The sequence below is a fragment of the Rhinoderma darwinii genome, chromosome 2, assembly GCF_050947455.1.
Source record: "Rhinoderma darwinii isolate aRhiDar2 chromosome 2, aRhiDar2.hap1, whole genome shotgun sequence".
NCBI lineage: Eukaryota > Metazoa > Chordata > Amphibia > Anura > Rhinodermatidae > Rhinoderma > Rhinoderma darwinii.
The window spans coordinates 24311472-24436705 of NC_134688.1; the positions used below are offsets into that span (position 1 = coordinate 24311472).

At 44.7% G+C, this 125234-nt stretch overlaps 1 protein-coding gene and 1 long non-coding RNA gene across 4 annotated transcripts; one reads left to right on the forward strand and one right to left on the reverse strand.

Annotated features, from left to right (window-relative positions):
* Positions 1-14797: 14797 nt before the first annotated feature.
* On the forward strand, positions 14798-55187 carry DEUP1 (deuterosome assembly protein 1). Of its 3 annotated transcripts, none has more exons than XM_075851474.1 (13): positions 14798-14942; positions 16841-16906; positions 18170-18341; positions 18768-18863; positions 21635-21754; positions 24792-24905; positions 29379-29630; positions 31602-31732; positions 33250-33343; positions 36430-36612; positions 44899-45080; positions 49017-49248; positions 51312-55187. In XM_075851474.1, exons 2-13 carry the CDS (start codon positions 16863-16865, stop codon positions 51495-51497), a joined length of 1806 nt encoding a protein of 601 aa, XP_075707589.1. In that variant the 5' UTR covers positions 14798-14942; positions 16841-16862; the 3' UTR covers positions 51498-55187. The 3 variants fall into 3 exon arrangements, with proteins under 3 accessions (XP_075707589.1, XP_075707590.1, XP_075707588.1); XM_075851473.1 differs by having other exon boundaries at positions 14799-14942; positions 29376-29630; XM_075851475.1 differs by lacking the exon at positions 24792-24905 and having other exon boundaries at positions 29376-29630.
* A 3526-nt stretch (positions 55188-58713) lies between these two features.
* Positions 58714-101869, reverse strand: LOC142740410 (uncharacterized). Its single transcript, XR_012880648.1, has 3 exons — positions 101784-101869; positions 80804-80864; positions 58714-58807 (listed from the first exon to the last, which is right to left on the reverse strand). It is a non-coding gene; the product is annotated as an uncharacterized LOC142740410 (long non-coding RNA).
* Positions 101870-125234: the final 23365 nt, after the last annotated feature.

Sequence of the window (125234 nt, forward strand, 5' to 3'; positions counted from 1 at the left end):
CTCCCGTCAGGGGCCCGGCCACATGAATGAAGTAAAAGGGGCCCGCCGGGCTGCCGTCGCCCCCCCCCTCGGACTGTTGCCCCCCCCTCGGACTGTTGCCCCCCCCCCTCGCAACGCTCACGGGCCCCTCCCTCGCAACGCTCACGGGCCCCCCTCGCAACGCCCGCGGCACCCCCCTAGCGACACTCCCCTAGCAACACTCGCGGCAGCCCCTGCATACCTGTTGTAGCTTCACTGGAGAGGAAGATGCAGCATGTGCTGAAGCTGCGTCTGGAGATCCCGCCCCCCAGCTCCTCTACACTGCCGACCGGACCTGCAGGCTGGTGAGTATGTTCCCCTATCCATCCTGATTCCCATCCCCCTGACCCCATTTGTAGATTGTATAAAGTTGGTTAAAAAGTTTTTTGGAATTTTTTCGTTTTCCTAGCGTTTTTTTGCCGCGATTTTCGTAATCGCGGCAAAAATGGCGCAGTTTTGCCGCGATTATATAAAAATCGTGGCAAAACCGCGTGATTTGTGCCGCAATTACGAAAATTGCATAAAAAAAAGATACAAAACATGAAAAGTGCTGTTAGGCTATATTCTCACAGTGCGGTCAAGTCACGTTTTTTTGCAAAAATTGTGGCAAAAAAATGGGATTTCACCGCACTGTGTAACTAGACTAAGGCCTTATTCAGACGGCCGCGTTCGGTCCGTGACATACGGAGCATGTATCGGCTGTATCTCACAGGCCGACCACAATTCATGGAGCCGGACTCCTAGCATCATAGTTATCAGTGCTGCTGGGAGTCCCTGCCTCTCTGCGGGAATACTGTCCCATACTGTAATGATGCTTTCAGTACGGGACCGGGGACAGTATTCCCATGGGAAGGGAGGGACTATGATCATAGATAACTGTGATGCTAGAAACCCGGCTCCCTGAACTGTGGTCGGTCCGGGAAATATGGCCGATACACGGTCCTTATATCACAGACCGAACATGGACATCTGAATAAGCCACTTACTTGCCTCCTATTTTTGGTGCGGATTGCGCCCTGAAAATTCACTACAAATGACAATATAAGGCCTTATTCACACGAACGTGTTATACGTCCGTGATACTTATTACGTTAGTGAATGGGGCCGTTCAGACTGTCAGTGAATTTCACGCAGCGTGTGTGCGCTGTGTAAAACTCACGACATGTCATATACTTGCCCGTGTTTCGCGCAGCACACACCCATTGAAGTCATTGGGTGCGTGCAAATCGTGCACGGCACACGGAAGCACTTCCGGGTGACGCGCGTGATTCGCGCTACACAGGGCCGCCATCAGGGGGTATTAGGGGTACTAGTGTAGGGGGCACGGCCAAACTTAATTGAAAGGGGGGTCCGGCAACTGCCGCGACTTGCCTTTGGTAGAAAAAAACAGGCCCCTGCAATGGGGCCTGTTCTTTTCACCAAAACAATGTCGTGAGCTGCGGGCCCCCCTCTCGTCAAACACCGCCGTGAGCTGCGGGCCCCCCTCTCATCACCGCCGCGAAACACCGCTTGCGCGCGCGAACGACCGCAAGCTCGCACCCGCGCGCGAACGACCACAAGCTCGCACCCGCGCGCAGGACCGCAAGCGCGCGCCCACGCGCGAACGACCAGGCGCGCCGCCGAGAGGGAGGCGGTGCGCCCGCAACACAAGTCCGATCTACGGGGAAGGACAGCCACACAGGGACAGCGGCGCACAGTTTACTTACCTGCTGGCCCGCCTCCAACTCCGCCTCCTCGTCCGACTCTGCCTCCTCGTCGTCCTCCTCGTCCGACTCCGCCTCATCCTCCTTCTCCAGAGCGTAGCTGCGTAAGGAGAGGGGGAGGAGTCTAGTTGTTGCGCGGCGGCAGGAGTTCTACGATCCCCGCCATTTTCTGGAGCCTGGCTGGAGGTCAAGGACGACATCTGGACCGAAGACATCGCCTGAAGAGGACTGGAGTGGGAGCAGCTCTTCTGACACGGTGAGTAAAGTGTCTCAAAGTGCTGATCATGTATGGCCCTGTTCACACAGAGTATTTTGCAGGCCGAAAAAATCTGCCTCAAAATTCCTTAAAGAATTTTGAGGCAGATTTTGACCTGCCCACACTATCTTGCCGCGTTTTTTGCTGCGTTTTTTGCCCGCTGCGATTGAGGACAGCAGACAAAAAACGCAGCGAAAAATGCATTTTCTGCCTCCCATTGATTTAGATGAGAGGTCAGAGGCGGAACCGCGGCAAGAAAGGACGTGCTGCTTTTTCTTTTTTCCGCGACTGGCTCCCATTGATTTCAGATTAAATCAATGGGCGGCGGTTTTGGAAGTTGTTTGGTGCTGATTCTGACGCAGTGTCCGAGTCAATATCAAGGCCCAAAAACTCTGTGAACTGGGCCTTATTGTTAGGGCTTATTCAGACGAACGTGTAATACATCCGTGCAACGTGCGTGATTTTCACGCGCCTCACACGGACCTATGTTACTCTATGGGGCCGTGCGGACTGTCAGTGATTTTCACTCTGCTGCGACTGTGATACGCTGCGGATTTTCCACAATAAAATGTGTTGCATAAAATCCGCAGCGTTCATGCCTAGTGTGTTCCTACCCTAAGGCCGGATTTACACGAGCGTGTGCTTTTTGCGTGCGCAAAAAGGTCCATAACAGCTCCGTGTGTCAGCAGCGTATGATGCGTGGCTGTGTGATTTTCGCGCAGCCGCCATCATTATGACACTCTGTTTGTATGTTTGTAGCACGTGGTGCTTTTCTGTTTTCATTCATAGTTTATACGGCTGCGGAAGTGCTGGGCGTGATTTTCACGCACCCATTGACTTCAATGGGTGCGTGATGCGCGAACAATGCACAAATATAGGACATGTCGTGAGTTTTACGCAGCGGACACACGCTGCATGAAACTCACTGACAGTCGGCACGGCCCCATAGAGTAACATAGGTCCGTGCGAGGCGCGTGAAAATCACGAGCATTGCACGGATGTATTACACGTTCGTCTGAATAAGCCCTAACAATAGGCGAAGTTCACAGAGTTTTTGGGCCTTGATATTGACTCGGACACTGCGTCAGAATCAGCACCAAAAAACTTCCAAAACCGCCTCCCATTGATTTAATCTGAAATCAATGGGAGCCAGTCGCGGAAAAAAGAAAAAGCAGCACGTCCTTTCTTGCCGCGGTTCTGCCTCTGACCTCCCATCGAAATCAATGGGAGGTAGAAAATGCATTTTTCCCTGCGTTTTTTGTCTGCTGTCCTCAATCACCGCGGGCAAAAAACGCGGCAAGATAGTGTGGGCAGGTCAAAATCTGCCTCAAAATTCGGTGCGCGGTTCCAGGCGGTCGCGGGTGGGCATGCGCGGGAGTTTGCGGGTACGCGCGATCGGTCGCACGGGCGGCAGTGTTTGACGGCCCCCATGACGACCCCCATGCTACCCAGGGCCGCCATCAGGGGGGTATTATGGGTACTGATGTGAGAGGCCCGGCCAAACCTAATTGAAAGGGGGGCTCGCAGCTCACAACATTCTTTTGGTGAAGAAAACAAGCCCCATTGCAGGGGTTTGTTTTTTTTTTCTACCAAAGGCAAGTCGCGGCAGTTTGCCGGGCCCCCCTTTCAATTAGGTTTGGCCGGGCCTCTCACATCAGTACCCATAATACCCCCGCTGATGGCGGCCCTGGGTACCATGATATGGTGCTGGACGGAGTACCGTTAACAGGCGGTGCCACGGTAGGGGGGCCCAGAAAATTTAGCTGTAGGGGGCCCTGAAATTCCTGATGGCGGCCCTGCACACACACACACACACACACACACACGTCCACTTTTACTTGTATCTGAATTGTTGTTGTTCTCATTGTACACACCGGACATATCAATAATAAGGACCAATGGGAGATTTGTGAATCATCCCATAAGAAATAGATCCTAATGGGAGGTGTTTGGCTAAAAAGTCATCTCTGAATGGGGTTGTCGTCTGCTCAACCTTTGGGACCCTGTTGTTTTTGGGGTCCATGGCCCACAGGAGGATCCCCTGGTACTCTAGTGGGATAGTCTGACTCTAAATTACAGAAACAGTCAGGGTGGGTTGAGGCACTTGGGGATTCTCATAACTACCATTCTTTTCAATCACAAGCAACCATGTATGTGCGAACACAAAAAGAAATCAAGAAAATCGGTGTTATCAGACTGTTATGGTTCTCTCCAGGAAGTGGGTCCGCAATTAGTTTGGCGGTGGTTAAAGAGGCTCTGTCACCAGATTTTGCAGCCCCTATCTGCTATTGCAGCAGATAGGCGCTGCAATGTAGATTACAGTAACGTTTTTATTTTTAAAAAACGAGCATTTTTGGCCAAGTTATGACCATTTTTGTATTTATGCAAATGAGGCTTGCAAAAGTACAACTGGGCGTGTATTATGTGCGTACATCGGGGCGTGTTTACTACTTTTACTAGCTGGGCGTTCTGACGAGAAGTATCATCCACTTCTCTTCAGACTCACAGGTCCTGCATCGTGTCAGACGAGCCAGCACCAGAGGCTACAGATGATTCCGCAGCAGCATCGGCGTTTGCAGGTAAATCGATGTAGCTACTTACCTGCAAACGCTGATGCTGCTGCAGAATCAACTGAAGCCTCTGGTGCCGATGTGTCCGACACGATGCAGGACCTGTGAGTGACGTCACAGATCTGCACTGCCAGAAGCTGGGCGTTCTGAAGAGAAGTGGATGATACTTCTCATCAGAACGCCCAGCTAGTAAAAGTAGTAAACACGCCCCGATGTACGCACATAATACACGCCCAGTTGTACTTTTACTTTTCAACACGCCCAGTTGTACTTTTGCAAGCCTCATTTGCATAAATACAAAAATGGCCATAACTTGGCCAAAAATGCTCGTTTTTTAAAAATAAAAACGTTACTGTAATCTACATTGCAGCGCCGATCTGCTGCAATACGAGATAGGGGTTGCAAAATCTGGTGACAGAGCCTCTTTAAACTGAGGTGCGGAGTCTATGGAATCTCCCTGGGCTTCATCCTAGAACCTCCAAAAGAGGTGTATGGTCTTTCCCATTCAGATCCCCTGTTGCGGTCCCCAGAGTAGTCACCAATTTGTAGTTGTCAGGAAAACCCGACAAAGCCCACGGCTGAGTGCAGAGAGCCAGTGGGCACTAACAGAAAAGCGGCACCGGATCAGAGCAAGGTGAGTAACACAGACTTTGACAAATTAAGCAAAAACTGTATTTTAAAAAAAGAATATGCAAGAAAATCTTAACAATTAGAACATGCTGTGTTTAACCTGTTCGCGCAGCACAACATAATAGCATGTTGTGGGGCAGGGGTGATGTTTGGAGCGGGTGTAAGCTGGGTATGACAAAACTGCCAGGAACAGCGATCGCTATTCCTGGCCATTTAACCCCTTAGATTCTGCGATCAATCACGATCGCAGCATCTAAGATGTTATAAAGAGGTGGGCGCCCCCCAACCGACAGCTCATCGGCCTCCTGCTATGCGATCGGGGGGTGTCGATGGTTGTCATGTCAGCCCAGGGGCCTAATGAAGGCCCCGAGAACTGCCTTTCTACATCTCCTGTTAAGCCGTGTCTCTGGGCTTAACAGGAGCCTGTAAATAGGACAATATACTATACAATATATAATTTGTATAAGGCCGGATTTACACGAGCGTGTGCGTTTTGCGTGCGCAAAAAATGCAGAGTTTTTTGCGCACAAAAGGTACTTAACAGCTCCCTGTGTCAGCCTTGTATGATGCATGATTTTCGCGCAGCCGCCATCATGATGACACTCTGTATGTTTGTAAACCGAAAAGCACGTGGAACGTGAAGTGCTTCCGTGTGCTGCGCGTGAATTTTACGCACCCATTGACTTCAATGGGTGCGAGATGCGCGAAAAACGTACAAATAACGGACATGTCATGAGATTTACGCAGCGGACACACGCTGCCTGAAACTCACAGACTGTCTGAACGGCCCCATAGGCGAACATATCTCCGTGCGAGGCGCGTGAAAATCACGCGCGTTGGACGGACCTATTATACGTTCATCTAAATAAGCCCTTACAGTGTATTGTACCAGTGATCTAACGATCGCTGGTTCAAGTCCACTAGGGGGATTAATAAAATGTGTAAAAAAAAGTTTCATCAAGTTTTTAGTAGTGTAAAAAAATATATATATTAAAAGTAAAAAAAAAACAAAACTTTTCCCATTTTTCATCTAAAGTAATGCAAAAAATAAACAAAAGTGGTATCGCCGTGTCTGTAAAAGTCTGAACTATTACAATATACCATTATTTAACCCGCACGGTGAACGCCGTAAAAAATAAAACCGCAAGAATCCCTGTTTTTTTGGTCACTTCACATCCCAAAAAAAAAATGAAATAAAAAGTGATCAAAAACTCTTCTGTAGCCCAAAATGGTACTAGTAGAAAGTACAGCTCGTCCCGCAAAAAATAATCCCTCATACCGCTCAATCTATGGAAAAATAAAAAAAGTTGTGGCTCTCAGAATGTGGCGACAAAGCACAAATTGTATTTTTAACAATTAGTTTCTTCCTTGTAAAGTAGTAAAACCTATAAAAAAAACTATATAAATTTGGTATCGAATTAATCGTATTGACCGGTAGAATGCAGTTAACATGGAGTCACCGTACGGTAAAAGTCGTAAAAACTAAAACCCTCAAAAGATTGAGGAATTACAGTTTTTTTTCCTATTCCACCGCACAAAGATTTTTTCCCAGTATCCCAATACATTATATGGTACAATAAACGGTGTCGTGAAAAACTACAACTCGTCCCGCAAAAAACAAGTCCTCATATGGCTTTATCAACGAAAAAATAAAAAAGTTATGGCTTTTGGAAGGTGGGGAGGAAAAAAATGAAAACGAAAATCCAAAAAATTACTGGGACGGGAAAGGGTTAAAAAAAAAAAAGGAAGAAAACCCTGAAAAATGTTTTTTAAATGCAAAATATAATTGAGATCTTAGAAATCTCATAAACATGTGTAATCCGAACGTTGCATTTTTCATGTCGGACAAAAACGCAGCTTGAAATCTGCAACACAATGCTTTGTTGTGTTTTTTGGCTCGGTGGCGGCACAGCCTGTGGTGGCACACAGTCCCTATCGTTCCCTATTAACCCCTTAATGACCAGGTCATTTTGTGCGTTAATGACCAAGGATTATTTTTTGTTTTTTCACGGTCGCATTCCAAGAGTCGTAACTTATTTTTATTCCATCGACATAGCCGTATAAGGGCTTGTTTTTTGCGGGACGAGTTGTATTTTGTAATTGTACCATTTTTAGATGCTTATAATATATCGATTAACTTTTATTAACTTTATTTTAGGAGAGAATTGAAAATAAGCAGCTATTCCGGCATTGATTTTTACGTTATAAATTTACACCGTTTACTGTGCTGCGTAAATAACATGTTAACTTTATTCTATGGGTCGGCACGATTACAGGGATACCAAATGTGTAAAGGTTTTATATGTTTTCCTACGCTTACACCATAAAAACCCGTTTAGAAAAAAATTACTTGTTTTCGCATAGCCGCGTTCCAAGAGCCGTAACTTTTTTATTTTCCCGTCAATGTGGCCGTATGTGGGCTTGATTTTTGAGGGCCAATGTGTAGTTTTCATTAGTACTATTTTGGAGTACATAGGACTTATACAGTGAAGGAAATAAGTATTTGATCCCTTGCTGACTTTGTAAGTTTGCCCACTGTCAAAGTCATGAACAGTCTAGAATTTTTAGGCTAGGTTAATTTTACCAGTGAGAGATAGATTATATAAAAAAAACAGAAAATCACATTGTCAAAATGATATATATTTATTTGCATTGTGCACAGAGATATAAGTGTTTGATCCCTTACCAACCATTAAAGGGAATGTGTTGCCAGCAAAACATGTTTGGTTTTTTTTTGGTTAAACAATTAGTGTGTAGGTGATTAAACATTGTTCTAATTTTTTTTATTTTTTTCACGAGTCAGGAAATATTATAAATTGGATTCAATTTATAATATTTCCCAGCACTGGTCACTAGATGGAGCAATTCCCAAAATTGCAGCATTGCATGTGGTAAAGCAACCATATTGCTTTATGCTGCAAAATTGGGAAAAAATTCCTCGCTCTAGTGAGCTCTCAGAATCCCCCCTCCTCCTTTATCCTGGCTAGTGCCGGGAGAAACGAGGGGTTTGAACAGTCTAACCTCCTACACTGTGTGTCGCCATTTTTTGAGCTAACACACAGTGTAGAAGGTTTACATACAGTAGGAAAACACACTAAAACACGAACATACATAGAAATCACTTACCTGCTCCAGTCGCCGCCGCTCCCTCCGGTCCGTCCGCTTCGTCTGCTGCCGCTGCTCCATGTGCACAAGTCCGGAAGCCGCGACCGGAAGTAGTAATCTTACTGCCCGGCCGCGACTTCCGGTCCACAGGAAAATAGCGCCGGACGGCGCGCATTTCAAATCGGACTGTGTGGGAGCGGCGCATGCGCCGTTCCCACACACACGGCGTACACCATAGTGGATGGAACGGGCCCCGTTCGCAGTCCCTATGGGACTGGAGCTGCCGTATTCCATGTCTGTATGTGTCGTTAATCGACACATACAGAAATGGAAAAAAAATGGCAGCCCCTATAGGGAAGAAAAAGTGTAAAAATAGAAAAAAGTAACACACAAACACACAAATAAATATAAACGTTTTTAATAAAACCCTAACATAAAACTGATATAAAAAAAAAAAGTTTGGTGACACTGTTCCTTTAAGAGTTCAGCCTCCTCCAGACCAGTTACACGCTCCAAATCAACTTGGTGCCTGCATTAAAGACAGCTGTCTTACATGGTCACCTGTATAAAAGACTCCTGTCCACAGACTCCATTAATCAGTCTGACTCTAACCTCTACAACATGGGCAAGACCAAAGAGCTTTCTAAGGATGTCAGGGATAAGATCATAGACCTGCACAAGGCTGGAATGGGCTACAAAACCATAAGTAAGACGCTGGGTGAGAAGGAGACAACTGTTGGTGCAATAGTAAGAAAATGGAAGACATACAAAATGACTGTCAATCGACATCGATCTGGGGCTCCATGCAAAATCTCACCTCGTGGGGTATCCTTGATTCTGAGGAAGATGAGAGCTCAGCCGAAAACTACACGGGGGGAACTTGTTAATGATCTCAAGGCAGCTGGGACCAGTGTCACCAAGAAAACCATTGGTAACACATTACGCCGTAATGGATTAAAATCCTGCAGTGCCCGCAAGGTCCCCCTGCTCAAGAAGGCACATGTACAGGCCCGTCTGAAGTTTGCAAATGAACATCTGGATGATTCTGAGAGTGATTGGGAGAAGGTGCTGTGGTCAGATGAGACTAAAATTGAGCTCTTTGGCATTAACTCAACTCGCCGTGTTTGGAGGAAGAGAAATGCTGCCTATGACCCAAAGAACACCATCCCCACTGTCAAGCATGGAGGTGGAAACATTATGTTTTGGGAGTGTTTCTCTGCTAAGGGCACAGGACTACTTCACAGCATCAATGGGAGAATGGATGGAGCCATGTACCGTCAAATCCTGAGTGACAACCTCCTTCCCTCCACCAGGACATTAAAAATGGCTCGTGGCTGGATCTTCCAGCACAACAATGACCCGAAACATACAGCCAAGGCAACAAAGGAGTGGCTCAAAAAGAAGCACATTAAGGTCATGGAGTGGCCTAGCCAGTCTCCAGACCTTAATCCCATCGAAAACTTATGGAGGGAGCTGAAGATCCGAGTTGCCAAGCGACAGCCTCGAAATCTTAATGATTTACAGATGATCTGCAAAGAGGAGTGGGCCAAAATTCCATCTAACATGTGTGCAAACCTCATCATCAACTACAAAAAACGTCTGACTGCTGTGCTTGCCAGCAAGGGTTTTGCCACCAAGTATTAAGTCTTGTTTGCCAAAGGGATCAAATACTTATTTCTCTGTGCACAATGCAAATAAATATATATAATTTTGACAATGTGATCTTCTGTTTTTTTCTTAATATAATCTATCTCTCACTGGTAAAATGAACCTAGCCTAAAAATTGTAGACTGTTCATGTCTTTGGCAGTGGGCAAACTTACAAAATCAGCAAGGGATCAAATACTTATTTCCTTCACTGTAGATACATTTTTATTTATTTTTTATGGGGGGAATGGGAGAGAAGAGAAAATGTATTTGTTTTTTGCATTTTTCTTGGATACCGTTCATCCGACGGCTTAATTAATGTGTTCATTTTACTGTTCGAGTCGTTATGATCGCGGGGATACCATATATGTGTATGTGTTATTTGTCTTGACACTTTTACTAAATAAAACCACTTTTTGGGGAAAAAAAAGTGGTTTTATTTTGACAGTAATATATATATATATATTATTTTTTTTCATAAACTTTATTTATCTGCTTTACATTTTTTTTTGTCCCACCAGGGGACTTCACCATGTGATCTGCTGATCGCTTATATAATGCTTTGGTATACTTAGTATACCAAAGCATTATTGCCTGTCAGTGTAAAACTTTCTTTGAGGGGGCGCCGATGGGGTGACAGAGGGAGCTCCCTCTGTCAAACACATTAGATGCCGCTGTCGCTATTGAGACGTGCTGCCTGCTTCTAGGGTAGAATACTTCAATAATTTGGTGCGTGATGGAATGTTACAAAATGGCGCCAAGTGCCTACTTAGCGTGGCCCGAACTCCCAGCTCCTGGGTAGTCTCTCCTCTCCCCAGCATTGTCTTTCAGGCTATTCCAGCACCGGAGCTCCCAAGAAGTGACCGAGTACAGTGCTGGCCAAAAGTTTTCAGACTGACACCAATTTTGGTTTTCACAAAGTTTGCTACTTCAGTTTGTGTAGTGGCAATTTGCATTAACTCTAGATTGTTATGAAGAGTGATCAGATGAATTGCAATTAATTGCAAAGTCATTCCTTGCCATGAAAATGAACTTAATTCACACAAATTTTTTTTTTACTGCATTTCAGCCCTGCAATAAGATGACCCGCTAACATAATTTCAGTGATCTTCCCGTTAGCTCAGAAGGAAGTGTTATCAAGGACATGGCATCTGATATCACTCTGTAATGTTGATTGAATTATAAGAACAGACTGGTTGCTTTAAAAGGGGGATGGTGCTTGAAATCATTGTCTTCTTCTGTTAACCACGGTTACCTCCAAGGAAACATGTGCAGTCATCATTGCTTTGCATCAAAAGAGCTTTACAGGCAAGGACATTGCTGCTTGTAAGATTGCCTTTAGAGAACCTTTCACCTCCCCAAACATGTGCAGCTGAGTGCAGCATGTTATAGGAAAGGCTTCACAAACCCTGTCTCACGTAAACTTATTTTTCTAACTCCCTCCGTTATTTAGATATGGGTGCCGTTATATTTGGCGCCTGATATGTAAATGAGCCCCTGAACAGTCAATGGGGTGTTTCTAACTAACTAAAAGGCAAGGGGGCGTGATGTCTTCGCTCTGACACAGTCCAATCAGCTGCGGACAGTGTCAGGGCGGCTAGCGCTATGTTCTCTCCCGCGAGAACACACACAGACTTGGTGGTTGTGCTGCAGATAGCGCGGGCGCGCACGGCCGTTCGCGCGCACTTCGATGGATGTAAGTAGATCTCCTCATCTCCTTCGTCTCATCATCTCGTCTCTGCTTCTCCTCCTCGTCTCTTCTCGTTCCGTGGTGGTGACGTCGATGTGCAAGCGAACGGCTGTGCGCGCATGCGTGAGGGCGCGCGCACGCGATCTGCAGCACAAACACAGCGCAAGCCGCCCTGACACTGTCCGCAGCTGATTGGACAGTGTCAAAGCGAAGACATCACGCCCCCTTGCCTTTTAGTTCGTTAGAAATACCCCATTGACTTCAAGGAGAAGGCTTCAATTGCTGTGAAGAAGGCTTAAGGGCGTCCAAGAAAGTCCAGCAAGTGCCAGGACCGTCTCCTAAAGAGAATTCCGCTACGGGATCGGTTTAACACCAATGCAGAGCATGCTCAGGAATGGCAGCGGGCAGGTGTCAGTGCATCTGCATGCACAGTGAGGCGAAGGCTTTTGGAGGGTAGCCTGGTGTCAAGAAGGGCAGCAAAGAAGTCACTTCTCTTCTAGAAAAACTTCAAGGACAGACTGAGGTCTTGCAAGAAGTACAGGGACTGGACTGCAGAGGACTGGGGTAAAGTTATTTTCTCTCATGAAGCCCCCTTCAGACTGTTTGGGACATCTAGAAAAATGATTGTCCGGAGAAGAAAAGGTGAGCGCTGCCATGAGTCCTGTGTCCTGCCAACAGTAAAGCATCCAGAGACCATTCATGTGTGCGGTTACTTTTCATCCGAGGGATTGGTCTCACTCACCATTTTGCCTAAGACCACTTCCATGATAAAGAATGGGATCTAAACATCCTCCAAGAGCAACTTTTCCCAACGATCCATGAGCAATTTGGTGATGATAATGCTTTTTACAGTATGATGGAGCACCATGTCACAATTTCGGGTCCATTACCAGGAAACTCCCCAGATCTCAATCCCAATGAGAACCTGTGGTCAATCCTCAAAAAGCGGGTGGACAAACAAAAACACAGAAATTGTGATAAACTCCAAGCACTGATCAGGCAAGAATGCGTTGCCATCAGTCAGGATTCGACCCAGAAGCTGATATCCGGCATGCCAGGGCGAATTGCAGAAGTCTTGAATAAGAAGGGTCAACGCTGTAAATATTGAGTCTTTGCATAAACTTGATGTATTTGTCAATAAAATTTTAAAAACTTATGAAATGCTCATAATTGTACGTCAGTAACCATAGAAACATTTGACTAGTCAACTACGCTATTGTTTCCGTTAAAAAAACAGAAACCTTACGGAACGGAAACAAACGGAACCAATTGCAATGGAAGCATTACCATTGAAATCACTGGTAATGCAAATGGGAGCTATGGTTTCCGTTTGGCATTCTGTTCATCGGATGGAAAGGTCGAAGCCCGACGCTGATGGGAACACAACCTAAACATAGTGAAGCAGGACACTCTGTGAAAACCTAAATTTGTATCAGTCTCAAAACTTTTTGCCAGGATTGTATTAGGTCTCATCGTGTTCTAGCACCTGTGATTGACTATTCGTGTGCCTGACCTTCCCTAGCTACGTACCATTGCTTGTTATCTTGACGTCCTCTTCCTTTGACAAATCTCTTGGATCTTGGATTGGCACCGCATCTTCACAGTCATCTGCCTGTCTGTAACTAGCCGTGTTAAAGTGGAGCTAAACGTTTGACAAACTTCTGACATGTCATAGTGACATGTCAGAAGTTTGGATTGGTGGGGGTCTGAGCACTGAGACCCCACCAATCGCTAGAATGAAGCAGCTGAAGGTCTCGTGTGCGTTCTCAGCTGCTTCCTGTCTGTTCGGCTTTTTCCGGAAATAAATGTATCATGTACGGACTCAATAAAACGTCTATGAGCCCGTACACCGATACATCGGCTTTCCGGAAAAAGCCGAACAGACACGAAGCGGCTCAGCGCTCACACGAGCTCTTCAGCGGCTTCGTTCTAGCGATTGGTGGGGGTCTCCGTGCTCGAACCCCCACCAATCCAAACTTCTGACGTGTCACTATGACACGTCAGAAGTTTGTCGAACATTTAGCTACACTTTCAAGCCCTGATAATGATGTGGGAACAAAGCTGATTTTTAATTCGGCATAAAAGAGCAGATTAGCTGATAAACGGGCGTTTGCTCGTTCATCGGGTGATCGTTGCCCTGATTACATTCATGTGAAAGCTCGTTTGCCCGATCATTGGCCTGTGTAATTGTGCCTTAAAGCCCTGATCACATCTGCGTTAGAGGCCTCGGTCGCAGATCCGGCAGGGATATTATATATACGCGCTATTGTTTTCAGTAAAAACACGGACGCCCCGACAGAAAGCCGATGGAACCTATTAAAGTCAATGGGTTCCGTCAGCGGCCGGCGGTGTCCGTTGTTCTTTCTCTGCTCTGACGGAGCAGAACACTAGAACACACTGACGCAGGTGTGAACATAGCCTAATACCAGACATATAATGTAACATTTGTGTTATTCAAGTTGGACAATGTCCAATGTATTTCTTATATGAATTTTTTTTCTTAGCCCACACGTTTAGTAGTTGCCGCAGAGATGTATTATAACGTGTGATTGTGTAACTCTTTCGGCCGCCATGATGAACAACACATCCTGTAACAACCAATGGCCGACCAATCAGATTCCTCAAAGGGCCTGTGCAAAATTTAATCAGGTTGTTATGGGAAACCAATGAGATTGCTCAAAGGACCTGTGAAAAACGCAATCTAGTTGGTTGCTATGGACAAACAATCAGATTCCCTAAAGGACCTTGGAAAATTGGAATCTTATAGTTGCCCATAGCAACAAATCAGATTCCATTTTTTACAGGTCCTTTGGGAAATTGTTTTGGACTCGTGCTTTAAGTTTTCTCCCCAGTGTCCAGATCTTTTACAGATCACTAGTCTCCACTTCCAAAAATTAGCGTTTGAAAAAAAGCAAAACTTCTCCTCCCCCTCCTAATATAAACTGCCGAGGAGCAGCTGCAGTGAACGCCAAATAAACATAGATGGAAGAAATACATTTTGACCCCCACCGCCTTCCGTCGTCGCTCATGGTCGCCAAGGCAACAGGCAGCGTCGTCCACACGGGTTTTAAACGGCCAGATGATGGAAAGGGCGTGGTTAACTGCCATACAGGTGTGTTCAGGGAGTGGGCGTTTCATGGGAGGGGCTAGCCTTACACTTTGCTGTGTGTTCTGCGCTCCGGGGGGCGTGACTAATGGTGAAGGTAGGCGTGGTTTAGTCTGGCGGCAGGACAGGCGCGGATAATGCCCGTTATGTGAGCGCGGGGTAGAGCCGGGGTGTTCGTGATTCCCGGGGGAGACTGCGCACTGTGCTGCTGCTATAAGGTATGAGACCTGCGCGCTGTATGTATGTGGAGGGCATGCTGGGACTTTCAGTTAGCGGTGGTTCATGTGTTGTTCTTTTTCCTGCATTGACTATGTCTGATCCTCTGGTGTTATACACGTGATGCCGTTGTGGTGCACATTGAGTTCCATTGCACGGATATAGGCAGGTGACACTAAACTGGTTTGGCACAAATCGGAGTCCTGCTGTTGAGCTTCTTTACAGGTCCCACTATTGGTGGTGCTCCTTGGGTTGTGGGGTGGCGCTCCTTCTGGTGCTCCTTGGGTTGTGGGGTGGAGCTCCTTGGGTGCCACTGTGGTGGGTTGTGGGGTGGAGCTCCTTGGGTGCCACTGTGGTGGGTTGCGGGGTGGTGCTCCTGGAGTCATGGGGTGCCGCAGCAGTGTGTTTCTCGGGTTGCAGGTTCCCACTGGTGCGCTATGACTCCTGGGGTACTGCTGGTGTGCCCCTTCAAGGGGATGCCACTGATGAGCCCCTTAAATCCTGATGTCCCACTGTTGTGCTCTGGTCACGTCGTTCCGCTTCATTGGCAGCTCGTGCTGCGTGTTTCCGTTGTTTGGCGGCTGTTGTGTGACTTGTATGTGGTGGTAGAGACGTGCGGCACTGCAGAAATGGAACATTGTATGGGAGATTTATCAATTCTTCCATAATTGGATTGACCTTAATGGTGTTGACTATGAAGTCGCTCTCTAATCCGGCGTCTTCGGCCTGCGGCTCTTTTGCTGTTGCAAAACTAACTCCCAACGTGTTCTGCAACTCCCAACGTGGTCTGCAACTCCCAGATTTTGTCGCAGTGATAAACAGTAGCAGTTTTGCTCTTCGACCGCCTGCGCCGCCTTCATTTTATCTAAATGGTGCTCCTGACAAGATCAATTTGGTGCAACTCGCTAAGCATGTGACACACTTCTCTTTTTTTTTATGTCCCTTTGTGGCACCCGTATCTCACTAGCAATATTTTGCGCAAAAAATGCCACACATCCTAAAGGGGTTTTCCGAGTTAATAAAAAAACTAACCAAGGGGGGAATGCAATAAAGCAAAAAAAGAAGCGTTCCTCACCTGACCGAGCCCCTGGCGTTCCAGCACTTCTGCTCCAGTCCTAACAGCCGCTGTTTGTTGACATGGGTGCAGTGATGATGTGCCCGCATACCCACTGAGGCCAGTGATTGGCAACTGCGACCAACGGTGTATACTGGCACGACATCACTGCAGCCATGTCAACACGGGATGCGGGAGGGTCTGCCCAGTAAGTAGAGGAAAAAATAAAAATGCGTTCATTTATTTTATTTATCACATTCCCCCCCCCCCCCCCCCACACTGTTTGGATTAATTTGTAAAAAACCCTTTTTAATTGAATGAATGCGTTTTGATCCCTCTTAGACCCTTCCCTTTTTTACAGTTCTCAAAACTTTTAAGGTAGGTGCATAAAGTGTCTTCAGCGCGTAATACATTTATTTCATTTTGCTTAGTTAGGGTATGTTCACACAGGGCGGATAGGCTGCGTGAAGGTTCACAGCGTATCCGCCCAGGCGGCCGCAGGGAATTCCGGACGAAAAAAGACTCACACGATTGTGGTGCAGATTTTTGGCCGGCATGTCTGTTGCGGAAAACTGCACAGATAAAACAAAAAATAATAAAATCCATACTTCCCCTCTGACGTCCTGCAGACCGGCCTCCTGGGATGACGTTTTATCCCATGTGACCGGGATAGAAAAGTTAAGTAACTCCCCCGCTGTGTGGTGGTTGGGACTATCTCTCTATCTTCTCAAGGTTCTCCTCCGCTCGCCATATTTTCCCTTCTTGCTCGTTCTGTGGTAGTAAGCCGCCATGATGTCCTGATTTCTCCTCTACGCTCGGTGTATTCATTCTGTTTTCTATTCTCAGGTTAGGATCGTGAGATACAGACATGACCAAGCAGCTCGCGGGCTTCCTGAAGTACCGGACAATGGGGTGAGTGTACATCAGACATTACTAGTAGGGGTCCATGGACTGTGCCTCTCTGGTGGGTTTTGGACTGTTGAAGCGCATGAGAACCCTTAGTATAGTCACTCATAAACATGGAGGCAGGGCTGTCCCATAAATGTGCTCCTCATTTAAAGGTTTTTCAGTTTTACGTAAATTAAGCTTTATCATTGTATATGGAAAAGTGCTTCAACTTTCTAATAAACTGTGTATGTCAATTCCTCAGCTTTTTTAAGATTTATGCTTGCGGTCAGTGAATGGTAACATTATTATCATCAACATCAAGAGGCTACGAACCAAACACTGAGCGTTTGCTGCATTTGTATCCAATCTAGACAATCCCTTAAAAGCTAAATACATCAGCAGCATAAAGCCCTGTTCACACAGCGGATTTTTTGTGGCGGGTCCTATTAACTTCAATGTTAAGTACAGGCGGAATCCACGCGAAGGTCGGGCCCCAGCCTCTCCCTTATTGGACCTCATCGGCCGCTCATTTCCCTTAGTGTCAATAACATTTTAGTCCTTTTTTCTCATTTGTGGTGAATTTGCTGTACTTTATAATCAACTTGTCTGTGAAATAATCTCCATATGCACTCCCTTTCTAAAGGGCTTGTGCGTATACACAGCAGCTAGTCTGAGTATACAGAGCTGCAGTGTAAAGCATGGGGGAGGGATAAAGAAGCATCCTAAACCACTGATGAGGAAGAAGGTATGTTTCCGTATCCCTCAGACTCCAGTAGGCTAAGCTGCCATCGCTGACCATAGATGTGCCCTAATAGAGCAAACCTAAGAAGCAGAAGCAGGTTGGCATCAGCAGTGGAATAGACACTTAAAGGGGTTGTGCCAAAAATTTACATTTATCATCAATCTGTAGGGTAAATGATAAACGTCTGATCACTGTGGATCCCAATGCTGCGATGGCAACCGATTACTAGAACGGGGGTCCAGAGCCCCCATTCCTACTCATCACATGACTGCAATGAGGAGGAGCTAGAATGCAGCGGTTGTCGATTATGAACCATTCAACGTCTATGGCACTGGTGGAGATAGCGGAGTAGAGCACCTGGACCCCCAGAAGTCAGACATTTATTAGCAACCATGTGGATTCGATAATAAATGTCAAACTTAACACAACCCCTTTAAATGAGATATTTAGGACCGCAACTGCAATATAGCCAAAAGTTTTATTCCATTTGACCGGACCTATTCATAGATCAGTGGACGATGTTCTTTGCTTCCATTGTATGTCAGTGACTCATCCTGCGAGAGCGAGCTGGAGGAGTTGATGCGCCAGATTGACATCATGGTGAATAGTAAGAAGGTGGAGTGGGAGAAGCAAGTCCTGGTGCTGGAGCAGAGACTGGGAGATCAGGATCAGGAGCTCACCACAACCAGATGTACCTTGGATCAAAAGGACTGTGAGGTAATGGGGGTCACTATTGGAATATTACTAAAAGGGTTGTCTGCTTTAGATGGTCCGATGCCCCACTATTAGAAAAAGCCTCCTCTGATACCACCCACACTCCAAAAATCATACAGATCGGGAATTGATAGGCCCACTGGGGACAGAATGATGACCATCTCTGAACAACGCTGAGGTATATGTTGGCGCTATATAAGCAACACAAATAATACTTCACAGCAATTCTCTATTATAACATTTTTATAAGCACGCCTGAAGGATGGACCATCAATATTTAAGTCCCTGATTGCTTGATCCCCCACTGATCTCTGAGGAGCAGGATACTTTGATCAGTAGCAATCCCTGCAGATCGACTCCCACTGGTCACATGTTTGACAACCATGGTCAGATGTGAAAGACTATAATGTATCAATGTTTTTGGCTTAGATTAGAGTCCTCTCCAAAAAACTTGAAGAAGCAGATGGGAATCAATATGAAGTTGTGCGGAAGTACGAGACCCAGCTTGAAGAACTGAAAAATCAGGTACGGTTTTCGTATTGGGGTGTATTCAGGTGGCGCTATACTTTAAGATCTTTGTTAATACGTTGCCTGACTTCTCTTGTACCGATCCTGAGTAACAGACTATTTCAGGCTGTATTCCGAGTTCTACTGGTTGCTATTGGAAACAGTCGACAAAGCTGTTGACAGACCCTACCCTATCATCTTTGCTTATATCCCATAATACAGGGGGCATCAGAGAACTGTACAGTGCCTATTGTAAAGACAACAAATCACAGCCCTGTACAGACACTGAAGCAGCAGGGATCACTAAGCGATTTCAGCTCTGAAGCCTGCTGAATTGTGAATTCAGCTCTGCAGTATAATACCGGCTGTTACTATGGATCAGTACTAGATTAATGTAATGCATTTGCAAAGTGACTCTTAGGTAGATTATACTATTATATGAACTTTTCCTTTATGTTGTTCATTGACGTCACTTGCGCACAAGTTTGTCAGGTCGTTCGGTAAAGCAAATGACCTCATCGGTCAATCTTCTGAACATCCTGCTAGATAATGTCTGAATCCAAGCCCTGGCCTTGTCTCCTGAGATCATGAGATCCTGATTCACAATGTGGCCCGACACTCTATAAAGTTGTACACTTCAGAAGGATTAGCTTGAAGCCCCTGTGCAAAATCTGGGACCAGCCCCTAAAATGACTTGTCTCTTGTAGTACCGCTGTATGTGGCAGATGGCTTTGCGGCAGCCTCCTATAGGTTCACCACTGTCTACTATAATTGTGAATTTCTATCACTGACCACAAGATGGTGCTGGGCTAAAATAAGTTCATTTTAAAAAAAAAAAAATTTCCGTCTTTCTATATACATCGATAATATACCATATCTTAAATTGAAGCTCTGCTCTGCACACAAATTATTTACACAATTCCAGTTTTAAATCTGCGTAAAATGTTGAATATCTTTGTAGGTTTTTTTTTTGTTTTTTTTACCGTTCTTGTACTGCTATATCAATTTGCGTTTTTAGTCGGAAAGCTGCACATAAAAAGCAAAAAGTTTCATACTTGTGTAGACCTGGCGTCCCTCTGCAGTCCAGCCTCCTTGATGACGTTTCATCCCATGTGACTGCTGCAGCCTGGGTTTTGGCTTTAGCGGTCACGTGGGATGAAACATTATCCCAAGAGGCCGGCCTGGACATAGAAGCAATGAATTCTGGGTAAGTATAAGGTTTTTATTAAATATTATTTTTTTTTGAATTGTAGGTTTTACTTCCCTATCTGGGGAAAACCTGCAACACAAAAAACCAGCGATTACACAAATACAATTGACAGCTGCGGATTAGAAAAAACAGACCGCAGGTCAATTTCTGAGCAGTTTTTCCGCTCCTCATTTACGCAGCGTGTGGATGAGAATTTTTTAAAATTTCATGCAATTTGCTGCTTCTTTATTATGCTGCGGTTTTGCCGCAACTAAATCTGTTGGGGGAAGTCCGCGGTATTTACTCTACGTGTGAATTTACCCTAAACCTGAGTTAAGTTTCAAAGCTCTATAAAGGGTTGGACTTGACTTGCAGGGTAGTCACCCATAGGTGGCACTAGACAAACAGTTTTCTTACTTCTAGTAGAGCTTTCTTGCAACACTTCTCCCAGGGTGCACTGCCGTTATGACTCTCTACCAGCTCTGACGTGTTGTCCAGAAGTGGAGCTTTACATATTGTTTTTACAGTTCCTAGACTGTGAGAGTGATAAGGCGCTTGCAGTTACACCACCGTCTTTCATAACCGGTAGCTGCAGAATTGATTAGATCTCACTCCAATAACTGGTGATGGACATCAGAATATTTTCTGGAGTTTGCTAGTCTGCTGTTCATTGAATGTGATAAATAAGCTTCATAAGCTTAGCTTCTGATTTGGAGGTACACTGCTACGTTTAAGGGGGTCCAGGGTTTGAGTCCTACTGGGGGCAACATCTGCATGGAGTATCTATGTTCTCTCTTTTCGTGTGTTTTTCATATAAAAACGACAGTTTTCTTCACATTTCAAGTGAGAGGAGCTACGTTATACCGTCCCCTAGACAGTGGGTGAATGGGACCTCCGCTGAGCAGGTAAAAACCTGTAAAGCAGCTCCCCCCCCCCCCCCACCCCTTTAGAAGGGTATGGCATATTGCTAGGGTACACCATCACTTCTGGATCGGTGGGGGTCCAACTGCCGGGACCACCACTGATCCTCAGAATGAAGGAGCCACGGGTTAAAGGGGTTTTCCCATCAGGGACATTAATGATATAGCCACCGGATATGTCATAAATGTCAGATAGATGCGGGTCCCGCCTCTGGGACACACACCTATCTCTAGAACGGGGCCCCCTAAACCTCCTAACTACTTTTTTCTCCTTCTGGCTCCCAGCCACTTCCTGGGTATAGATAGGTGAGGGTCCCTTATGGGAAAACCCCTTTAAAGAATGAATGGCATACATGGATATGCCATAAATATGTAATATAAAAATTGTATTTAAAAAAAAAAGGGGTTTTATTATAGACTTTTTTTTGAGACTATTCACATAAAAGAAACTTGAAATATCCCAATTTTCACGCTGGTCACAATAGGCTGATGCTTCCTAATTTATGTATCTCACTTGCCAGCTTTACCATTATAGGCTGGGACTTAAGGAGCAGAGTCATCTCATCATTATAGTGATTTGATGACCGCTCTACTAACCTGTACTTATAGTAAGGTTTTGTGGAAAATGTGGGTAGTCAATTAATATAATCGATCTGAAATTTGTCATTGTCTTTTCACAGCTTTGTAAATTGAAGAAGAGTTATGATAAGCTCCAATTTTATCACGTGAAAAATATAGACACTTCTCCAGACCATGAGAAAAGTCAGTCTGAGCTCCGGTGGTTGTCTCAAAACCTTGACGTAAGTTTATTTGTGCCATAATTGAATGGTTAGGACAGTTTCCTTGCAGCAATGCGGTCCTGAGTTTGAATTTGACCTTGGGCGGCGTTTCTATGATCTTGTGCTTGAATGTTTTTTGTTGTTTTTTTTCAAAGGACTCCAGTTTCCTTCGATACCCAAAGAATGCAATGATGGGTCAATTGACTCCCTATGCAACTCTTTTTGTATGTGTAGAAAATAAGGAATTGGATTATTTTCCCGACAGGGGCTGATTACCATATGTGTACAGCACTGCGGAATATGTTGGTTCCATATAAGTAACGGACACAGTTGGGACACTGAGCTCGGGGATATATAGTGTTCTATGATTTGATTCTATATTTTCAGATATAAGTGGTATTAAATGACTCCTAAAGAGTGTCGGGAGTCCTGCTGCCCCTGCGTATAGGGAGTCGGTGAGTCCTGCCCTGACCAACCCTGCATAGTCCAATCATACAGCCATGGATTTACACATGACCTACAGATTTGACTACACACAGGCTTTGTATGTAATCTCTAACTATGGAGACACATTGGTCTTGCATGGGAGCTGTATACGCAAAATAATAGAGTATTTTTAATTAAGACTATTGCTTCATTTTGAATTGTAGAGCCGTTGTTTGCAAAAGTCTACATATCATCCTTCAGAAACCAGATTATTTAATACGCTGTATCTAAGCACCTGATAGTTTGGGCAATCCTGCCGATGCCAGATTACCACAATTGTTGTTCAACCTATCTTGTGAGAATTGTACCCAATAAGTGGTATATATTCCAGTTTCTAGCAGTCGTCGCCCCCCCCCCCCCCCCACTTCTGCAATCTTCATACATAATCTTCTGATACGGACCTCCAAAGTGTAGTTCATGTTCACTTGTCCTGAGATCGTTCATGTCTTCACTGTAAACCTACAGCTGCCACCTTTAGGGCTCATCTTTTATTGCCGCAAGCTAAGTTATGACAGACCATGAAATCTTATGGGGTTGTCTCATGCGGTAATTAAGAAATATCTTGTGGCGAGTAGCCGGCTGCCGACACACCGTAAGCCATAAATCCTCCTGCGCTTCGGGAGCTGTTTTACGGCTAGTTTGTTGTTTATTGGCGCTAATAGCTTGGATTCATTGAGTAAATCGTGATTTTGAAGTACAGACGTTTACAGGGAGCTCAGTGCAGACAAATTCACAAGGTAATTACTGGCAAGGGTAGACCTAAATCATCCTTGTTTTATGAGAAAGCACCAGAGCTTCCAAATTATTTGCCCTAATGACAAGTTGTTTTTTTTTTTTTGTTTTTTTTTTACAATAATAACAGAGCTACTAGTAAAAGTGGATCTTTCAACCATTTCACCTTTGCAACTATTTTTTCATTTGCTCTTATGCATCCCAAATGGAAAATGAAGCAACTTTGCAAATGGACTTAATTAAAAATCTCCTATGGTTTTGTTGTCTACAGCTCCTATGTAGACCTATGTGCTTCCATGGTAACAGACTACGAACAAAACCTGATCTTGCAGTCCCACTCTTTATCTGTCCGCTACTTCTTACTAACGTACATTGATAGCTTAGCAATAAGTAGGGAACGGGTGGATGGCAATTTGTCTACAGGATCAGACTCGACAGGGTTTAGTATGTGGTGTTGTCCCAGGTAGCAGACTTAGACTGATGTCAACTTTTGACATTTCCATGACATGTCAGTTGGGGAATTTAGGTACATTTGACTTTCAAAGAGGGTCTGTCACCTCTCCTGACGTGTCTATTTTAGTACATAGTTTTATTCCTCATGAAATAACAATTCTGAAACCTCTTTTTCTTCAAATCCTATTTGTGCCGTTCCTCTGTTTATTCTTCCTACAAATTTATGAATAAATCGACAACTGGGTGTTACCAGTTGGGGTGTGTCCCTAGTCTGACAATGTCCAATCATTGCTCAGTTAGACTGTGTAGGGACACGCCCCTTTGACGAGGGAAATGGTAACACCCAGTTGTCAATTTATTCATACATTTTTAGGAGGAATAACAGAGGAATGGCACAATGTAAAGTTCTAAGAAAAGATGTTCCAGAATTGTTGTTTAATGGGGAACACGGGTATTTACTAGAATAAACATGTCCGGAGATGTGACGGGTCCTCTTTAGGTGTCTGAAGGATAGAAGCTCTTGGCCACAGTCTCCCCCCTACTGAAGCACCTTTGAAAGCCCAATAAATTGTATACCGAGAAAAAGGAGCCCAAAGTCCCCGTTGCATAGCGGAGCTACTCTTCAAAAGAACTTGTAACGTCTCACTGGACATAGAGAGAACAGGGCAGTATGTGAACGTTCTTCCCTCCTGTAGGGTGCGCTGCCAGCTATGTGGTTATCTTATCAGGGGAGATTTATTGAGACAGACCTGTATGTAAATGAATTGACTCTTGCACTACCGCCCCCCCCCCCCTTCTTATCTTCTGCATGTGTTAATTCCGATTGCTCGTTACCGGCTTGACTTCCTGTCTGGGCGATCGCCATGAAGCCACATATACTACAGTGCACTCAAGAAGTTCTATCGGCTGTACAAGAGAATGCCGCCACATGCAGCTGATATACTTTATTAAGAATTCCTCACTATTTTCAAGATCTCTGGTCAGAGTGGAAAAACATTCACAGCTTCTATCCAAAGGCAGAAAATCTGTCCTGTGATGTGTATTTGAGCTGTCACTCCTAATCAGCTCTGCAGTTGTGTATCGGCAGGTGATCAGCCACTGAATGAATGATTTCATTCAATTACAGCAACCAGAGATCTTGGAAATGGAGAGGAATTTAAACCTAAAGTATATTATACAATGAAGTGCTATTTACAGAAGGCTGGAAAACTAATTAGTTGCACTTGGATACATTTGTGTCATTATCTGTATGAAGAATTTAACACTGCGGTATTAGAAAAGTGTTTCCTGCATCTGGACGCATTGTATCTGAGGTCTATGTGGATAGAAGCGACCAAAGGTGGAGCACCCCTTTAAATTCTGAGATTTGTGCGTTGTTCTTTCCCAGGAATATAAAGACCAGGCCAGACAGTGGGAGAATCAGAAGCTGTTGTATCAGAATAATATAAAGAAGTTAAATGAGCAGAGGAAGAATCTGCTAGAAAAATGTGACTGTTTCCAGGTAACCTCTGTATACATTTCCATTGTGTGAACACAAACCAACCGCTTGTATTACTCAACACTGACTTTCTACCATTTAAATATTGCACCTCGAGCTGATGCCAAGATCGAAGCCTTATTCTAGTGGCGGCAAGCCTTTGAAGTCATGAAATATTCTAGAAGTCCTTGGCAGCGAAAGGGAATAAAAGACACACAATTGGCTTAGTGACACACTGCACCGTCCCATCAGACTTTTATAGCCCCTCCTGGTCTTCCACTTCTTGCCTTCTGCCATGTTGTGCATCACCTACATTGGTTCCTGGCGACATTGCTTTGTAATGTGTCCAGACCCCTCGGCACTAGTTGGAGATATCCTTAACTTGTATGCTTGATCTATTGTGAAGAGCCCCAGACGCTAGTGGACACTCAACAATCTTCAATGCGATTTCACAGGATCACTAAATGTGTAACTCCTCTTTAAATATCAGGAAGTACTGGTACTCCTTGTGGAGATCCAGCTGGTGTGAGGAGTCTTACAGGCAATGCTCCCTGGGAAAAAGTATGCAAATTAGCTCTTCTAAAACGGTCTCTAGTGCCACCTATAGGAAGATTCCCTGTAAGTCCATGTCCGACTTATTAAAGGAACAGTGTCACGAAAAAAAATTTTTTTACATCAGTTTGATTTTAGTGTTTTATAAAAAACTTTTATATTTATTAGTGTTACATTTTTTTCTTTTTTCACTTTTTCCTCCCTATAAGGGCTGCCATTTTTTTTTTCCATTTCTGTATGTCGATTAACGACACATACAGACATGGAATACGGCACATACAGTCCCATAGTGAATGCGAACGGGGCCCGTTCCATCCACTATGCTGTACGCCGTCTGTGTGGGAACGGCGCCGCTCCCACACAGTCCAAGTTGAACTGTGCGACGTCCGGCGCCATTTTCCTGTGGACCGGAAGTCGCGGCCGGACAGTAAGATTACTACTTCCGGTCGCGGCTTCCGGACTTGTGCACTTGGAGCGGAGGTAGCGGACGGACCGGAGGGAGTGGCGGCGGCAGGAGCAGGTAAGTTATTTCTATGTATGTAAGTGTTTTACTGTGTGTTTACTACTGTATGTAAACCTACTACACTGTGTGTTAGCTCAAAAAATGGCGACACACAGTGTAGGAGGTTTGACCGTTCAATCCCCTCGTTTCTCCCGGCACTAGCCAGGATAAAGGAGGGGGGATTCTGAGAGCTCACTAGAGCGAGTGAGTTTTCTCAAATTTTGCAGCATAAAGCAATGTGGTTGCTTTACCACATGCAATGCTGCAATTTTGGGAATTGCTCCATCTAGTGACCAGTGCTGGGAAATATTATAAATTAGAATCTAATTTATCATATTTCCTGACTCGTGAAAAAAATTAGAACAATGTTTAATCACCCACACACTAATTGTTTAACTAAAAAAAAAAATCAATTTTTTTCTAGTATCACATTCCCTTTAAAGAGCCTTGAAACGTGACTGGGGATATGAGCCAAACCAGAGACGCTCGTCTGTAAACCGCTGTGTCGGATTTCTTGCTCCTTGTCAGTACAGAGCAGGGTACTGGTTGGCGGGGTGAGATGACTTTGACGCAGCTCTCGGGGGTACTGATCCTTCTTGCGGAGATCCAGCTGCTCTGGGGAGTCTTACAGGCTCTTTAATGGGTCGGACAGTGACATACAGGGGAGGTACCTATAGGGGGCACTAGAGAGAGTTCTCTTCCTCTAAAGTTTAACTAGTTAATTCCTGTATCTGGCAGATACAAGGCCAGCGTTGCTTGTGAGCCCTGTAATCATTTTGTACACTGTTGAACCCTTGGTATTAATGTGAATTGCACCCACTCCAATGAAGCTGCTGTGTATTCTGCTTTTATTATAGATTACAATTCACACACATGTTTTGCTAATGAAGCAGATCTCATTCCTGGCATGTAAAGAAGCGCAGTGTCCGCTGTAGCCGTTCACTTTCTAGTCTATCTCTGACCGCAGGGAAACAGTTGACTTATGGCTCTGAATACTTGCTAATGAGTCCCAACATTACCAGCGAGAGGCTGATCCTGTCTCGCCGGTATCATAGATATAAATGCTGTATTAGGTTATTGTATTTTCAGCTATTTCCTACTTTATCTGTTACATGAATTAGTAGCTTTATGAGCAGTAAACCGTTAATTGAGCAGCACGGGGGCATAGAGACAGTATTTTATGCCATATCCGCAGATTACAGCAGCCAGCAAGCAGAGGATCTGCCACAATACCCATCAGTACATTGCAACAGCCCCTAATTGTGCTCCATTTAGAGAATACAGGCTGCCATAAATATCACCTCCAGTCTGCCGGGAGCGCAGCAGCAGGCAATCCCTGCTCTATTACCAGAATGATACTCGTTGTTCTTTTCAGTCATGGGAGCAGAACGAAAATCATGGCCGTGACGGATCCGTCGTATGACAGACCACACTATTCCATCCGTCATATGACGGACTAAGCTATTTCATACTGAGCCAACCCGCAAAAAAATAATTGAATACCGTGCGGTTTGTAAATTATTTTTTATTTTTATTTTTTTTAAATAACATTGGAGTTTATGGGAGTGGAATGCCACTGTATGGTATGCATCACAGGTACACATTAAATATATATGTCGGTAAGCTTCCAACATTACTGTCTATATACGAACAGTGATGTCAAGAACTTCCCAATGCCAGAGTCCAGGGGCGTAACTAGGAAAGACTGGGCCCCATCTCCCCTTGTAGATAGTGCCTTTTTTACAGCCCCCCCTCCCCAGTAGATAGCGCCATACAGCCCCCCCCCTGTAGATGGCGCCATACAGCCCCCCCTGTAGATAGCGCCATACAGCCCCCCCCTGTAGATAGCGCCATACAGCCCCCCCCTGTAGATAGCGCCATACAGCCCCCCCCTGTAGATGGCGCCATACAGCCCCCCCCTGTAGATGGCGCCATACAGCCCCCCCTGTAGATGGCGCCATACAGCCCCCCCCTGTAGATGGCGCCATACAGCCCCCCCCTGTAGATGGCGCCATGCAGCCCCCCCCTGTAGATGGCGCCATGCAGCCCCCCCTGTAGATGGCGCCATGCAGCCCCCCCCCCCCCCCGTAGGGAACGCCATGCAGCCCCCCAACCTCTGTAGGGAACGCCATACAGCGTCCCCAACCCCCCAAAGAAATGCGACCTACAGTGTGTCCTACAAAAGACATGTATCCCCTCTCCACAGGATGGGGGATACATCTATGATCGCTGGCAGCGATAGGGAGAACGGGGGACTGAAAGTCCCCTGAAGTTCTCCATGACTAACCTCTGACTTCCGGCGTCTGCACAGCTCAATAAAAATGAAAGGAACGCTGGTCACGCAGGCGCACAAGCACGACCGGCGCTCCATTCATTTCTACAGAGCTGCCGACACAGACCCCGGAAGTCCGAGGTTTGTGATGGAGAACTTCAGGGGACTTTCAGTCCCCCGTTCTCCCGATCAATGCCAGCGATCACACATGTATCCCCTATCCTGTGGATAGGGGATACATGTCTTTTGTTTAATGGCAGAGCGGGGAGATACCTCCCTGCTCTGCCGTAGTGTTCAGTGGCGTCGCGCTGTAGCAGCCATAGCGGCTGCTAGCGGAGCCTGCGTCCATGGTGGGGGCCTGTGCCGGTGGGCGACGCGGGCCCCCTCATGCCGCGGGCCTCGTAGCAGCTGCTACGGCGGTAGTTACGCCACTGCCAGAGTGCCTGGGCAGAGCATCGGTTCATATATGGGCAGTAACGTCAAGGGCTTCCCCCAGGGCCGGAATCCCAGCCAGAGCATTGCCAACACTCTGGCCAGGGACTCGGGCATCACAAAGAGCCCGACAACTCGGTCCATATATGAACCGTGACGTCAGGAGGTTCCACCGTGTCAGAGTCCCAGGGAAGAGCGCTATTACCTACTTCCGGCCCTGAGGAAGCTCCTGGAGACACTGTTCATATATGGTCCGTGACTTCAGGAGTTTCCCCAGGCTACGTATCCCACTGTATGCCATAATGGGGGATACATTTTGCCCCTCTGTCGGAGGTGTACGTCAGGGTTATATAGAAAGAGAACCTTTCATTAACATTTTATTTATTTTTTAATTAAAGGTTATTGACACCCTTCCATTTTTTTGTGATTATTTTGCACAAATGAAAATCAGATTCCTTTTTTATACCTGATTTAATTTTCGTGTTGCTTGGACGGCAGGCAGTATGAAATGAGGTTTGTGGACCTGGAGGTAACCTTTCCATTTTTCTGCAATAGCTTAATGGAAACCTTTCTGGTTTTCGGCTCCTCTAGTAATTATTCCAGCGTGGCGAGCAGCGCTCAGCATCTTTTTGCAGGTTCCGTTTGTCTAATTGGTACTCGGGGTCTCATTATTTTTTTGCCCATTATAAAGGATACAATGTGTAATTGTAATCTGACGTGTGTTCTGGTTTTCTAGAAGCAGTCACAAAGCTATCAGGAGCAGCTCTCGGGCAGGAGACAGCTGCAGGACGAGGCAATTACCAATAACCAAAGCACAATCAGAAGATTGAGGTGCCAGCTTGACGCTTCTCAGGAGACTATCAGGAGCGACAGGGTCATCATTGAAAACCTCAAGACTACTGTAAAAGAAATCACATTAAGTAGGAACTCTCTGAAAGACGAGAATCACCACCTCTTACTGGAACTAAAAGATTGTCAAAAGCGATGCCAGGTAACCACATGATGAAAAGCGGCACCACCGCCCACGATGGTCCAATCACAAGCACCCGTCATTGGTACAAGCACATTATCGCCCTGCCAGAGCCCTCATTACATAAGTGCCCAGCTTTACTGTCCTGGTGTATTTAACAGGTTCAGTGCTGACTGGACAAGCTGGAACGTCTTGTGGTTGTGGTGTCCGCCCTGAAAGAGTTTGTCACTACTGACCGAGGCTCTAAGCTAGGGTGTTCTAGGAATAATGGGGAGAGGTAGTAGATTTTAGCACATTTTTGGTTGGAGAAGAAGCCCCTTAACCCTGCTGTAATTTTACCAGTTTGACATACACAAATAATGACTAAATTCTAAAATAAAAAAAATCATATTATACTAGTTTAGAACTGTAGACACCTGGCACATTGTCAAAAAGGCACCCAGCACTTTACACATTAGCGGGCACCTTCATGCAATTTTGCATCAAAGCATAACGTTATGTAAAAAATGCATAAAAATTAATGGTGGGCTAAAAGTCTGATCAAGCAGAGCGCACATCAAGTATAAAAGAACAAATGTACAGAGTTCATACATGCCGCATATACCTATGTCTACATGAACACATCTTCAGAGATCCAGAGGCCGGTCACACAGTTGACAAATGGTCTGATCAGGCACAGCGAGTGATTACATGTACTAATTTTCTCACCTATTGTAGAAAAAAAATAAAGTATGAGGGGTGATGGTGTGAAGAAAAGTTCCTGTATCCTCCAACGGGTCACGAGTTTGTACAGGTGGGGAGAGGACAGTAACTGGTTGTATCTTCCAGCTGCTTCCCTCCCGTCCCTCCTTTACAGAAACTCAAAACCAGGAACTAAAACTTTTCATCCTGCTCCACCACAAAAAGTTGTGATGTATTACTTACTTCCTTGGCAATGAAAGGGTTCAACATGATCTGGTAGATCTTTAAAGGCCGTATCGGTAAGAGGTCCCACATAGGCGTCCCAAGTGTCTTCTAGTAATCAGGGCTTTCTTGTTTTTGAGCAGTTGGAGCTGATGTGTCCCAAAGGGCCTGTTCACAATTTTATTTTATTTTTTTCATCTGAGGTATATGTTGGGAGGAGTCCCGACATATACCTCCTATGGAAGGCACTGACGTATCCCACTGTATAGGCATACAATGGGATATGTCTCCCCAGGCACAGTGTTGAGCCCAGGGAAGCCCCTGATGTCACTGTCCATATATGGACAAGGATGTCAGGGGCTTTCAACTATGGAATCCCCGGCCAGAGCATCGCAAGAGCTCTGGCCAGGGACTCCTATCTTGGGAAAGCCCTTGACGTCTGTCCATATATAGACAGTGACATTAGGGGCTTTAAGATGCCGGAGTCCCTAACTAGAGTGTCGGCAACGTTGGTGTAATGAAGCCCTATGGACACATTTAGCGTATATGTAGGGAGCTTTTGTGCATGCTAAACGTATGGCCAAAATGTGATGTGAACTGGTCCTAAAGCATGTTTATACAGTCTGGCCCCCTATGGAAGAAGGGAAGCGTGTTCTGGAGGTAAAGAAGATGCGAGGAGCCTGGTAGAAGGGGAAAAGGGACAGGGTGAGGATGGAGCATACAAGTGAATGTCACCATAATTACACATGTGGATGAATGATAACTAGAACAGGATCTTCTTGGAATTAAATCTGGGACCCCAATACTTTCTTTTATAAGATGCCCAATCTATGTTTGATTGCCTGTGAAGAAGGCATTGACCCTGTCTCGCCCTATGTCGGAACAATCCCAGATGGATTTGTCAATGTAAATCCTAAAGAGTGCTTGGGCCAGATTTCTCATTCTTCAGTTGCGTAGTAATAGCCTAAAACCAGCTCAAGCATTTCTAGTTTTATAACCCATTATTGATCAGTGGTCTTGAATGTAATAGTTTAACAACCTCACACGTTAGATAGACAATCAATTTCCTCTTTATCCCTTGACACCCAGACGATGGAGAATGAACTCTCTGAGGCTATGATTGAGCTGCAGGCACGTGAGGACCTCTCCAGGGCCGCCGAGTTACATCAGAGGCAGCTACACAAATGTGTTTTCCCAAATTCTCAAGAAAATAAGCTCAGGTAAGATAACCCTGATCTATTGATACAGGGTCACTAACCATAAAAGCTCTGGGCAAAGTGGGCTTGTTGCCCATTCTGCACCCTTGGTACTAACTGCAGTAAAATAAAGTGCGTCCATAGCAGAGAGGGAGAAAAAACGAAGGGGGAATTTATTAAGACTGGCATTTTATATGCCAGTCTTAATAGAATGAGAAGTTGGAGAAAATGTCACATTTATTACGTTGCAAAAGCCACTTAATAAATGTGTTGCGTCTTTCACCGGGCCGTGCATAAACAATTGTGGTGCAACGACCGCATCCATGCCCCATACATACCCCCACGTCGGTAACAAAATTAAAGCCCCGCATACTCCCCTCACCACTCCTCTTCTCCCCTCTGACTCCATCATTCCAGCATAAATTATACGACGTCCTGACGCTGCACGGCATCATTACGTTGTAGGAGGCGCGCTGGAATGACGGACGCGTGAGTATAATTTTTTTGTTCATTTTATTTAACTGGGCGTGGGGGTTAGTTGGATCAGGGGGGCAAGGTACGAGGCACAGTGCGGGTCTCTGCCTTGCTACGCCCCATAGAGTGAAATCCATGCCAGCTTGGAGCTAGCATAGATTTCTACTATAATTTATGCCAGAAAACTTGACCGTGCTGCCCACGCCACCTTTTCAGCAATGTGGCGAGGGTGACACAAAAAGGCCCCTACAGTTATGGTGGGCCTCCGTGATGGAAAGAAAGTAATAGGACTGTGATGTAACACATTTCATGTGTGATGGTTTCTAAAGATGACATCACTGACCTTGCTGTAAAAAAAATAAAAAGTTTTAATGGACAGGTCTTGCTGCAGATGACAGGGGAGAGCAGTTGCTGTTGCCAATAAGGAGAGATTAATCTATAGCAACTTCAAAAAATCTGATTTAATACCACAGCCTGAGATGAGGACTGGCATGACACTGCGGCCAGGTTGCGGTTTCCCCCTCTCTATCTGCACGGTGCCAGTCTAGTTTATTGAGAAGCTGAGACACTTGAGACTGTTTGGTTGCTAGGGATACACTGCCTAACAACTACAAACTTCTGTAAAGGGTTGTCAAGCACCACATCCCTAGCAACCAGTCCTCATCTCAGGGCACTGAATTAGGGGCAGAACAGGATAAGTAGGTAGTGTCAGGACTTTATCTGTAACTGGTGTATTAACCATGGAAAGACACTGACCGCCAGAGCCATTGTGTGTCCTAGAGGGGGAATGTAATCTTACATGGCACCAACTCATCTAATATATGGAATACATGGACGGCTCGAGTTTGCCAGAGTGGGAAACTTTGGCTCATTGACGGGGGTCCCAAGCGGGACCCCTTTTCTATAATGTTCATATACTCCAATAGGACATAAACAGGTGTTGTCTTTCTGAGCCAACTCCTCTAAAGCTGAGGGCAGATCCCTGTAGATTGAAATTTGAATAGATTTAACATTTTGTACTCTTATTGTATTTAATAGGAAATCGCCTTTTTATTTCTGTATTTCAGTTCTGAAGTGTCCAACGTGATCATGAAGGACCAGACTCCAAACCAAGAGAAGGTTCAGAAGAGATTAAAACTGTCTCATTGTAAACAAGATCAGGTAACGTGACCGCTGGAGGCCTCTCTTCTTGGGATTCATGGTGTTTGTGTGCGTCTGTTTATCGGGCTTTAATTGTTGAAAGGTTGATATTTGCACATTCGTCTCCTGTCAACACCAGAAATTCTAGAATATGAAGCCTTTGGATAATCATACTCTGCGTACATTGGATGATGCATTTCGATAACTATCCGGTTATAGGAGAGAACACGTTTTAACAATTTTCACATTATTCTTAAAGGGGACGTGTTAGGCTTCGGTACTGGTAAGATAAATATTAGTTAACTTTACTCCAAGGGCCCTTTATGATCGTGGTGCTGAAACGGGAAGAAAGGAATTACTGTAAACTTTTTTTTTTTTCAGATATTTCCCCTTCTGCGGCCTCTGTAGGGTAAATGTTATACAACATGGCACCCATATGTAATGCATTACTGAATGTAATAGCTTCTCTTGCTCATAGAATGGGGACCCCTCCTCTATAAGGTCTATATGCTCTAATAGGACATAAAGACCGGTTGTTGTGATGAGTAAACCCCTTTAAGAAATGAAAGATGAGGACCTCATTTATCAAAACGGTCTAACAAAAGAACTGGCCTTGTTGCCAATAGCAACCAATCCGAGCTTAGCTTAGCTTGGATTTCTTAAACTGCTCTCGAAAATTAAAGCTGTGCTGTGATTGGTTGCTATGGATAACTAGGTACAGTTTTGATAAATTTAGCAGTCTGGGTTCCAATTGGACAACCCCTTCCAATGAAGTCATCTTAGCAATCGGCTGATCGCCAGAGAAGGTGTTTATTGCTGGGGCAGGCAGCATGTGGCTGCTCATTCTCTGAACACTGAGATCGATCGCCAAAACGACCAGCAGATGTGCTCAAGTGAGCGCTGTGCCGCTTTGTTTCAGGTTAGCTCTGCACGGCTTTCCTCGAAAAGCCGAGCAAGTGGTGTACGGGCTTAATAGAAAGGCTGTGGATCTGTACACCGCTCGCTCAGCACTGAAGCCGAGCTTATGAGAAGCTAAGCACTTCTGCCGCTTCATTTAGCGATCGGTGGGAGTTTCCGTGCCCGGACCCCCACTGATGAAATCTTCTGACGTCAAAAGTTTTATGAAAGCATAGCTACACTTTAAGATTGTCATGAAAGTGTCTGTTGGATGCCGGCGCAGCAAACTACGTCCAGATCCTTAACCTGGTCTGCTATATAGCCTATAATATTGAAAAATATTGCATATGGCATTGAAACCTGAATTTCAGCCATGTACCCCCTAACCGTTTCTATGGTGTAGGCAAAGCTCTTACTGCCATGTGTATATTCCTGCACCCCCTCTTAGCGTCTGTCATCTTTGGGAATTCTCTGACACTTACATCCTCAGACAATTGGCTTACAAGTGGCGATGAATTTATGTAGTAATCATTGCTCAACGACAGATGGATGTGCAGATTGTGCGCCGCGCTGTCATGTAACATTGACTTCTCATCGTGTAAATATTACCATCAGAGGAATCTGTGTAATGTGTTTGTCGGGACACAGCGCCTGTCCGTCTGATGTAGGTGGTTCTGGTCACTGAAGTGTAGCTGCGGTTTGTACACTGGCAGCCGACATCTGGAGAATGTAATCAACATATTTGCAGACTCGGTATAATTACCTGTGGGTAGATCTGAAATGTCAAGTTCATAGTCTCGTTCCTTAAAGGCCTTTAACACGGGGTGTTATTTAAATAAATTTTGCAACATCGGCTAAAAACTTGCAATCATTAGCCAGTGTATGATGACCTAAAAATAATGGTGTGTCCATCCCCCTCGTATAAATCAGCATTTGCTAGTCATTCGCAGTCGAGACAGGAGGTGTGGAAATGTTGGCCGAGGCCAATGCTCAAAAAGGCAAAGACAAGCGATCAAAATTCCCAAAAAAAAGATTATTGTTCCATATAAATCTTTCGAATGTTCTCATCGATCGGCAGTCATTTTTACTCATTTGTCTTCACTCGGGCTGAATTGACCATATTGCTGTGAGTGTAGCATACGCCAGTTCTGTTGAAGGTTTCATCCATGACATGAATTTGCGGGGGTGGGGTTCCTCTATATCTGGCGATAAATCATTAGGGTGTTGATGTCATTTAGAGCATTAGCATTCCCACTGCCATGTCTGCTTCCTTCCAGTTGTCAAAGGTGCATTTTGTAATCCATCACAGTAAGCCTTATATCACCATGCCCGTCCTTGCAGAAACAAACACATTATGTAATATAACTGAAAATTGCTCGCCACAGGAAATACGAAAGTGTAAGATGAATATTAAAAATGGCCGAGAGTAGTAGACCGCTTGCGTTCGGAATTCAACAAGTTTGCGGATTACCAAACATTACAGATTGTCAGACTGATGGGGCGGAGGGTCATAAAATAGGTGTAGTCTCGCCAATCAAAGATGGTGGATCTGATTATGTATGGTCAGTTTAACCCTAATGCAATGCTGACCACTTATTCCATTTCATCCCTTGTGCTCATATTGCTAATCCTGGTTCCTTATCTTTTGCTTTTTACTCATAAGGGATTAAAAAAAATCTGAAAAAAACGCGTACAAATGTTGTGTTCTTGCATGAAGTCACAGCTGCTTTTCTCTTCCTGGGCAAGGGCCAGCTTGTTTGTCTATGTCTAACCCTAGATAGCCCTGTACAAGCTGAATTGTAACATGAGCAGGGTCTCATCACTCACTGGTTGTCTTGTGCTCGCTCTCAGAGTAGCAAGATTTATTATCCCTCTAATGGGTGAATAAAGCTCTACCTTTAGGATTGCAGGTCCTGTAAGAGGCAGAGGTAAATAATACGATGTACAATGCTGGCACACAAGCGGGTGGAGCATGACCAGTATACCAGGAGAAGGGCAGTGGGTATAATTGTGTCATGGACATGACACACAGCTCCGTAAGACGCTATTACTAGCACGATCAACCAATACAAATTTAAAGGTCTCAATTGTCAGCAATAAGGAGAGGTTAGGTAGGTCTCGTGGAGATGGATAAATTCCGATTTTCTTTGTTTTGCAGAGAATATAAAGATTGTGCATGACTTTGTTTTTATTTTTTTTGTCTTCTAAAGGCTGAAATAGATTTATCCATAAAAGAAAGCAGAAACGGTGGCCTTGAAAGGCTGGAAGCAGATGTCTCAGACCTAACTGAGAAGTTTCATCAGAAGAATATTACTATAGCAACCATAAGCCAGAAAGTCTCCAGACTGGAGCGAGAGTTTGACATGAAAGAGCATGGGAACATGCACCAACAAGTAAGAAGATTTGTTTATATCTGCTTATCTACCATTACCAAAGTGATTACTGATCTCTATTGGCAATTGCCACAATATCGATGAGAAACACTGGACCTATCTGCCCAACATCTACTGAGTAAAAATTGCAGTGTAGTATACAGGATCTGTCAGCTCTCCTGTGTGGTGTAGTACATAGGATCTGTCAGCTCTCCTGTGTGGTGTAGTATATAGGATCTGTCAGCTCTCCTGTTTGGTGTAGTATAGAGGATCGGTCAGGTCTCCTGTGTGGTGTAGTATAGAGGATCTGTCGGCTCTCCTGTGTGGTGTAGTATAGAGGAGCTGTCAGCTCTACTGTGTGGTGTAGTATACAGGATCTGTCAGCTCTCCTGTGTGGTGTAGTATAGAGGAGCTGTCAGCTCTCCTGTGTGGTGTAGTAAAGAGGATCTGTCAGCTCTCCTGTGTGGTGTAGTATAGAGAATCTCAGTTGTTCTCCTGTGTGGTGTAATATAGAGGATCTGTCAGCTCTCCTGTGTGGTGTAGTACATAGGATCTGTCAGCTCTCCTGTGTGGTGTAGTATATAGGATCTGTCAGCTCTCCTGTTTGGTGTAGTATAGAGGATCGGTCAGGTCTCCTGTGTGGTGTAGTATAGAGGATCTGTCGGCTCTCCTGTGTGGTGTAGTATAGAGGAGCTGTCAGCTCTCCTGTGTGGTGTAGTATACAGGATCTGTCAGCTCTCCTGTTTGGTGTAGTATAGAGGATCTGTCAGCTCTCCAGTGTGGTGTAGTATAGAGGATCGGTCAGGTCTCCTGTGTGGTGTAGTATAGAGGATCTGTCGGCTCTCCTGTGTGGTGTAGTACATAGGATCTGTCAGCTCTCCTGTGTGGTGTAGTATATAGGATCTGTCAGCTCTCCTGTTTGGTGTAGTATAGAGGATCTGTCAGCTCTCCAGTGTGGTGTAGTATAGAGGATCGGTCAGGTCTCCTGTGTGGTGTAGTATAGAGGATCTGTCGGCTCTCCTGTGTGGTGTAGTACATAGGATCTGTCAGCTCTCCTGTGTGGTGTAGTACATAGGATCTGTCAGGTCTCCTGTTTGGTGTAGTATAGAGGATCGGTCAGGTCTCCTGTGTGGTGTAGTATAGAGGATCTGTCAGCTCTCCTGTGTGGTGTAGTACATAGGATCTGTCAGCTCTCCTGTGTGGTGTAGTATAGAGGAGCTGTCAGCTCTCCTGTGTGGTGTAGTATGGAGGAGCTGTCAGCTCTACTGTGTGGTGTAGTATGGAGGAGCTGTCAGCTCTCCTGTGTGGTGTAGTATAGAGGATCTGTCAGTTCTCCTGTGTGGTGAAGTATAGAGTATCTGTCAGTTCTCCTGTGTGGTGCAGTATAGAGGAGCTGTCAGCTCTCCTGTGTGGTGTAGTATAGAGGAGCTGTCAGCTCTCCTGTGTGGTGTGGTATAGAGGAGCTGTCCGCTCTCCTGTGTGGTGTAGTATAGAGGTGCTGTCAGCTCTCCTGTGTGGTGTGGTATAGAGGATATGTCAGCTCTCCTGTGTGGTGTAGTATAGAGGATCTGTCAGCTCTCCTGTGTGGTGTAATATAGAGGAGCTGTCGGCTCTCCTGTGTGGTGTAGTATAGAGGATCTGTCAGCTTTCCTGTGTGGTGTAGTATAGAGGATCTGTCAGTTCTCCTGTGTGGTGTAGTATAGAGGATCTGTCAGCTTTCCTGTGTGGTGTAGTATAGAGGATCTGTCAGTTCTCCTGTGTGGTGTAGTATAGAGGACCTGTCAGCTCTCCTGTGTGGTGTAGTATAGAGGAGTGGTCGGTGTTCCTAAAGTGTTTTTTTTTTTAATGTTCGTATTCCTCCTAAAAATAACCATTCTGGAGAATATTTTTAGAACTCTGTGTTGTGATGTTCCTGTTTTTCCTCCTGGAAATGTATACATAAATTTCCAATTGGGTATTAACACTCTGTGTGAAGAGGCACAAGCCATTCACAAGCGCTGTGCTAACGGTATCAGACTATGTAGGGACACACCCTATTGACAACTGGAATGTAATTCCCAGTATTTGCTAAAAACAGATGTCAGGATAGGTGACAGGTTCTTTTTAATGGGGGTTCAAGGCTTTTAAAACCATTTTAAAATAAGTTAAAAATGTATGAAAATATCCATTTGTCTGTCTTATTAGTCCAAAGCCGTCTGTTTCCTCCTGGCCTCCATCTTCCACTAGGCAACTATTGAGGAAGTGGCGAGTAGCTAAAAAGGCAGGGATGTTTCTGTATTGTCACCATTGCAGACCAAGCTGCATCCTGATTTTCTGTATTTGTCAGCTTTGCTGTATAGATTAGGGAAAAATAAGCAGAGTAATCTCATAATCATTCGAGAGTGAGCGAGTTAATGACAGCTCTATTGTACTGCTGGAGGCATAAAGAAGGCAGGGTAGTACCAGTATACTATATATATATATAAAAAGCAAGTGTCTGGAGCAGCCCTGTAGCTGAAAAACCTCACGATTGGTGCAGGGCTTCAAAGGAGTGACCTCTCCTTGTAGTCCGTAGAAAAATAGGCAGGGAAGCAGCGCTCCAAATGTAAAAAAGGGATTTATTCACCACAACATCCCAGTGCAACGTTTCGCCCTCTCTGTGAGGGCATTTTCAAGCATCAAGCAAATTTGGGGTTTTCCTTAACGGTTAGCCATAATAAACATTAAAAGAATAAATGCTGGAAATAGATCACTCTGTGTGTAACGAGTCTATAGAATGAGTTTCACTTATTGAATTACTGAAATTAACTTTTTAATTATATTCTAATTCATTGAAAAGGATGTGTGTGTGTGTGTGTGTGTGTGTGTGTGTGTGTGTGTGTGTGTGTGTGTGTGTGTGTGTGTGTGTGTGTGTGTGTGTGTGTGTGTGTGTGTGTGTGTGTGTGTGTGTGTGTGTGTGTGTATATATATATATAATATTCCCCTGTCACTGCTTGATATCTGGGGGAGGGGCTATACTTTATCACTTCCTGGAGACTTTCCATTTTTTTTTTTTTTATTTTTTTTTTGCAGCTGCCATAAAGCACACACATAGTGTTGTGCTTTCAATACGGGAAGGAATTTTGTGTCCAATATGTCCGTGCCAGTAATGTTTTTTTTAAAGATTAAAAAGTAGCTATAGCATTTATTAAAAAAAACAGGACAAACCTATTATTTCTCTTATGTCTAATTACTGAAACTGTAATTTAATATATCAGACTTTCCCTTTTAAAGAGACACTCCCCCCAAAACGAAGCATGTGTACCATTCTGGTATTCCATGTGTCAGTCTATCACCTGTTATTTATCTCTATATATCAGACTGGGATGGTTGCTTAGCAGCAGTGTGGATCAGGCTCGGTGACTCGCTTTCTCTACTTGAGTCTATGGAGATCTATGTGTCACCCATCACAGGCTTCAGCAGTTCCTGTACCACACTAGTTCTACACAGAGGGGAAACTTCTATCATCAGAAACCACTGATACTTAGACAGGTTCCTGTCACACAGTATAATGTAGAAGAATATAGTGCAGTCTCCCTGTCTGTATACTTATGGTTTCTCAGCTTATTTAGGAGAATATAGAGAGAATGATAATCGGTGTCCCCCAGCATGCAGAAATGGTATGGTCTTTAGCTGATCATGTGATGCTGTGCTGAAGCATCATGGGATTGATAGTAAAGCAGAGAGGAAGAGAAAGCTGGGGAAATCTAAATCAAGATGGAGGGTTTTTTAAAGCACAGACAAGGCAGCAGTTCAAACAGTAAGAACAGTATAAATAAAAAGTGTAGTGTGGTATACAGTCATGGACAGTTGTGTTACCACTGGAGATCTTCTTTCATTTTGGTTCCCCTTTTATTCACGAATGGGCTGGTTTAATTTAGTTTTCCAGCATCTTCACACTGATCATGACCTCTATGAAGAATATTACCTTTGATAACAATGATGGCCTGTAACTTGCTTTTGCCTTGGCATGGGAATAAAGGTGTCAGAGATCCCATTGAATTGCTGCCTGACGTGTCCTCGACTATTCCTGCGTATGCAGAATACTGATGTAAGCCAATGCAGACTGATAGTTTCTGTATCTCGTGCTTGTCATTCGTTCCTGTATAGCACTTGCCCTCATAGTCGTACATTGAAGGGACTCGGGCTTGGCATTTATTCACTGTGCAGACAATTTTGTAATTGCAGATATGACATTCTACAGAAGTACTTTTTACGTGCTCGTGCCATGTTAATGTTCTTGTTTCTGCCGCCGGAGCCTCGGGATAAGGTCTTTGCTGTCAATAACTGAAATAGATCTCTGGTGCGAGACTCAAAAAAAAACGAACTCTTTTGAACGTTCTGTATAAATTAATGTTGCGGTCGTGCAGCTTATTGAAGTCTCATCCTACATCACATTACATGAACGGCCAGCAGTGACTTGTGGTTATTTAGCGGTATCTTAAAGGGGTTTTTATGTAAATAAAGCTTTAACCCCTTAATACCGAAGGTATTGTAGACCTTAATGACCGAGCAATTTTTTTTTTAGGTTTTTCCATCGTCTCATTCAAAGATCTCTAAATTTTATTTTTCTGTCGACATAGGTGTTTAAGGGCTTTTATTTTTTTTTTTTTTGCCGGACAAGTTGTATTTTATAATAGCACCATTTTGGGGTACAAATAATTGAATGATTAATTTTTTTTAGTGGGGTACCATTTTTTTTGCGTCTAAATTTTACGCCATTTACGATGTGGTATAAATAACAACTTAATTCAGCGCGTCGTTACGATTGTGGCGATACCAAATTTATATAGGTTTTTTTTTTTGTTTTCATACTTTTACACAGGAAAAACATTTATTTTTTTTTCTAAATTATTTGTCTTTTGTGTTGCCATATTTTAAGAGCCATAACTTTTTTTTTTTTTTTTCTTTTTTTTTTTTTCCGAACAATGCAGCTGTATGAGGGCTTTTTTTTTTTTTGCGGGACGCCTTGTAGTTTTTAGTACCATTTTGGAGTAGATGCGACTGTTCACTTTTTATCACATTTTTTTGAAGGTAGAATGAACAGATATCAGCAATTCTGGCGTTGTTTTCTATTTTACTTTTTACGACGTTCACCGTGCGGGTTACTTAATGTAACCAGTTTATAGTTGGGTTCGTTACGGATGCGGCGATACCAAATAGAAGTAACTTTTTACTTTTTTTTTCATAAAGTATTTTGTAAGGGGAGAAAGGGAGGTTTTTTTTGTTTTTTGTTTTTTTATTTATTTATTTTTACTTTTACTTGGGACATTTATTTATTTATTGCAAACTTCTGTATTGCTGTGTATTGTTGCCTGTCAGGTCATGCCTCTGGCATGGCCTAACAGGCAATTACTAAAGGCAGACCTGTGGGGCTTTGTTAGGCCCCCAGGCTGCCATAGAAACCATTGGCACGCGGGATGCCAGTGGGGTGAGCGAGGGAGCCCCCTCCCTCTAAAACCACTCTGATGCGCCGCTTGCTATTGAGCGCCGCATGTGAGGGGTTAAATATGATCGGAGACTACTAGTGGTCTCCGATCGTTGCCCTGAAGCCCGAGGCTGTTGGCAACAGCCCGGACTTCAGGAGCAGTCCGCACGATGCGGGAAAGGTTCTTCTGAAGTGCCGACGTGAAAAGGTGGCGCTTTCGAGGAACTACTCCAAACGGCCGACGTAAAAACACTATACGCCGGTCGTTAAGGGGTTAATGTTGTATCATGAAAAGTGCTACAACTTTCTAATGTATTTCTTGTTTCAATTCATCGGTTTTTAGGATCTCTGCTTGCTGTCTTTAAATGGAGTCATTTTTGTTTGCAGCCTGGTCTCCAGGCTCATACTTTTTACTTGCGTTGATACATTGTAGCAAAATTAGGACAGAAGAGGGCATGATGTAATTAAAGCAGAGTACATCTTAGACTGGATACATTTGTAACCACCTCCATGGACTTTGTTGGAATTTCTAATGTTTTTTTTTTCTCTTACAGCAAACGGATATTAAAAATGGTGAATCAATCGAAGCAAAGATTAGAGAAAAAAAGATACAAAAGACTGGAAAAACCCTTTTAAAGGGGTCTTCCTGTTAGGACACTCTTGTCCGTAAGCCCATTTAGGACCCCCTTTTAATAGTGAGAGCCTCTGCAGACAGGACTCCGCAGATCATATATTACATGGTCACCCATTTATGTGTATTGGCAACATGTAATACCATATTTCTCTTGCAGTGGCTTAATGTCCCCACGAGGGGTCCAGCTAGGTGGAGTGAGGGGCTGGTGGATCATGTTCCTTGGATACCGGGGGTGGGTTGCACTAACGAGCCACTCTACCATGGAGTGGGGGCAGCAAACAGAATCTTGGCCTCGTGTGAAGGAAAGTCTAGCTGCGCCTCAGTGTTGACAAGTAGAGGAAGATCAGACACATTATGACTCCTTTTTAGCTTGTGACGTATTTTGACTCGTACTCATTCTAGGTGGTCCTGACGGATGGTTCCGCAATGTTTTAAACCAGCAGGTGCTCATAATGTTTCCTGAGATTACAAAAAAGTCTGCTTTTTATCCAGAAACGGCGCCACTCTTGTCCATGGGTTGTGTCCGGTAATGCAGCTCAGCCATTTATTTCAGAGGAGTTCGGTTGCAATACCAGACACAGCCTGTGTGTCAAATATGGCGCTGGTTATTGAAAAAAGACCTTTACCCCCCTAAATTCTGTTGTGCACTTTATAATTGTGTGTGTGTCCCAGTAATAGCACATTTATAAACAGTTTTTGTTGTCATAGTATACCAATTTTTTGCTTTCAATGCCCTTCCTCTACACTTACATGAATGTCCACAAATGCTGCAGTTAAAGGGTTACAAGTCAGTCTTGCTGCTCCGATCTTATATTGACACCGACCAGCTGAAGCCGTGAGCGAAAAGACAGCGCTGACAATCACGGTGGGAAAATCAGGACTGTAATTGGACTGCATTCAGCCATCACGCCAACATAAACCTAACACTACTGTATCGTGCCTTGTGTCTAAGCGAACCGCAAACCTTTGATGTCTAGAGAACCATATGCAATATAGTGAGAAGCGTGATACAACACCACCCCCCACCCCCCTCCGGCCATGAGCGCTGTCTCTCCTGCCTCTTCTGTGGTCTGATGAATGTGGAATCACATAATTCCTGGAGAGCCTACAAAGTACCAGTTTTATTTATATGGCTATAAAAACTGTCAATTATCTTGGCTGTCTAAGTGTCAGACTCTTCTTAACAAAATCACTCGTTCATCTGAATGGAGGCGTCTTCAGAACGATCATTGGCAGGTGCCGGGATGGAGACTTTCATCCTTGTGTGCAGAGTAATAGATGGGAGAACATTTCCGAATCTTTTCAAGAGTTTGTCCTTTTTTTTTTTTTTCATCGCTGAATGACAGAGTAGAAAGGACGGACTGTGCTGTTATGTATTGCTAGAATACACAAGTCTTATTACATTGAATATCATCTAGGGAAGGGAGACATGTTTGGTCGCAGCATTGTGCTCTTCCGGAAGAGGCTATGTTGGCATTACCGACTGTATTGTCTGTCAAATCTTTGGGTGAAATATTTGTTTCATAATTGACCCTTAGGGGCCACGTATTGAAGCACGGATTGTATCGGTGTGTGTGTATGTTCTGAATACAAGTGAATGAAAAAGTGATTTGAAAAGAAAACGCACAAAAATTCTGTGTCCTCCTAACCGTTTTCACTTGTCCTTATCACAATCTGCAGATATGACATGTGTTCTGTCTGTATGGCAACTGGCTGCAGCAGGTGCACTCCCCCACTACTTTTACAGCATATTAATCCTTGCCCCCTTACTGAAGTTTTCTGCCCGTTTCTCTGCAAGATTTCTATATAACTGCGTATTTCAGGAGCTGCAGAAATTTCTGCAGACTGACAGACACTGAAGGCAAGTTTGCTTAATCATGTTTGTTTCTAAGTTTACTGTTCCTTTTAAGGGTGGAACTGTTCAAGATGGACATTCAGTCCAGTTTAATAGACTAGTCAATTGTATGCCCTAAATGAGTCCATGAAGTGATCAGGGGCCACAATTAAACCAGTGCAGCTACCCCTTCATTCTCCGGATCTGTGGTAGACCCTTAGGTCCAACCCAACGATCAGAAACTGATTACATACCCCTTTAAGGAGGGAGGTTTGTGGTAACTGAAGACTAGAGAGATAGGTGAGAGGTCTTGTGTCTTGCTGAATTCAAACAGTGCCACATTCTTGAAAGTGTCCCATATAACCATCGTAAAAATGTTATGAAATGTTGTAGATCTTGACATCGGCAGAAGAGTCTCATCCCCTTCATGACATGACTCAGGAACCGGAGATGGAGAAACCTCTGAAGCGCTGCTCCAATGGGCAAGAACTGGAGGGTCTTCAGCCAGAGATGATGAAACCTTTGTCCTGGCAGAGAGAGATTACTGGGAAACCGAGCCAAGGAAAACAACACAGGTACATTCATGTTTACACTGCACCAGGCTTTGAAATCTAATCCTGAGACACCTACATGAGCTGAAGTGTCCTCAGGCCATCAGCTCCTGTCACCCAATACTTTCTTTTAGGTCATGAACGAGGCCGACTTTCTTTTTATTTAGTCCTCCCATGACGTGTGGGGCTATTGCTCTCCGTAGTGATACTGACACCAGTCAGGTACAGATCTTTTGGCACCTGATAAGTAATAGAACCCATGTCACCCCAACAGTGGTCCATCAGGCAGAAGACAAATGGGGACTTGTTTGGTGGGATCCTAACACTAGATCTTCTATAAAGGTCTTCTCCGCAGACTGCTCCATTAAAATCTGTCTCGACTTTCATTGCTGCAGCACCGTCATAATACCCGTAACTCGTTGGTCACAGAGCAAGACTTATTGGTGACCCGTTGTTTTTTTCTGGAACGCAAGGAGTTGCAGAAATAATCAAAGCAACTGTAAGGGTCCCATTAAACAGTATCCTATATCTTGGCTGTCTAGACTCCTGGAACATACTCAAATTTTAAGTGGAAGACAGGGGGTTAACTGCAGACACCCATTTTTTTTCCTTTTTGCAGGTTTTCAGTGGAGTTAGGCCTTAAAGGGGCTGCCTCACTAAAGACAACCCCTTTAATATGGAAACTGCAGTGGCGATCTGCTTATCTTGTGGAGTCCAACTCCCAGGCCCCCAGCTGATTTTGCCTGGGAAAGTTGCCAATGCCTGATGTAGTATTATATGGCGCAGAACTCTCATATATTCACAGAACACTCGTTCCCGAACATTGCCCTGTGTAAAATGCTCGTTCATTGGCTGATCATATTGTTTATGCAGCCAAAGATATTATCAATGTCGGCAGCACATATGTAAACAGGGAGAGGCGCTGCCGACATGATAGAAATGTATGGGGACGAGCGATGGTTGTAACGAGCGCTCGTCCCCATACACAGCTCCTTGTGAAAGGAGCAAACAAGCGGCGATCAATGATCTGTCTCAATGATTGGCTCTTGTTTACACGGCCCGTGTCAGGCCGTGTAAGAGGACCCAAAGATGGCAAATAATTAGGACCGGTTTGCACCTGCGTCAGTGTTTCCTTTGTCCGTCAGAGGAGCAGAACAACGAAATTACAGGAATGCTGATTCCGTTATATGACGGACACTATCCGCGCCCGACGGAACCCAGTGACTTTATTAGGTTTAGTCTGGTGTCTGTGGTTTTTGCTATTGTATCCAGTATTTTCGGTCGGATCTGTGACGGAGGCCCCTAACGGAGACTTGAAGAGGCTCTTAGATGGGGAACGTTAACGTGATATTTTGTAAGCTAAAAAAGCAACTAAAATAACAAAATTGCCAGGAAGAAATATCCCAGTTTGCTGCAGCAGCAGAATCGAGTCTTTTCTCTAATTATCGATTGTGGATTCTAATATGCAGCTTTTCCTTGTGGATTATAGGCAGCTAAATAATAATCACAGAGCAGTAGATAAAGTGTTTATAAAATAAAACTGTTGGAATAATAGTAGTCAGTCGGCTGCATCCTTATAAAAAATTATCACTTGGGACCCCCACCAATCGTGAGAACGGGGGTCCAGAACCCCCAGATCCTCCTCACTGCTCGACTGCTGTCAGAAAATATATTTGTGACAAAACTTCCGTCACTCAGCTATTTTTAATTATGGCCCAAACTACGTCTTGAAGACCCCACCGATTTTTCTCGTCCCTTTACAAATTTGATAAGTGGCCACAAAAGTTGCATGTGATAGTTTTTTGGGGGCAGTTTGTTACATCAATGGGTTGTCTATGTAACACAGGACAGGTCCTCCAGAGCGAGACACTCATTGTATTCATTCTCTACTCTAGAGATGAGGACCCCCCTCTATTAACCCAGAATTCCCTAATAAGGTATATTATAAGTTATCTAAACTTGGCGGCCCCTTTTAAGAGGTTAATAGTTTTTCTTTATATATTCGGTAAAGCCGTAGTTCAAATAAGAAAAATCTTCGTATCTCCAGTTTCCAATGTTAGAAATGGATGATGACTACTCTATCGATCGTTTAGGCCTTATTTACACGAGCGTATTTAACGTCCGTGATACGCGCGTGAAAATCACGCACATCGCACGGACCTATGTTAGGCAATGGGAACGTTCAGACTGTCCGTGATTTTCACGCAGCGTGTGTCCGCTGCGTAAAACTCACGACATGTCCTATACTTGGCCGTTTCTCGCGCATCACGCACCCATTGAAGTAAAAAACGCACACGCTTGTGTGAATCCGGACTTACTGTCTTTCTCAGGAGTCTGGGACACGTATAGGTTTGTGTTATATAGTAATTACTCGTTTTATGAACATGAATCTCATTAAAACTTCTCAATAATTAACAGCGACTCATATACAGAGATGATTATGAACATATGGTTAGTAGATAATCGAGACATGCGTATTCTAGTCCTACTCTATATGTGAATGAACGTAGTGATATCCGTTACCCTGTATCCTCCCTCAATTCCATGCACTGGGGCTCTGTTAAACGAAGACTATTAATCCTGATCTTCCTGGTTCATGGATCTACAACACTGAGGACTGTTAAATCCCTTCCCCTCTCATCTCTGCCTGTGTATAAGTCACTCTTCAGGACTAATTCATCTACTAGACAGAACAGAGGAGCCACAGGAGTAGCTCTTGAGTGCCACTTGCTCTGGAGGACAATGACGTCGGTACATTACATGGACACCTCATTCATTTCAATGGAAACTTTGTAATGCTTAATTTCCCCTGTGGTGGCGCTGCAGGGGAATCAAACTCTTTCACCCAGGTTCCTCCACAGATTGTGATCGCCAGGGTTTCCAGCAGCATAAACCCACCGATCAGCTTCTCATCGAGGGGGGGCGGACTCTAAGAAATGCGGATTGTCCATAGCGAGCAACCCTTTACTCATGGGAACTACAGTATTTGACCCTAATGACATGAGGTTCTTGTGATCTCAAATCCACAGTAATCGAGGTAATCTAGGCATGATTGAATCTAGTATCATAGGCAAAGCTTTCCTGTGACCGCTAAGGCTACTCAATCTGTCCTTCAAGTACAATCTATGTATAAAAATCTGCATTACAGGAGACCGGTCGCTGCAGGATGGTGGCACTACAGCGATCTCTCACCATGGTTATGGAGGAACGTGTTCTGTCCTCACAGAGATATGTATGCTAATACAACATGCAATGAGAGGGGGGTGACTGCCTTTTAGGAAAATGAGAAATCTCGATGCATCCAGAGGTGACGGAGTCTTCTACTTCTACATTATTTATTCTGAGCACTTAAGAAGTGAATAATGCAGATCTCCACATGATCCCGGTGTGAATTGGCCCTTTACCATATTTGATAGAACTTTGCTTTGTTCCTCCGCTTTAGTCTGCAGGCTGTCAGGGCATGCTAGGAGTTGTAGTTTCTCAACAAAGAGCCACAGGTTGGAGACCACTACCCTAGAGGAAGGGACGGCAGCTCTCTAGAGGGCACCTTGCCCCTTTTTGGCCTTAGTCTGCAATTTCTTTACAGTCCTGTTGATTTTAATGTGAAGTTTAAAAGCACAATGCTCAACAGACACCCCCGTTGTGGTACTTGTCATGGACTACTTACCCATCTGCTATATGTTTGAACACCATGACTCGTCTCCACAGCAATGTTTGGTCACGGTATAATTGCCGGTGGCCGTAACCTCATTGTTTCCCTATAGGGAGGTTAAGTGACAGTTGCGGTAACCTGCAACATGACCAAAATTTGTCATAGAGCCCTAGCCTAATGATCAGTCCCTTCTCCGGCAGGTACTGGACATCTACGCTTCTGGTTGGTGGGTATGTCAGCCAATCGGGCATTTATGGCCCTTTCTCATAAACGTGCCATTCATTTAATCTAGCTTTTATATTCATCAGATCAAATGAGCAAAACGAGCCGACTCTGAAGATGACCGATAATGACACAAATAATAATCTGAGCTGCCACCGTCCGTGTGACAGCCTGCTGGTGGACCAGGAATGTCTGGAGTTCATCTTGCCTGACTTGAGGAGCTCGGACTCGCCACAAAATGACCATCAGTTTCCAGAGATGGATTTCACCGACTTCTCCCTCTTCGTGTGTGATCGGTCAGGAGACTCTCTCGTAATGGTAGGTGACATTCATGAGTTATTTAACCGCTTTCCTTGTCATTTATATTAGTGGTATCCGACCTGTGAATCTCCAGCGATTGCAACACCAACTTCTGTAGCTGTCAGGGCATGCTGGGAGTTGTAGTTTTGTAACAGCCAGGAGGCCACAGATTCGAGACCACAGACTTATATGGTCATTTGGCCTTAAAGGGGGTGCCCACTTCAGACAGCGCCTTGTGAGGGCATGTTAATATCAGAGGGGCCCCCAAATGAAACGGGACTTGTCCCCTGAATATGCTGCATAGTATGGGTCACTATCGTGCCACTTGGGTAATACAGCATAACAAAGAATACAGCGGACTCCTAGTTAGGCCTTATTCACACGAGCGGACCTATGCAATTCAATGGGGCCATTCAGACATTCAGTGTTTTGCCCGCCGCGTGTGTCCGTTGCGTGAAACTCACCGCTTGTCCTATTGTGCGTTTTTTGCGCATCACGCACCCATTGAAGTCAGTGGGTGCGTGAAAATCACGGACAGCACACGGTCATCATCCTTGTGCTGTCTGTGTTTTTCACGCACAAGTTGCTATAGAAATGATGACGAAAAACAAATGCCACCACCTCAGTTTTTTTTTTCTGCTGACGTAACAAAAAAACGCATGACATACGTGCCTAAAAAACGCACAGGCGCACCGTACACAGATGTCACATGGAACTGCAATGCAACAAAAGCGCAGCGTTTTTTAAGTGCGCAAAACTGACACGTTCGTGTGAATAAGGCTGCATTTACACGAGCATGTGCGTTTTGCGCATGCAAAAAACGCTGCATTTTGCGCGCGCAAAATGTACTTAACAGCTCCGTGTGTCATCAGTGTATGATGCGTGGCTGTGTGATTTTCGCGCAGCCGCCATCATTATGACACTCTGTTTGTATGTTTGTAGCACGTGGTGCTTTTCTGTTTACATTCATAGTTTTGACTGCTGTTGTGCGAATCACGCGCGTCCCACGGAAGTGCTTCCGTGTGGTGCGCGTGATTTTCGCGCACCCATTGACTACAATGTGTGCGTGATGCGCGAACAACGCACAAATATCGGACATGTCGTGAGTTTTATGCAGCGGACACGCTGCGTGAAACTCACGGACAGTCTGCGCGGTCCCATTGACTAACATAGGTCCGTGCGAGGCGCGTGAAAATCACGCGCGTTGCACGGACGTGTTACACGTTCGTCTAAATAAGCCCTTAGTCTGATGTACACGAGGGGAGTCCTGCCATTCTCACCATTGACTGCTGAGTATTCACAGTGGCCGTCATTTCAAGATCTTTACATGCTGTCAATGAATGGAAAGCTTGATATTCAGAGGAAACCCATCCTGACCTCCTACTCGCACATCTGAGTGTTTGTTTCAATGTATCAGTGTAGATAAGTGCTATCTGGCTAGATTCGAGGGAAGGAGAGTGATTTGTGCTGCTCACATATTTGGCTCCACAGGGAATTCTTTAAAAAATGTTTAAAAAAAAAACCAAACACAAAAAGGGCCATACTTACTAAATGGGCAGGTAAAAACCAGTTCCCAGCAGGATGCAGACAAGCCACAAGTGCTACATAGAGGGAGAGTGCTCAGGTGCAGGGAATTCTTTGACACATTGTAACATATTCAGCTGTGTGCAAGTAGAACTAAATCTGTATGGGCCTTCAGCAATGAATGCTGGCAAGCAGAGATCTTGAATTAAGTTGCAGGATTTTATGTCAAACAATCATTAAAGGGGTTTTAAGGCCTATTTGAAGTATAGATCGATATGTGATCGGTGAGGGATGGTGAATGGGACGGAGCTGCAGTACTAGGCACAAAAGTGCGTATGGAGGAACCGATGAGCCTGGATGAAACATAAAGGGGCCGTGGCCCTGCTAATCTTGGGGGGGGGGCCTGGGGCTTGGACCCCCACCCATCACACATTTGATGACTTATCCTACGGATAATTAATGTATCTTCCTGGAGAAGCCATTCCTAATAAATCTTTATAAAATAAAGGAAAAGAAACACAATTGTGCTCCAGCACCTCCGTCTTGTTTTATTTCAGCCGGACACAGAAGAATCCCTTGTATCAGCGGCAGAGAGATTCCTACATGAGGAGAACAGACGAGCCCTGGACTTTGAAAATATCTTGAATTCGCACATTGAAGAATTGCAGCGATATTCTGCGCACACAGTGAAGAGATTTACATGTCACAGCCACAGTGACTACTACCCTGTATCTTCCCGATAGAGGATGCTGCAGTATGTGTCCAGGACTGTACGCGGCATGAACATCCAGGTTATTTATTGTATTACAAAAAGTTATACAGTTATCCAGTTCTGTATTTATTGTATTGTTTTCAAGATCTCTGCTTGCAGTCATTCAATAAGAACCTTCATTGTTTATTTAGTGGATATAAATCTATCCTGATCATGTGATCGCACAGCTGCATAACTGGTTACAAGACACCGCTCTGACTTCCGTACTGTAAGGTTCAGTCCACATCGGTCAGATTTGCTGCAGATGATTCCGCTGCAAAGCCATCCAAGAATCCACAGGGAAGTCTGTGAAACAAATCCGTATTTTGGGGGTGGATTTTCCTGCTGATTCATTTCAAATCTGCACTTGCCGATTTCGCTGCAGATCTGAAACCCTAAGATTTGATTGTAGATTTTAACTTAAAATCTGCAACATATCTGTGTTCATTCTGCGACAGAAATTGACAGGCTGCAGATTTAAAATTACGCAGCGAAGGTTGTTTTTTTTTTTTTTCTTTTCCATGCAAAAAATTTCCGTAGCAGGTGGATGAGATTTGTAAAAAAAAAAAAATGTTAAACCTGGATGGGACGAACACCCTAATGAGCCGTGCCCCTGTGTGTCCATCACATGACCAGGACAGATTTTTATCCCTTGGAAATGAACAGTAAGGGTTCTTATTTAATGGCAGCAAGCAGAGATCTAGAAACCAATGAAGAATTGATACAGAAAGTATATGGTAAAATAGTATAACTTTTCATTACACAAAGAATAACATTAATTTGCTGAAACCGGACAACCCCTTTAATAATGAGGTACTGAACTCCATGATGTCTGAGGCCGTGCGCCCAGCATAGGGATGTCCCTAGGACTGAAGACTTTGGCTTTGACATCGTCATGTCAACCTTGTAAGGTGTATTTGCATCGCTCTGTCTGGGGACAAACACAATGAAGGACATGACTGACCTCTTGCCCTTATTCACACAACAGGGTTGCCCGGCCGGGTGACGGCCGTTCATAAATCGTCCGGCACCCGGCTGCATTAGGAACAATAGACCCCTAATGGGGCTATTTACACAACCGATTTTTTGACGGCCCGGGAAACCTGGCCGTCAAAAATGGGACATGCCCTATTTTCAGCCGTTTTCCCGGGTGATACACGGCCATCACCGGAATGTGTCCCAAGTGATGGCCATGTATTCCGTCGCTCGCGCTCTCTCCTCCTCCTCCAACCCCTCCTCACAGTGCAGAGTGCATGTGAGGAGGAGGAGGGTCTTTTTTTTTGCTCCCTGTAGAAGTCGGAATCTCCAATCCCCGGCCGGGGATTGGGGATTCCGCTACAGGAGAAGTGAGTGACTACACTGTCCATATATGGACACAGCGATGTCACTCACTTCAGAAGCGGAATCCCCCACCCTGTGGCAGGGAATTCTGCTACAGGAGAAGTCAGTGACTAAACTGTCCATATATGGACATTAAAGTCAGTGACTTCTCCTGGAAGTGGGGGATGGGTGTACCCTGCAGGGGGATGGGTGGCATTATCTACAGAGGGCTGTGTGTGGCAACAAATTTATATGAAATTCATCTGATTTTAAAACGGACAGGAAAAAAAACGGGTCAAAATCGGGCATTTAAAACGGGTCGATTTTATTGTCTGACCCTCGGACCCTGTCGTGTGAATGAGGCCTTACTCAGATAATATAAGAGGTGATTCGTTATAATATATCATGGGCAATGTCCAGAGCTTTGGTTCCATGCGAGTAGGACCTCCTCCTGAGTGATGGGGTGGGTCCAACTGTATGGAAATAAAGCTTAAGTACTCTATATTGAAAAGTTGAGCATTATTCTAATATACTTTGTCTCAATTTCTCTGCTTAATGTCAGTGAATAGAAACATTGTCCAACGGCTGAAAACCTGTCTTTCACACAGGTGCAGGGCTCCTAACAAGAGTAAGCGATGATATATTGTAACAAGATGCATGTCCTGTGTCAGTTGGGCATGATCAGGGCAGGTTTACAGCCTTCGGATATAAACCAGAATGTTTAGATTCACTGGCTGCAAGCAAAGATCTTGAACAAAAATTAGGAATGGAAACACAAGGTTTGTTAGAAAGTTGCAGAACTTTTCATTAAACAATAATAATACTTGTTTATGGAAACCCCCTTTAAGGAATGGGCTCCTCTGTGACAAGAATAGTCCCGCCGGACATAAAATAATGGCATTAACCTGTGGACGGGTCGGCGGGGCTCATACTGGATTTATTCACGTTCTTATTTTCGACTTATTTGGAGATAATCGATGTAAAGCTAAACTGTTTTGGGAGTAGTTAAAGGGTTATTCCCATCTCACAAAGTGATGTCATATTGCTAGGATATCCTGAAAATGAACGGGCTCCTGCGCTGATTTAGCTTCACGGGCTTCTCCTGCACACCGGTGCTCCCGACCACCCGACTATGCAGGGAGATGGTCCCGACAGTCGCAAAGTGATGGCATATCCTATGGATCCTTTGCGTGATGGGAACACCCTTTTGATATAGGATTTGGATTTTACTTTATTTTTTTGAATTTTTACAGCTATCTTTAAAAAAAAAAATATATATATAACATTAACCCCTTAATGACCGCCGATACATCTTTTTACGGCGGTCATTAGTGGGCTTTATTCTAGAGCGCCGCCAAACTACGTCGCTGCTGTAGAATAAAGTAAACAGAGCAGGGAGCCGTGAAATCTCCCTGCTCTCAGCTGCCAGAAGCAGCTGAGGGCGTCCCTGCTCTGCCGGGTGAGATCGATATTAGTATCGATCTCACCTGTTTAACCCTTCAGATGCGGTGCACAATAGCGAGCACTGCATCTGAATGGTTTTGGAGAGAGGGAGGGAGCTCCCTCTCATCTCACTGACACCCGGCGATAAAATCGCCGAGTGTCTGTGTCTTCTATGGCAGCCGGGGGTCTAATAAAGACCCCCAGGTCTGCCTGCAGCGAATGCCTGCTAGATCATGCCGCAGGCATGACCTAGCAGATGCCTGTCCATTTTAAACGGACAGGCAGTAATACACTGCAATACAAAAGTATTGCAGTGTATTATAATAGCGATCGGAGGATAGGGAAGTCCCCTAGTGGGACTAGTAAAAAAGTAAAAAAAGTTTCATAAAGTTAATAAAAAAAAAAAGTGAAAAAAAAAAAATGAAAAACCCACTTTTTCCCCTTACAAAATGCTTTACTATTAAAAAAAACTACAATAAAGCAAAAAAGTTACACATATTTGGTATCGCCGCGTCCGTAACGACCCCGACTATAAAGCTGTTACATTATTTAACCCGCACTGTGAACGCCGTAAAAAAATAAAATAAAAAACAATGGAAAAATTGCTGTTTTCTGTTAATCCTGACTTAAAAAAAATGTGATAGAAAGTGATCAAAAAGTCGCATCTACTCTCAAATGGTACCAATAAAAACTGCAAGTCGTCCCGCAAAAAACAAGACCTTATACAGCTATGCCGACGCAAAAATAAAAAAGTTACAGCTCTTCGAATGTGACAATGGAAAAATCTAAAAAATGGCTTGGACATTAGGGCCCAGAATGCCAGCAGGGGGAAGGGGTTAAAAACAGACATTTTATACTGGTTTATTTGTATATGTTGTGTACATTAAATTCAAACCAAAGCTGCATTCTTATACTAAGTTGCCCATGTTTTTTTTTTTTTTTTTTTTTTTTTTTTTTAAACTTGGTTTATTTTATACCATGGTTTTTCCCATGCGTTTTTGAAGATGTATTGAGCCTATGAAGAAAAACGCCATACCTAAACATGGCATGGTGCAGTTTAAACAAAAAAAAATAGCAATAAAACCTTACAAACAAATACACTTCATGTACACGTGCGCATATTTCACTATAGACACCAAAGAAACAACTGCTCGCAGCTTTTTAGCCACAAAAAAAAAGTGGCTAAACGCACAGGATTTGTTGCGGAAGTTTCTGTGACTAAAAATCTGTTCCACACATCCGATATGTCTTCCGCGTGTGAATGTTCTCAGAGGGCAGCTTCACACAAGCGTATTTGTCAACATACGTAATACAGATCTCTATTACGGACATATTGCGTATCCTAATGCATTAATATTCCATCCGCATTACAGACCCATATTACTGATTGGCCGTCTGAGAGCAGCCTAACGGCCTCTGACACCTAGGGGGGAGTTCACACCGAATACTTTGGTGCTGTTTTTTGACACTGAAACCGTACCAAAAAAATGCTCAAAATCGCCTCATTGATTTCAATGGTGGGCGGAGGTGTTGTTTTTTCCAGCAAGCGGTAGAAAAGTGACATGCCCTATCTTCGGGCGTTTCCGTCTCTGACCTCCCATTGACATCAATGGGAGGCAGAAAGCTGTTTTCGCTGTGTCTTTTGCCCACGGAGCTCAATGGCTGCCGCCGAAAAACATGGCAAACAACGTGCAGGCAAGTCAAAATCTGCCTCAAAAGTCCAGATGGAATTTTGAGGCAGACTTTTTTACAAACAAAAAAGTGTGAACAGGGCCTTACGTATTTAGATCAGTATTTGGCCTCAGTCAGACGGCCGTGATAGACCGCATGTCGGGCGTTTTTCCTGGACCAACCACCCTTCAGGGAGCTGGGCCCCGAGCATAATAGTCATCCATGATGCTAGGGGTCACTGCCTCCCTGTGGGAATACTGTCCCGTACTGAAAGCATGATTACAGTATTACCCGGGGAGGCAGGGTCTCCTAGCATCATTCATAACTACTGTATGATGCTAGGATTCCGGCTCGCTGCACTGTGTTCGGTCTGGGAAATACAGCCGACACATGGTCCGTATATCACGGATTGAATACAGCCGGCTGTATGCGGCCTTAGTGAGACAAAAGATGGAAGAGATACATATTTCCATTCCACTTTTCCGGCTCCACTCCTGGTTTTGGCTTAAAAATACAGCTGTGTGAATGAGGCCTGAGGGTGCATTTACAAGCTGGTTGTAGGCTCTGTTCACATCTGCGCTACGGGAGCAATAACGCTGCGCTAGATTCATGGGACCCAAAAAAGGTAGAAAAGTTGCCAATGGGTGAGAACAAGATATCCTGATAACGGAATTGACTTGAGACTCTGTCACCAAATTATAAGTTCCCTATCTCCCACATAATCTGATTGGCGCTGTAATGTAGAGAAGTGGTTTTATTTTGAAAACCAATCATTTTTTAGCAAGTTATGAGCAATTTTAGATTTATGCTAATGACAATGCCCAACCGGGCAGTTAACTTTTAACGCTGACCAATCAGTGACATACACTTCTCTTCATTCATGTCCACGCTGTGCTGTGTGAGTAAGTCCCACAGAAACTTTACCGGAGGACGCAGATACAGTTGAAATCGGGACCCGCCAGGGAGGGGGTCACGACACAGTTTGGGAAACACTGTTCTAGAAGACTTGTCCACATAAATTTAGTTTTTTCCCAGCGTATGAGGACACTGACACCAGGGGCTCCTTTCAGGAGCAGAATCGCCGGCCGGAGTGTTAGTAATGCTCTGGCCGGGGATTCCCACATTTGAAGCGCCTAATGTCACTGTCCATATACGGACAGTGACGCCAAGGGCTTCCCTGGGCTCAGCACTTAAAGTAACGCTGTGCCTAGGGAATCCTCGGCTAGGATCAGTTTTTAATGGCCGTCACTAGAATTGATTAATGAAAAACAGATCCATTGAGTTCTATGGGGGCCGTCCGGGTGTGAAAACAGCCAAGAATAGAACAAGTCCTGTTTTTTGACTGCCAGTATGCACGGTCAGCTAAAAAAAAAAAAAAACAGTGTGAATACAGCTACATTCTGAAAACGGCCGTGTGATAGCAGTTAATAAAATGTCCGTCACACGGCCATTTTTCACTGTCGTTGATATAGCCTTACTATTCGGCCTCTAAAAACAGCAGCATGTAACCAACGTAAGTAAGTGGTTTGGCTCTTTCCAAGCTGCAACTTTGTTTTGTCTATTTGCTCAGACTTTAAATGGGGGGAAAACAGTCTTTGAAATCGGTGGCCATTACGTGTAGCAACACATTTCAGTTTTCTGTAGAGGCCACTCTAAGAACGGTTTCTTTAAAAACATACCGCACAATAACACATACTAAGACCTAGTTCACACAGTGTAGATTTACTTAAAGCATTAGATCTACATTGTGTGAACCAGCCTAAGGTCATAGTAATGGCTGTGCGGGTCACATCATATATGTTGTGCCAAAAACTGGTTCCCGCTTTTAGCACAAAATCTACAACTCTCACACAGATGCTTATGGCATAGGGGAGGCTACCGAGGCCCAACCGGGAGGCTTGTGTCATAATATGCCTGAAGCTGGAAGGCTTCTGCCGCAAGCCGTTGCACTGTGGATAAAGCATGGCAGCAAGAAAGCCAGACAATTAAAAGAAAAAAATGTCGCCCGCTTCTCCTTTTTGGATTTCTTTTGCTCATGACAGTGCACGCAAGTATTAAGCAATGCAGTAATATACCTTTCAAGTCTTCACTGCAAATACATCTGGTGCCATCTTGGCGCATGGAAACAGTTATCTTATAGAACAGTTGTATCTTATGTAAAAAAACAGGAGGTAACAGATGTTCCATTCTTTATTCCAAAAATAAATATCAGGGATGTAGGGTACAATATATTACACTGACGTCAGAGTAGAGTCCTTTGGCAACGGAGACAGAATAAAGCAAGTGTGTTGAAAGTGAACCAATTCATTAAAAATCATTTTTTGTCTAAGCTGGTATATCTAAAATCAGTTGTAAAAAAGGCACAAGGGATTTGTTTTTTACATAAAAGTTATGGCACATTTTTTGTTCATGCCCCCCTTTTTTTTTTTTTTTTTTTTAAATATACATTCAATAAAAAGGAGAGAGGTGAAATCAATCAGATAAAACCACTGTGGATGACTGGCGGATTCTTCCAAAGTGTCAATATAGAAAAAGTTGTATTTGGTTCGATTGGCACGAAGCATTTTGTACCCATACAGAAGGGGAATACACATTACTCGATTGTGTTTGGACGCGTTGCCACGTAGACAAACACCACAATTAATACCACCACGAGGGCGAGTGTGGGAAGCACAACAGTGGTGATCTGCTGCCGTGCTTCCTGCATGGCTTGTTTCCTCTCCTTCTTATCCTTGGAAGACTCTTTCTTAGCTTTTCCTTTTAGTTGTCTCATGGTGGTGGCGGCCTCAAGGATGTCACGCTGTGGACCAATAAGGTGGTGGAACGATACGTGTATCGGCCGTAATACTCAGCAGAGGAGCTGGAGATCTGGAAAGTGAGAAGAAGCATGGTGTTAATAATGGATAGAGTAGTCAACATATCATGCATGCTCCATCCGATGAGTTGGCTGAAGCATCGGGTTTATGAACGTTCCCTGTTAAAGGTACTGGTTCCATTTTGGCCCACTCAATGGGACATGGTATGTAACATCGTGTTCCCAGGATATTGTAGAGATAGCTGTTCTACAAGCAAAAAGTACAACTGTATATGAACATATACAGATTGCACCTGCTCCTTGTGCCATCATTCATGGACAGGGTCAACCACTACAGAAAATGGTCCCATTCCTGGTGCACCATGGTTCCTTTAGGCATCTGCAGAAGTAGAGTGCCAATGGTATTTGTAACAATCGATTCCTCACTGTATAAAAAATAAATCAAAGGGTCTTCAAGGAAGAGAGTTGACATCTGAGAACCTCATAATCACAATTTTTGCTGAAGGCATCAAGGTGACCAGACAGAGGAGTCAAGGATTGTGGTGGGACATCGTCGGCCTCCAGAAGAGTACCCATAAGCGAGCATTCGTTTGCCCAATCATTGACTAAGGACCTTAAGGCATCACAGATCTTTGTCAGGTCCTGAGTAGATCAACCAGTTGTCTACCTAGGCTGTAACGAAAAGAGGCTGGAGAGCAAGTGTTGGGTGGTAGTAAAAGAGGTGAGGGATTAAGCCAGGAGAAGAGAAGCAGCAGACAATGGACTACAGATATGTGGTAGGGTTGCTGGCTGGCCTGGAATTAAGAATTGCATGTGGGGGGGGGGGGATTGAGGGGACTGCTGGGATTTGTGGGGAAGGGGCAATTAAATGAATGAGTGTTTGTCGGACAGCAAAGACTCTGAGCTTCAGGGACTGAGAGTGGTGGGTGTGCTAGAAAACTCCTGCCTTGAGCAGTAGAGCATGTCCTCTCCATGGTTGTTGTACAAACTCAACTTTCCCTTGGCTAGCGATCTATTGTACTTGAATGTGTCCCCTTGGTGCAAGTTTAGAGCATCGGACTTAGAGCCCGTTAGGGGTTTGTAGGAGATGTGCGCGGTTTGTAAGGTATCACATTGGCACGGACCAGTATCTAATGGCTGCTCAAGCCGGGTCTCTAAATAACTCGGTATGCAATAATCCGTTTGTGCAAAATAAACATGAATAATAAGACTGCATCCTGGGCCTGAGGGTTTTATAGTAAAAAAAACAGTCTTATGTCAGTCTGTATTTACTTTAGAACATTTTTTTCTGTAGTAATAACTGCTGCTGCAACTGACTGTAGCACATGGTAACCCTGAGTGTTCCCATCACCCTTCTATGTGACTAAATTATGTACATCCAAATGACCCAAAACAATACATCTTGAAACATTAAAGTACAACCTTAACCCAAAAAAACATGAATGTTTCTGTTGCTTCAGTGCTGCTATAGTTTAAAATGGGGCAAAGCAACCACAGCCAGACATTTTTGAGGCTATGGAGCTCGGTCTTTGGTCACTCGGTCACTGAGCATGCATACAAGTATAGAAGATAATTTCCTGAGCTCTCCTCCCTTCTGTCTGTTAACCCAATAGTTACACCTCTTTTGTCTTTGATTGGATTTAGTACACAAGGAAAAGGTGCTTTTACAAAGAAAGTCTTGGGGACAGCCCACATGCATCCTGGGAGCTAGCACGGTAAACTCCTCCTTTTACCGTTTCTATCCATGTGAAAGTAAGCAGATATCAGGCACAACACACCTATAAAAAAGGCATAAGACAAAGCTTTACATTAAAAAAAACAAAAACACTATCGTAGAGCAGCCCAAAGGCCATATGTGTAAGAAACAACAAAAATAAGGGGAGACCCACTCCGTGCACATCTGTATGGAATATGCTGATGCTATATAAATAAGATAACCTGTCACCAATAGCTCATTTTATAGAAGGACCTCTACAAGATGTGGCCCAGAGACAAGTTGGCTTGGCCTGGTGGCAGGGGTGCTTCTGGGCCTCTGGTTTGCTCTCTCTGCAGGTGTGGTATTGTGGTGCCATGCGGTACTGCAACCAATAGAGTAGGGACCCACTTAAGGGCCAATTATACAATTTCATCCAAATGTTAACAAAGAACCTCATGTTCGTATTTATTGATTAATAATGTGGATGTGCGGTCCTAGTTTCTCCTCTTCAATTTGAGAATCTACAAAGATTTGTGGGCAAAACTTCTATAACTAAGTGACTCTCCAAAATGCAATCCATGGTCCAACTTAAGTCATCTCCGCTATAGACTTTTTAAAGGGTAAGTTCACATTTGAGGACCAAGTTTATGTTTAGATATAGGCTACATAAGTCAGTTTATAAATACATTACTTTTCTTTGTCCAGAGATACTTTCACAATTTCGATGGTCGTCATTGGAAACAGTCCAAAAAGTTGTTGTCAGACACACCGTAACAGCTTGATTGAGATCCTATACTGGAGAACTTTATCTGGTTTAAAAACCTAGACCTCTCAGTATACAAATGACTAGAGCGGGCTCTGTATAGACAGACATTGAGCCAGCAGGAGAGATCAGCTCTTAAGCCTGCAGAATTGTGAACGCAGCTGTGGAGTATAATACAGGCTGTAACTCCGGATCAGTAAAAAATAAGTAATGTATTTACAAAAGGGACTCAACTACTTATATAGATTAATTGTATATATAATATGTAAAAATATGTCCAAATATGCAGAGTGTGAGGATTCAGAGCTGCCGGGAGGTGTTGTGACCCACTGGACTATACACGGTGTGACCACTTAGTGGATAAATAAGTACCTACTAGTTGAGTGTTACATGACTTATTAGACGAAAACTTTTACTGGGCAGTACCTAGAACGACACCAGTGGTGTCCTCATGCCAAGACTACCCTACTTTAATTAGTATACATTCTTGCGCATGCGTGACTTTTAGGAGTCCCCCGGTACATCTTTGCAACAACATTAGCTCGAAGTGGTAGAACCAACAAAAATGAATGCCTTGCTTACAGTGTCAAAGTGCCAGGGTGACACACAGACACACTGTGGCTGGTATGGTCCGGAGGGCATGGATACAGTTGTATACTATGGTGGAGCGGGGAGAAAAGTCATGGCGTTCTGGGTCAGATGGAGAAGAAAAGGGAAGGACTTCAAAATCAGAAAAAATGTCACCTGTGAGTCACTGGACTTAACAGAGGTATTCACCCATATAGTCTGCAGGGCGCCTGTGTAGATTTGGTATCTACCACTATATGGTCACTGTATGATGGTAACATTGGTCTCTGTACAGCAGGTTTTATTCAGTTACCGAATGCTGGTATTTTTCAGACACGGTGGTATAGTATGTGGCAATGTTATTTAGCCCTTGAACTACATGACAACGCTATTATTTAGAGGTATACCATCATACACCATTTCGTTTTTGTGACGCAGCAAATTAATTTAAGGGCAGATCTTTTATGGATACAGTTTCCATGCCCCACAGAACTGATTTTCATTGCAAAGTAATATCCAGGGGCAGTTTACTGCAGTCGTATCTAAATAGCCCAGCATGGATTATAAAAAAAAAAAAAAAATTTCATTATATATGTACAGTGTTGGGAAAAATTACTTGGCCCTTATCTGATTTCTTCTATTTTTGCCCATTTCCCACCTTTAACTGATTTGAATCATCCAACTAATTTTAATTTCAGATTAACACAACACGAGTAAAACAAAAAAAAACACACAACGCAGATTTTAAATGATCATTCCATTTTTTTGAGGAAAAAAAAGATTTATTCAATACCTATAATCACCCATGTAAGAAAAAAAAAATTGCCCCCCTAAACCTATTAAGTGGTTGTGCCATCCTTGGCAGTAATACTGAAATCAAACGTTTGTGATAACTTGCGAGTAGTCTTTTACATCGCTGTGGAGAAATTTTGGCCTATTCTTTGCAGAATTGCTTCATATTGGGCGACATTGGAGGGTTTTCCAATGCAAGTTTAAGGTCTTGCCATAGAATCTCAATAGGATTCAAGTTAGGACATGGACTCTGACACTCCAAAACCTTAAAAGGGATTGACCAGGATTTTAAACAAAAAAATAGCTGCTTTCTTCCAAAAACAGCGTCGCAGCCATCCACAGGTTGTGTGTAGTATTGCAGTTTTGTCCTATTCACTTCATTGAAGCCAAGCAATACCAGACAACCCATGGACGGGCGTGACACGGTTTTTGGAAGAAAGCAGCCATGTTTTTCTAATCCTGGACAACCCCTTCAATTTTGTTTCTTTTGAGCCAGAGGTGGACTTACTTGTGTACTTCGGATCATTGTCCTGCTGCATAACCCAACTGAGCTCGAGCTTCAGATCATGAATTGACGGGCGGATATTCCCCTTCAGGACTTTGATAGAAAGCAGAATTTATGGTTCTATCAATTATGATAAGTCGTCCAGGTCCTGCAGAAGCAAAGCAGCCCCAGACCATTACTCTATCACCAACATGTCAAACCATCACCCTACCACCACCTTGTTTGACTGTTGGTATGATCTTCTTATGGTGGAATGCAATGTTAGCTTTACGCCAGATGTAACGAGACCCAGGTATTTCAAAAAGTTCCACCACCTTTAACTTATCAGTCGGCAAAATATTATACAAAAAACATTGGGGAGGGTCATCTAAATGTTTTCGCAAACTCGAGACGAGCCTTTCTGTTCTGTGTGGTCAGCAGTGGTTTGCGCCTTCAACTCTCTTATGGATGCCATTTTTGCCCAGTGTCTTTCTTATCGTGGAGTCGTGTACATTGACCTTAAAGAGGCTCTGTCACCACATTACAAGTGCCCTATCTCCTACATAATATGATCGGCGCTGTAATGTAGAGAACAGTGGTTTTTATTTTGAAAAACGATAATTTTTTAACAAGTTCTGAACAATTTTAGATGTATGCTAATTAGTTAATGACCAACTGGGCGTTTAACTTTTTACCAAGTGTGCGTTGTAAAGAGAAGTGAATGACGCTGACCAATCAGCGTTATACACTTCTCTTCATTCATGCCCAGCTTGTTTCACTGCACAGCTTGATCTCGCGAGATCACACTGTGACGGGACTTCCTCCCACAGGTTCTTCACAGGAGCCATGGAAGACATCACCCCCAGCCGCTGCAGATTTGGATAAACGTACTGGCACGGCTGGAGGCGATGTCTGTTGACTCTTCCATCGCTCCGGTAAAGGACCTGTGGGAGTATGTGACAGCACAGAGTGATCTCGCGAGATCACGCTGTGCAGTGAAACAAGCTGGGCATGAATGGAGAGAAGTGTATGATGCCGATTGGTCAGCATCATTCACTTCTCTTTACAACGCCCAGTTGGTAAAAAGTTGAAAATGGCCAGTTGATCATTAAGAACTAATTAGCATAAATCTTAAATTGCTCATAACTTGCTCAAAAATGATTGTTTTTCAAAATAAAAACCACTGCTGTTATCTACATTACAGCGCCGATCAGATTATTTAGGAGATAGGGCACTTATAATCTGGTGACAGTCTCTTTAAACTGAAGCAGGGGAGGCCTGCAGTTCTTTGGATTTTCATCTGGGTTCTTTTGTGACCTCTTGGATGAGTTGTCAATGCGCTCTTGGTTAAAATTGAACTCCTGGGAATGTCCATCACTGGTCCACTTTTCTCAATTTGTGGATAACTGCTCTCACTGTGGTTCACTGGAGCCTCAAGAGTCTTCGTAATGGCTTTATAACCCTTTCCAGACTGGTACATTTCAGTGACTTCGCCATCCGTATTTGACACTATTTAGGACGTGTCATCATGTGCAGCTTTAAAACCGCTTCTAGCCGGATTCACATTGCAGATAGCTTCTATATAAGTGATGTTTAGTTCAGCAGATCTGGCAGTCATCATGCCTGGTTGAGGCCAGTAAAATTTTACCCAATTGTCAATTGAAATTTGGTTAACTGGTTGATGTAGTAGCTAAGGTGGCAATTACTTTGTCACATAGGTCTGAGCAGCATTTTTTGTTCAATAAGTGATATTTAAAAACAGCATTTAGTGATGACTGGAGTTACCTTTGTCAAATATCAAAAGTAGTGTGATGATCTGAAGCATTCAAGTGTGACAAACATGCAAAAATAGAAGAAATTGGGAAAGGGCAAAAACTTTCACAGCACTGTATGTATGGATATTATTATATTTTTCTATTGGGGGAGACATATGCATTCGGGCTTGTGCCCTTGGTCTTTTAACCCCTTAACGCTCCATGACCTACTATTAGGGCATGCTAACTAGAGCGTTCGCTCTCAGTGACCTAATAGTAGGTCATGGAGTAAATGCAGCGCCATTTTCCGCCGGCGCGTTCACGAGCGGTGACAGCTGCAGTTTCCGACAGCAGACTATCACAGCTCAATGTGCAGGGACAGATTGCGGAGGTCCCCCGCCGATTAACCCCTTAGAAGCTGCGTTCAATAGCCATCGCAGCTTCTTAAGGGTTAAGCCACAATCGACGGCCCGATCCATGATAGGGGGCGGCAATGCCTACTATGACAACCAGAATCCTAACAATGGACTCTGGCTACGCCATCGACGGAAGCCTAGTGGGTCCTGACTAAGTCAGGACCCACTATGCTTGCTTGTCAGTGAGTAGCTGACAGCTCTAATGCAGTATATTAGAATAGCGATCAGGGCCTCCTGCCCTCAAGTTCCCTAGTGGAACAAAGTAATAAAGTGTAAAAAAAAAAAAAAAAAAGTTGTGTAAAAATAAGAAAATAAGTTAGAAAAGTAAAAATCCCCCTTTTTCCCTCATCAGCGTCCGTAACAGCCTGAACTACAAAATTATGTCGTTATTAAGCCCAATTCAAATAGGTGCTGTGAAAAAACTGTGGGGTCAAAATGGTAACAACCACCATACATGAATTCCTTGAGGGGTGTCGTTTCCAAAATGGGGTCACTTTTGGGGGATTCCTACTGTTTTGGCATCTCAACACCTCTTCAAACCTGGCATGCTGCCTATAAAAAAAAAAAAAAAGGAGGCCCCAAAATGCACTAGGTGCTTCTTTGCTTCTGGGGCTTGTGTTTTAGACCACGAGCGCACTAGAGCCACATGTGGGACATTTCTAAAAACTGCAGAATCTGGACAATACATATTTAGTAGTGTTTCTCTGGTAAAACCTTCCGTGTTACAGAAAAAAAATAAAATTGAAATTCAGCAAGAGAAATGAAATTTGCAAATTTCACTTCCACTTTGCTTTAATTCCTGTGAAATGCCTAAAGGGTTAAACAAAAAAAACTAAATGCTGTTTTGAATACTTTGAGGGGTCTAGTTTTTAATGGGGGTTTTTAATACATAGGCCCCTCAAAGCCACTTCAGAACTGAACAAGAACCTTAAAAAAAAAAAAAGGCTTTTGAAATTCTTAAAAATGAGAAATTGCTGTTTATGTTCTAAGCCTTGTAACGCTCAAGAAAAATAAGAGTGTTCAAAAAACGATGCAAATCTAAAGTAGACATATGGGAAATGTGAACTAGTAACTATTTTGGTTGGTATAACCATCTGTTTTACAAGCAGATGCATTTGAATTCAGAAAAATTCTATTTTTTTTTAAATTTTGCAATTTTTCACAAATAAACACTGAATATATCGACCAAATTTTACCACTAACATAAAGCCCAATGTGTCACGAAAAAACACTCAGAATCGCTTGGGTAGGTTTAAGCATTCCGAAGTTATTACCACATAAAGTGAAATATGTCAGATTTGAAAAATGGGCTCTGAGCCTTAAGGCCCAAACTAGGCTGTGTCCTTAAGGGGTTAAGGCCCTAGCAATCCCCCTGGATCACACAATAAGGCTGGATTCACATGAGCATGTTCGGTCCGTAAAGGACGGAATGTATAAGTCCCGGACTGAACACCGTGCAGGGAGCCGGGCTCCTAGCATCCTAGTTATGTACGACACTAGGAGTCCCTACCTCGCTGCGGGACAACTGTCCCGTACTGTAATCATGTTTTCAGTACGGGACAGTAGTTCCATGGAGAGGCAGGGACTCCTAGCGTCGTACATAACTATGATGCTAGGAGCCCAGCTCCCTGCAGCGTGTTCGGTCCGGGACTTGCGACCAAAATAAGTTCCGTCCTTTACGGACCAAACATGCTCGTGTGAATCCAGCCTTACTATTAGGGTATGTTCACACGCTTAACAAAAAACGTCTGAAAATACGGAGCTGTTTTCAAGGGAAAACAGCCCCTGATTTTCAGAAGTTTTTTGAGCAACTCGTGTTTTTCGCGGCCGTTTTTGGAGTCTATGAGAAAACGGCTCCAAAAAAGTCCCAAGAAGTGTCCTGCACTTCTTTTGACGAGGCTGCAATTTTACGAGCCGTCTTTTGACAGCGACGCGTAAAATGACAGGTCGTCGGCACAGAACATCGTAAAGCCCATTGAACGTAATGGCCAGATGTTTGCCGACGTATTGGAGGCATTTTTTCAGACGTAATTCGAGGCGTAAAACGCCTCCATTACGCCTGAAAATAGGTTGTGTGAACCCAGCCTTACTCAGTCATAGTGAAGACTTCATGCTTAGGCCTCGTTTACACGAGCGTGTGCGTTTTGCGCACGCAAAAAACGCCGTGTTTTGCGTGCGCAAAAGGCACTTAACAGCTCTGTGTGGCCTCAGCATATGATGCGCGGCTGCGTGCTTTTCGCGCAGCCGCCATCATTATGACACTCCGTTTGGATGTTTGTAAACAGAAAAGCACGTGGTGCTTTCCTGTTTTCATTCATCCTTTTCACTGCTGTTGCGCGAATCACACTGTTCGCACGGAAGTGCTTCCGTGTGACATGCATGGTTTTCACACACCCATTGACTTCAATGGGTGCGTGATGCGAACAACGCACAAATATAGGACATGTCGTGAGTTTTTTGCAACGGACTCACGTTGTACAAAAATCACGGACTGTCTGCACGGCCCCATAGACTATTATAGGTCCGTACGACACACGATAAAATCACGCGCATCGCACGGACGAATAACATGCTCTAGTAAACGAGGCCTTAGTCTGGGAGTGTAAAGACTGAACATAGAATATATTTTTATATCGTTTTATTTTCTTACTAACCTTGTTTGCAACCAGCACCTCAATTTCCTTAACTTTTTTTTTTTTTGTATGACCGTGCAGCTGAGAAATTTTGCGATACCTTTACCACCGTCTCCATTTGCATAACCCCACGAGATCTTCATGACCACACCCACAAATATCACGCACACCAGATAGCACCGCTGCTTACTACCTACTCCGACATTATAACCCTGGCACTTCCCTGAATGACACTTCAAAAGAATTTGACTACTGCTTTAACTGAAAAGAATCCTCTGTATAGATAATGTGCTAGAAAGAATAATTCCATTTTCTATAGGAATCCATGAGGAGAAGACATGTGCTTTTCACAGTCAACTAAAAAAAGAAAAAACCCAAATTTTTTTTTTATTTTATATACAAATCCCTGCCTAAATCCTCTAGTACCAAAAGAATCAGCCACATATTCCTTTATATTTATTTAAAGACGATCCATGTTAATCAACCCATTCTGCTTTACCTTTATATTTCCTTGCTAAAACCTCTCATCAATATCCAACTTGCCACGTCCAGCAAACAAGGGGTCAAACACCATTACCGACAATGAATGAACGTTACCCGTAGACTAGGCCTTAATCCTCCTTTAAATCCAAATAAATAGCTATCCGCAGAGTAGTACTAAATATTCATGGCCGTAATCCCACATAACTAAGATATAAATAATGTATACATGGCCTGGTTGTGCATGGAGGGATTAGACTAATCATTTACGTGGATAAGTCTATGATAAAGAAAAAGCACAAAGTCTATTCTGCAGCAGGTCTCGGAGACTCGGTACAGACGACAAACAACGAAACGCGCTGGGTAGACAGATACATGGAGTGGTGCAGATCCTTCCAGTCATGTACAGGCCCCAGCCAATCCTCTAGGCAGGGGTGGACAACTATTGGGCAAGAAACGCTTCCACAGAGGAGGTTGCTGAACTCCATAGTGAGACGCACCTTCTTTTACAGTGGGTCACTCTGCCCATTGATACGTATGTGTACAGTGTAATGCTTAATTTCCCCTGTGGTGGCACTAACACACGACCGTAGTTTTCTATAGGCCACGGACACCTCTCCATATATTTACGGATAGGTGTCCGCACCGTGAAGTGATCTACAAAATATAGAACATTCCTGTCCGCAATTGTGGCACGGACTCGCCAATAGAAGTCTGTGGGCGTGTGCAAAATTGCGGATGGCTACGGATATGTATCTGTAGATGTCTAATGGCGGAAGCCTTGCTATGCGATGGCAGGGGATTCCCCAAGGGGATGGCACCTGAGCAATCGTGACCTTAAGGGTTGGGACAAGCTGGTGACATTTGTAGCCTTCCTTTTTTTTTTTGCAGATCCGCAAATATGGATGCACTACGGACTGTATTTGCGGACAGCGTGCTAGATATGCGGATCCGTATTTGCGGACTGTAAGAAACACTACGGTCGTGCGATTAAGACTTTAGCGACAGGTTTTTCCACAGATTACATCCGATTGCTGGGTGTCCCTGCTGGGAGACACTGGGGCAGATTTACTTAGGTCTCATGCACATACGCAGCAGTCTGCACAGGAGTAGGACATGTTCTATATTTTGCGGATCATTTCTACGGCACTGACACATCCGTAAATATACAGAAGGGTGTCAGTGGCCTATAGAAATGAATGGGTTCGCAGATTATCCGTAATTACGGATAAAAACTACGGTTATGTGCGTAGGCCTTAAGGCCCCATGCACACTTGTTTTTGCGGCCGCAATTCACCCACAAATCTGCGGGTGAATTACGGTCCCATTATTTTCTGTGGTGCCTGGACCGCAAAAAGATAGGACATGTCTTATTACGGCCGTGTTTTGCGGTCCAGGCTCCTAGAAATGAATGGACGCGGCCACGTGCGTGGCTCGCGGTTGACACTCGGCGGCCGTCAGAGCAAAAAATACCGGCCATGCACACCACTACGGTCGTGTGCATGAGGCCTTAGTCTTAGCTTTCTGCTCTGCTGGAGTACGATCAGGAAGTTATATTAAAGAGGCCTACGTCTCTTAATAAATGTGTCATATTATTATGCTGGCCATGTGCCACAAATGTGGTGTAATGACCACGGCCGTGCTGCCTGGCATCAGTAGGCTGTAGGAGCCACGGCATGCTGAGGGAGCCGGAGGGGAGAGCAGGTGCAGTGAGGTGAGCGTACATTTTTTATTTATTTTTTTAAATTGTCCAATGGGGAAGGGAGGGTGGGGGTAGTCCGATCAAGGGGGAGGCAAGGTACAGGGGCCGTTTGCTACGCCCCAGTCTCAAATACACGCAAGTTGCATTTCTGTCACATAGACCGTGCCATCATTTTGGCCAGTGTGGCAGTTAAAACAGATAAAAACAAGGGGACATATACAAAAACACCGAAAAAGGCCATACTTACAAATGGACACAGCCAGGTCAGAAACGCTGAAGGAGAGTGAGCAGGTGCTTAAATAATAATAGCCACTCCCACTAGTCTTGAGGGGAGTGGTGTGTGGTGCATGGGATGTGTAGTAAGAAATAATAAATGAATAGTGTGTGTGCAAGTGTAATAATATAAGTGAAATATAGGGGGCAGTAATGAGTAAAGTACCTCAATAGAAATAAATGAATAATGGGATGCAAGTGTGTGAAACATGGAGGGATAGTGTGTAGGTCATGAGGCACAGCGTGTATAGCCAGGTAGAAGCCTATTTGTGACGCCTTGATAGTTCATAGAGCGGGCTACCCTGCTTGCTATGCCAAACAACAACACACCATGCTCTCCCAGCATCAAAGACCCGGCTGTGTCCAAAAGAAGCAAATATACGTAATAATGAAAAATACCTGGGGTATTAGTGATCATTTTGGCCAAAAGGATGCAAGCTCGCAATCCACGACAAGGATCCCCAGTCTTTGATGCTGGGAGAGTATGGTGTGTTGTTGTTTGGCTTAGCAAGCAGGGTAGCCCGCTCTATGAATTATCAAGGCGTCACAAATAGGCTTCTACCTGGCTATACACGTTGCACCTCATGATCTGCACACTATCCCTCTATGTTTCACACACTTGCACCCCATTATTCATTTATTTCTATTGAGGCACTTTACTCATTACTGCCCCCTATATTTCACTTATATTATTACACTTGCACTCACACTATTCATTTATTATTTCTTACTACACATCCCATGCACCACACACACCACTCCCCTCAAGACTAGTGGGAGTGGCTATTATTATTTAAAGCACCTGCTCACTCCCCTTCATCAGCGTTTCTGACCTGGCTGTGTTCATTTGTAAGTATGGCCTTTTTCGGTGGCAGTTAACGGCAGAGATGTACGTCGCGATGGATCAAAAGGAGGCGCAAGCAGCCAAATGGGTCACATCATAGGTCAGTAAAGTAGCCGAGTTGTAACTTAGAAATCAGCTAAAAAGACGCCACTTTAGATAAATGTGAGCCAATGTTTTAGATTTACTAATAACGTTAGAAAACGGCAACATTTTATGAGATTGAGAAAAGCGCAAATTGCACCAAATGTATCTAAAAAACAAACAATGGGAGTTATGGAAGCCACTCCGTGAGCTCGACTGTTTCTGTACTCCCGGCCACTTCGTAACTCAGTGGCTGGAGCCCAGTGACAGCGGGAAAAGGTAGGACGGGGGCCCCTTTCTAGAGATAGATGTGGGTCCCATTTTTGGGACCTGCACCTATCAGACAACATTTATGGCATGAAAGAACCCGGATCATTAGGAGGGCTCTACATGGGATTACAGACATCCCTGGTTTTTAGGCGGGAATTTTTCCCGCCGGTATCAGGGCAGAATGGGAATTCTGCCTGGTGATGTCTGTCATTGGGCCACAGCTGTGGCCTATGAGACAGTGAGGGCAGCTTAGGGCCTTAGTGACAGTCAGGGATTGGTGTAAGGGGTGGTCAGGTGACTAGTTAGGTAGATATAAACCAGGAATATGCAGTGGTCTTGGCAGACCTTCTGACATATTCCTGGAATAAATGTTCGCTGCCCCCGTCCTCCCTCCCTAAATTTAATGAGTGATTGTACTGTATTAATTATCATGGCCTTTTGTTAAAAGGGGTAAGTCGCTCGGCAGTATGAGTGGACATTTATGTATTATTTGTGGTAGGCTTGAATTTATGCCTAAGCCAGGTTAATAATTCAGGATGATAAAGTTAATGGTTTTTATTATTCAATGTTTTATGGTAAGCTTGATAAAAGGCCGTGGCCAGAATATTTTTACCACCATTCCAGTGTCGTGTCTATTTATTTAGTTAATATGTTCATTTTTGACTGGTTATTTTATTTTAGAATGTTAATATTATGTTTTGTAATCCCATATCCTGTGGATGTCGTGTAAATGTCCAAGATGGGAATACCTGTTTAAAGGATACATTTCTGACTGCCTGCAGCCACCACTAGAGGGAGCTGAGAAGCTTACTACATATTGTGCCATTCTGTATAGCAGTAAGCTCCCCCTAGTGGTGGCAGCAGGTAGACAGAATTGTGTTCCCATTTATCATTGGGATTTAGATCTCTCTGTATCACAAATATGGAGCTCCCACCGCAGTGAAGACATATAGGGCGATTATAAAAGTATGGTGCAAAAGTAAAGGCCTGTAGTTAAAGTAACATCAGTGGTAAAGGGCCAGTGACTGAAAATCCAAGCAAAACGGGCTTAGTTGCCCATAGCAACCAATCACAGCGCAGCTTTCATTTTCAAGAGCTAAAAGTGAAATGTGCTTACATAGTGTGACATAAGACGGTGACATCAAAACCGTAAAACAAGCTTTTTGCGCGTTGGAATTTGCAAGAACGGGGTCTGTACTGACAGTACAGCGAAACCATCAGAACAAATTTGGTAAATGTGCTCCGCATAGAAACTGCTTCACGTTGGGTGAAGCAACTCAAAACGACTGGATGATTAGGTCATGGGAAAAGTCCGGGCTGCCCAAAGACTTCGGAAGAGACAGTGAACGGGATTCGAGCAGCGTACAAGCGTAGTCAGAGGAAGTCGACCAGGCTGATTAGTATGGAACTACAAGTGCCACAAGCCATGGTGTGGCGTATGTTACGAAAACATCTGCTCTGTAAGCCATACAGATTACATGTTCTTCAGGAGCTGAACCCAGACAAACCAAAACGCTGTGACTTTTGCATTGAATTGCAGGGCCGATTGGTAGAGGACGAATTCGCCGATAGGCTGGTGTTCAGCGATGAGGCAACCTTACATCTTAGTGGGAAAGTCAATTGCCACAACGTTAGAATTTGGGGCTCAGAAAAACCATGTGCCTTTATCGAGTACATGAGGGACTCACCCAAAGTAAACGTGTTCTGTGCAATGAGCAGGCGCAAAGACTACGGTCACTTTTTTTGCCGAGGATCAGTGGCCACTCCTTGTTAAGGGAATGGCTTATGCCACAGATAGACTATGTTGGTCAGATCTTCCACTATCAGCGGGATGGTGTACCACCTCAACATCTCCATTTGGATGTTGGCCGATACCTGAATGGAACTCTACCGGTACGTTGGATTGGCCACGCTATAAACAATGATTCACCAATCGCCTCCACGATCGCCAGATCCAACACCCTGCGACTTCTTTCTGTGGGGGCTACGTCAAGGACTCAGTGTATCTACCCCCCCCAGCCACAGGATCTGAACGAGCTAAGACAATGCATCACTGAAATAGTGGAGTCCATATCTCAGGATATGCTGGCACGCGTCTGGACAGAACTGGACTACTGCCTACTGCCGTGTCACCAATGGAAATCAGTTTGAACATTTGTAGTATATAGAAAAAAAACTTGGATAGATCGTGTGTCTTTTCACGTTAAGAAATGTGTTCTGTTCTCTCGGTTATGAAGACGAGGCTATAAATTTTGTACCAGCCTTTTTGACTCTATATTAAGCAATTCATCAGCGCAGAATTTTAGACTTATTGAGCCACATCTGCTCACAAGACAAATCCAAAAAAGCCAATGTTTCTGCCTCCTTAATATCACAGCTACAGATTAACATTCTGCCGTTTCAACAACGGCCTTGAGACGACGTGCAGCGGCGTGCTTCTGGATACATAAATGGCGTTACTTCACAATAATAAGCCATTTTACTAGTAAAAACAAAACTTTTTTTCAGCTGCGGATGTTTTGAAGGCTCCTATATTCCCATCCTGCAGTCCTTGGATCAGCAAACAAAGCATCCACACGTCACGTCACCTCACCATTCTCACGGTGTTTTTATTTCCGTATACACTCGATAGGCAGAACTTCAGGAGACGTTTCGGCCTGAAAGCAGCAATCACACGTTTGGTGAATGACAAAACTGAACGGCAGAGCCCAGAAACTAAATGGATTTGTTATAATCCGAAACAACTGATTTTATGTTACAGTAAAAACCTTCAATTTACTCCTAAGCGCCATTTATCTGGCCGGGTCCTATCTCGCAGATGCTGCATTACACACTATAATTTTCTATTTTCCTGCGTCCTCCAGTTCTCTAAACACAGACCCAAGATAAAATATAATAACGAACAATAAAAAAAAAACAAAGGCAGTTTTCCAATTTCCCAGATTACACAGTTTTAAGAAATGAAAGAAAAAATAAAAATGTATTATTAAATAGGGAAACTATAGTTACTATGGGTGACGTGAAGTAAAAATTCCCCAAATTATACGTTAGCGTAAAAAAACAAAAAACATATACCTTTTTATTTATTCATTCATATGAAAGAGTAAGGCGCCATGCACATGGCCATGCCCGTAATCAGAGCACGCGATTGCGAAAAAATGGACATGCTCCATAATTCCCGACATAGTCACCCATCCGTAGTGATACGGAAAGGTGTTTGCGGTCAATAGAATGGAATGGGGCCGTAATTGCGGCTATGTGCATGGGGCCTTAATCTTCAAATATTGCCTTTTTCCCCTGTCCACTAGAGCAGGCACAATAGGGTGACGACTTCTATTTTCTGGGACTTAATTGTCAGCTTTGCTATATAGACTGGGAAAAGTGAGCAGAGTCATCTCATCATAATTAGAGGGTGGGCCAGTTAATGACAGCTCTATTGCACCGCTGGAGGCCTAGAGAAGACATGATCGTTTCATTATACACACGGATAAGGTTCTGCATGCAGCTTTCCGGTCACTCCCTGGTCTCTGGGGAAGGGGCTGCGCTGGAGACTATAATAATCTATGACATTTCTGTGTTAATTAACTCCCATTCATTGCAGCTGCCATAAAGCACACACATCCTGCTGCTACATTGTCTATACAAGAAGAAATAAGGCCACCCCCCAGGTTAGTTTTAAAAAAAATAAATAATATATAGATACATTTAAATAAAATAAAATTAACAAATTAGGTGCATTTCTAGCCATCCATGCACCAGAAATTAAAAACTATGCCAGATAGAAACTAGTGTGAATTATATTGCAAATTTACGCTAGCTCAGAACGTAAAATTCTAGTAAATTTGTCAGACCGTGGATGGCCCTCCCCTTTTGTTAAGTCCCACCCACTTTTAAAGTGCCGTGAGCAGCACAAACATCAGAAAAGTCAAACATTTTTGCGCAAATTGCGACTTTCATGCCGTTTGTGCCTATAACTACTGTAGTAATAAAATTCCCCCCGTTATTTATCTTCTACACACTGACCTCTAATTACTGAAACTAATGTGACATACACGGTGGGACGTTCTCTATCATTCTAAAAGGAGCTTTCTGATTGCGATCAGTCACCTCCTACTGAGTAATTCACGGTGTATGACCTAGTTTTCAAGCCTATATAAGGCCATATTCACACATCCTAGCTGCAATAAGGGGCATTTGCCCCACTTGGGTTGTTTTTATTGGTTTAAAAGGGGTCACCTCACTAAAATTGGCTGTACAGGATTAGAAAAACATGGCTTCTTTCTTCCAAAAACAGTGCTTGTCCATAGGTTTTATAAGGTATTGCAGGTAGCTCAGCTCTATTGAAGTGAATAAACCTAAGCTGTAATACCAGACACAACCTGTGGACAGGTGCGGCACGGTTTCTGGAGGGAAGGTGCCATGTTTTTCTAAACCTGTACAACCTCTTTAAATCAATGGCATATCAGTGGGGGTCTGTCCTAGGACGTCCAGATGCTCCAATAAGGTAGTGGTGTGCACGGCCGTGATTTTTCGGGTCCAACAGCCGCAGAGTGTCAACCGCGTGCCGTGCACATTGCCGTGTGCATTAATTTCTATGAGCCTGGATCGCAAAACACGGCCGTAATAAGACATGTCCTATCTTTTTGTGGTCCGGGCTATAAACGGACCGTGGGAACCACGGTCGTGTGCATGGGCCCATTGAAATGAATGGGGCCGCAATTCACCCACAGATTTGCGGGTGAATCACAGCTGCAAAAACACATTCGTGTGCATTGGGCCTAAGGCTTCATGCACACGACCGTGCCCATAATTACGACCCATACATACGGGCACGGCCGGCTGCGTAAAGCCGGCCGTTTTTAGTAGCCGTGCGCTCATTATAAAAGTATAGGAGCACGGTCTGTAAAATAAAAAATAGGTCCTATTTTTTTGCGGCAGGTTTCTACAGCACAGACACCCTCCAGTAGAAATATGGGACGTTGTCAGTCGGCCATAGAAATGAATGGGCCTGTAATTTTGGGCGATTTTACGGTCATGTGCATGGAGCCTAAGGCCCTGTTCACACTGAGTATTTTGACAAGCTTTTTGGAGCGGAAACCGTTCTGCAAAACTCGTCAAAAACCGCCTCGTGGGAGAAAGGGACATGCCCTATCTTCACGCGGTTACGCCTCTGACATCAATGGGAGGCAGAGAAAAGCGTATTTCGCTGCGTTTTATGCCCGCGGAGCTCAATGGCGTGCAGGGAGAGTAAAATCTGCCTCAAACTTCCAAACAGAATTTTGAGGCAGAATTTCCGCCTGCAAAAAAAACTCAGTGTGCCTAAGAGAGTAAATAGAAGACCGGAAGGAGGGAGAAGGAGGCGGATGCAGCTGCAGCTTCTCTCTCTCTACGAGACTACATGCTGTGAGAGGGAAGGGGGAGCAGACGTGGGGAGAAATCCGATTGGCTCAGAGTACCCAACATTGGTCTTACATCACACCAGCAAGAGCCCGCCCACTCAGCAAGTATAGAGAGGAAATACACATGTTCAAAAGGCAGAAGGAAGGAAATCGACCACAAAACACAGGCGGGACCATCTGCACTACATTGAATACATACCCCAGGATGCAGCACCCGGACTTCCACAGTATATGCCCTAAATGTCTGATCTGCTCTCTCTAGAACGGGCGTCCCCCAACCCGAGCACGCTTTCTAAATTGAATGCTAGGACACCAGGCTAAATTGAATTAAAAAAAATAAAATCAGCATTTCACTAGATTCTGTCACAGCACAAAATAAACCTTGCCTGTGTATTGCCAAGTAGCATCCCCCCCCCCCTCCCTCCTTCATGAATAGACATCGGCTATATAATGTTAATTAACAAGTAAATGTTACACTTCAGGCATTACCAGCACAGAATAGACTGGAAATGGAGGCGCTTTGTTACTCACACGACCATACTACTTATTTTCTGCTCTCCATCCACATGAAATGTTCCTGCTCCCTCAGAGCTAAAATAGACTTGTGCGGAAGGCGTGCGCGATCAACTTCAATAATCACCGGTTACAACAGGAAAAAGAGCACAAATATAATCATTTTCTCTAACCAAAAAGTTGCAGGTGGAATGAAAGACAAAAACGCTATTATTCTAGATTGTTAAACTGGGGGAGGGGGATCTGCAAAATGAAGCCCTTCAATGAGGATCGCGGTCTCTATAATCAGCATCTTTGTAATAAAGCTGCATTACCTTTTGTGCAAGATTTCACTTAAGTCATATTTACTCTGCAATAGAATATATCTTTTGTTTTTATCTGGAAACCATCAACAAGCAGGTTAGGTGATGACTGGGAGACAGACTTCCCCTGCCCTCAATTAGTGGGACATGAGAGCAGGGAGACTCCTTACATAGGGCAGCACATGAAAGGGCACAGATTTGCTTTAAATTAGATATTCCCATCGAAGACACGGATAAGATGCGGGTCCCAAGGAGGCAGCTGAGGGGCACGGCAGATTCCGTAGCTCCCATAGGAGACAACGGAGAGAGCAGCACACAGAGTTTGCCACCCATCTATTGATTCTCCGCGTGGATGCTGCGGCCAGTGAGGCAGGGCAGGGGATGGATGACCCCCGTTTCGGAGATAGCTGGGACCCGTGGCTATGCCATAAATGTCTTAGACGTCAATAACCCTTTAATATCCTGAACACAATGCCCAATTAAAAGTAGAAGGTATTCATATATTAGACTATTTGGAGGCAATATTCAAAATAATAAGGCAAAATAAGATCCCTCAGCATCGGCTAGCCTGCTTGTTGATGGTCTCCAAGTAGCAACATTTTTCTTTTACACTGCAGAATAAAAACAAATAGGTGGGACCAAAGGCAATGAAGAGCTATATGAGAGAGATTTTGGAGTGATGCCAATGGTGGAACTTTGTTTCAAAGATTATATTAGGGAAATTTGCATAAAGCTGGCACTGCATTCCGCCATCTTCTGCATTGTGTCGCTCCTCTGTTATTCCTCCTGTAAAAATATGAATAAATTGACAACTGGGTGGTACCATTCCTTTTGCTATTAGGGTATGTCCCTACGCAGTCTGACCTGGTCAGCACTGATTGGACAGTGTTAGAGTGTGTAGTGACACTCCACAGAGGAATGGTAACACCCAGTTGTCAATTAGTACAGTGTGCCTTTAAAGGCTTTTTCCATCATTTCCTTAGGATGGGCATATGCGTGGGATCAGTGGGACCCCCACCAGTGAGCAAAAATGAGGGGGCAGGGTGGCTCCATGAATGCAGTACCTAACACAAGGGTGTCCATGCCGTGTGGATGTGTCTGGTACTGCGGCTCAGCCCATTCAAGTGAACAGGGCTCAATGTTGCCCCCTATTATTACCTTATTAAGAAGACTTTTGGAAGGGATGTGACAATTGACAACCACATTTACAGAATCCAGCTGCATAAACCTTATCTGTACAGTTAGAGGTGCAAGAGGTTAAAAAAAGAGTAGTTAATCATCCTGGAAGTTACGGATCCTTCACCCTTCCGATTATCAGTCCATCATTTACATCTTCCAAAAATCTTTTCATCTCGCAGAATTTCACCACAATTTCGTTTCTAGGCCACGTTTTTTCCCCACAAGCGACAGCAGTTTTGATCTTCTTTCCTCTGATCTTACATAACAGAGGGTAATTGGCAGATGCCATTGATTTCTGTAAAAAGTTTCTAGACCCAGGAGGATATGTAAACCTACGATCGTCTTAGAAGGGGCATCAGTCACGCTGGCGGCAAGTATTGTATGAGCAAAGGAAACTTTAAATGACTGAATCTTACAATGAAGTCATGAAAGGGTTATTCCCATCTGAGACATATAGGACATACCCACCAGATATGTCATAATGGTCAGATATATGTGGGTCCCACCTCTACGACCGGCACCTATATCCAGAACGGGGGTCCCCCACCCCATCCTGCCTAGTGAGGTGGCCGGGAATTGCGGAAATTGCTGAACTCGGTTGTTTACATCATTCCCATAGAAGCAGAAGCCACAGCAGGGGAATTGGCGGCCATTCTGATAATTGGCTGTCCACGTAACACGTGGTTTGTGTCTGTCAGTGCGGGAGGCACTCTTACATAGCGGCTGTTCATTCTGTCTCAGAGGGGTCCCCAGCGGTTGACCTCCTCTGATGTCCTTATGCCCTAACAGGATATATGGAAACGGGTCGTCTTCATAAAACAAACCCGTTCAAGGGACGCCAAAGGGTACCAAAAAAAAAAAAAAAGAAGAATTTCTTGATACGTAGTCTATACCAATGCTCTGTCTGCAGTGGAGACCAGGTAAAATTTCCTCTGCTTCCTAAAGCTTTATTACACCGCCCGACGTGGGCCGTGGAAACGAGTGTCCATCGAGACCACTTGATGATCGGCGCTCATTTGCTGCTAATATGGGGGCTACATCGCTCTCCCCTATACATTTTTATCATGTCGGCAGCATGTCTCCCTGTTTACACAGGGACACGTGCTGCTGACAACGATAATAGTTTCTGCATTTAAAACGGCACCACACTTGTCCACGGGTTGTGTCCCATATTGGAGCTCAGCTCCATTGAAGTTAATGAGTGAGCTGCAATACCAGACACAACCTGTATACAGGTGGGGGCACTGTTTTTGGAAGAAATCAGTCAAGTTTTTCTAATACTGTATAACCCCTTTAAGATCATCTGAACTGAGTAGTTACCCGGTATTATGTGGAATAATAGCGAAGCCCACAAAGTGTCATCAACATCATGAGCATCAAATACTTATAAGCCTAGGTACAAGTCTATGGTGTCCATGAAATAGGTCAGTCGCGCATACACACAGTCATTCGCCACCACTCTAGAGGCACATGGTGCCACCCGCCAAGTCTATATCCAAACTCTCACTAATACCTATCGCTTATTAGCATCTGGTAAAAAAAAATAAGAAATGATTCTCTTAATTCTATACAACCGCTTTAAAGATCCAAAAACAAAAAAAATAACTAAATGGCTGCTGTCTCCTAAAAACAGTGCCACACCTGTCCACAGGTTGTATATGGTATTGCAGCTTAGTTCTATTCACTTCAAATGGAGCCAACCTGCAATACCAAACACAACCAATGGACAGGTGTGGCACTATTTCCAGAAGAAAGCTGGCAGGTTTTTGTAACCCTGGACAGCTCCTGTAACTTATCCCGGTTGAGCAGTATGGGTGGGATAGGCGGTATTCAGATGCATTAGTTCACCAGCACAAACCACCTCCCTACAAACAGATGAACCACATTAAGGTAGCAAATACCTTCAGGTTATCGATCTCTTGATCTTCCTCTCCGAACGTCCCGATCCTTCTTTACTGCAGCCTGTAATGCAAAACCAAACTAATTATTCTGTGGTGCAGAAAGCACAGCAGCTATATATTCACACACTGTATATATTATCCGGTAATGTGACTTTTGTCTCCATGCCCGCCCCACCCCCAAACGGTGCCCACCACCTGGATAAGCAATACTATGGCACTTCTGCTCCATTTTCTACGCAGGTACGGACACCCCCACAGTAGGTATCACTTGGAGACCCAATACTATACTGAGGGCACAGTACTAGGGAGTCCCTTTAACTATCAGACCACTTTTAATGGACACATCAGATATTGACAGGATTTCACTTGGACTCATTTACACATCAAAATCACAGACTTGGCAAGCAGTTGTAGAGTCATTCCACATTCTTATGACCACCAACTACAGGGACACGTGGTGACAGATAAGTTAGAGCCATTACAACTCCCAATTGGGTTAGACCAAAGTATGAAACGGCAATCTGACTCATCAAGTGGATAGTCTAAGCCAGAGCGCTCCTTCTTAGATTGCCCTCATGAGCAGTTGATATCAGCTTGCAGAATCTTAAATGTAGTATTACATGGTGTATTACATGGCTAACCACGTAATGGTCACATTATTATGACCACCAGCCAATATCCAGAGTCACCGCCGCGTGCAGCACGGAGAGCAGCTAGACGGGCGGGGAGTGACTCAAAGGTGCTGGTCGGTGGTCTCCCGTATCTGGCGCCGTGCTGACTGCATTGCATCCCACATTTGCTGGAGGGTGTGTGGTTAGGGGGGTGATCCATAGAGCGAACAAGATGATCGAGGTCCCACAGATGATCACTTGGCTTCAAGTCTGGAGAATTAGGGGGCCAGGGAAGTACTTGGAAGTCTTGGTCTTGCTCTTCCAGCCACTGTCAGACATTTCTAGCCATGTGACATGTCGTATTGTCTTGCTGGAAGATTCCATCTGCCCCAGGGAAGACAAACAGCATGTATGGGGGGACGTGATCTGCAACGATGGATTCATACCCAAATAGGTTCAGAGCCTTCCACATGGATGAGGGGCCCAGAGAATGCCATGAAAAATTCCCCACACCATAACGCTGCCGCCACCAGCTTGTGTTCTTCGAAAAATGGGTCACGGTTCTTGGGTATGAAGACCCACTAGGCCGCTCCGCCGTAGCTGAGTGGCAGCTGGCCAGTCAATGAAAAGTCTTTAGCATAAGAGTACATGTATGAGAGTTCTGACAGACACGAGATGTAGAAGACGCTTTGGCACAGATGATTCGTGGCACAGATGACAATTGACGTGGCAGATGGAATAAACGCGACTCCAACATTAGATTTTAGTTCAGGAATAAACAGTTACAGGAAGCAGGATACGGAAACACTGGGAACAGGATGCAGCTAAGGGACCATTTGCTTAAACAAACATGGGAAGAGGACACCAGGGTGCACGCGTGCATGCTACGGGAGCGAGCAGTGGATGCCGGTGTCCTCGGGGAGGAGCAGGCCCGCACACAGGCAAATTCTGGCGGCCTCTAGAAGTCGGCGCTACACAATGGTTGCAGGGTGTTTGTTCTCTGATGTTTCTCGCCTGACACGACAACGTCCATCCGATGAAGCAGAAAACGTGACTCATCAGAGAAGGCGACCCTTTGCCAATCATCGTGGTCCAATTCTGATACTACCGTGCAAATTGAAGCCTATTTTTCTGATGCACCTTTGTTAGGATAGGAGCAGTGACCATCCGTCGGCTTTGGAGCCCCGTACGGAGTAGGGTTTGTGAACTGTTTTAGACACACGTCTGGTAGCCCCCTGGTTGATTTTCACGGTGAGCTGCTCCACTGTAATGTGTCGTTCGATCCTCGCGCACCTTCGTAGCCGATGTTCACCTCTCACATCAGTGGCACGTGGTGCTCTGCAGTTTCCACGTCTGTTATTCCCAATGGTGCCGGTTGTCCACTCACGATACACTGTCACCACATCCGCACGAGAACAGTTTACAAACTGCGCTGTGTGAGAATACTGACACCCTTGGCCCGAAAGCCAATAATTATCCCTTTTTGCAACTCTGATACTTCGCCCCTTTTATCCATGGCAACAACGAGTGATATGTGATCAGACAGCCTATCACACACCTTATATACCCACCACACATCACTTCCTTCATGGGCTACGCGCTGCCGATGTCAAAAGTAGGAGGTGGATATAATAATGTGACTCGACTGTGTATATTGTTGGCAGTACCGGATGTCAGGAGCCTATAGGAACAGATTATCTGGCGTCTTAGACCTTGCCCATCGAACCACACCTTAACTCCCGTATGACTAAAATGTTTCCCTACATAACATTGCATAGCGCTACTCACAACATCCGGCACCCACTGATAATCGGATCAGTTTCTATAAGGACGAAAGTTCTAAACTGGCACTGGGTAAGGCTGTGGATGGCACAGTAAAATATATATTTTTTTATATTAACCAGTTGCGTACCGCCAACAAACTATAAACGTCTGTGTAGCCCGCACCTCTCTGCAGCGACATCCTAGATCATGCAGCGTTTATCCCTCTGCGCTCTCCCCTCTTTCTGAAATTTGTGACCCCGCAGTCTGTAGACCGCTCAAATCAGGACATCGTCACAAAAAAAGTTTGTGTATACATAAACTTATTACGCTTGTATCGTCTCCCTCTCCTCACAGCCGATCAGAGAGTGTGTGTAGTGTGTCCATACACCCCTTTTTTTATTAATATATTATTTTATATCTTTTTATTATGTATCTTATCCATTTGCTATACTATTAAGCCTGTTCCTTGGAGGCCATCAATAGGACTCAGGTTGCCATGGTAACCGATCTGCACCCCGCAATTTTGTAGCGAAGGGGACAATTGGAGGACAGAGGGCGCATCCTACTAGGACGGTGTACATCCAACATAATAGTATGTCGAATGTCCCCAAGAGGTTTAAACGACCAGATGCTCAGTCCACATTTGGCCTTGCGAAAATCTAAACGCTGGTACAACACACAAAAAGTGTCAGTGTACCAGTTATTCTTGTACAAAACATATGTCATTTTTAAGAATCTGGAAACCAGGGTCCTATACCGTAGGTTTTGGAAGGGGAGCTGGGAAGAACATTGGCTGGATTCGACCCCAGTGCGGGCCACCACATTGGCTGGATTCTATCCAAGGACCCCAGTGCTGCAAGGCAACAGTGCTAACTAATGAGCCACTATGTCTCGTAGGGATAGTATAGTAGGGATTTTTTACTGTAAGAGCAGTAACACTGTGGAACGCTCTTAATGAATTTACCATTACAACCTCCTTTGGCAAAGTTTAAAAGGGGACTGGATGCTTTACTTGCAAGTTATAATACTACAAGTTATGGTTACCAGTAGACAAGTCGTTGATCCAGGTATTCATCCTGATTGCCTGATGTTTTTTTCCTACCTTACGCTGGATCAACATTGCAGAATAGGCCGATCTAGATGATCTTATGCCATTTTTCAGCTTTACATTCTATGTTACTTTTTGTCTACTGTGTTTATTCAGAAATTAAAATGCACAACAGTTTACAATGTAATTATTAGATTTTTTAAATCTAACCAATAAATATCTATTTTTTTAATTATCAGTATAAAGCAACCCCCCCCCCCCCTCCCCCCAAAAAACAAAATTCAAAATTTTTAGTTATCAAACAAGTCTTGGCTGAGATTGCATTTTGTTGATCGGGTCCCAGGACAGGCAGAAATACTGATTTTTGGAAGATTTGCAATTTTCCCCATTAAAAACCCTACTGTAAATATAAAAAGAAATCGAATACAATAGAAAGTATTAAAGTAATAGAGAACGAATAGCAGAACAATCTGTAGGACGTTTCATTCATGGTCTTGTATAACAAAAATGGGACCTGTGGGTTTTTTTTGTAACCAAAAATATTTCACTTGTTGCGTTTCTTCAAAATGGAAATATTCCCTCCAGTCTTCAATTACAGAAGTGGCCGCGTGTCCTCATAGATTGCTCTGTCTGGGTGAACGCAGTCATATTTGACAGAGTAGAAGGGCATATTAATGCGGGTAAACTTCAACGTCTACAGGGAAGACAATGAAGGCATCCTCCACCCTTTTGTCTTCCCTGCAGTCTCTGGTATGGGTCCAGACAATGCAAAAAAAACAACAACCCGCTTCTGGTAAGAACTTCAACTTATTGTCATTAGGTCTTTGTCCCTGCAAGTCATCCCTAGATGGTCCCTTAACTACAGGGACACTGGCCAATAGCCGTTGCAATGCAATTCCATGGAGCCTCCTCATGCCAACCTCGGGAAGAGAGGCAAGATAATTTGGGTTCACTTGACCATAAGTGGATAGATATATTCAAACATCCCACCCACCCTTTATGGTCAGACCCTTAAAGGGATAGTCTCATCACAGACAAAGGGGCGAATAAACAGGGTTTGTGCCAACCATTTCCAACGCTACAGAAAATCTTGGCATAGACTGTTAAGGCCCTTGTAGACTCTACAAGTATATGTTAATGTCAAGGGGGTTATCCGGGGGACCAAAAATTGAATACAGAATTTTTCATTAAAGTACAATAGTAAGGGACTTTGTTTTACATAAAAATATGAATGCAAAGCAATTTTTTTAAAATTTTTGGTCCCTGGATAACCCCTTTATTACTTCCGTATCTGAAGAAGACTAAAATATTATATAATATTTTTTACAGGCCAACAAATTTACCACCAGCATCGTATTTAGCCAACTTTCTATAACTTTACTTGACCTAGTGAGCACGCGCTCCGGCCGCCTCTTAAAAGGACAGTTCGTGCGAAATGCTGAAGTTTCTCTAGACTATTTAAGGCACCTCTTCCATCTCCCAAGTGCCTAAGCAATGTTGTTTCCAACCCAGTGTTAGTCTGCCAAGACTCCAAAGCCTGTTCCTGAAACCAGTGTCCGTTACGACTTCAGTATCAGAGTCCAAGACGAGTCCAGTGTCAGAGACCAGTTCTGCTTTCGATAATCCAGCACATGCCACCTTCCAGCTATCCGGCATCAGCCTGCCATCCAGGTACCATCTTATATTTGTTTGGCCAGCTGCTACTCCATTACAGTGGAGTGGCCCAGTGGATACACAACGCTGGCGGACATTACAGACCACCATTAAGGTAAAATCACAAGACTGGAAACAAGGCTAATTCATTCCTGGTTGGCGGTAAATATCCTTAGATCTCTCTATAGGGAAACAATAAGCACTTCGTACCAGCGCGGTCTCCTGCTTTACCCAATAGCATGGTGACTGTAGGAACTATCTACGGAAATGTAACCAAGAAGCTCGAAAAGCCAAAATAGAAAAGACTTGACATGTTGGAGAAATATTACTCCTCAAGGCTGCCAGGAGTCCAAAATGATTTAATGACAAAAATTGAAAACACCTCATTATAACCATATCAGGCAAGGAGAACCTGGTGGACAAGTGAAGGTCATCTAGAAGTTCTACCACCACTAAAGAAATGCAAAATCTTTACATTTCTTGTGAAGAATTCATTTCAACAACATGTCAGAGAAAAACTGGTTATTTACTAACGGACGTGTAAAACTTGCCCCTAGGCTGGGAAAGAAATAGCATTGTCGAGGGCCACCACTCCCAGGACCCAAACCATTGTCCCAATTCAAGAATCCTGATGCTTTCCATGGAACTCTAATCCCATCTGCATACGTTGGTCAGAAAACTCTCGATTGTAAAGATCCTGTGTTGAATTTTCTGCACCAAGGGGTTCTAGTGATTCGAAAGGCAGTGGGACCCGCTTGAATTCGGGACGAAATACCAGACCTTTACAAGTCCCAATTAATTTCCATATGGAAAAGTCTTAAAAAAGGGGGTTGGACAAATACCTATTAGTTAGAAGTGTACCCCAACAATAGGTTGAACACAGGGTGTCCCCATGCCAGAGCTCCCAGCGATCCACTGCAATGCATGGTGTAATCCGGAAGCAAGTGTTCAGTTCCCCATATGGTGCCAACAGACGAGAAATGGAGTCATTTTCAATTGAAAGCAATAGGCTGTTCATGTAAGGCGCGGATATATGACCGGTCCTCCAGAGCAAGACACTATTTGTTGCCGCTCCCAAATAGGACACTTCATCTATTAACTTCCCTAGGAATACTATAGTGTTAGGCCTGGTGTAGGTTCTGAGGGGGTGGAGCATGACAAGATTCAGAGAACACCATAGAGAAAATTCTTTGTGTCATGCTCCGCCCCCTCAGTGCCTGCATTAGATATAACACAGGGGCCCACATTTACAAGTACAGTCTAATAGACAGCGTAAACTTGACCAGGCAGGCATAAAGTGCGCCAAATTTATCAGCGGTGAATGCTACATGATAATTGTGGCGCAGCTTACATGATCTGTTAGATACTTTTCTCTTCCCACTTTTGATTTAGCTTATTCTGCAACAGAATTATATGCCAGTATTTAGCACATTTTAAGCCACATCCTATTTGTCAAGCTACGTGTCTTTCCCGTTAAACCATGCCCTTTTTTTCTAAGTGTCTCGCGAGGTGCAAACATCAAAATTGCATTCCACTGCGCCAATTTGCGTCAAAATTTAGCACATTTGTTGACACTTTCTAGACCAAACACAGAAGTAAATCTGTCCCAGTGTATCACTTTTTTCTGGAGTGTTCCTTTAATAAGGCACTTGAAGATGGTTTTTCTACCCTCTTATTTGTACAACCCGGTAAGAATTTAACAGGAAATTGAAACGTCAGCAGAGTCGTGTAACATGGCAGCAGGTTGGTATTTCACCACTTTATATGATTCACTCACTGCCCAGTGGACCTCAATCAATAATGAATTTCATCTAAAGGCTTTTGGCAGCGACTTCAACCAGATGCATCATGGATCATATTTGTACTTCTAAATTAACTTTTAAATCCCTTGTTAGCGTCCGGTTAGTATATAAGCGATAATAAGAGTACGAGAATGTGTCTGCTGCTAAAGACGTCCTGCAGTCATGAAGTATATCAAGCACAGAAATATAGAGAGACAGTAGGACTACTCCTTCCCTGCCCTAGAACACCTGGGATGCCGACATTAACCCTTCTCCGCCCTAGACCACCAGGGATGCTGATATTAACCCTGCTCTGTCCTAAACCACCAGGGATGCCGACATTAACCCTTCTCCGCCCTAGACCACCAGGGATGCTGATATTAACCCTGCTCTGCCCTAGACCACCAGGGATGCGGATATTAACCCTGTCACTGTCCTAGACCACCAGGGATGCCAACATTATCCCCTTCCCTGCCCTAGGAATACTGGCATTAACCCCCTCCCTGCCCTAGACCACCACTAATGCGGACATTAACTCTGCTCTGCCCTAGACCACCAGGGATGCTAACATTATCCCTCTATGCCCTAGACCACCAGGAATGCTGACATTAACCCTTCTCTGCCTAAGACCACTGATGGGGTGCGGACATTAACCGGTCTCTGCTCTAGACCACCAGGGATGCTGATATTAACCCCCATCTGCCCTAGACAACCAGGGATTTTGCATTGACCTCTTCAATACAGTAGACCACCCAGGATACTGGCTTTAACCCCTTAACTTCCCTACACCACTAGGGACATTGGTATTAACACTTCTACTCCCCTAGACCCACAGGGTATTAGATAACAGGTTTTTGTGTGACGCCATACCCTCCTCCCCAAGTCACATCAACTCTTTGAAATTTTTGGGTAGTAAAAGTGGCAATCCTACTGGAAGAAAAACCCTTTATCATAGGCATAAAACTTAATAGAGAGGGGTTACACTGCTCCAGATCCCCATCAATGAGGCAGAGCGCAGCTCCTGCTCTGGCAGACCCATTTAATATATGGATGACTATCCATTTAAATAGCCACCTTGTAATCCCGCTGACAGCCACGGCGATCGCCAGTGATCGGCTTTATTTGAAAAAAGGGGTTTATTAAGACGAGACTTCCCCTTGAAGTCATTGCATTAGCATTTGTCTTATCAGGAGTAGATCTGTGATACAAATAGTGTTCTGCTGAACTACACATCATCTCTCTGATAATTATGTTTCGAAATATATTTCCGTTATTATCCGTACTTAAGGAAACAAGTGAACCGAAACACGCCGAATCTAAAAAAGGCATACAGTAGTAATGTAGAGCGCAGTTAATGATGCCGTCTGACTGAGGTGAGCGGCTGGACCAACTTCACATAGAGCAGTTTGTCTTAGGCTTTATTCAGACGAACGGGAATTACGTCCATGCAACGCGCGTGATTTTCACGCGCGTCGCACGGACCTATATAAGTCTATGGGGCTGTGCGGACATGTGCGTGATTTTTACTCAGCGTGAGTCCGCTGAAAAAAAAAAAGTCACGACATGTCCGTTATTTCGGCGTTTTGCGCGAATCACGCACCCATTGAAGTCAATGGGTGCGTGAAAACCACGCATGCCGCACGGAAGCACTTCCGTGCGAACTGCGTGATTCGCGCAACAGCTGTCAAAAGGATGAATGTAAACAGAAAAGCACCACGTGCTTTTCTGTTTACAAACATCCAAATGGAGTGTCATAATGATGGCGGCTGCACGAAAATCACGCAGCCGCGCATCATATGCTGCTGCCACACGGAGCTGGTAAGTGGTTTTTGCGCACGCAAAACGCCGCGTTTTTGCGACCGCACAAACGCCATGTTCGTGTGAATCCAGCCTTAGATTGGGAGATGTAAAAGCCAGATTTGGCAGAGGTTTTCCCATTAACACGAAACGCGTCAGCAGGAAAATTTTCAGCATGTCTGGGCTCACACAACCCACTGCAGGATTTTAATTAAGGACCATATATTTCTGATAAAATGACAAAAATAAAACCCTATTACATTTACATGGTCACAAGTGCAAGAATCAGCAAAGCTGCAAAGGAACGGCTGTGATTATGCAGCTTTTAATGAACGGCCATAAATGCAGCGGAATTAAAGGGATAAGTCATCGAAATGGGATATTACCCAGTTTAAGTACAGTCAGGAATGAAGACGACCACATGTGCCATGGAAAAACAATACCATGCATTGGCACTCATTCACCTGAACTACTATCTCAGATTGTGCGGATGCCCCTCCATCCTACATTCAGTGGTCCCATGAAGATTCACCATCAATACCATAAGTGATATTTTAAAAGAAAGCAGCTTTTTAAATAGTCGAATTTTTGCCCTTCCCTGACTTCTTTCAGATCATATACAAGCAGTATAAGGCAAAGGAGAAAAAATTATAATAGTTGCCCATAGCATATACAACTGCTTAGCGAAACTGCACCACTCTTGTCCATAGGTTGTGTCTTGTATTGCAGCTCAGTAGCATACACTTGAATAAAGGTGAACTGCAATACCAGACACAGCCAATAGACAAAGAGGGCGCTGTTCTCCAAGTAAAAAAAACAAAACAAAGACACTTTTTTTTGTCCTCCTCTCATACAACCCCGGCAAGTTTTTTTTATTATTCGGGTTCAGAAAAATTACGGGGCATAAACAAGGTATACGGACGTAAACCTGTCAAATGTCTTTGGATATGCGTCTTCACAATAAAAGCCTATGGATAGGTTACAGTATAGCTCGGTGTTACAAGGACAGGATGTTTGGTGTTCAGATTGTTGCAGGCTAACCTAGGGTGCGAAGTCTAAGGAAGCCCTTGTCTTCATGGTTAACCCTATAATGGAGGTATGGTCTTTGCTGCAGGGTGAGCCCCAGGGAAGTCTATCAATGGCTTCTGCGCTGCAGAACCAGCAGGCATAGGGGGATGTTTTGCGCAGCTAGAGATCAAATAGGCAGCGATACCAGGGAACAAAACGAGAGGCAAAGTTACAGCCAAAGGTCGGGATCGGTGGTCAGAAGCCAAGACGTCAAAACCCGGGATAAGCGAAGGAATAGAGCGAAGAACGTGCAGAAATACGGTATTTAAGGTACACTTAGTATTAGCAAATGCAGGGTTAAATCCCCAGTCTGAGGGACATCATTGGGGAGAATCGATGAATGCAGCGGCAGAAGAGAGCCAAGAGTAGCGAGGCTGCAATTGGATGAGTTGTATAACAGACTGTATACAAAAAGGTACCGTATACACCAGGCAGTGTTAAAAAAAAATAATTATATATATTATTTTTTTATTATTATTATTTATTTAAGCCTTTAATTTGTGCTACAACTAGTCAAATATTTAAAAATAATTGATACATAGATAATCCCTACAAAAAGTGCCCATGTGAATTTACTCATACACGGTTGTGAGAAGTATTAGGTCTGTTCAGATTTTCAGGTTTTCCTTCACGGACAGCAAACAGATCTTGAAAATAGTGAAGGCTTGAAACATAAATGGGGGTAATTTATCAAAAAGGTGGTAGTAGTAGGGGACAAACGGATGATAATATGACTGTAGAATCAGACTACACAGGGTTTGTTCTGGTCATGGAAACACATAGGTCTGCATAGGAGCTGTATACAAAATGATTTGATTTTTGTTCAATACCATTTGCAAAGCGGCTTAATTTCTCATTTTAGATTAATTAAAAGAACAAAATTGGACCTTCTATTTAAAGGCCAAGTTCACACAATGAATGTTTAGGGCAGTTTTTTTTTTTGTTTTTTTTTTAAGGGTCGTGTGGATTACCCGATGCATACCTGATGGATCACACTGTGTAGGCATACAGTAGCACCTGTCACCGATATGCTTCCATGTAGATTTATGTATTTTTTTGAAAATAATAATTGTATGCGTCACGGTATCTTTTTTTTTTTTTTTTTTGCGGGATGACACTGTATAGAATAGCGCACCATACTACCCTATTCCATACAGTTAAAAAAAAAAAAACATAAACTGACCTATACAAGTCCGATGGAGGCCAAAGGGACACTCTTGGCATCTGTCGGATAAAAGGGGACCTATGGCTATATTTGGCGCATGCAACAATGCGAATTCAGCCTGAGAGGAGATGTAAAAAAGCTTTCCTTTATACTTCTTCCCCTTTGGGGCCTGACTAGATTTGGGGGTAGGCGAGTTTTACACATTTTTGAAAACACTGTCCCTTGTGAAAAGGCCCAAATGGCACCTCAGAAGGAACACCCTGTGCATGTCGGCCATATTGAGATCTCACATTCAAGTGTCTTTACCGTTACATCCTACAATTAAGACCCAAAGCCGTAGAGTGACCGTATCGTGGCAATGCTATAAACTGAACGGGCCTACGTCTCTAAACGCATGCACCATCTGACAGATTGCTGTAATCCCAGATTTAACGCTGAACTAAAATGAATCCCAGCAGACACATAAATAAAACGGCTAATGGCGCCACAGATCAAGGACGTCCAAATATTCACCGCTCACAATGTCACCGCAGCATGCAAATCCAAGCGAGCCTTGTAATGCGGAAAACGCGAAGACTGTGCACGGTGACGTATAAGTGACAGCGCCGGCCGGGTCTATAGGAGGTGTAATAAGGAGACAGCAACTCATCAACATCACATTATATCATATGTGCTCCCGTAGCACAGTCATTCACTTCCAATACTACGAGATTTAAAAACTTCCCTGGGGGTGGCCATATTGGAAAAAACACACTTCTTTCCGCTATTGTCTGTACAGACAGTGCAGCGGGCGGTGTGCGCTTTATGGCAGCTAAATAGGTTATTACAGTCTCCAGGGAGAGTATAGCTCCTACCCTAGAGACCGGGGAGCGACAGAGGATCTGCATACAGAGCTTTATCTGTGTGTATATAGGGTAAAGCCCCTATTACACCGGGCGATTTTGGCCGGTGCAGTGAGAGCCGATCAACGAGACATCATTGATCGCCACTCGTTTGCTCCTGTCACAAAGAGCTATGGATGGGGACGAGCAGTCATTACTCTGATCACTCGTCCACATACATCATCATGTCAGCAGCGCGCCTCACTGTTTTCACAGGGTGATGTGCTGCCGACAACCATAATATTATACTTTTTAAAACTATACGATCAGCAGATGAACGAGCGTTTACACAGGGCAAATATCGGCAATTCATCGGTCTATGAATACTTGTCGACCCGATAGTCACCCAGTGTAAAATCCCCTTAACTTTACGGCCTTATCTAGGCCTTAAGGTAAAATAGAGCTGCCAATAACTCACCCACCCTCTAACGATAATGAGATGACTCTGCTTATCCTGTACAAGTTTATACGGCAAAGCTGCCAAGTTACAGATCAGGCTCCACATGGGTGCTATATATCAACTGTGCCCATACTTGCACTGGCTATGCTGCGGTAACGTATATCGCGCGTCTGAGAACTGCAAAAGGTTTTGCTGTCATTTGTCATGCAGCTGAAAATGACATTGAAAAAAGACAGCAATATCCGGTGGACCGCGTGCGCTCTAAGTGTACCGTCAGCCTTGCAGACCAAACAAAAAAAAAGGCAAAAAAAAAAAAAAAATACAAAAATTTGGCTAGAATTTAATCCGTGGAAAACATGCATTGTGGGACCACAAAAAAAAAAAAAAAGAAATTGTAAGTGTGGTTAGTTAGAAGTGTAGTAAATTGGGGGATTTAAAAAAAAAAAAAAAAAAAAAACATTTAATTGCACTGTGTGAATGGAATTTAAAGAGACTCTGTCACCACATTATAAGTGGCCTATCTCCTACATAAGGAGATCAGCGCTATAATGTAGGTGACAGCAGTGCTTTTTATTTAAAAAAAACTATTTTTACCACTTTATTAGCGGTTTTAGATTTATGCTAATGAGTGTCTTAATGCCCAAGTGGGCGTATTTTTACTTTAGACCAAGTGGGCGTTGTACAGAGGAGTGTATGACGCTGACCAATCAGCATCATGCACTCCTCTCCATTCATTTACTCAGCGCATAGGGATCCTGCTAGATCCTTATGTGCCGTCTTATATTAAGGCCTGATGCACACGACCGTGTTCGGTCCGTGATATACGGTCCGCATGTCGGCCGCTTGTCCCGGACCGTACAAAGTACAGGGAGCCGGGCTCCTAGCATCATACTTATCTATGACGCTAGGTGTCACTGCCTATCCACGTAACTACTGTCACACACTAAAACATGATTACAGTACGGGACAGTAGTTCCGCGGACAGGCAGTGACCCCTATCGTCATAGATAAGTGTGATGCTAGGAGCCCGACTCCCTGCACTGTGTTCGGTCCGGGACATGCGGCCGACATGCGGACCGTATATCACGGACCGAACACGGTCGTGTGCATGAGGCCTAACACATTAACAATACTGAAGTGTTTAGACAGTGAATAGACATTCCACGGGATGTCTATTCATAATCTCTGCACTTCGTTACTGTGGTAGTTACAGCCGAGGAAGCGTGATCTCGTTGTAACCTGTCATTTACAGCGAGATCTCGCGAGATTACGCTTCCTCTGCTGTAACTACCACAGACAGAGTAACTGTGAATGGACATCCCGTGGAATGTCTATTCACTGTCTAAACACTTCAGTATTGTTAATGTGATAGTATAAGACAGCACATAAGGATCTAGCAGGATCCCTATGCGCTGAGTAAATGAATGGAGAGGAGTGCATGACGCTGATTGGTCACTGATTGGTCAGCGTCATAGACTCCTCTGTACAACGCCCACTTGGTCTAAAGTAAAAATACGCCCACTTGGGCATTAAGCAACTCATTAGCATAAATCTAAAATCGCTAATAAAGTGGTAAAAAGAGATAGTTTTTTTTTTAAATAAAAAGCATTACTGTCACCTACATTATAGCGCCCATCTCCTTATGTAGGAGATTGGGGTGACAGAGCCTCTTTAATAAGATCCATCATCCACTACACAGTATGGTCTGGCCTCTGCGGTAATTTATTTCAGCAGCAAAAATGCGATGTCCCCAATGCCCCCCGCTAGAGGGGGGTTGTTTGGCCAAAAAAAAGGGACAACCGCTGCTTTAGGCCAGGATCACACAGTTTTGATGCAGTTTTCGGTTCGTTTTTTTTTAGCCATACACAGGAGTGGACACAAGAGAATGGAGATGCATCTGTCTTTTCTTTATACCCTTCCTTCTCTTTTGAATCCACTTCTAGCTTTGGCGCCAAAAACAGCAAACAAAATCTGCATGTGTAAACCTGGCCTTAATCTGAAAACGCAGCAGTAAGGCCAAGTTCAGACAGTTACTACTTTTGTTTCGTTTTCTGCCACAATTTTACACAGCCCATGTCGGGTCACGTAAGAGAACCCTTAGGGGTTCAGTAGCCGTGATAATCAGTGCAATGAAATGACAACTAATTGCCGCCATCTTCCAGCAATTAAAGACGTGCCCAGTAATGATTCATTCAGATAATTAACTGGCGCCAGGCTCTTGTTTTGTGCCACATGTGGAGATTTCATGCCAACTGGCTGCTGCCGCAGCTTAATACAATGGTTCAATTCTAGCGCGTTGCAAACTAATGGATGGTCCCGCATAAAGACCGTTCATGCTGCTCGTATGCAAGTGCGAAGCCGCAGATATTAAAAGATAAAGTGAACAGGCAGAGACCAGTTTATAAGCCCTGAGATCGCAGCCCAGAACCAATAAAGAAAAGGCAGGAAAACAAAAATAAATAAATATCAAGGTTAAATTGAAGAGCCGGTGCAAAGTAATTTACGGCTTGAGCGAGCCGGAGACAGCGGTTACAGGCAGATACCAAGCAAATCGGGGGCTCTATTTAGTTGTAAGTACTGAAGGGGCCAGAAAGTCCGTGCACGCTGAGCGGTGAACTGAAGAGGTTAAACTACATTAAAATATGGAGATAATGTAGCCATTCCATCAATAGAACCTCGTTTAAGAACACACAGCACACCATCTTGTCAATGGAAAGGTTGTGTAAAAGTCGCACGAGGGTGGCAACTTTTCTTATCTATATGGACAATGCAATTGCGGCTACTGAAAAAAATTGCACACTGGTTGCGTACGGTCCTCGGAATCCTGTACTTTGTGTGATGTTTGATGCCATATGAAAATTCGGGACAAGGCGTCCACCGAATCGGGAAGTGTACGGCACTTTCATTCAGAACGCTTCCCCATCCGCTCTGGACTTGACAGACGTGCCTGTTAGTCGGCTGCCTCATACACCGCTCCAGCCAATACCTGTGCCTTGTCACACCCATGGCCGCAGACCGTCGGGATTACTCACCCCCCGACGGCCGCAGTCATGGATCAGTGAGCGCTGGCTCGCATCTCCTCCTCAGGAGACGCCAGCGCTCACTTCTGCTTCACTCTGCTGTCCCGAAGGGTGCGCTGTACGCTCATGCCCAGCCTTAAAAGGCCAGCGCACGCACCTGAATATTATATCAAAATAGCCCATGATCACCCTGGACTATAAGAAGGGGCCTGCCCTTCCTTCTTTGCCTGAGCATTGTTGTGTTACCAGTGTTAGTCTTTGCAAATGGTCCCTTAGTGTTTTCCAGTTCCCACTGTTCCTGTTCCTGCTACCTGTATCCCGTGCTACCTTGTTCCTGTGCTATTGAGAGTTGGAGTCGTGTTATACTACACCTTCCGTGTTACACCACACCAGGTGTCTGCCTGCTGCCAAGATCCCATCCGAGCCCACCATCGCTAATGTCTGAAGTTACCACCGGTACCCGTATTTGAACTATAGACTTTGACTTGGTATCCTGTTGGCCGGCTGCTATCCCGCTACAGCGGTACGGCCCTGTGGGTCCACGCACCCATCTTGACATGTCTACTGTCAACATTGCAACTAACCCTGCGCTCCTTGACGGTGCTCAGCCCCTCACATGCCTGTATCATTCTCCATTTTAGTCTGGGGGAACCCCGTCCTGTACTCTGTATAAAAGGAGTAATCCCAACTAGAACATTGATCGCCTATCCCAGGACTCGACGGGAACATTTATTATCTTTCCTATGGATCGGAAACGTTCCAGTTGAGAAAATCCCTTTTAACTCTTTAGGCCTCATTCACACGAGCGTGAATCACATCCGTGTGCTGTGCGTTGAAACAACGCACAGCGCACCGACCCATTGATTGCAATGGGACCGTTCACACATGAATGGCGTGAAACTCACTGCATGTCCTATATTGGTGTGTTATCACGCACCTACGCGCCCGTTGAAGTCAATGAGTGCGTGAAAACCACGGACAGCACACGCGTGTGCGGTGCGTGATTCGCGCATCAATTCAGTTGAAAATAATAATTAAACAAAAAAAAACAAAACACGCCACTCACAAAGCACACTGATGCATAACGCAACACACACGGACCCGATTCACGCTCGTTTTTCACCCGCGTGAATCAGATACGCTCATGTGAATGAGGCCTTCGAGGTCATGGTACACTTTAAAGGGAAGGTGTCACGAAAAAAAATTTTTTTATCATATTGCTTTTAGTGTCATTAGAATTTATTTTATTTATTTGTGTTTTTGTACTTTATTTTTTCTTTCTTTCTCTTCTCTATGGGGGCTGCCATTATTTTCTTCATCTCTGTATGTGTCGGCAGATCGACATCCGGCGCCATTTTCATGTGGACCGGAAGCCGCGGCCGGACAGTAAGACTACTTTCTGTAGCGGCTTCCGGCCATATGTTCAGAAGCAAGGACTAGGAGCGGAGGCAGCGGCAGGAGCAGCTAAGTTATGTTTGTGTATGTTCGTGTTATACTGTGTGATTACCACTGTATCTAATCCTCCTACACTGTGCATTCGCTCAAAAAATGGCGGCACACAGTGTAGGAGGTTTGAACATTCAACCCCCTCCTTTCTCCTGGCACTAGCCAGTATAAAGGAGGGGGATTGTTTGAGGACACTAGAGCGAGTGGGTCTTCTCCAATTTTGCAGCATAAAGCAATGAGGTTGCTTTACCACATGCCAATGCTGCAATTTTGGGAATTGCTCCCTCTAGTGACCAGCACATGGGAATGTTATAAATTAGAATCTAATTTATAATATTTCCTGACTTGTGAAAAAATTAGAACAATGTGTAATCATTTATATACTAACTGTTTAAAAAAGAAAAATTCTACCGACACATTCCCTTTAAGAGACATTTACCACCAATACTTGCAGCCGTAGATTATATCCTTGTGCTTATTCTACGGACTCAAAGTAGAAGATAAAAATAGACGGCGATTTATCTCCAGAACCGGAGTGATCAGAGAAATCTGTAACGTTGCCAATTATAGAAAGTAATGAATCCCTTTAAATGCAGATACAGGGAGCGTGGCTACAGAATGATGGAACAGCAGATTTATTATTTTTTCCCCATCCTTCGTTCTACCGGCCAACAATATGGAATTGTGCAAAACGGACACACAAGGCAAATAGAAAAATCCTTCTCTGTCCTTTAAACAGCGCCATCTTCCGTCCTGGTTAGGTTGGTTCTCCACAGAAATAGGAGATTGCGCCACAAAATTGTATGCGATATGTACATCGCACTTTTATGGAATAACATATCGCAGAAAATCACATGCAATTTCCTGCAATTTGGAAGAGAAGCGTTGTTTCTGGTGTAGAGGGAAAACAAAACAAAAATCACTTTCCCGTATTTCCATAGAATCCTTATGGAGAAAGTAAAGCGATGCAGCCCTATAGACTTAGATTATAGGTGGTTTCGCACTACATACCAGTGTGAACGATCCTCTGCGAATACGGACTGTGATATATCTCTGGTCTAAAGAATTGTCCCTGATTTAGTCAATAAAGGGTTATGACCTTTTACACGTCCCAATTATCGTGCAAACGAGTGTTCACAGAACGCTCAATCCCGATAATTGCCCAGTGTAAACAGGGCGACGATCAGCCGATGAAACGCTCGTTCATCGGCTGATTATATCGTTTAGGCAGCAGAAAATATTATCATGTCGGCAGCACGTGTATAAACAGGGAGAGGCGCTGCCGGCATGATAGAAATGTATGGGGATGAGCGATCAGGGTAACGAGCGCTCGTCCTCACACATAGCTCCTTGTGAAAGGTGCAAACGAGCGCCGATCAACGAGCGGTCTCATTGATCGGCACTCGTTTACATGGCCCACGTGGGAGGAGCCTTCGTTCCAGAGCACAGACGATGCATGAAAGGAAACGCTGTGAGATTATAGAACACACATTAAAGTGTAGCTAAACGTTCAACATACTTCTGACATGTCAGAAGTTTGGATTGGTGGGGGTCCGAGCACTGAGACCCCCACCAATCGCTAGAATGAAGCAGCTGAAGTGCTCGTGTGAATGCTCGGCCGCTTCGTGTCTGTTGGGCTTTTTCCGGAAAGCCGATGTATCGGAGTACGAGCTCATAGACTTTCTATTGAGTCCGTACACCGATACATTGATTTCACTATACGATCAGCGGATGATCGAGTGTTTGATCATTCATCAGCTGATCGCTGCCCTGTTTACACAGGGCAATTATCGGGAACGGGCATTACATGAACCCTCCCTCGTCTGCCTGATAATCGGCCAGTGTAAAACCCCCTTAACATAACTGCAGGATCAGACGTCACACAGGTTTGTAGCCAATACCCACCGGAACGCATAGGAGCTCTATACACCAAATGTTAGGATACTTGTAATCAAAACTATTTGAAAAGTTGCTTATTTTTTTTATTTTAATGCATTGAGGAAACAAAACCGATAGTTGCCAAGATATTAAATATTTAGAAGCCTGGAAAAGACGTCAGATATCTGTGAGGGCTAATGATGGCCATATTGGTTGCCACTTAACTTACCCAGAAATGAGTATATCCAGGAAACGGCTTTTTAGGTTTAGGCTGTGTTCACATGTTGCGGATAAGTCTTGATTTTTACAACGGTTTTGCAAAAACGAAAACTGCAATGTCTGAACACGGCCTTAGTATTCCACGCAGCAGCTGTGACGATACTACAGGTAGATCTAAGGCCAGGTAACGCAGTCCGGCTTCCCTGCCGCACAATACACCGGCATCTCCTGAGTCATGTTCATCGCCAGCTCAATGCCATATTATTCATCCTGTATTATACTCCGCGCAGATTATTGTATTTACGCTGAACGCTTTAATGCAGCATTTTACATGTGACTAAGCTGTGCAGTAGTATGAAGGACTGCGGACTTAACCCCATCAGTACCAGATGTTACATAGAGGTAAAAACTGAACATTTCCTTATGTTACAAGTCAAAGCGTTGTACGTATAGAAGAGTATAGAGTCCAGATAGTACGCTGACCCTGTGTGAAGAACATGGAGGCTCATCACCAGTCAATACCAAGAAGACATTTCTATGGTGATTTAAAGAACATCTGTCACCTCTCCTGATAGGTCGGTTTCAGTCAAATGATTGTATTCCCTATGAAACAATTCTGGAACATATTTTCTTATAATTCTACATTGTACCGTTCCACTATTATTCTTCCTGGAAATTTATGTATAAATTGACAGCTGGGTGTTACCAGCTGGGGGTGTGTCCCTACACAGACTGACACTGTCCAATCAGTGCGCACAGTCAGACTGTAGAGACACGCCCCTTTGACAAGGAATAGTCACAATCAGTTGTCAATTTAATCATAAATTTCTAGGAGGAATAACAGAGGAACAGCACAACGCAGAGTTCTAAGAAAAGATGCTCCAGAATTTTTATTTTATGGGGAATACAATTATTTACTAAAATAGAAATGTCAGGAGAGGCGATAGATGCTCTTCAACAGTCACTTCAGACCAGTGGAAACGTATTCTACCAGATTGCAGAATTCATTGCACGGGATTAAAAAAAAAAAAAAAAAAAAAACTACCCTTTTTTTCTAATCTTGTACGACCCCTTGTTTCCAGGTCTCGCTTATAAATGAAGGGAACAATTGATGTCCCCTTACCCCCACCCCACAGTCAAAACACTGCAATTGTGACAAAAAAGGGGGGGTATACAAAAAACGTAGGGCCCCATAGTATCACTCAGAATGGGCCCCACCTAGAGCGTCGCAACCATCCCATTTTTTTCATAAAATTCAGCATTTATGGTGGAGCAAAATAGTATTGAGCTCAATGGGAGTATGCAGTGAGCTCCCCCTAGTGGCAGTTGCTGGTAGACTCCAGCAGGCAGTTCAGTACCAGATCCCTTCCCATCAAGGGGGTTGTATAAGGCCATGTTCACACGTTCAGGATTCAGGAGCGAATTCTGCTCACATTCTATCGGTAATGTATGTAAACGTGCGGAATAACGAGGATTACGCTGCGGATATTAGAACTTGCAGCATATTCATTATGGCCACAAATTCCGCGTCTGAAAATTACAATGTGGCTAACCCGCGTGCGGATCTGCTGGCCAATCTGCGGCAGAAATCCGAGTGTCAGCAGGGAAAGGAAAATGAGCACCAATACAACTGCCATTACTTCTATGGCAGGGGTTGACACCCAACTTTCCTAGAGCCCTGAATGGCAAATTTTCCAAATTATGCAAGGTGGGGGGGAGGGTAATAACTAGGGTGACTACCACTGTGCCCGCTGTAAACATGACCTACCGGTTGTCACCCAGCTGTCCCGGGCACGGAGTAGAATCCCAACTTTTTTTGAAGAGGGATTTAAGTTAAAGGGTTAATGCAATAAACTAGTAATAAAGACATGAAACGCATTAGCAGCAATGCGGACCTCAACCCTCCCCCACCCCAGAACTTACCTGGTTGTCGGCAAAGTTGTCAGCGGGCAGTGAGGTCACCGGGGTGGGGCACATAAGTGACAACATAACTTTCCCCAAAACTATGTGACACCCTGCAGAACACACACGGGACAGATTTCCAGCCGTGATCAATCACAGTTGTGGGATCCCCAGATCCCCTGCCCAGATCTGCACCCACAGAACTTATATCGCAGTATCGTGCAATGCCCGACACCCCCCGCTGTACACTACCACTAATGCATTATCTCTAAGGAGACCCCCACACACTCACACCACCCTCGGCTGTGAGGACGATCCCCGGCTCTGGCACTATGTGGATCTCTCACCTCCTGCTCTCAGCCTGGTCCCAACAAGCAGCCCATGAGAGAAACCTCCACAGCGGAGAACATAAACTACAACTCCCGGCAGACTGAGCGACGGGTTCAAAGCGTGAAAACTTTATTAGAGAAGGCAGCGGTGAGGGTTGACGTGGCTGTACGAGCTGCGGAGGCCACGCCCACCTCTACTCCGCTCACTGGAGCTGCGGCTTAACCCGTTCAGAGCCTCAGAAACTACAACAGATGTATCGGGGTAGTGGAATTGGGAAATTTAAAGCAGACAAGTCAGATGTGGACTGAAAATGTCTACAAAAGAATATATACATCAAAAAGCCGGGATTTTTTTGAACATTTTTTTTATTTTTAAAGTCAGTAAAGGGCCCTGGTTAACATGTGGGGGGGGGGGGCGTCAACTTTTTCCAAAGAACTAAATGGAATTACAGCTGGAAAGTGCCATGATAGTTGTCTGCCAAAATACAGATTTCCTAACCAATGCCCCCTAATATGCCTATTCTGTTCAGTCATTGGGCATGTTATTTCTATAGATGTATGGCGAAAACTATAGTATTGGAAGGGTAGAAATCCATTCTGTCCGATCACTGATTCGCTGACATAAATCCTCATGTATGGCTGGTTTAAAGGGATTGTCCGCTATTCTATATTCGGACATATGGATGTAATAGAGTGGGGATCCATTGATCATGACCCCCCTCTATTAACAGAGCGGTGGGCCACTATGAAAAGTGGCCCTACCCTGGAGGATACAAGTCTTCTGTGTATTATATAGATGGCCCCTTTGACGGCTGATTGCCTAGCAGAGTTGTTCAAACTGGACAACCCCAAGAGAACCTCTCAGCTCTCCTAACATCTGGATAAATATTTGTATATCCCATAGAATAACAATGCTGGATCTTTTCTTAGAAAGTTTAGTTGTGGTGTTCCTCTGTTATTCTTCCTGGAAATGTATGAATCAATTGAAAATTGTACGTTACCATTTCCCTTGTCAATACGGTGTCGTCCCTACTCCATCTGACTGTGTAGGGGCACACCCTGTTGAAGAGGGGAATAGAAATGCCCAGTTGTCAATCTATTCATACATTTCCAGGAGGAATACCAGAGGAACGGAACAATGTAGAGCTGTAAAAAATAGATGCTGCAGAATTGTAGCTTCATGGGGAAAACAGGTATTTGATAAAACAGACATGTCAGGAGAGGTGACAGATCCTCTTTTCGGACTGAGCTCCTACACATTTAAAGAAACAGTACATCAGTGAATGAAAAACAGTTTTATTTGAGTGTTTTTTTTAACATTGCAGTTTCCTCTAGCAATAAGGAAAAAAAGATCACAAGTAATTCTGGCACAAAAACAAAAGAAAATCCAGAATGCCCTGTGCGAACCCAACCTCATACTGCCACAATACTGACCCAATAGTAATTCCCCAATGTGCACAGATAAGATCACCATAAAATGCAACCATAACATATAGTGCCTACATAATAGTGCCAACTCCTAAACTCAGAAGAGCGCCATATAGTGCCCAAATAACAGCGCTATACAATAATAACATCGCTATACAGTGCCCAAATAACAGCGCTATACAGTGCCCAGATAACATCGCTATACAGTGCCCAAATAACAGCGCTATACAGTGCCCAAATAACATCGCCATACAGTGCCCAAATAACAGCGCTGCATAATGCCCAAATAAGGGCTTATTCAGACGAACGGGATATACGTCCGTGCAACGCGCGTGATTTACACGCGCGTCGCACGGACCTATATTAGTCTATGGGGCCGTGCAGACTGTCCGTGATTTTTACGCAGCGTGAGTGTGCTGCGAAAAAGTCACGACATGTCCGTTCTTTGGGCGTATTTCACGCAGCACGCACCCATTGAAGTCAATGGGTGCGTGAAAATCACGCGCACCACACGGAAGCACTTCCGTGGGACAAGCGTGATTCGCGCAACAGCAGTGAAAAGGATGAATGAAAACAGAAAAGCACCACGTGCTTTTCTGTTTCCAAACATCCAAACGGAGTGTCATAATGATGGCGGCTGCGCGAAAAGCACATAGCCACGCATCATACGGGGCTGACACACGGAGCTGTCAAGTGCCTTTTGCGCGCGCAAAACGCCACATTTTTTGCGCGTGCAAAACGCCACGTTTTTTGCGCGGACAAAACGCACACGCTCGGTTTGCTTCAATGCATTCATTGTATGTGAGATAAACAGACTGCACTGATACATTGTAGCAAACACTCAGGACAGGAGAGAGATTAGTGCTGCTGATGTATTTATCTCACAGAGGATTGTTTAGACTGGATATAATAAAGTATTCAAGGCTGGGCCGGCCTTAGGGGTGTACGACCTGTGCCATTGCACAGGGCGCATCATTCAAGCAGGTGGAAGGGGGTGATGCGCTGGCTCCCTTCCCCTGCTTGTGTTTCAGAAGCATCCGGGCCCCGCTGACTCAGCAGCTGCCTTTCCGCCCGTGCTCTTCTTCTCTCAGTGGCGTGGCTGCCACTGTAGCAGCCATAGATAGCGGCGACACGGGCATGACGGCGCCCGTGCTGCCCGCCCCGATGGCCGGCGGCACCGCTAGGAGCCGCTGTGGCTGCTACAGCGGTAGCGACGCCACATTCAATAGTATTTACGTCCTTAGGACGCAAATACTATTGAACACTAGCAGAGCCACTGTAGCTCTCTGAAGGAGCGGAACACCCTGTGGCCGGGGATTTTGCTCCTGGACATAGCGCTTGATGTCTCTGTCCATATACGGACAGTGACATCAGAGGCAACTCCTGAAGCGGAATCCCCGTCCACAGCGTTGCCAACGCGGTGGCCAGTGATTCGGCTCCAGGAGAAGCCCCTGACGTCACTGTCCATAAGTGGACAGAGACGTCAGGGGCTTCTCCTGGAGTGGAATCCCCGGTAACAGCGTGGGTAACGCTGTGGATTCTGCTTCAGGAGTTGCCTCTGATGTCACTGTCCGTATATGGACAGAGACATCAAGCGCTCCTTCAGGGAGCTAGAGTGGTGCTATGTGCAGGAAGGGGGGGGGGTGCTATCTACAAGGGAGCTGAGTCGCACTACCTACAAGGGGGTGTCTGGCACCACCTACAAGGGGGCTGTGTGGCTCCACCTACAAGGGGGTGGTGGCACTACCTACAGGGGGTGTGGCACAACCTACAAGGGGGCTGTGTGGCACTACCTACAAGGGGGCCATGTGGCACTACCTACAAGGGGGCCATATGGCACTACCTACAGGGGGCTATGTGGCACTACCTACAAGGGGCTGTGTGTCACTACCTACAGGGGGCTGTGTGGCACTACCTTCAAGGGGGCTGTGAGGCACTACCTACAATGCGGCTTTGTGGCACTACCTACAGGGGGCATCTGTGAGGGGCTGATGGTCATTTTAGTGTGAGGGGGGGGGGGGATAATGTTCTTCATGTGGTTTCCACCTCTGACCTCCAATTGACATTAATAGGAAGCAGAAAATACCTGCGGCGCTCGTTTGGTGCTTTTTTGCCTACGTCTTTTGCATTAGCTTCAACGGCTTAAAAAAAAAACCCCATCAAATAACGCTGTCAATTGAAAATCTGCCTCCAAATTCCTGAGGCAGATTTTTTCTGCCTTACAAAAAACGCTGTGTGAACATACCCTAAGGCATAATTTACACGAGCGTAATATACGCTCGTGCTTTTCACGCGTGTCGTACGCACCTATATTACTCTATGGGCCAGTGCAGACAGTCCGTGAGTTTTGCGCAGCGTGAGTGCGCTGTGTAAAACTCACGACATGTTCTATATTTCAGCGTTTTTCGCGCATCACGCAGCCATTGAAGTCACTGGGTGCGTGAAAACCACGCAGGTCGCACAGAAAGCACTTCCGTGCAAACTGTGTGATTCGCGCTACAGCTGTCATACTCTGAATGTAAACAGAAAAGCACCACGTGCTTTACAAACATACAAACAGAGTGTCATAATGATGGCGGCTGCGCGAAAATCACGCAGCCGCGCATCATACACTGATGACACACGCAGCTGTTAAGTGCATTTTGTGCACGCAAAACGCAGCGTTTTTTGCGTGCGCAAAACGCACACGCTCGTTTAAATCAGGCCTATGAGTGTAGTGCTCGTTTTTATCCATTTCCTGTCTTTCTCTGAACAATTTTTGGTAGGGGTTCCCTGAGGAAATTAGTTTTTTTCCCAGGGGTGCCTCGAGTCCGAAAAGGTTGGGGAACTCTGTACTAGGCTACAGGATCACGCCGGCCTACGCAAGGATCCTGTCGTTGGTGTCGTGGAGCAGCTCAGTTCGTCGTGGGAACGGGGCCTAGGTAATTAAAAATTTTTTGGTTTGGGGGCACTGTCTACAAGGGGGGGTGGGTGGCTGTATGGCACTGTTTACTTGGGGGAGGTGGGGGGCTGGATGGCACTGTCTACAAGGGGGGGAAGGGGGCTGTATGGCACTGTTTACTTGGGGGAGGTGGGGGGCTGGATGGCACTGTCTACAAGGGGGGGAAGGGGGCTGTATGGCACTGTTTACTTGGGGGAGATGGGGGGCTGTATGGCACTGTTTACTTGGGGGAGGTGGGGGGCTGTATGGCATTGTTTACTTGGGGGTGGTGGGGGATTATGGCACTGTCTGCAGAGAGGCTATATGGCACAATCTACAGGGGGGCACTATCTACAAGGGGGGGGGGGCTGTGTGTGGCAGCCAGGGGAGGGGGGCATTAAACTGTGTGGAGGCCACTGAGTGGACATTATACTGTGTAGGGGCACTACAGGGGGCAATATACTGTGTGTGGCACAATACAGTGTGGGCACAATTAGAGGACAAAATACTGTGTCCTTGAAGGGGTTATAATATATTATTATTATGCTGTAAGGGGGCACTAAAGGGGAATTATACTGTGTGGGGGCATTATACTTTTTTATAGGGCATTTTTTTTATGATGGGTTGGGGCGTTGAAACATAATTTCGTACAGGGCGCCATCTACCCTAAGGCCGGCCCTGTTTCAAGGTTTCAAGCTTTGAATTTATACAAAAATGTTCCAACTCACTGACAACAAGTAGAGATTTTGAAATTGCTAAAGTATTATGGTTTTATGTAAATTAAAAGGTGAAGAACTTTCTGCGGATGCCCCCCTTAAGAAGTACCATATAGTGTGAAATAACAATGTGTTTTATGGGGAAAAAACAACAATAAAACAAGTTTCTTCCAATTTCTTCCTGATTTCTGAAGGACTGGGGTGTAGAGAAGTGGGTCAACTTTTATCTTCTCAGGTTTCCGGTCCTGCGGAAGGAAGTCATCTGTCGTGGGTTCAAGATGATTACCGGTAAGAGTTATCACTCTTTCCTTAGAACTTTTCATTGTTCTGTTCCTCTATTGCTCCTTCTGGAAATGTATGAATAAATTGTCTACTGGGCGTTACCATTCCCCTTGTCAATAGGGTGTTGTCCTTACACAGTCTGACACTGTTAGCACTGATTGGATAGTAGCAGATGTAGGAACACACCCCATGGACAAAGAGAATGATAACACATTTTATACATTTCCAGGAGGAATAACAGGAATGGCACAAGGCGGACTTTTGAGAAAAGATGCTCCAGAATTGTATGTTCACACGCAGTAAACGCCTCGAAAAACACCTGAAAAAACGGAAGCTGAGCGCCTCCAAACATCTGCCCATTGATTTCAATGGGAAAACAGCGTTTCGTTCAGAAGGGGCTTTTTTTACGGGAATTAAAAGTATTTACAAAAACGGATCCTCTTTAAGGCCCCATGCACACGGCTGTGCCCGTAATCACACCCCGGGCACGGCCGGCAGCGGGCCACGAGCCGCATTTTCGTGCCGTGCTCCCATACAAAGTATGGGAGCACGGCCCGTAAAATCCAAAAAGTAAGACATACTCCATATTTCCCGACACGGTTCTACGGCACGGACACCTTTCCGTAGGGCTACGGAAAGGTATCCTCGGCCAATAGAACCGGGCGGGTTCGTAATTGCGGGCCGTATTGCGGCCCGCAATTACAGAGTTTTTTTACGGGGTGTGCATGGGCCTTAAAGGTGTATTCCTGGCTGACTGTTCGAACATAGATCAATATTCTCTTCCGCCGGTGTCATAACATCAGAATTTACAGTATGATGGATTCATAGATAAAATATCACTCAGGTAAATTAAATTATTTGCTTTTTAACTGATTTGCAAGGAAAAAATAAATATCACGGAGACGCCAGTAGTATAAATTTTATGAAATTTAAGAGACGGTTTATGGGCACAAGCTTCTTAAAGAAACAGTGTCCATTTTAAAAGGATTCTTTTCCACTCCTCAAAGTTTCCGCTTCTGTACTTCTATACAAATAACATTAAGTAATAACATCTCTCAGGAGGAGTTTATCAAGAAGAAATAATTAAAAAAAAATTTGCACAAGGCCTCATGCATGAATTCTATACCCCCAAATTGTACTTCCCTGTACGTTACATTTCATTACGGAATCCAGGAAGAATAATCATAACATGCTCCATCTCATGGCTTATTAATGGAGGTATTCTTCCCTAAAAGTAATGCTTCTTGGGAGAATACGACGCCTCCCTGAGGCACCATACGGCGCCATACATGTAATACAGAACCGTATACAGGCTCCATATACACTGTGTTTTACTTTTTGACCAAGTGGGAGTTGTGGAGAGAAGTGTATGACGCTGACCAATCAGTGACCAATCAGCGTCATACACTTCTCCCCATTATTTACACAGCACATAGTGATCTTACTAGATCACTATGTGCAGCCACATACACACACACACAGTGGCGTAAGTACCGCTACGGCTGCTACGGGGCCCGCGGCATGAGGGGGCCTGTGTCGCCGGCCGGCACGGGCCCCCACCATGGCCGGAGGCTCCGCTAGCAGCCGCTATGGCTGCTACAGCGCGACGCCACTGAACACTACGGCAGAGCAGGGAGGTATCTCCCCGCTCTGCCATTAAACAAAATACATGTATCCCCTATCCACAGGATATCTGCAGGACAGGGGATACATGTGTGATCGCTGGCAGTGATAGGGAGAACGGGGGACTGAAAGTCCCCTGAAGTTCTCCATCACAAACCTCAGACTTCCGGGGTCTGTGTCGGCAGCTCCGTAGAAATGAATGGAGCGCCGGTCGCGCTTGTGCGCATGCGTGACCAGCGCTCCTTTAATTTTTATTGAGCTGCGCAGACACCGGAATTCAGAGGTTAGTCATGGAGAACTTCAGGGGACTTTCAGTCCCCCGTTCCCATACAGCCCCCCCTGTAGAGAACGCCATACAGCCCCCTCTGTAGATAACGCCATACAGCCCCCACTGTAGAGAATGCCATACAGCCCCCCCCCCTGTAGGGAACGCCATACAGCCCCCTCTGTAGATAACGCCATACAGACCCCCCCGTAGATAACACCATACAGCCCTATCTGTAGATAACGCCATACAGACCCCCCTGTAGATAACGCCATACAGACCCCCCTGTATATAACGCCATACAGCCCCCTCTGTAGAGAACGCCATACAGCCCCCCTGTAGATAACGCCATACAGCCCCCACTGTAGATAACGCCATACAGAGTCCCCCCTGTAGATAACGCCATACAGCCCCCACTGTAGAGAACGCCATACAGCCCCCTCTGTAGATAACGCCATACAGCCCCCCTGTAGATAACGCCATACAGCCCCCCCTGTAGATAACGCCATACAGCCCCCCTGTAGATAACGCCATACAGCCCCCCTGTAGATAACGCCATACAGCCCCCTGTAGATAATGCCATACAGCCCCCACTGTAGAGAACGCCATACAGCCCCCCTGTAGATAACGCTATACAGCCCCCACTGTAGAGAACGCCATACAGAATCCCCCCTGTAGATAACGCCATACAGCCCCGTTTGTAGATAACGCCACACAACCCCCTTTGTAGATAACGCCATACAGCCCCCTTTGTAGATACCGCCATACAGACCCCTCTGTAGATATCTACAAAGGGGGCTGTATGGCGTTATCTACAGGGGGATGTATGGCGCTATCTACAGGGGGGCTGTATAGCGTTATCTACAGGGGGATGTATGGCGCTATCTACAGAGGGGGCTGTATGGCGTTATCTACAGGGGGCTATATGGCGTTATCTACAAGGGGGGGCTGTAAAAAAGGCACTATCTACAAGTGGGGGTTGTGTGACACCCAGGGGAGGGGGGGCCCCAGTCAAAAGTTTGCTATGGGGCCCAGTCTTTCCTAGTTACGCCCCTGCTCACACGTTAACGTTACTCAAGTGTCCTGACAGTGAATATACATTACCTCCAGCCAGGACGTGATGGCTATTTGCGAGATTACGATGTAACCTGTCATTTAAAACGAGATTACGTTTGCCTTGCTGTAAATCTCACACAAACGCTACAGAAGTGTCAGGATTGTGAATAGACATCACGTCCTGGCTGGAGGTTTGTAACAAGATCACATGGTATTTACCCTGAAGAAGTGACTAGTTCAGTCTCGAAACCGGTCGGATTCCTTATTACCATGCTATGCTTTTAAAGCTCTTTAAAAAAAACAACTTTTAATTATAATATACTTTGTGCCTGAAGTGAAGTCTGTTACTAGCAGCGCCTCCGAATATACCACTACTTCAATCCTACAATTATTCTGCATAAGGACAAGGTATTTGCACTACCGAACGCCTAAAGGGAGGGCCGGCAGCAGCTGCAATCTTTCACACGCATCAACACATACAACACCAGTAGGTGATCATAACTAACCTACCGCTACATGTCTGCAGCCTCTTCACTAATACGCTATGGAACGCTGTTTTCTTAATTTTTGTGCTATTCATTACCTTATCTTATTGGGGATCGGGACCATTTTTTTTTATTTTGCCTCTTTGTATAATGCAGTCATAACTTTTTATTTTTTGTTCAATGTAGCTGTATGAGACTTTGTTTTTACTATACGATTTGTAGTCTATTTATGTGTCATTTTTGATACCTATGCATTCTATTTATATTTTAAAAAAAAATTGGGCAAAAAAGCTATTCCACTGCAGCACATGCCATCCATCACCTTTTAGGGTATGTTCACATGGCCTATTTTCAGCCGTTTTTCGGGCCTTAAACGCCCTAAAAACGGCCGAAAAATCGAAAGCAGAACGCCTCCAAACATCTGCCCATTGATTTCAATGGGAAAAACTGAGTTCTGTTTTTGAAAAACGGCAGCGTAAAAAAACGGCCGTGAAAAAGAAATGTAGGTCACTTCTTGGGAAATCGTAAAAAACACAGCGAAAAACGCATCGAAAATCATGAGTGGCTCAAAAAACGTCTGAAAATAAGGAGCTGTTTTCCCTTTGTGTGCGAACATATCCTAACTTATCTGCCCAAAACTCGCCCCTATTCTCTGTGGAACAACAAACTTCCCTGGAATCCCAAATCCTATGGTCCAATCTCCCTTTAAAATCAAGATGATAAATTCCCCGTAAAATTGACCGTGAAAAGACTATTTCTCGAAATGACATTTATCACTTATCCACAGGATAGGTGATAATTGTCTGATCGCTGGGATCCCCACTGATCAGTATAACGGGCATCCCAAGGCCCCGTTCTTCCTCACTGCAAGACCGCAGTGAAGAGAACATTGAATTTGAGCGGTGGAGGTGTATGCGCGGTGCCGCTCCATTCAAAGTCTATGGAACTGGTGGATACAGCTGAGTACAGTGTTTCCGTCAGCCCCAAAGACATTGAATTTAGGGTTGGGTGCATGCTACTCCTCCGCTCCATTCAAGATCCTCCTTACTGCCGGGGGTGCAACGAGGAAGAACAGGTGGCTTGGGACCCCCGTTATAGTGATCGGTAGGGGGTACAAAAGATGGAGTCCCTTTCCAACTGTGGCTGAGAAAATCTCAAAATAGTGGAGTTTACTCAACTACTCTACTACAATCCTTATCTGACGAGTAGAAGCGTATTCATTTCTGTTGCTCAACTTGCCCGGTTCCTGCAGTGCGTCGCAGCTCCAGCCAACGACCTGTAGCAGCTAGGCAACCAGATGCTTCCTATTCTGCTCCTATCTTCAGTTGATTCTGCAGCAGCATCAGCGTTTGCAGGTAAGTAGCCTTACCTGCAAACGCTGATGCTGCTGCAGAATCAAATGTAGCCTCTGGTGCCGATGTGTCCTCGCTCGTCCGACACGATGCAGGACCTGGGGCAGGAAGTGAGTGACGTCACAGCGTGATCTCTCGAGAACACGCTGTGTCTGTGCACTGCCAGAAGCTGGGTGGTAACGAAGAGAAGTGGATGATGCTGATTCGTCAGCATCATACACTTCCATTCACAACGCCCAGCTAGTAAAAGAAGTAAAAACGCCCCGATGTACGCACATAATACACGCCCAGTTGTACTTTTACTTTAAACACGCCCAGTTGTACTTTAGAAAGCCTCATTTGAATAAATATAAAAATGGTCATAACTTGGCCAAAAATGCTCGTTTTAAAAATTAAAAAAAACGTTACTCTTATCTACATTGCAGCGCTGATCTGCTGCAATAGGAGATAGGGGTTGCAAAATCTGGTAACAGAGCCTCTTTAAAGAGGCTCTGTCACCAGATTTTGCAGCCCCTATCTGCTATTGCAGCAGATAGGCGCTGCAATGTAGATTACAGTAACGTTTTTATTTTTAAAAAACGAGCATTTTTGGCCAAGTTATGACCATTTTCGTATTTATGCAAATGAGGCTTGCAAAAGTACAACTGGGCGTGTTTAAAGTAAAAGTACAACTGGGCGTGTATTATGTGCGTACATCGGGGCGTTTTTACTACTTTTACTAGCTGGGCGTTCTGATGAGAAGTATCAGCCATTTCTCTTCAGAACGCCCAGCTTCTGGCAGTGCAGATCTGTGACGTCACTCACAGGTCCTGCATCGTGTCGGCCACATCGGCACCAGAGGCTACAGTTGATTCTGCAGCAGCATCAGCATTTGCAGGTAAGTAGCTACATCGACTTACCTGCAAACGCCGATGCTGCTGCAGAATCATCTGTAGCCTCTGGTGCCGATGTGTCCTCGCTCGTCTGACACGATGCAGGACCTGGGAAGTGACGTCACAGCGTGATCTCTCGAGAACACGCTGTCTGCACTGCCAGAAGCTGGGCGTTCTGAAGAGAAGTGGATGATACTTCTCATCAGAACGCCCAGCTAGTAAAAGTAGTAAACACGCCCCGATGTACGCACATAATACACGCCCAGTTGTACTTTTACTTTTCAACACGCCCAGTTGTACTTTTGCAAGCCTCATTTGCATAAATACGAAAATGGTCATATCTTGCCCAAAAATGCTCGTTTTTTAAAAATAAAAACGTTACTGTAATCTACATTGCAGCGCCGATCTGCTGCAATAGCAGATAGGGGTTGCAAAATCTGGTGACAGAGCCTCTTTAAAATAATTTTCAATAAAAACAAACTTGAACAAAAAAACTTGATTAAAAAAAAAAGTCAATGCCTCTACTTAGGGTCTTCACTTGCTTCACCTTATAAAATATAAATGTGTCCCAATCTGACTATTGTTATTATGATCTAGTCCGAGCCAAATATTCGTCGTTGTTGGAATAGTAGAGCTGTGGATGATTTTAATGTGCGGTTTCTTTGTGGAGAGCTGAGACTTAGGAATGACATTCACTGACACGGTGTAACAGGAACCGTCTGCGCTTGACACAATATTGATTGGTTGCTCGCACCTGTTTTGCTGTCTTGCATCGCTAACATTTTCCTCAGATAGATATGGATCACCTACTTCTCTACGTTGTGAGGGAAGCAACATTCATCTAAGAAAATGTTAGCTTCTAAAAGGGGCTTTCTGAAAAAAAAAAAAAAAAACTGAGAATGTAAAATTTCACTTCTTCCCGCCAGTTCCCACCTGTTCCATGTACTGTATTTACTAGGCCTCGGTGATGTTATATCTAATATAATGTGATGTCATGTGGCCACTTTGTCCCTGGTGCGTGGAGGCCACTAGTCCATAGTGGAATAACGTCTTTCAACAACTATTGGACGCCATGGGGACATGACATTAAGTTACTACAGGCGCAAGGACACTGAGGCCTAGTAAATACACGTGGCAGTGACAGGAGTAGAGTTTCAATGGTAAATATAGTAAACCGTTTTTTTATTTTATTTTGTATTTCTATGTTTATCTGTAAAGGATGTGGAAAACTTTCAAAAACCACCGCTGCCCGAGCCTGAAAAAAAGAACCCTGTGCACGGAGCCTGTTATGGCAGTGCCTGGAGGCGGTATGGATCCTTGGTATGGAGGTGCAACGGCTCCATGCACTGCCGTACAGGCTCCATCAGACACAGTATACATAGAGACATTCTCCTCTAGAAGCAATGCTTTCTACTTCTGTACATATGGTGTCCGATGAAGCATGCCATAATATTTCTTCTGTTGGACTCTGTACGAATCCAACAGAAAAAAACCTCTGTATGCCTCCGAATGAAATCGGAGGCATGTGGAGGAACAGTAGTAGCCACATGGCCCTCTATGGCAGCCCTAATATGGCTCTGTATAATTTGTACAGCACATAGAAAACTATCTGCAGTATATACAGCACACAATTTATGTGCAAATAACTTGCAATACACATGAGAAAGCAGATAAACAAAAGTTATTTCAGTTGACTGTATTATCCCATTAATAAAAATGTACCGCTCTCTCATGTTTGGTGGAGTTGCCCCTTGTTGAGGAGTTTTTGGGATGCGGTGCTTAAATTAATATTGGAGGTTACTGGAGTCTATGTCCCCAACTCTCCGGAAGCAGCTCTTTTATTCATGTTCCCGATGCCAATACAAGTTTATAAAAGCTCACTAGTTAGACATCTCCTTCAGGCAGCAAAGTCAGTAATCCCGCGCAGGTGGAAAACGGCAATACCCCCAACATTAGATGAGTGGTTTCGGGAGGTTGCCTTGATACAGCGAATGGAACACTTGGTGGCTCACTCCCCGGCATCTGTGGTAAAATACACGTCTACATGGTCTCCTTGGATAGTGTTTCTTTCTTCTCCTTCCTACCTCACGGCGGTAACCTGAGTCGGCCTATGCCCCTGTGAAATGTACTATGGCTTTTGCGCGCTGCTGATTTTCATTCATAATACGCCAGAACTGGAGTCCAGGATCCCCTTGTCCTCTCCCCTCCCTCCTATCCCTCCCTCTCTTGGGGCCTTTTTCTATACTTTCTCTTCCCCTGTCTAGGGTAATGTGCCTCTTCTTCTCTGTTTGAATTAAGTGGTCTCGCTGTACATTCTGTTGTTATGCCTCTAGGATTACTCATGCTACTGTTGTATACCGACCACTCTTTTTCATGTTGAGATGTGTTGCACATTATTGATTTTCCTTTTGGTGTTTTGTTTGTTTTTGCTTTGGTCCACTGACCTTGTTTGTTTTTATTTAGGTGTGGAGGCCTTCCCTCCACTATGTTTTGTAAATTTTGTGTTCTGAAACTCAATAAAAATTTGAATAAGAAAAAAAAAAAAAAAAATGTACCGCTCGGTCAGACGTGCATAAGACAGTGAGGAAGCAGCTGGCAGACGTCTCTGGTGCCTCTAAATATTTGGGGAGAAACTGAACATGAAAATCAAATATGACAGATCTAGCAAACCCACCCTAATAGTTTATAGCCAAGCCTCCGTCCAAGAGCGGACATCAAAGCCTCCCTCCAAGAGCGGACATCAAAGCCTCCCTGTAATGACGGGGAAGGGAGACAGACAGGTGAGCCCTAATCTACCCGCCACTCAGTCCCTGCCTACTTGCAACGGCCCGTCCTAGGCGACGGCGTACAACTGGGCGACGGTCCCTACGCTCAATAAGTGCACGACAGACAAACAGACATAGGTACACAGAAGCTAAGGGAAATGGGGCAGTTGCCCACGGCAACACCGTGAGCAACAAGAGGTACCAAACGCAAAGCAGGAGAGTAGTGAACGAGCCGAGTCAAACCAGGAGTGTATGAGGTACCAAACGCAGAGCAGGAGAGTAGTCAGTAAGCCAGGGTCAATATGAAGCAGGGACAAATAGTTCAAGCAGCAGAGCCAGGAAACAGGAGAATCACAGGCAAAGGAGGAGCAGGAAGTGAAGGTATAAATAGACAGAGGGCGGGAGCTAGCTCCGTCTGGCCAGGCTGTGATAGGCTCTCCCACTCCTCAGCCTCCCAGCCTGATTTGTAGAAGGAGGGGTCACTCGATCAGACTTAGGAGCAGGTGCAGACTGACTAACCACGGGCGTCGACACAGAAGCTGTGTCTGGCAGATCCTTTACACTCCCTCTAAGAGCGGACATCAAAGCCTCCCTCTAAGAGCGGATGTTACGACTGTGGGGTAAGTGTACCCACTAGGCCGCTCCGGCAAGGAGAGAAAGGGCAGAGCCCTTTTTAAAGTCCAGGGTGTATATGGATTGGCTAGGGAACTTTACACTGGTGCGCACGCTGGGCCTTTAAGTCCGGGAACGAGCGCACGCGCACCCTACAGAAATCGGTGGGGAGCTGCAAACTCGTGTTCCGGGGTCTCTGTGGAGGGAGACACCGGCATGAAGAGAGTGTCCTGCGGTCGCGGCTGCCGGTAAGTGGGACCGCGGGCACAAGCCTGCCCCTAGGAGCGGACATCCAAGCCTCCCCCCAAGAGTGGCAATCCAAGCCTCCCCCTAGGAGCGGACATCTAAGCCACCCTCAAAGAGCGAACATCCAAGCCTTTCTCCAAGAGTGGATGTCCAAGCTTCGGTCCAATAGCGGACATCCAAGTCTTCATCAAAGAGCGGACATCCAAGCCTCCCTCCAAGAGCGGACATCCAAAAGTGCCATGCAGCTACCCAAACCTGGCCTGGGTACTCAGAGCTTGCACCCCAATCCCACTGTTGATGCCCAAACCTATGGAAAAGAAGCTGTACAGGATGCAGCTACATTCCCTAGTTTATTTACGAGACAGTGTTATTTGGCCGTCCTACAGCAATATTATTTGGGCACTGTATGACTGTATTATTTGTGCACTGTATGACTGTATTTTTTGGGCACTGTATGACTATTATTTGTGGAACTTTATGACTATTATTTGGGCACTTTATGACTGTATTATTTGTGGAACTTTATGACTGTATTATTTGGGCACTCTATGACTGTATTATTTGGACACTGTATGACTGTATTATTTGGGCACTATACGGAACACAAGGGGGATATCAATAGCAGGTACATCACAGAATACAAACCAACCTAAGTCTGGTGCTGTCGCCAGTCTAACATCTGCCATCTGTTAAGGATCTGCCAGGCACAGCTTCTGTATCCACGCCCATAGGTAATCAGTCTGCACCTGCTTCTATGTCTGTGAGACTGACTCCATCTTCCACCACTCAGGATGGCAGGCTTAGGAGTGGGAGAGCCTATCACAGCCTGGCCAGACGGAGCTAGCTCCTGCCCTCTGTCTATTTATACCTGCCTTTCCTGTTCCTCCTTGCTTGTGATTCTTTTCGTTTTGTTTCCTGGCCCTGCTGCAGCTTCTTGAACCATTTGACCCTGCTTCATATTGACCCTGGCTTACTGACTACTCTCCTGCTCTGCGTTTGGTACCTCGTACACTCCTGGTTTGACTCGACTCATTCACCACTCTTGTTGCTCACGGTGTTGCCGTGGGCAACTGCCCCTTTTTCCTTGCTTCTGTGTACCCTTGTCTGTTTGTCTGTTGTGCACTTATTGAGCGTAGGGACCGTCGCCCAGTTGTACCCCGTCGCCTAGGGCGGGTCATTGCAAGTAGGCAGGGACTGAGTGGCAGGTAGTTTAGGGCTCACTTGTCTGTTTCCTTACCCCCATCATTACATAATCACAAGCCCATATACCTACTCTACCCTGGTCCCTCACACTACCATGGACCCCCTTGAGACCCTGGTTCAGCAAATGCAGGGTCTCTCCCTACAGGTCCAGGCCCTGGCTCAGAGGGTCAACCAGCCTGATGCTACCATGGTAGTGCCCCTCACCTCACCTCTTGAACCCCACCTCAAGTTGCCTGACCGGTTCTCAGGGGACCGGAAGACTTTTCTCTCCTTTCGGGAGAGTTGTAGGCTCTATTTTCGTTTAAAGCCCCACTCCTCAGGTTCTGAGAGCCAGCGGGTGGGTATAATTATGTCCCGGCTCCAGAAAGGGCCCCAAGAATGGGCCTTCTCCTTGGCTCCTGACGCCCCTGAACTTTCCTCCGTTGATCTTTTCTTTTCTGCTCTCGGACTCATTTATGACGAGACTGACAGGACTGCCTTTGCCGAGAGTCAGCTGATGACCTTACGTCAGGGTAAGAGACCTATTGAGGAGTATTGCTCTGACTTAGGAAGTGGTGCGTAGCTTCTCGGTGGAATGACCCTGCCTTAAGGTGCCAGTTTAGGTTGGGTCTGTCGAACGCCCTAAAAGACCTGCTAGTTAGCTATCCCTCTTCTGACTCCCTAGACCAGGTTATGGCTTTAGCTGTACGACTTGACCGACGTCTCAGGGAACGACAACGTGAAAGTTTTTGTGTTTTCATCCTCTGACTCCCCCATGATGCCTCCCGAGGTTCCGTTGCTTCGTTCTTCCACGGAAGACTCGGAGGTACCTATGCAACTCGGGGCCTCCGTGTCCCCCCAACAACGTAGAGAGTTCCGCAGGAAGAATGGTCTCTGCTTCTACTGTGGGGATGACAAGCATCAAGTGAACAACTGTCCTAGGCGTAAGAATAAGCAGCCGGAAGAACTTCCGCGCCTAAGTGACCATCGGGGAGGTCACTTGGGCGCACAGGTATTTCCCGTAAATATGAAATGCAATAAAATCTTGCTTCCCTTTCAGGTCTCTTTTGGTGGTAGGTCTGCTACCGGCAGTGCCTTCGTTGATTCAGGGTCTTCTGCTAATATTATGTCTGTGGAATTTGCTATGTCTCTAGCTATGCCATTGATTGATTTGCCTAAACCTGTCCCGGTAGTGGGTATCGACTCCACTCCTCTTGCTAATGGTTATTTTACACAGCATACCCCTGTTTTTGAACTCCTTGTGGGCTCCATGCATTTGGAGCAGTGCTCTGTACTGGTGATGCAGGGATTATCGTCCGATTTTGTTTTAGGCCTTCCCTGGTTGCAGTTGCATAATCCCACTTTTGACTGGAATACTGGGGAGCTTACCAAATGGGGTAATGAATGCATGTCGTCATGTTTTCCTGTTAATTCTATTTCTCTCCCTGAGGAGGTGAACACTCTACCTGAGTTTGTTCAGGACTTCGCTGATGTTTTCTCTAAAGAGGCCTCCGAAGTGTTACCACCTCATAGAGAATACGATTGCGCAATTGATTTGGTACCAGGAGCTAAGCTCCCTAAGGGTAGGATATTTAATCTCTCTTGAAGCCATGAGAGAGTATATCCAGGAATGCCTGGCCAAGGGTTACATTCGCCCCTCTACTTCTCCGGTATGTGCTGGCTTCTTCTTCGTAGGGAAGAAGGATGGTGGTCTTAGGCCATGCATTGACTACCGTAACTTGAATAAGGTCACTGTAAGGAACCAGTATCCCCTTCCTTTGATTCCTGATCTCTTTAATCAGGTTCAGGGGGCCCAATAGTTCTCTAAGTTTGACCTTATCCGCATCAAAGAGGGGGATGAGTGGAAGACTGCGTTTAACACGCCCAAAGGTCATTTCGAATACCTCGTCATGCCCTTTGGGTTGTGTAATGCTCCCGCGGTCTTCCAGAATTTCATAAATGAGATTTTAAGAGATTACCTGGGGGCATTTCTTGTAGTGTACCTTGATGACATACTTGTGTTTTCCAAGGACTGGTCCTCCCACATTGAGCATGTCAGGAAAGTGCTCCAGGTCCTTCGGGAAAACAAACTGTTTGCGAAGACCGAAAAATGTGTGTTTGGGGTGCAGGAGATACCATTTTTGGGTCAAATCCTCACTCCTCATGAATTCCGCATGGACCCCGCCAAGGTCCAGGCTGTGGCGGAATTGGTCCAACCTGCCTCCCTGAAGGCGTTACAGTGCTTCTTGGGGTTCGCTAATTATTACAGGAGATTTATTGCTAACTTCTCGGTCATCGCTAAGCCTCTTACGGACCTCACTCGCAAGGGTGCTGATTTCCTCCGCTGGCCTCTTGAGGCTGTCCAGGCTTTTGAGGTCCTTAAGAAGTGCTTTATCTCGGCCCCGGTGTTGGTTCAGCCCAACCAAATGGAGCCATTTATCGTGGAGGTTGACGCGTCCGAGGTGGGAGTGGCGGCTGTCTTGTCCCAGGGTACCAGGTCCCTCACCCATCTCCGTCCCTATGCCTACTTCTCCAGGAAGTTTTCGCCCACTGAGAGTAACTATAATATTGGCAACCGCGAACTCTTAGCCATTAAATGGGCATTTGAAGAGTGGTGCCACTTCCTGGAGGGGGCTATGCACCAGGTAACGGTCCTTACCGACCACAAGAATCTGGTTTTCCTAGAATCTGCCCGGAGGTTAAACCCGAGACAAGCTCGATGGGCGTTCTTTTTTACCAGATTAAATTTTTTGGTTACCTATAGGGCTGGGTCTAAAAATATTAAGGCTGATGCACTGTCGCGTAGCTTCATGGCCAGCCCTCCTTCGGAGGAAGATCCTGCTTGTATTTTGCCTCCAGGTATAATCATTTCCTCTATTGATTCTGATTTAGTCTCTGAAATTGCGGCTGATCAAGGTTCAAGCTGTTTGTTCCCCTGCAATTCCGGCTAAGGGTACTTAGGGAAAATCATGACTCCGCACTATCTGGTCATCCAGGCATCCTGGGTACCAAGCACCTCATTGCCAGAAACTATTGGTGGCCTGGGTTGCCTAAAGACGTTAAGGCCTACGTCGCCGCTTGTGAGGTTTGTGCTAGGTCCAAGACTCCCAGGTCCCGACCAGCAGGCTTACTACGTTCTTTGCCCATTCCCCAGAGACCTTGGACCCATATCTCCATGGATTTTATCACCGATTTGCCTCCATCTCAAGGCAAGTCGGTGGTGTGGGTTGTAGTAGACCGCTTCAGTAAGATGTGCCACTTTGTGCCCCTCAAAAAACTACCCAATGCTAAGACGTTAGCTACCTTGTTTGTCAAACACATCCTGCGTCTCCATGGGGTCCCTGTCAATATTGTTTCTGACAGAGGGGTACAATTTGTTTCTTTGTTTTGGAGAGCCTTCTGTAAAAAGTTGGAGATTGATCTGTCCTTCTCCTCTGCCTTCCATCCTGAAACTAATGGCCAAACTGAGAGGACTAATCAGTCTCTAGAACAATATTTAAGGTGTTTTATCTCTGACTGTCAATATGATTGGGTCTCATTCATTCCCCTTGCCGAATTTTCCCTTAATAACTGGGTCAGTAACTCGTCAGGGGTCTCCCCCTTTTTCTGTAATTTTGGGTTTAATCCACGGTTCTCCTCCGTTTCACCTGGTAGTTCCAACAATCCCGAGGTAGAGGTCGTTCATCGGGAACTGTGCACAGTCTGGGCCCAGGTTCAGAAGAACCTAGAGGCGTCCCAGAGCATACAAAAAACTCAGGCAGATAGAAGACGTTCTGCTAACCCCTTGTTTATGGTCGGGGATCTGGTGTGGCTATCGTCTAAGAACTTGCACCTTAAAGTCCCGTCCAAGAAGTTTGCTCCCCGGTTTATAGGGCCGTACAAGGTCATTGAAGTCCTCAATCCTGTCTCCTTCCGACTGGAGTTGCCCCCATCTTTTCGAGTACACGACGTGTTTCATGCCTCCCTCCTTAAACGCTGCTCCCTGTCCTTGGCTCCCTCGAGGAAACCTCCTGTCCCCGTTCTCACCCCTGAGGGGGTAGAATTTGAGGTGGCCAAGATTGTGGACAGCAAGATGGTCCAAGGCTCCCTCCAGTACCTGGTCCATTGGAGATTGGAGAGGATACGGGCCTGAGGAGAGGACTTGGGTACCCGCCCGGGATGTTCACGCTGGGGTATTGGTCAGGAGGTTCCACCTTCGTTTCCCCAATAGACCAGGTCCATCTAGAAAGGGTCCGGTGGTCCCTCATAAAAGGGGGGGTACTGTTAAGGATCTGCCAGGCACAGCTTCTGTATCCATGCCCATACGTAATCAGTCTGCACCTGCTTCTATGTCTGTGAGACTGACTCCATCTTCCACCACTCAGGATGGCAGGCTTAGGAGTGGGAGAGCCTATCACAGCCTGGCCAGACGGAGCTAGCTCCTGCCCTCTGTCTATTTATACCTGCCTTTCCTGTTCCTCCTTGCTTGTGATTCTTTTCGTTTTGTTTCCTGGCCCTGCTGCAGCTTCTTGAACCATTTGACCCTGCTTCATATTGACCCTGGCTTACTGACTACTCTCCTGCTCTGCGTATGGTACCTCGTACACTCCTGGATTGACTCGGCTTGTTCCCTTCTCTCCTGCTCTGCGTTTGGTACCTCGTACACTCCTGGTTTGACTCGGCTCGTTCACCACTCTTGTTGCTCACGGTCTTGCCGTGGGCAACTGCCCCTTTTCCCTTGCTTCTGTGTACCCTTGTCTGTTTGTCTGTCGTGCACTTATTGAGCGTAGGGACCGTCGCCCAGTTGTACCCCGTTGCCTAGGGCGGGTCGTTGCAAGTAGGCAGGGACTGAGTGGCGGGTAGATTAGGGCTCACTTGTCTGTTTCCTTACCCCCATCATTACACCATCCTCCGATCTGTTCTGTTACAGATGACACTTTTGGGACCAACCTCAGTGTCACCCTTCGGGTATGTTCACACGACTTATTTTCAGGCGTATTTTGGAGCGTAAAACGCTTGTATTATGCTCTAAAATACACCTGAAATATGCCTGCAAACAGTTTCCTATTGATTTTAAGGGGAAATACACTGTGTTGTTCATATAAAGAATATTTTTACGCTGTTACATTAAAACAACGCCTCGTAAATAGAAGTGGCATGTCCCTTTCTGAGGCGTTTTTGGAGCTGATTTTTAATAGACATTACAAAAACACCTCAAAATATGCTTCAAAGTACACTTTCAAATACCAAAAAAGCTTTGAAAATCAACTCCAAAAACGCCAGGATTGAGAGGCTGTCTTCTCTTGAAATCAGCCCCGTATTTTTCGTCCTCAAACATATGCCGTGTGTACATACCCTCACTCTAAAGTCCATACACCCTTATAGGGCATAAGGAAATGGCTTGCCTTAGGGAGATAACTGCTATAATATATAATATATCTCCGCCACATGATGCAAAAGTGATGCAGACGTTTCCATTAACTTCAATGTAAAAATCATAAATGGTAACAAAAATTTACAATTTCTAGAAAGCAATCTGATAATTTTTTAATTATTAAGCAGGGCGCAGAAACAAGTTTTTGCAAAATACTAAAAGTGTCCATTTTTACTATGTGGTCTCGGCCTTGTAAGGTCCGAAAGAATTATATATTATTTATACACATTATAGTATTATTTAGAATTATAATTATATTGCTCTAACCAACCCCAAAAATTCTCTTCCAGCAGTTATGGACATTATACAAAAGTTTAGTTCTGCTTCTTATTATAAAATCAACACTTCAAAATCCCAGATACTTAATTTAGGCCTAAAAAATACTCCTTTAATTGGGGTTAAAAACTCCCTCTCCTACCTAGGGATAAAACTTGCTTTTCCCACCTCCCATTTATTTGAACTAAATTATGAAGCTGTTCTTGGAACAATTAAAGAGACTCTGTCACCAGTTTAAGGCTGGATTCACACGAACATGTTCGGTCCGTAAAGGACGGAAGGTATTTTGGCCGCAAGTCCCGGACCGAACATACTGCAGGGAGCCGGGCTCCTAGCATCATAGTTAGGCCGGATTCACACGAGCGTGTACGTTTTGCGTGCGCAAAAAACGCGGCTTTTGCGCGCGCAAAAGGCACTTGACAGCTCCGTGTGTCAGCCCGGTATGATGCACGGCTGCGTGCTTTTCGCGCAGCCGCCATCATTATGACACTCCGTTTGGATGTTTTCATTCATACTTTTCACAGCTGTTGCGCGAATCACGCGCGTCCCACGGAAGTGCTTTTGTGTGCCATGCGTGGTTTTAACACACCCATTGACTTCAATGGGTGCGTGATGCGTGAAAAACGCCCAAAGAAAGGACATGTCATGACTTTTTCACAACGGACCAACGCTGCGTAAAAATCCTGCACATGTCTGCACGGCCCCATAGACTAATATAGGTTCGTGCGACGCGCGTGAAAATCACGCACATTGCACGGACGTATATCCCGTTCGTCTGAATAAGCCCTTATGTACGACGCTAGGAGTCCCTGCCTCGCTGCGGGACAACTGTCTCGCACTGTAATCATGTTTTCAGCGCTCTCTGCTGCCACCTACTGCTGGAAAATGTTTCTCATCTAGTTTTCTTTTCCTGGTGGTTTTTAACCCCTTCAGGACTGAGCCTGTTTTGGCCTTCAGGACGAAGCCGATTTTTCAAATCTGACATGTGTCACTTTATGTGGTAATAACTCCAGAATGCTTTTACCTATCCAAGCGATTCTGAGATTGTTTTTCGTGACATATTGTACGTTACTAGTTAACATTTCCCATATGTCTACTTTATGTTTGCATCGTTTTTTGAACATTCTTTTATTTTTCTAGGACGTTACAAGGCTTATAAGTTTAGCAGCAATTTCTCGCATTTTCAAGAAAATTTCAAAAAGGCTATTTTTTCAAGGACCAGTTCAGTTCTGAAGTTCATTTGAGGGCCTTATATATTAGAAAGTCAACATAAATCACCCCAATTTGAAAACTGCACCCCTCAAAGTATTCAAAACATAATTCAGAAAGTTTCTTAACCCTTTAGGCGTTTTACAGGAATTAAAGCAAAGTAGAGGTGAAATTTACAAATTTCATTTTTTTTTGCCAAAATTAATTTGTAATACTGTTTTTTCTGTAACAGAGAAGGTTTTACCCGAGAAATGTAACTCAATATTTATTGCCCAGATTCTGCAGATTTTAGAAATATCCCACATGTGGCCCTAGAGTCCTAATGGACTGAAACACCGGCCTCCGAAGCAAAGGAGCGCCTAGTGGATTTTGGGGCCTGCTTTTTTTAGAATATATTTTAGGCACCATGTCAGGTGTGAAGGGCTCTTGTGGTGCCAAAACAGTGGAAACCGCCAAAAGTGACCCCATTTTGGAAACTACAACCCTCAAGGAATTTATTTAGGGGTATAGTGACCATTTTGAACCCACAGGTTTTTTTTTTGCTAAATTCATCTGAATTATGAATTATTAGTATGTGAAGATGAAAATCGACTTTTTTTTCTGAAAAAACATAGACATTTTTAATTTTTACAAGGAATAAAGGAGAAAAAGCACCCCAACATTTGTAAAACAATTTCTCCAGATTACGTAAATTCGCCATATGTGGTAATAAACTGCTGTTTGGACCCACACCGGGGCTTACAAGGGAAGGAGCGCGACTTGGCTTT

Excerpts from the sequence above, each read along its gene's own strand:
- DEUP1 (XM_075851473.1), top strand. The coding sequence starts at position 16,863 with ATGACCAAGCAGCTCGCGGGCTTCCTGAAGTACCGGACAATGGG. Across the intron at positions 31,733-33,249 it reads TCTCAAGAAAATAAGCTCAG|TTCTGAAGTGTCCAACGTGA; the intron begins GTAAGATAACCC and ends TCTGTATTTCAG. Across the intron at positions 36,613-44,898 it reads ATGGGAACATGCACCAACAA|ATCTTGACATCGGCAGAAGA; the intron begins GTAAGAAGATTT and ends GAAATGTTGTAG.